The sequence below is a fragment of the Cryptomeria japonica genome, chromosome 3 (genome assembly GCF_030272615.1).
Source record: "Cryptomeria japonica chromosome 3, Sugi_1.0, whole genome shotgun sequence".
NCBI lineage: Eukaryota > Viridiplantae > Streptophyta > Pinopsida > Cupressales > Cupressaceae > Cryptomeria > Cryptomeria japonica.
Genome location: NC_081407.1, coordinates 395,089,914 through 395,234,092, shown reverse-complemented (window position 1 = coordinate 395,234,092; position 144,179 = coordinate 395,089,914). Strand labels below are relative to the sequence as shown.

The window sequence follows — 144,179 nt, the reverse complement described above, 5'->3', positions numbered from 1 at the left end:
TTGAAAAATCATGTTACTTGTATGTACACCTTGCCATTATATATGTAATATCAAATGAGATTATCTAAAGGGATTAAAATGCTACAATTACTTGTAGGTGAATGCTCAATATGTTGTATCAACTTTTGAAGAGGTTTAATGTAATTAGTTAATGCTACAATTACTTGTAGGTGAATGTTCAAGATGTTCTATTAACTTTTGAAGAGATTTTATGTAATTATTTAGTCTTTGATTTGGTGATAATAAAGAGGTTAAATGTGCATTATATATAGCTACTACTTATTGTAGTCATGTTACATTTTAATTGATGTACAAACCTATTAGGGATACCTATATAAATACCCTCCTTGATCTAGCTAAGCCTTAAGTAGGACAAACTACCCACTTTTAGATTTTAAGCCTTACTCTATTGATGATCCTTTGTTTACGTTCTTGATGGTAAACTTCTAACCTAGAAGGCGATGCTCAATTATAGGATTGTGTAGCGGTGATTTTGGGATCCAACATTGTTTATGTGCCAAAAAAAATCCAATGATTTGTATATTGTGTTGGTCGCCCAAAAAAATATCAAAAATCACCTTAAAACTAGTTTGTGCAAGGCTTTTATCTCGAAGGTTATCAAGTCAAGACAAATCCAATAGCTTGTATTATCGAAGACCACAACCCTAATTCTAATTTTTTTTCTGTATATTCTTTATTGCAAACAGAACCCTTAGATTACTACTTTATGAGAAGTTTTTTTATTTTGGTATCCAAAAAAACTTTTTACTCAATCAAGGCAAATGTAAAGCACAAAAATAGAAGTTACCTTAAAATACTTTAATTTACCACAAATGTTTGCCCTTTTCTTTGATGAAAATGCCTATTACATTAAAAATGATGTCTAAATTGACACTTTAATACCACTTGTAATGAATTTACTTACCACAAAAGAAAAAATACATTAATATTTATAACAATTCCACAATATTGAAATGGCAAAAAATAAACATAATAGAATAGATCCACACAGCAATGATAGACTAGGAGTAAAAAACATGATTAATACATAAAATTATTGAAGGGGGCAACCTACAAAAGTCTTACAGTGTGAACAAAAATTGCAATATAATGATCAACAAATACTTAACTATATATAGTATCATTGAGCAACATTGATCTCCTAATCCCAATGAGGTTGATAATGTGAGCCCTATTCTTTTGTCACATATTCCATTGCATCAAATGGATTAAGAAAGTAAAAAGTAAACCCACTCAACTTGAATTTTCAAAACTATTTGGAAAATTTTCAAATTTTCCACCTCAATGGTACGACACCAAATTGATGTAGCCTCATGGCAAACAACTTCAATGTCACTGCCAATCCACCACCAAATTGGTGGCACATCATCTACCAAGTCATCAATTCAATTCGAAGAAAGATCTAACCAAACCAACAACCCTTGACATATCATTGTGGGGCCTCACATCACCAAGCTTACCAAGTGGGCTATGCCTGCACACTCAACCAACACAAGGTTATATGGGATTTTAGATATACCCCACCAAAATTTCATAAAGCACTTGCCCCTAATTAATCACTCACTTCAATTCTCAAAGCCTAATCATGTCATATATCTTCTAATCCACCCCAGCATTAACATTGTACTCAATCCTCAATGTGACCACCAAATAGCTTGAGAGCCACAAGACCTAGTAAACTTTAGAACAACTAGAAAACAACTGAGTTTCTCCATGGAGATGTTGCAAGCAATCCAAACATTAAATTGATTTTGAAAAATGTTGCAGCTATATATAATTTTTTGAAAACATCTCTCGTATACAAACAAAATATTTTGCCAAGTAAGCTTCACGAATCTCAATCCTCTTTGAACAAGTTCATCCCGCCTGCAAGAAATTAATACATTTCATCAAAACATATTATTTTCTCACAACTTTAATTGGATCTCTCTTGTTTAGAAAAGTGACTCTTGTAGAGTAATAAAGTGTGACCCAATATTGAGAGATATTGCCCCCTTTCCAATCAACCTCACAACAACAAAGGTTAACCTAGCAAGATTGAACTTCTAAGGTATGATACTAGGTAAGATTTAGTAGGGACCTTCATATTATTAATATTATAAAATACACAAATTATGCATAATTAAAAATTAATTAGTACAACTTTCTCATTATACACTAACTAGATACAAGAAGTTTCAAATCAACACAATGTTAAAATACATGAACCAAGGGTTTGGCAAAACATAAGGAAATTATTTTAGTTACAAAATACCATAAGGTCATTTACAATGAATATGTAATGCCCTGCTAAGGAACCCCATAGGAAAACTCAACTAAGCAACTAACCTCAAGGAAGCACACATTTTTGTTTTCTAAAGAGATACATCTATGCATTCACTAATATAATGAATAGCATAATATTAAACATGAGAACAACTTATCTAAGCACAAGCGGAATTAACTTAAAACATTAACACCTACATCATCTAAGTTTCCCTAATGTCACTACAAGGCAACACTATCACTTACTAAGGCATAAGAATCAAATCAATTCTAACCATTACATAACATAATGCCTTAACATAAATAAATAAATTTTAACATAAAAATTATATCATGTAAGAACTAAGCATCATGATTACCCCTACGAACTAGGTTCATTTTAAATTCCAAAATCCAAATGTTCCTGAGATTACTTCCCACATTATCATATAACCATAGTAACTAAACTTAAGTAAATGAAACCAAGCTCATCAAATATCATTTTATGCATCACAACTAACATCTTACTCACTAAGAATTTAATCATTCATTAAGGATAGACGGTACCAACACTGTACTATCTAAACTCGTAAAACAATCACATAATTAATAACATTAAATTTACATTACATCTTCCTCTAAAGACGGTGTTCTTATTACATAATGAACATAAATGGAAACATATTCTAAATACATGAATGAATCATTGCAGAAGAGAATACAACTTGCATCTTGATTCCAAAGTACTTGCAACTAAAGAAGACATAGTTCATCCATGAAGCTCACAAACATATCATCAAAATCCCAATGGAAGAAAGCATCAACCACCCGACCATGTGGAACCCAAAGGTCCACCCCCATGCTTCGGAGAATGACATAAGGCCCCACACACCAAACATACCACTAAGGTTCACACTAACACATCCATGGGAATGCAGTGAACACACAAATGCAACAAACACAAGGACTAGAACAATACATAACACAGACTACCAAAGGCTTCGACAACACCACATAGGATAGGGTACCAAGCTACAACTAGGGAAGAGAGTCATCACATAGCATCAACATGGATTTTCCTGGTGGTATGACCCTCTCCAAACTCCAGACCCCATTACCCATTTGACTACACATGTGGAACCAAACAAACCTTCCATGGAGGCAAGGAAGTTTGATCTATCATATAGGTCTTCCCAATCTCATCCTGAGTCTAAACGAGCACTCCAGGCCATGAGTGGGGCACTAGTAGTTATCTTATTAATGTGTGTTCTACCCACCCCTTAATTCATTTAATTTAATATCACTTGATTAATCCAACTCTCAATGAGATATATTGGCAACCACTCCCCCTAACCTGCACCTAGACACCACTAACCTATGGGTACAACAAAGAGGATCACAACAACCTCATAACATCCATGATACACATAATTATTCATTGCAACCTCATCTCATAATTAAACATCTCATAAATTAAAATAGAACTTCCATAAGACCCCAATCAACAAAAGGTCGGTTAAGTCTTGAATCCACTTATTCATAATCATCAAGAATGGGATTGGGCCTATGATCACCAATCCAAATCCAAATATCTATACATAATTCAAACCTTAAAAACAATATTTCATGAAGCACCATATAACACATCGAATTGGTTCATACCAAAATCTGAACCATAATTTACTTTTTGATTAACATATCATTCATTTATCCAAAAGCTCTCAAGACATCATCACAAATGTAGAATCAATGAACCATAATGAATGAGCACATGAAACTAAAGGAGATACATGAATCCATCTCAAAATAGTCATAAAGCCTCTAAAAATGCATAATAGAAGTGTACAGACCCAGGAACAGGCCTCTACACTGACACAGGCTCCTAAAAATTGATCTGGGGGTCAAACTAGGGTTTATGTGCATTCATCAATGAAACTGCACTTTTGAAACATCTTTCAACACTTTTGCAACATCTTTTAGCATTTTTGCAACTTCTTTTAGCATTTTTGCACTCTGTTTTAGCACTTTTGAGATAGAACTAGGACAAAGAGCCTAGGTAAAGTTTGGGCTCATTTCCCAATATGCAGACAATCAAAATTACAAAATCTAACTCATATGTCCATTTGGGATGGGTGAGTCCCCTTCCAAGGAATATTGATTGATCAACCCCAAGATGAAAAACAAAACTCCGAGAAGCAAAATTCTAAAAACAGTCCAAAAAATATATAATATAGAGAACACCTACTTCAATAACCAATCAAAAAAATAACAATGAATGCAATATATTTATAGAATGAAACTATGACATTGAAGACATGAAGAATACAATCTTTCCAAATCCAATACTCTTTCCAATTCATAAAATCAAATGGGTATAATAATCCAACCTTGAAATTGAAGCAAATGGACAAGGAAAGAAGGAGTAACATCTCCTACATGAACAAACTCTATACAAATAGAAACTCCAACCAATGAAGCAACCTTTCCAACACAAAATCAACAACAACCAATCCACAACAAAAGCCACTCAAAAAATCTCCAGAATCCTCACAAAACCCTCTCCAAATTTCCTTCAAATCCAACACAAAAGAACTACCAATGCATCTCAAAATCTTAACCCCAAAATCCAAGAATATTTCTAGCAAACATCAACCCCAAAAACCATCTCATTTTATATCTTTAGACTATAATGGTCGATACCTTGATGGATGTTCCAGCCTTAGACCTTTCTCTAGTTCAAGCATGGAGGTTTGAATAGGAGATGTAGGTTAAATTATAGACCAATGTCCAATGAAGACTTTCATATGATTTAATAGAGTATCTATAATATCTTTAAGTAACAGGAAGTATATTTAGGCTTAAGAAGTATCACGTTGACTCTTAGACTACCATAAAGCACAAGTATTATAATTAATGAAATGTCTTGGGATATGTTCCATGTTAAAGACTATGAATCATGTTACACTACATTATTAGAAGATAATTGTTATACAACATTGTTTAATAGGGCTTCAAGAATAAGTTACCATTATTGAATAGTATATTCAGCGTTTAGAATCATGGTGGTTAAAAGTGATATTAAGATCTTTGATTTGTCTTCAAGTAAATGTGAATGGTTTCATGCCTTGTATACTCTTGAATACTCTTTCTTTTGTATTCTTTAAATGTTCATGCAATCTTGTATAGACTCTCATATATCTTGTAAGAATATGTGTGCTTCTTCATTCCTTTGTGTGTACTTATAGGCTTTTGTATGTACGTATGTTCTCTCGTATTCCTTTGCATGCTCTTAAACCTTCTTGTATGCTTTCTCTGCTCATGTATGTTGTGTAATATTGTATATGCATGGATGTGTGATCATTATGTATCATGTGTGTATTGGATGGGTGTCGAATATGGAGCAACAAGGGAGGGTAAACCTTGACACTTGGTTTACCTGTCGGTAGTCAACAAAATCTTTGGCCAAAGTATTTAATCAAATATATTATGTTGATTTATTTTTACCTCATGCCATATCATGAATATAGGAACTGCATACTCATAGGATATATGTAGTTAGATGTATTCATGTTGCACAAAAATCCATCCCCTGCTAGTTTCGAGACACTAGACTTCTTCGTGCAGGGTCAGCGGTTCTTCATGTCAAGAAGAACTCTGAGGAAGTGTAAATGCTTCGTGGTTGGCTGGTAAAGCACTCTAGCAGTGTTCTCGCCCATGGGTTAAGTGTGGGAGATAGATGTTGGGAGTCCCTGTCAAGATTATACTCAGCTTTGTATCATTTATTCATTGTAGATTAACCTTATAGTCTTGTGTATCTAAAGTAAGATTTCTTATGATTTGCAAATCTAATGGCTCATGTAATTCAATTATTGTGTTGAGTTATATTAAACAATGTGTCAAGTTATAATATTATGTAACTACTTTCGTATATTGAGAATATTGGATTAATCGATAAAGTATTTTTATTAATTATGTGTAATGTTGTGAAGATTTGTTGTAACTATGTAATTTAATATTTTAATAATATGGAGGTCTTTACTCACATAACCATCCACAAGACCACACATCCTAGACAAGGATTAGGTCAGAGATAATGCAATCAAGACAAAAGAACAAAACCAAAGACAGAGACTAGGGTTAGATGTGGTAGAGCCTTAGTATCACCTCTAATCAACTACCATTGGGAAAGGAGGCACGCTCAAAACTATGGAACCAGGTGGACTTGGTGCCTAGTACTTGCACTCCTACACAACATCAACATTGGACAAAACATGTGCATATATATATATAATCATCATAGTCAAGTGAAAGAAAATTCTAACATCACATACTTCTCATGATTAATTTTAACATAAAAATGATATCAAATAAGAAATAAGCATCATGATTACCCCTAGGAACTAGGTTCATTTTAAATTTCAAAATCCAAATGTTCCTAAGATTAATTCTCACATTATCATATAACCATAGTGTTGAACACAATGTACCACTGAGAGGGGGTGAATCAATGGTTCCTAAGACTTTTCTTTTTAACCCAAGCTTGGAATACCGGTTATCAACCTAAACACTAAACCAACAAACCAGTAAGATAAGAGAGGATATCAAAGAGGCAAACACACAAATCCATAACCCACATCACTAGATGTACGAGGAAAACCCAATATGGGAAAAACCTCGGTGAGAAATGTTGTTGGAGTCTACTGCTCCAATCCAGCCTCACAATGAAACAACAGATTAAAATTATTTAGGGCACCAACCCCTACTGATTTAGGTCACCAACCCAAGGAGCACTAACCCCTACACCAAGCTCCAACTCGATGTTGTATAATGAAATACAATTTTGATACAATTATAGCACCTGGTTGCAAATGAGTTCTGCAAAACCTGATCAATGGATTTATGTCGGTTAACAACATCCTCTTCTTCACTGGTTCTCAAACTGTCGGTTATCAGATTACTCTCACTGATCACTCACCACACGGTGTCACTCGTGGATGCCTTCTTAATCAATCACTCCTCACCGATTTGCTTGACTGTTACCTGCAACAATTTACCGATTACTCTGTCTCTACCAGTTAGACCCTCTCACCGGTTCACCTACTAACTCACACTGCAACTTTCTCAGAATAAACTCTAAGGCAGACAAACTTTCTCCTTTCTCAGTCTCTCTTCTTTTTCACACTTCGCATCAAGCATCAACTGATTCCAGTCTCGAACATATTTATCTTTTAATGTTCCTGCCAAAATGGCATTTAAACAGTGTTGTGTTAGGTTTTTCTTTCACCAACTCGATACGTATTAGATTTGATCCGATCTTCTTTTCTGGAGATGATCTGCATGTAATCAATCAGCACCGCCAAAACCTTGCATTCCAATGTGTGTTTTATATATTTGGATGTCTGCACTATGCCTTTATGCGTTTCTCTGTCACATGACATTAATGGCTCAGTTGTTTCCTTTAGCAAACAGGTAGGAAGATCGGATCTTCTTGCAGGATCAGTTCAATCACTTGCCACCTTGTCTTCCTCAAGCTACAACCTTATGTCATCCTTCCATGATTTGTGGGTTCTTCATAAAATCTGACATGCTTGCTTACTATTACGTCGATGAACACTTCACTGACCTCTACTTGATCACCACCTGGCTTCCTTGTCTACATCCATCTATGCTTGGTTTGCTATGTTGGTTTGACATCCTTCACCGACCAAGATTGACTACCAATTCAACTCACCTTACCGGTATAACCTAACTTTGTCGGTGGGCCTTCATACCTGCAGACCTCTTCTTTGTCAGTGGATCAACTTGGCCTTCCATCAAACATGTTGGTCCTACTACTCAATCCATTTACTGGGAGCGTTAATCTTCTCTGAGTATATCGGTTTGCATCCTTCAGTTCTTCTTTTGCTTGCTTTCTTTGTCTTGTCGGTGGTCCTGCTTTACCGGTAGATGATGCATTTCATGTGTATCAATAACCCACCTTCTATCTTCTTACACACATATGGATTGACATCATCATGTCTTACTTCTCCCATACCGGTCACCACTTCTTACTCATCGGTGACCATGCCAAACCAGTTGACATCAATGACAACTTAATGCCAATAATGTCAACACATAGTAACTAAACTTAAGTAAATGAAACCAAGCTTATGAAATATCATTTTATGCATTTCAACTAACATATTACTCACTACGAATATAATCATGTATTAAGGATAGACGGTACACGATTTCCTTAGTTCTTAGTCCTTGTGTTTATTGCATTCCCCTAGATGTGTTAGTGTCAGCCTTAGTGGTATGTTTGGTGTGTGGGTACATGTCATTCTTCGGAGCATGGGGGTGGACCTTTGGGTTCCACATGGTTGGGTGGTCGATGATTTCTTACATTGGGATTTTGATGATATGTTTGTGAGCTTCATGGATGGACTATGTCTTCTTTAGTATATTGATGATATGTTGGTTTCATTTACTTAACTTAAGTTACTATGGTTATATCATAATGTGTGAAGTAATCTTAGGAACATTTGGATTTTGAAATTTAAAATGAACCTAGTTCCTAGGGGTAATCATGATGCTTTGTTCTTATGTGATATCATTTCTATGTCAAAATTCATTTATTTATGTTAAAGCATTTATTTTTTAAATTTCCTTCAAATCCAACACAAAAGAACTACCAATGCATCTCAAAATTTTACCCCCAAAATCCAAGAATTTTTCTAGCAAACATCAACCCCAAAAACCATCTCATTTCCTAGACAAATACCATTCCCAAAATGGGATTTGGTGTTTGTAAGAGAAAAAACCAATTCCCTTAACCAATCAAAACCAAAAATTAAATCATATAATCTAAACTTACATTACAATAAACATATATCATAATATCCCACTTTGGTTTAATCTAAGCTTATGATTTTTTAATGCCACCAAGAAACATAATAATTTACCATATAATTTCCTCCTAGAAAATAGGATTGAAAACAAGAAACACAAATATATATATATATATATACACAATACCACTTAACCAAAATACACATAATTAATACAAAGGGTATTATTATAATAATTACACTTTATCTTATATAATAAACATTTAATTTATATTATAAATTAATATTAATAATACTTAACCTTACACCATAATAAATAAATAAAATAAAATAAAAAGGACAAAGCACAACTACTCACATAACCATCCACAAGACTACACATCCTGGACAAAAAAACAAAACCAAAGACACGGACTAGGGTTAGATGTGGTAGGGCCATAGTGTCACCTCCGATCAACTACCATTGGGGAAGGAGGCACACTCAAACCTATGGAACTAGGTGGAGTCGATGCCTAGTACCTGCACAACATCAACATTGGACAAAAAATGTGCATATATATATATATATATATATATATATATATATATATATATATATATTCAAGTGAAGGAAAATTCTTACATCATATCCTTCTCATGATGAGTGATGTGATATCATCCCTTACACATTTGCAGGCAATAAAACATCACAATCATAGACATAACATAACCAAATGACACAACCATGATCTGTATCCAATGAGATTATCAAAATTAGTGTTAGCACCATATATAACACAATAAGTAATAAACATAAGCCATCTCACCTAGGAAATGTATAATCACATTATCCATCAATTAGTAAATCCTATCATCATCAAGTAGCCCTAAATATAGAATCATCATCATAAATATCATAATGTATCCAATGATATGAAGAAGTATCTCAAAATATGAAAGAGAAGAGCATGAAAACAAGAAGTATCTAGCCATGAAAAAAGTCCACCAGTATCTATTGAATAACCATCATAGAGTATGAATCATGGAGGCTAAATCCTCACCCCCTAAGACTCGACTTACTCTTGGAAGTCACAAGGCTAAGATGAAAACATTTACACATTAGTCCTAAAACTTTAGTTAAATGATACCAAAGCATACCTTTCCTTTAGCATAAATACAAGCAACATAACTAATCTCCTCATTAAAGGATCCATCAATAGGTAAAAACATCTTAGTCCAGTCATTCTCTGAACTCAAAGTAAGATAGTAACAACAACAATTTTCCTTTACATTCTTCAATTATTCAAAATTAATGCACTGCATAAGAGATACAACAAGATACATCACTTTTCACTAACTAGAATAAGCATACTAGTTTACTCAATTACCTTCAAGAGACCGTCGTTTCTAAAACATTTTTTTGCAGGATATAATTTTCAATCATCTACCATCACCACATTGGTATCCATAAAAAACAAAACACGGTCTCAACTAAAGAGAAGGAGAGAATCTCAATATGTTTTACAAACACCAATGCACTCCTCACTTAGTAAATTATTCATAGAAATCCTTATTCAATAGTTATACATGAAGAATACATAAGCATTCATTGATGACAGTGAATCTATAGTTCATTAACATTTAACCATGTCATATTATACAAACTTATTTAACCAACACACTTCTCTCTTACATTTCATCTAATCTAGAAAGTTATGAATGCATTTCATCTTGGAAAACATATTTCATTTCTTCATCCAACATTAGTATTATCTAATTGCCCACCATGCCTAGTGCACTTCTTCACAGTGCCCTCCCTTAGACTCACTATCAGAGGTTTGAAATGAACATGATAGAAACAATACCTAACACATAATCAGGGCCAACAATACTAAACATTCTAAATACCACCATAGACATCAAAAGAGAAAACCCAAATGGGGAAATTATCAAAGTCAACATTAAATCACGAAAAATGTCGATAATATAAACAATAAATAAAGTGTGACAAGTGCCACAAAATAGATAGAAAGAAGAGTGTAGTGGCAAATCCTAGCTTAAGAAAATCCAAAAAATAAAGCTAGCCCAATGACACCAGACGCAAATTAAAAATAACTCAAGGCAAATCAACCAACACAATTGGAACCACATAGTGAGGTGACTAATATCAACCACGTCAGAGGAAGTAAGTGTTTCACAACACCCAAGGACACAATGTCCTAAATGCATTAGAAAATGTACACCAGATGCATTAGGCCATATTTATATATATCCTTCTTAAAACAATTTATGCAACAATAATAGCAATCATGGTGCAACCATTTACCCAAATTAATGCAATGTAATCTTTTTCCTTACAAGAATTTATGCAATCATCCTTTATGTAAAAAGACATATGCAAGGGAGAGAGATAGTGTCTCATACACACATGAGAAATACACTCAATATATGACCAAAGTTCATTTAAGATATCCCATTTACAAGATAATCACATTCACCAGGTTATGAATGTAATGGAAATAGATATCAGATTCTCAATTAATTACTCAATGATATACTACAACATACACCATTGCTTGCAATGCACAATAAATAGCATGTAGGTGATTAGAATGCACTTTCATGATGCCATAAAATAATTTAGTCATTTAAATACTCACACATAACATAACATTATTACTTTTAAGGGACAAATCTCATTAATTTATTGATAAACAAAATTTAATATCAAATTTCAATTACAGTCACTTCTATCATCTACGTTAATTTTCCTAACAAATTAGTTTCCAATCAATTTGTGTATTTAATCATGGAACTAATTACCATGGCCTTACTTGTAACAATTTATTTTCATTTACATGTAAAGTCACACTAATTCATATATATATATATATATATATATATATATATATATATATATATATATAAAATCAAACTCATCCCCTATCAACGCTTAAATATGATCATTCAAAAACTTAATGCTTTCAACAACTCAAGTAAAATTTGTCAAGCATTAACATGTTATACCATCATTCATCTCATTAATAATCCATTGTGCTAAAATTCATTGGGCAAGCACATCCTTTTTGAAATTCAAATAAGGTAAGAAGATAACATCATTGTTGAACCTATTTGTTTGATCAAACACAACATTTCATCAAAACAATGTAGATCTTTCCCAAGCTAAAGACTTTTATCTTTCCAAATCAAATACAAACACAAAGGAATGATTTCAAATTTCCTATGCACACTTTTCATGCAATGCACCAACTTTACCTTACTCAACACTTATACTATAATATGATCTATTAATCTAATATTTAATAAGACTTCCTATATTATTCATGCGAAAGATATTCTACGTAACTTGTTAATTTTTAAATGGGGTCATAGATGCAATGCATGAATTTTAGGCCTTCAATATAAAATTTATTCTAACCAAACTTTTTCCTTTTATGCATGCCAAATCATATTAATCAATAAGGATTAAATACTTCTATTTGATATCAAATACACCCCTAAGTAACATCCTTATGAAACTTATATCTAGATAGAGAGAAGAAGGAGAGAGTTGTTAATCAATCATTACACACACACACACACACACACACACACACACACACACACACACACACACACACTAGATCACGCAAGGCCATGCAAGGATGATTAAATTTTCTAGATGCACCATCTTTATTGTACAACGCAACTACATACCACATACTCTAAGACATGCCAATCCAACCTTTAATGAGGCCTCCTAACATTACAAATGCAACTAGAAGTCTTAAATCCTGACTGAAAGATCTGAAATCTATACAAATAATTTTTTTCTTACAAACTTGATCACATATTTAAACACTCAATAGTTCTAATCGGTACACATACATCATTGGTTAACATCCTTATATTTCATATCAAAATAGGAGAAGAAGGGGGGGAAAGAAAAATATCATTCAACCAATATATATATATATATATATATATATATATATATATATATATATATAAAGTCAATTCACATGTAGAACACAAGCACTCCATCTTACTATTCATAAGGAAAGCAATGTATTATTCCAACGTAATAAGCTAGTCATAAGGAGATAGCATTAGTTAAGGGGATACATACAGTTTCCTCTTAAACATGATCAATTATATACCTAAACCACCTTTAGCATTCGAGTAAGCACTAGAAATTACAAGGCAAACCAAGAGCACATAGCATAATATAACAATTACTTGCATCAAGGAGGTATGCACAAGAAATGAATACACGCGATGCAAACCATTATGATTTTCAGAAAGAATGAGAGAGAGAGAGAGCACAAAGTAGATATATCTAAATTATTGAAGGTGCTAATGATCTTTCCCAAACATAAATCTCGAAGGACAAGCACAAGACCAAAAAAACAATATAACACACCACACAAGACTAAGGGCAACAACCTTAACCAGAGATCCCAGTGTTTGCAACACGGGTTCTAATACCAGATGCAACGCCTCTCTAAGGAATCCTAGAGGACAACTCAACTAACTAATTAACCGGAAGCAAACTTTTTTTTCTTCTAAAGAGATACATTTACACATTAACTAATATAATGAATAACGTAATATTAAACATTAGAACAACTTATCTAAGCACAAGTGGAATTAACTTAAAACATTAACACATGTGTCCTCTAAGGTTCCCTAATGTTGCTAAAAAGCAACATTGTCGCTAAGGCATAAGAATCAAATCAATTCTAACCATTACATAACATAAATAAATGAATTTTAACATATAAATGATATCATATAAGAACTAAGCATCATGATTACCCCTAGGAACTAGGTTCATTTTAAATTCCAAAATTCAAATGTTCCTAAGATTACTTCCCACATTATCATATAACCATAGTAACTAAACTTAAATGAAACCAAGCTCATGAAATATCATTTTATGCATTACAACTAAAATCTTACTAAGAATTGAATCATTCATTAAGGATAGATGGTACCAACATCATACTATCTAAACTCATAATATAATCAATTACATTAAATTTACATTACATCTTCCTCTCAAGAGAGTGTTCTTATTACATAATGAACATAGATTGAAACATATTTGAAATACATAAATGAATCATTGCATACGAGAATATAACTTGCATTATGATTCCAAAGCACTTGCAACTAAAGAAGACATAGTCCATCCATGAAGCTCATGAACATATCATAAAAATCCCAATGGAAGAAAAGCATCAACCACCTAATCATGTGGAACCCAAAGGTCCACCCCCCATGCTCCAAAGAATGACATAAGGCCCCACACACCAAAAATACCACTAAGGTTGACACTAACACATACATGGGAATGCAATGAACACACGAATGCAACAAACGCAAGGACTAGAACAATACATAACACAAACTACCAGAGGCTTCCACAACACCACATAGGATAGGGTACCAAGCTACAACTAGGGAAGAGTGTCATCACATGACATCAACGTGAGTTTTCCTGGCGATCTGACCCTCTCCAAAATCTAGACCTCAGCGCCCATTTGAATACACATGTAGAACTGAAAAAACCTTCCATGGAGGCAAGGAAGTTTGATTTGACATATAGGCCTTCCCAATCTCATCCTGAGTCTAAACGAGCACTCCAGGCCATGAGTGGGGCACCAGCAATTATCTTATTAATGTGTGTTCTACCCACCCATTAATTCATTTAATTTAATGTTATCACTTGATTAATCCAACTCTCAACGAGATATCCTAGCAGCCACTTTAGGGCCTCAACACCCATTGAGAACCACTCCCCCTAACTTGCACCTAGACACCACTAACCTATAGGTACAACAAAGAGGATCACAACAAGCTCACAACATCCATGGTACACATAATGATTACAAACAAGATTTCATGAAGCACCATATAACTCACATCACATTGGTTCTATACTAGAATCTAAACCATAATTTTCTTTTTGATCAACATATCATTCCTTTATCCAATAGCTCTCAGGGCATCATCACGAATGCAGAATCAACGAACACATGAAACTGAAATCAAATACATGAATCCATCCCAAAACAATCATACAAACTCTAGAAATGCATAACAGAAGTTTACAAATCCAAGAACTAGCCTTTGGACTGACACGGGCTCCTAAAAACAGATTCAAGGGTCAAACTAGGGTTTTTGTGCATTTATCCCTGAAACTGTAATTTTGTAACATCTTCCAATGCTTTTGCAACATCTTTTAATGCTTTTGCAACTTCTTTTAGTTCTTTTGCACTTTGTTTCAATGCTTTTGCGACAAAACTAGGATAGAGAGCCTAGGTCAAATTTGGGCTCATTTCCCAATATCCAAACAATCAAAATTGCATAATCTAACTTAGACCCATTTGGGATGGGTGAGTTCCCTTCCAATAAATATTGGTTGATCAACCCCAAGATGAAAAATAAAACTCCAAGAGGCAAAACTCTAAAAGTAGTCCTGAAAAATGCAATATAGAGAACACCTACTTCAATAACCAATCAAACAAATAACAACGAATGCAATATCTTTCTAGAATGAAACTATGGCATTGAAGACACAAACAATACAATCTTTCCAAAGCCAATACTCATTTCAATTCAGAAAATCAAATGGGCATGTGAATCCAACCTCGAAATTGAAGCAAATGGACAAGGAAAGGAGGAACATCTCCTACACGAACTGACTCCACATGAACAACTCCACCCAATCAAGCAACCTTTCCAACACAAAGCCAATAGCAAACAATCCCCAACAAAAGCCACTCAGATTCTATCCACAATCATCACAAAAACCCTCTCCAAATTTCCTTCAAATCCAATGCAAAAGAACTGCCAATGCATCTCACAATTTTACCCCCAAAATCCAAAAAAAATTCCAACAACCATCAACCCCCAAAACAATCTCATTTCCTAGACAAATACCATTCCCAAAATGGGAGTTGGTGTTTGTATGGGAAACAATCAATTCCCTCAACCAATCAAAACCAAAAATTAAATCATATAATCTAAACTTGCATTACAATAAACATATATCATAATATCCCACTTTGGTTTAATTTATGCTTATAATTATTTAATGCCACCAAAAAATATAATAATTCACCATATAATTTCCTCCTAGAAATAATTAATACAAAGAGTATTATTATTATAATTACACCTTACCTAATATAATAAACATTTAATTTATATTATAAATTAATATTAATAATACTTAACCTTACACCATAAAAAATCTTAAATAAATTAAATTAGATTAAATAGAATAAAAAGGACAAGACAATTGTTCATATAGCTGTCCACAAGACCACACATCTTGTACAAGGATTAGGTCAGAGATAATGCAATCAAGACAAAAGAACAAAACCAAAGACAGACTAGGGTTAGATGTGGTAGGGCTTTAGTGTCACCTCCGATCAACTACCATTGCAACGCTCAAACCTGTGGAACCGAGTGGAGTTGGTGCCTACACTCCTGCACAACATATATATATATATATATATATATATATATATATATATATATATATATATATATATATATATATATATATATATATCATCATCATCATCATCATAGTCAGGTGAAGGGAAATTATAACATCACATCCTTCTCATGACGAGTGATGTGATATCATCCCTTACACACTTGCATTATTAAAACATCATAATCATAAATATAACATAATCAAACGACACAACCGACATTTGTATCCAATGACATTATCAGAATTAGGGTTAGCACTAGATATAACAACATAAGTAATAAACATAAACCATATCACCTAGGAAATGTATAATCACACAATCCATCAATTAGTAAACCCTAATATCATCAAGTAGCCCTAAATATAGAATCATCATCATAAATATCATGTTGTATCCACTGATATGAAGAATTATCTCAAAATATGAAAGAGTAGAGCATGAAAATAAAAAGTATCAAGACATCAAAAGAGTTCACCAATATCTATCATAACCATCATAGAGTATGAATCATGGAGGGGCACTACAAAATATATTAAACATAGCTAAAATCTCATCCTAACAAGAGCTCCCAGCATATATCTCTGTAATGTTCCCAGTTGGGGATTGGATTATTTGGCGTTCAAGTCCTGCAAACAAATGTTATTATACAAACAATATGAAGATAATTAAACATATATATTTATTTGTGCAATTATATAAGAAAGAATGCTATACGTTATTCTACATATTTAACAAATAATGTTAACTAATTTATTGTTATCTATAAAAAAGGATACAATACTCAGTTGGACCTTACCTGGATTGACCCAACCCTCTATTGAGAAATATTTCTCAGTTAGGAGCAACCTAGGATGTCGTCCTCCTAAGGTCTCTATTTGGGATCTCTATTAATGAGTGAAATCATTAATGTTCTCAAAGTTTGGCAGAGATCCCACCCCTGCTCAAGCTTCTCTATCTCTAACATATGCATATGGTTAACCTCTACAATGATCTATTTCAATGTATTAAAATTGATTGATATTCTTCAATTAGTTATTATCAAGTGCTTATCTATTTTCCTCATTAGATGATTAATTTTATCATTCATAGTTCTTAATATAGATATCAGACCTTGCTACTACTTCAGTTTTAAGAGAGAAGGATTTACGTATGTTACCAAAGCGCTTAGAGACCAACTACAATAGGTTCCCTCAAAGTTTACAGATCCAAGCCCTTACCTATCTTGGGTCTATACCCTCAAGGCTTATGGGTCGCTGATCCCCACCCTATCTTGGGATTTAACCTATTGCTTGGATTTAGACTGCCCCTCTTTGGAACATCTCATTCCCATCTTCTTAAATACGGACAGTAATAACATGATTTAGACTATAAGTATAAATATTTCTTATGTATTATGAATATATATGTGAAATTGCATATGACTGTCATACATATTGTAGTCCATATTAATATTACTATCAATTCTGCATAAGAAGATTATTGGGCTTCAAATATTAAGCATACTTATTAAAAACATCCCATGCATACCACCAAGAACAATGATGTTACTGCCTGTAACTTAATAACAGTTCTGATCTGATCTGATCCATGGTGATGTAACTGGATGCTTTGATTCCTTTTTCTTTATATCTCTCAATGTGAGGGAGAGGTCATACCTCTTCATCATGTTTGCCCTTTGGCAAGGGACACACCCTTTCACCATTAACACTCTTTGAAAGTGTGCAACTCTTCATTATTTCTGCCCTTTGAAAGGGACACAGCCTTTCACAATCAGACCTGCACTTCTTATTTAAATCAGATCTGCACTTCTGATTTCCAAGTTATCCCCCTCCCAAATGAGGTTCTCTCCTCCCTTTTATATCTTATTGTTGAGGGAGTCACAACTTTTCCGTCCATGTCTTTTAACCATTAATTAACTTAATTAAATTTTAATTAATTATATTATTTATATTATAATTTAATTTTTAATATTTTAATTTTATTATTGTTATTTATTATTAAATTCTAATTCAAAGGAGGGACATTACAATCTCCCACTAACATGTCACGGGCGAGAGCACTGTCGAAGCACTTTACCACCCAACCACGAAGCATTTACGCTTCCCCGGGGCTCTTCTTGACATGAAGAACCGGCAACCCTGCACGAAGACGTCTAGCAACTCGAAACTGGCAAGGGATGGAATCTAGTGCAACTTAATGTATCTACAATCTAAGATGCTATTGTAACAACACTAAGATATGGAAGAGAGTGAAAATTATAGGAGTTGAGAATACAACCCCACAATAGCCTGAAGATCTTCTGCAAGCCGAATAACCTGTTACAAGGAGAAGCAATGAAGCAAAATCTGAAGAACATACAAAAACACAGAAAAGTATTCTCAAAATATGAGAGCTCCAATTCACCAAAAATGTATTGTGAAAAGATAATACAATGAAAAGAAAAAATAACCTCTAATAGGTCAAGAAACCCTAAAAAGGGAAAACCCTAGGTTTGCACATAATAATTAATTATATGCACCTAATGTTAGCTTAAGTGTAAAAAGATAATTGGGAACTTAAAGAATTAAACAAATATTGTTTAATTAATCAAGTAAAGACCCAATTACTCTAACAAAAATATAATGATTCACTTAGCAAACATATAGTAAGTGATCAACAGAACTTTTGCCAAAAATCTTTTAGGCCGACTACCAACAAATGAGTTAAAGCAGAGATTTAAACCTCTAGAAACTCACCCTTCTCTTTCGATCCATATTCGGCATCTATCCAATACACACATAATACTCATTGAAACACAACAAAGCATACATGAACTTGCAATAGTATACAAGACCATACATATTCATACAAGAGTATACAAAATCAACTAATAGTATTCCAAGACATACAAGAGTGCATGAAAGTATGCATATGTGTTAGTCTAGACATGTCCTCAAGCCTACAAAAGTACTAATAGGCTCACAAAAGCATTTATTTATGCATTGTCACTTGATACTAAGGTTCACATATGACAACTAGTTCACACATTCAATTACATAAGATACTAGTCAAAATGTTTTTCAATCTTGTTCAAAAGAGCATTACACTTTTGATGCTTGCCCTAGATACTTCTAAACCCTTATGATAATTCATAGTTCCAAGGAGATTAGCATTTGGTAATCCAAACTATGCACTCTTTTATTAAATATTGAGTCTAAACATAGGGTATAACTCCTCTACCCTTAGCCTATAGTTTCTAATATTTTATCGTTTAGAGGGTCAAAATGCACTAAACATTTAACTCAAGTCTTAGTTATAAACATATTCTAAATTCTTGCATATTTTCTAACCTTGATTTGTTATTCACAATAATTCTATGGGAATTGTTATTTCATTTCCACAATGATATTACTCCATAAGACAAAGTTTAGCATCATAAGTTATACTTCTAGTGAACCCTATGGTTTGTTTTCCATAAAGGAGCCTCCATGTAGCTCATAAATGTACTAATACTCATCTAAGAGTTTATATTATTCAAGATAAGAGTATCACCTAAACAACCCCCAAGTGTCTCATTGAAATAATACTCGCTCAATTAGATAGCACTATTTTTCAAAGGAAAGTCCATAACTACTATATTTAAGTGATTAACTCTTTTGGTACATAAGCTTCAAAAATAAATTCCATACAGATTTTATAAACAATTCACTAAAGAATTTCATTTGTCTCATATACTTGTATATAGACTTTGGTTCATTCAAATGAGTATTCAAATAATGTTAAATAAAAATATACTTAACTGAATAATAATTGCCCTGCTATTTCTTTCTGACTCTTCAAAAAAAAAAGCATCAATATTAATAATATATTACTATTCTTCTATTGATCTTTAAATTGAAAATCTTGATTATGACGAATACATGCTAAGATTTAGGCCTCCTGACATACAGATTATTAGGCTATAGGTAATTCGACTAGCAATGTAAAGAATATGACTGCACTTTTAAGGACCAAAATAAGAAATGCCTCAGAGATATAAGAGCTCAAGAATAACTACAAGGAAAAAGGACTTGCTGAAGATTGGTGCAATAAATCTAAATAAAATTGTGACCTCCACTAAATTTCACGCCCAAATAAGAATCTTAATATGAATGAACTTCTAAATCGCCTGAGAGTTGCTCATTATTTGAATGATAGAAAACTTCTAAGAAAGTGAGATCAGTTTGTGCCATTACTGCAAAATATTCACAAAGTACCTTTATTATTAAATTTACAGATTAGACAAATGCAATCTACGCTCTATGAGCCCCCATGGCGACAAGATTGCACTGAGGATCGAGAACAAAATCTAGAAAGGGGAACTAGTTCTTCACAAAAATAAACCCTTATCTCTCAAAGCCTTTGTATGCATTCTGAAATCAACTGGCATAGAAACAGAGGATATTCTTAAAAGTCATACATGCATTAAAAGATTGTCTTGAAACGGTATTTTGTTAACAGTTTTGCCTGCCTGAAGGCAACGATTTATACTTAGACAAACATACTAACTTATTTGTTACTCTATTCCTTAAGGTAGGTCAAAGGACTCAAAGGAATTTGGTCGTGGATTACAGGATAGGCACAAAACGGATCTGTTGGTGAGGCTGAGAGACTTTCAGGCAAGTGCAATTGGCAAGTGCAAAGTCGAGTTCCTCAACCTTTGCCAACCGCGTACATGCCTGTGCCATAACGAGAACTTTGCACGTGGTTTGGACAACCATCAAAGCATAGAGGAAGGTGGATTTCTATTATAGATATAATAGTTAGAAAAGTGTTGTACAGTCGCTGCTATGATATTTTCATTACCAACACAAAGTAGGTCTATTAATATAGGGCTTTTAGAATGAGCTCGATACAAGATTTTGCAGCCTTTTAAATGAGAATTTTGGTTGCGAATTAAAATTTGTGTTCAGGCATGAGCGCGAGGGATGTTGAATTGTAGAAAATTGTTCTCAGAGATGTAAACCGTTTCCATCTTTTTACACAGACGATGATCTTGGGGAGATTACTGGTGATGCTAAATGAAACACGTTTGAAAATAGGCTTGCGCTTCAATAATGTGCGCTGTATCAAATATCCAGTAATAACGAGGGGAAAACCTTCAAAACGCAAAATAAGGGAAAGTATTGTCCCACATTGATCTACAGTGCCCAAATAGACATGCATGCAAAACGTGGACGCTCAGACAAAGCATGAACTGTTGACAAAATGCCTCAGGGAGATGTCATCTCATGGAATATTCCAATTGCAAGTTTTTGGCAGAGATTGGATTTGTTAAGAAAAGGCTTTAGATAAATTTCAAGCGATGCGATTAACTGAAGTTGGAACTTTCCTCGCAGACATGCCTGAAAAGAAGCATGCGTAGGCCTGGACAAAGCATGCGAATGTGGATCTATAGACGAAGCGATGCACTATATGACAGAAATATCCTTAGGAACCAAGGTCATGCGGCCTACAATGATTGCAAATTTGCAGCATATGCACAAAAATGGATTTGTTATTTATACACAGCAAGGCAAAGGGATTTGTCAAATGCATTGGTTATTGATACAAAGCAGAGCAAATGCGTTGAATAAGTGCTTTACTAAAGAATATCTTAATTCCATATATAAGGCAAAGGGCACAATTCTTAACAATCACGGTAAGCATTTACGATTCTATTCTAAAATCAATGGTAAGGAATGAACTTAGCTGTGAACCATTTGAATTTTTCATGCTCCATTCGCCTTGCCCAATGCCAATTCCATCATCTCCTCACCAACTTGATGCGATGCTCATCTCACAGCTCTGCGCAACATTCCTTCTTTGCATGCATGCACACTCTCCTCCATCCCCAATCTGGTTGTAGCTTACAGCACAAGAGAAGACTCCTAAGAATGATAACAGAAAATGATTGGATGCCTGCAGTGCCAGAGACCTGCCTCCCTATTTGCTATTTCTCTACCTAACTTCCCCCTTGTTAGCCAGCTAACTTCCTGTGCAATCCCTTTACCCACGTTGCTGATTTCTGGCAAGTGGAGTGTCATTATGACACCACTCCCTCCAAGGCGAAGTGTATCTCACTCTAACTGACAGCTCTTTCTGATTTCTGAAGTCCATTTCTCCAAGTGTGCATGAGAGAGGGAGAGTCATAATTGAACTAAAGCTTCCTAAATAACTTCCACCACATGGTTAAAGATAGCTTCCCGTTTTTCTCTCCATACAAGCTTCAAGCAGTTGAGAATTTGAAGTCACCACTCTAATTTAATTGACGCACATGTTTCAATAACTATGTTTTTGAAGGCAAAGCCATCATTACATCATTAATGCAATAACCTTAATTCACCCCATCAAAAATACGAAATAAAGATTGGATTTACAATTATTAAATAATACAAAATCAATTAAATTTTTTATATTAAAATAAGCATAATTATGGGTTGTGACAGATTTAGAAGCACATGTAGTTGATAAGTAATGAATTCCCCAAGAATTTAAAAAAAAATAAAAGAACACCAATATATGATGTTAAGAGATGCCACAATAATATCACTATATAAAATAAAAATCACAATTGTACGAGTTGTTGATAATATGGGAGGCACTGCCTCTACATCTTTAGCAAGTCACAATAGGATAGCACAACTAAACATCTACTGCTGCCATTCAATGTTGTATGATTGGCTATTGAACTGTTCCAGTTACCTAAATTTCCCATTAAAATAGAAATTTATGTAGATGGTAAAGTGTAAAATTTAACATCATTACCATAATTTAGCGAAAAAATCAATAGATTCCACATAGAAGGGAAGCACTGGATTGCTTAAGATACAGACTACTTATATACAGTTCTACAACATAATGTAAATCACTAGCATCAGAAAATACAGATCTTTATAATTTTCTTGGAGAAATCAATGTGCGCCCTATTTCATCATCAGTTTCTTTCACATTTACTTCACCTCCCATCAATTCTTGAAAGCCTTCAACCTTCACAGGTTGTGACCTCATTTGAACAATGTCCCGTGAAAATACCCTGCATACAATCAGAACAATGGTGCATTCAGCTTGGTCTGCATGTCTTCTTCTGCTAACAGACTTTGAAAGCAAGGAAATCATATAGAGCCACATCAATGATAATTTTAAATCTAGTATCCTTACTGTTGCGGAATTTGAGCAAGTTGCAGTGAAGAATGCTGCTTAAATTGTGGCAGAGATTGGGAATGGTGAGACACTTGAACTGATTGTTGTTGCTGTTGCTGTTGCTGTTGCCATTGTGCATGATGCTGTGAAACTAGTGGAGCTCCCACTTTGCAATCTGCTCCAGAATCATTGGAAGTTTCCAATTTGACATCACCTATAGTCCTGTCTTTCTCCAACTTTCTTGCAAAGCTGTGAGACGTTAAAACTTGTTTGCGTCTCAACTGCTGGGTTGTCTGTGTCATATTTTGCTGAGATAGTTGTCTCTGCAACTGTTGTATATTTCAGAGGTCTCACTTGAGTTAAGATATGTATTGAGATTCACAACAGCATAAGCAGGTAATAAACACCACTATCTAAAAGATTGCTTGCTGAGCTTGCATTATCATAGAAATATTCCAAGAGAAGCAAGAAAACCATGTCCTCTGATCCCATCACAAGCTCTCAGAAATGCCTCAAGGCTTCAATCCTGACATTGTACGCAAGTTGTCCTTGAAGAAAAGCATGCTAGATACCTCAATATGTCGAAACAAAAGAAAAATGGAAACAACCTAACCAGTAATGTCATTCTAGTGATTAAAGATAATGGATTACATAATCAGGAATCTAGCAGAAAGAGCAAAATGTGCATGGAATATGGACTTCAACAAGTTAAAAGACATCACATCTTAAATGAGAACCAAAAAGCACCCCTAAAGATGGCTTGCATCCTGGCTAAATTTATTTAGTTATATCCATCATTTGACATTATTCTTGTGCAGATGAGAAACTGAAAATTGGCCATTAAATAAAGAGCTTAACTGCACGACCACGGGTAAATTAATTGATCTATTTTTACCATAATCATCATTAGGGGTTGTGGCAAGTGGAAAGCTTTCGAAAAAACCTATAAATCTGTTGCCTTGGCATGTAGGCAAGGGCATCAAAAGCTAAGGTAATTGAAAGAGTTCAAATATTCTGGATGACAAGTACCAATGCAGTAAAAAGGGGATGCAAAAAGTGTCAACTTGCTTTTGAAGAAAAGCTGTCCAGATATACCTGTATATCTTGAGATAAATAAGCCCAAAGGTAGACAAATGGTGAAAAAAAAAAGACAAACTGTATTTCTTAACAGACAATGTTACCAGAAATATGACTAGTTGGCAAATTGATCAGCATTGACAAACATTCAAGGTTCTACCATACAAAGATATATCATAAATAGAGATTTTGAAATATATAAATAAATACAATCATATATAATGGAACCAAATTCAAGTCAATAATTAGTATTAAATGGGATAATGACTACCATAGAACCCAAAAATAAAGCTAGATTCATACTTAGCTGGGATATCAAGTTGCACATGTTCAAACAAGTTGATATGCATGATCTTGATCATCTCTTTAATTATTGTTCCTCTATATTAGAATTAACCACTTTTCAATCTACCAAATTAAAGCTGCAAAATCAACAACAAATATATGCAGAAGAAAAATCCAGACAAGAACCAAAAAATTGAATTTCTTTTATTGAAGAATCCTCCTCTCAATTACCCAAATGACCTTTGCCAGAAATGAGTTAACAAGTTCAAGTCTAAGGTAAATTTATGCCAGAAGTCCTATTATTCTCATTTGTCTCACTTGATGCCCCCTCATTTCTATCTTTTGTATGAAAATGAGGAAAGAAGTTATATCGTATTAACCAAGGTTACATAGCATTGAGGGCGTAGGTGTTGACAGGTTATGATACAGAATACCAAACAGCTCTAAAACTCAGGTATACCAATGCTGGAGTGCAGCTATAACAAATACCCACAGGGAATCAAAAAAATTATGCTATTAGAAAATGGCTGTAGCAATCAATTATAATTCAAAAATTATTTGTTTCGTTCGTTCCTTTATAAAATAAAAGGAAAAGATGGTCTTAATGGGGTATTTAGTTTTCTTATGAAAAGGCAATCTAATTATGCGCTTCCTTCCTCCTATCACAAGAAAGTTAAAACGAACTAAAATAGACATGAACCCCTATTTCCAAACTCCCTAATCCTTGCCCCATGGCTGGATTCATAAATCACTTTTGTTCACAACAGGACACCTTTAACTCTATGACTTTTCAAATGCCCATATAAGACACACATAGACCCTTTTGGCTATTTATGTGACAAAAAATGAGTATAACGCTAAGTCACCCCCTCCACATCAACATCCCAAAATACATCCAATAAAGGACAAAAAGTTCATACAACAATTCTCAATATTTTTTATAAAATCCCACTAGTTCTGTCCAAGCATCTCCACAGTCAATCCAACATGGAATCTAGACTAGATTCAAAACAGACCTATATCGGGGTCTCCAGGCCAAGAAACTAATAACATAGGCTTTTTGGATGGGGATGGTAAGGGGTGGCAGAATGCATTTTGGGTACAGCAGTCCAGGACACCATTTTTGGGGGACAGAAAGAAACGGCGTGTACATACACTGTACACACATTCATTAATAAGTTTAGTTTTACATGACATCAAGATTCAAGTTTAGACATTCACATGATGTATCAAATTCAAGATCCAACATTCACTGATCCAAGCATGGCAACAATAAAATGTTAAATTTCACTGTTTTCAGAACAACAAAAGGCCCAGAGGCTACAAAATGACAAGATGTCCAACAATAGGCATAGCGGTAAGATTATAGATTAAAAAATATTCAACTGTCAACAACTGACCTCCTCAAGCTATGCATCATATTATTTCCTTTCCCTTTCTGCAGCTGCAAGTGTAAAATGCAAATTGAATTGTGGTAATTGTGAGTTGCAAAAGGATGGATGGGTCAGATATAGGGAGGATTTGAGTTTAATGAGCAGTACAGGTGACCTTATGGGTCCCTGCAAGGGCTCCCGCACCCTTTTCTCTTTCTTTATTAAAAAAAATTTTACTGTTTTTTTAAATGCAGAAATAGGAGGATGCCCAGATGTCCGTGGGACAGTCAAGGGGTGTCCACAATCATCCCAGGGATGGCCAGATGTGCCTGAGACATAGGACCTCGTCAAGATGCGTTTTGAGGATGCCTCCCCAAAATCCATGGGCTTTGGGAGTGGCCAAGGAATGCTCAGTGTAGTCCTCATGTCCCAAGGACACACCGTAGGGGACAACGATATGAGGTTTGGGGCATTACGGAGGGAGAAGGGACATGTACCTGTCTAACCATGGTCCTTATAAGCGCAAATGAACATGGCATCCTCATTTACATAGTCCAGCATGACTATAAATCTGCAAACAAGTGTCGACCCTGTCTTAAACACCCCCAAAAGGACTAACAATGCAGACCAAACAGCATACAAAGGGAAATGTTCATGACATTAATACATTCCTAACAAAGTATTTGGGTTAAAGATAGTGTCTTTGCAAATTTCCTGAACAGCCTCAATTTAGGATTTTACTTAATTTAAATTTTTTGGTGCTAGACACATAAATTACAATAACAAGGAGCTTAAGGGAAAGCAAAAGACTATGGCTATAAAATTTGCAATGTCATTGCAAGTGCAAGTGTCCATATGTGAAAGATCCCCAGCCAATTTTGATACAATTTTTCTGAATTTTAATGCTGTTGGTTTGAGGTTTTAGGATAGTTTTCAAGTGGTGTTGATGCGTTTTAGGATGCCAATGATTGAACAGCTCTTGGACTTGAATTATACACCAGATATATAATACTTTTCAACTTCAAATACTAAAATATAATTGACTGATAATAAAACTCAGAATTCTGAATTTTGGAGCAGCAAAATGATAATTTCAGAATTGAGGAATCTATTTCACCAGGACAAAGAATTGCATACCAGGAGTCCTACACCATGCCTAGAATGCGTTTTATTAAAGAAACTGAAGCAGAATACAATCTAAGGACACCCAAATGCTGGAAGTGGCTCCAATGAGCTTTATTTGTCCTAACAATAATTACCAAAAACAATTCTTGGAGAATTACTAAATTCCACGCCTGGCACCCAGGCAAGATTATTCCATCTACTATCAAATTCAATGAATGAATGATAAATGTGATCCTATCACCTGCTGAATTTATTGAAATACTGATGTGTAGTGTTTCTGATTAGAATCCATGAAATCTAAACCCTCAACAGGCTGAATCGAACAAGTGTAGCAAACTGGTGAAGCTGCAAATGGTATGGCTGCCTGTGGAAGTTGTACGGCTGCTGCAAATGAAGGTATGGCTGCCTTCTAAAGTCCCCAAACCCTCTCCAATCTGCAAATAATTCTTTGAAACTACTGAATAAGACTGGATTGAAACACAATTAGGAATTCTAAATGAATCCCTCCATTCTGTGAATTGGGGTATCGTCCAAATCCACCTATCTTCAAGGAGTTTTCATTCCTCAAAGCTACTATGCTGCTGAAATGTGTTGCAGAGCACAATTCCCAAAAAGCTGATTGTAAAAATGATTGAAAGATGAAAGAATGAAGCCTCCTCGTGTCTTTTAACAACTCCAAACCCTAATTCAATTTTAGGGTTGCAAGACTTTATTTAAATAAACTTTATTAAACTTTATTTCATCCTCTTATTAACTCTATTTCATCCCCTTATGTCTCCCTCAAGATGAGCCCCTTAAACTCCCTTTATTAAAAGAATTAAGTTGTTTTTAAAAACAACTTAACTCATGTCTCCTAGGCATCATGGCACAAGGGGGGCCCCTTTATTATAATTTATTATAATATAAAGTAACTTAATTAAATCACTTTAATTTTATTTAAATCAAACTTTAGACAATAATTTATTTAATCCAGATTTATTCATAAATCTATCACCTGGACTCCAAACTGAAAACTGAATGCTGTCTCATGTCCAAGGATGATGACTGGATGTGGCAGTGCAATTGGCAGTCTCCTAAAAAGTAGGGATGCTCCTAAAAATTAGGAGATTGTCTCAAGTCGATGATAAACACTCCTAAGCCACTCTGCTATGCTCCTCAGCCCTCCGGTGGTCAAACAGTCAACTAGAAGTCTCCTAAAAAATAAGGAAATTGTCCCATAACACCCAAAACATCTCCAATACTCCTCAAAAGGTCACCAAACCCCCAAATGGCCTCCCTATCTACCACGTTAGCCCACGGGAACCTTGATTATAGGCTAACCCATGCTGACAACTAGACTGTCTAAGGAAGGGACATTACAATATGTAAGCACTACTCCCTTGAAGTCATACCAAAGATGAAGGATAGGAAGAACAAAACGACAATGAATGGTCTGAATCCTACAACTGCTACAAACAAAGTACTCAAAGTTGACAAATAACTCCAAAATAGGCTGTCGATTTGGAAGAGGAAAGCTAAAGCAAAGAAAACTTAAGAGCCAAACAATATGACAGCGACAACTGTTCAAATCTCTTAAGGGCAACTGCAGACCATTCTTTTGAAAAGGAATGATAATTCACTAAATAAATTTACTATCTCCATTCCTAATTTGGCTATTTCTTCTTTTTCCAACCAGCCTATCAAGGTTCTTTGTGAAAATTATTAAGTATTTAAACATTTTGCTTATAGACAATTATGAGTATCACTATTTTTATATTTTGAAATTATATATATATATATATATCTATATGCAACCACATGTACATACCCAAAGAAAATAAATATTTTTCTGCTGTACCCGAACACCAAACCCATATCCATCCCCACTAGAACCAACAACTTAGGTTTTGGTGCCTTCATTCTAAATGTCTAGTGCTAGAATTTAGTTATTTACTATTTTATTTTTTATTTTGAGTTAGTTTGTAGCACCAACTAGTCTTTTATTTGATTTCTCTAATTTTTCACTTTTCTAAATTTTATTTCCATTTTCCAAAAACAAAATGGCATCCACAAGTATGAGAGTTGGTGACAAGCCTAGAGGACCTACATGCAAACATGAGACGTGGATAGAGCTAGGAATGTTAATTTGCAACCAGTGTGAGATGGATATTAGAGGATGCAAGAATTGCCTCAAATATCACCTTACACAAATTGCTTGGTAAGACATTGTGCCCTATACACAGTTGCTTCAAGAGGTTGAGTGAGAGGCAAAAACTTTCCTTGCATATTATGCTCAAAAGAAAGAAGAGAGAAAAAAGGATAACAAAACATTGGGAGGTATGAGTTATCTAAGTTCAGAGGAAGATTAGGCCATGAATACAGGCCAGACCAGTTATGTTAGGGATCCCAAGAGTCTCTAGAAACCAACTGGAAGAGGAATTTGAAGCATTCATGGGCTTCTATTATTTCTATCGCACTTCTCAACAATGACAAATTGCCCCAACGAATATAGAGTTGTTGCTTGACAAAGCCATCTCTTTTCAATAGTCATGTAATCATCACTTCTTGGACTAAACTACCCCAACAATTACAAACTGCTACCTATCTAAAATTGATGTTTTGCACAAAAGCCAAAAATACTTCATTTCTCTCAAAATTTTCAACTTCTAATGCTTGAAACCTACTTCATGTGTCTTCAAAGTTTTCCACTTTTTCAATTAAGTTGATTGATCCTTTTACTAATCATCTACAGATCAAATTGGTATCTAGGGAGGTAAACGCTTTGAAGGTTGAAAGTTAAAAGTGTGCTCAAGGTAATTAGAGGAGGCCATGACCTTCCCAAAGGGTATCTACTTTGAATCTCACTCAAAACTTGGCTTGAATGGAAGATTCACATAGGCTTTCCCGTGGATAAAAAGTGGAAGTGAAGGATAAGAGAGGCAATATGACACAGAAGTGAATTAACTCTTATGCTACAATCTCTATGATTTTACATCGTCCACTGCTAAGCTACCAGCCACATCACTTTCAACCATCCGGAATTGATTTTAATCTACCAATTGAATCTCAAAATCACCATTCCCAATTTCATACTCATCTCTTGTAGATGTTTGTATTGTGTTGGTAAACAGATTTGTCATTGTGAATTCTCCTTCAAAATTGACCCTGTTCGCCCGAAGAGCAGTGACAACCGTTCCAACAGTTGGAGAGATTGCAATCAAACTGCAATCTTCCTCTGCGTTTTAGAGGGGCAGCTCCCTCGTATGATGGGGGTTTTTAGGATTTTTATGTACTTTTTACCTGAAAGTGCAAAAAGGAGACAAAACTAAACTAAAGAAAGGTGAATAACAAAAACTCTAATGACAGACATACGAATACCATTTGAGATTCACAATGAATAACAATTACAAAAGGGTTTTAAGCATGAGATATGTTTTAGATATGTGATGTTGATGAAAGAAAGACAACAAACCTCAACATACGAAGAAATAAGTTGTACTAACACACACATTTCAAGATACCAGGAAATGATGTGTTTCATCAAAATGCATATATTTTGGAATTGAAAACCAATGGATTGCACCAATACACAAAATGGATTACTAATTTAACATACAAGAAATTAGTAATAATAAATTATGAATACATTCAAGACATACAAACTCCATGCATTCTTCATTGTTCTCTTGAAAATATACAAGTTCAAAAGCATTGTGTGCAAAAATGTAAAAACCAAAAGTTCTCCAGCATCTTCCCTTCTGTAAGAGTCTCCCCCCCTTCAAAATTGAATTACCAAGAAGTATATATAAGTGAGGCTAGTAACCCCTTAAGGTAACTACCTTAACCACTTTTATAACTACTTAGAATAACTAACTCTTTAAGTGCACCAACTTGAAACAACTAACTTTCTTTTTAGAAAAACAGTTACTTAGAGTAACAACCCAACTTTGGCACTTAAAATAGCTACCTCACAACTAATTAGGAGAATCTCTTAAAATAACTACCTAAGCCAATCCACTTAGGATAACTACCTAAGTGACTACTTCTAGTAACTACATTTTGGAAACAAGTTAGGATAACTAACTTTTACAAAGGTAAGGTTCAAATTCTAAGTTGTGTTACACTGGATGCATAGGCACTTTTACAACAAAACAACTTGAAACTTAAATCTTTCAAGCTAGGACCAATGTGAGGTATTTATCCATTTTCATCTTCATTGATTTATGTGACCATCTCATCATCTAGTCATCGTTATTGGCATAAAGAAGTAGTTTTCGCCAACAAATTTTCTTCAAGTACATATGTGCTTCAACTATTCCATTAAGCATCTTTCACTTCCATGAATACACCTTCTTCAAGAAACCAAGGAGTCTTGCATCAATGTGACTAACTTTATTTCAAAATATTGCATATTTTGTTCACATTTCCCCATAACAGTCTTGACATGACATTAAGTGAGGAGTTGAATGTCTTCTATAAATGATAAATTTATATGTACATCTATACATTGTTTGTCCTGGCGATATCTTTTTGATCACAACATTCTTGTAGCAAGACTCTCAAGCGATATGCTCCTTAAGTGTACCATAAAGCACATTGAAATGTCATTCATTTGAGCTAATAATGTATTGAATATTGAATCATAAGATCACCAATCTCATCAATAGGATTAACAATACCGCAAGGACAAACAATCATGATTGTATTCTTGTTCACATAGCACCTTGAGTAGCATGTCCATAATTACTATTGAGAGCATTTTTGAGCCATTTTGTGCCTTTAAAAAAAAAATGTTCATTGGAATCATCTCCCACAATGGTACCCCTGTTGCCTTTATTTTTAAAGATGATGCTCTGTGTTTTGGTGTGATATTTCTTTGACGCATTCTGTCAATACTTCTTGCACTTCTCTTCATCTCCACATTGGCAAGGTTCTAGAAATTGACTTTGGGCCTTTATGACATATCTTCTCAAAAGCTTTCAAATTCATTCTAACATGTCTTTTGTGTGAAACCTGCTATCATTTCATTTTGCTCCATGAAATGACACCTTCTTGAGGCATTCTGTCAAAGTATGTGTTGGTTTGTAATCCAACATTTTGCATGCAACATCTCTACAAACCGCTTCAATCTGTTACACACATCCAACAATCACTACGACATGAAACCCGCATATGAAGGGCGGTTGCAACACGGATTTGGCTTTGTGTCTATCCTGCTATCATCAATTTCATTTCTCGAGATGACATCTTTTGGAGGCATTTGTCAAACATTTCACCGTGCCTTGATTTCACTTTCACATATTGCAAACATGTCTAACACGACAGTCGTAACTTTGCACTTGTAACTTGCATTTGCTAAAAAAAGAAAAAGATTATAATGCTTTTCAATGATTTCATTTGGTACATTCTCTGCAAACATTTTAGCACTGTATTCCATTCGATGACATCTCTTTGATGCATTTTATCAAACATTTCTCCTGCCTCGACTTAGATTCCATGTTTGACATGTATGTCTACCAGTGCGCTTGTAATTATCTCCTTTGGATGAGATAATGTCTCTTTAGGTAATTTCGATAAATAATTCGACCTCCTTGACTTGTTTTCACATTTTGTATTCATGTCTACTCAGAGCATTTCTAACTTTAATGTTTAACAAAATTTTGCCAACGAAGATGCTCTAGCACAAAACCATACATGTTGTGAAGACATGAAGAACTCTGGGAAATAGTTGGGGAATGCAGCTTTACTTTTGCAAATTGCATTTATTCGAATGTTTCCATGGCCTTTTCAACAAATACATTCTTTTGCAATCACTGTAATTCATCCATTGCATTCACAAAATTCATTCTATACATATCGTGTAGAGGCATACTGAGTTGATTTGTAGTTATCACAAGGTAGTTATGATAACTAACTACTTCATCGGTTTCTTTGGAAGCTGAAACAACTGTTAATGAAATGAGCTTTCGGCTACTTTACAAACTTGGGAAAGTTCCTGATTGATGAGTGAAATATGCCGCATGCAAGTATGTCGGCCTCTTTCTAAACTTGTCGATGATAACTTTCTCACTCGAAAGTGTTTGAACAAACCAACAAATTTCCTCATTCCATGGCCTTTATGAATTCAGCAACTTGATTAAGTTTTGAAAGAATCCGACTTGGCCGACATAACTTAAACCAACTTACCAACTTTGCCAAACCACGAATAGTCATGTCTTCATCGGTCTTCAGAAGTTGTTTTGAAGTTTTATCGGTAACTTTTGTGTCTTGAGCAAAACACCAGTTTGTATCAACTTATTATTCTCCTTCTTGACATTTTGAACAACTTAATAAGTTTATCCAGATAGCCGATGGATACAAATAGAATCAACTTGCTAACTCACCGCAAATACCTATGGGCCCCTTCATCCTTCACTCTAACTTGTCAATGTATCCTTCTATTGCCGAAATCTTCCACATAGGTAGTTTCATGTATGCTTGTTAGATGATTGAATTGGCTTCTTTTATTCTTGATTCAACTCAGCAATAGGCTGATTGAAGTTGACCACCTCTCACTACTTGTCCATGTATATGATTCCACATTTTGCATGCATGTTAAATAGAGCTTTTCCAACTACAATATCTGACAAGAAATCTCCCACTATCATGATTTGATGAACATCTTTTTGTTGTCCCAGAGTTCCCATTTTGGCACAAGCGGGAAGGAAGCTAGTGAAAGTTGTGGAATTTGGCTTTAGACCTGCCACTTCTATTCGCCTCAAGTTTCTAAGCCTTTTCACTGAATTCATTTTTCCTGCGATCATGACATCTCCTTTGTAGAATAGGTAGTTATAATAACTACTTTAGCCATTTTGACAACTTAGCACAATGACCAATGAGGATACATTTTTACAAGCTTCAGAATGTTGGCTAACTTGTCTTTGTTATTGATGACGAAGACTTCAAGCAAAAACAAGATCAATAACTTAATGACTTGTTCCAACTTGCCAATTTCTCCCTTGTCATGAATGTTGTGTTCGTTTGATTTACAAAGGCGATTTAGAACAGGAGACTTAGCATTTGAGGATTATAGGAGACCTTTCAAATCGACAACTATTGCACGCAAGTTTTCAATGGCCAAAAAGTTTAAAATTTTCCAAGTTTAAAAATAGGCTAACGTATTGACAAACCTTTTTCCTTTTAAGAACAATCACAATCATCCACCAAAATTTGTCTCCTTTCATCCAGTTTGAATGCATGCAATTATTATTTAATGAGACTCAAGCCCTCTTTGTCAGCTAATTTTCTTTTAGTTGCAAGACATGAAATGAGGAATGTTTGCCTTCATCTTAAGATAAACTTTGTTACCGAAATTACAATTACTTTGTGTGTTTGGTTGCCCCAAGATCTAGTAATGGGATTTATCGTATTTTGTGCTCTTGTGGTGACCCATACATTTGTCTAACAAGGGCCATTCAAAAAATAACCAATCAAGAAGTCAAAAACTTGACGTGGGAAAAACATTCATTTCTAGCAACTCAAAAATTTGCACAAGGCAAAACTCGTAGCTGACAAGAATCACTTTATGAAGAGGAAGCTACGAGAAGCTACTGAGAATTGGTAGGCATCCTCCTGATAATCTAAATAAGAATGATGGCTTATACAAGTGAATCATGATGACCGTTATCCATGAACTTAACATATGACCCAACCCCTGCAATAAATTATTTATGTATAATTTAAAATTATTAAATATTAAATTCATTGACATCAATGTCTTAAAGATGGCCTGGTGACACATTAAAAATATTTACCACTTGCTTGCAACTGGTCACAGTTTCCCCACCTCATGTTGTACACTAAGTTATCTATGTAAGAAGCAAGCTCCAGTTTGTAAAAACTATCCCTCATCTTGATAACGGATCATTTAAATATTTTCCTACATAATTTCTATCCAAAAATCTTTCAAACGTATCTGACACATTTATCAGTCTTTGAGCAAACTATCATCAAAATTCTGCAACATTAGAAGGCAAAAGTTTTTCTTTGGAAGAAACTTGAGCAGAGAATACACTAAAAATACTGAAACAGCCAAAATCGTATTGAAATTAGGCAACTCTTAACTACTCTGACCTGTTGAACGTGTGGTGCAATTATAGGCCGTTGTGTCTGTGTGACTCGTCCAAATTGCTGCTGTGTTTGTTGAGAAGAAAGTCTTTTCTCAGATTTTATATAATCCATCAATGTTCCAAGATTACTGAACAATAAGACATTAATGTTAATATTCATAACAAATCTGATGCATGTGATGTTCTTTACTAGGAAGTCATAATGACACATTAATCATAAGATTTTGCACATCTCTAGAAGAAACAAAATATGAAACAACAGACAAAATGAAATATGTCCGAGGGGTTTTGGCATAATGATAAGTGATGCACTCATAAAAAGAGTGACTTAAGTTCAAATTTTCATATTGAATACCTGTAACTAAACAGACATGAGCATGTAACAGAACATGTTCAGGGCCAGGGTCTATTCATCCCTAGAACCAGCCTAAGCCTGGCAATGTTGTCAGCTATCATAACAAAAACAAAGAGAAAAAAAACAATATCCCAGTCTCAATGTAAAGAATACTTGTAAATAAGGCAGACAATAAAAGGAAAAAAAGAAAAAATTCAAAACACTTGTAGATTCAGAGAAATGGTAAACATCAACTGTATTGTCTTTGTACATGAAAAACCACACCAATGACTTCTTCAATGGAAAATATTTGCTCATCTTAAGGAAAAGTCTTATTATCTATATGAAATTATAAATGATAAGGCCCCCAATACAAAAATAATTTGGATTAGCAACAAAAATTCCAGGTAGCATAGATTCATCAATGGACATTAATATATAATTTTTTAAGTCTCCAAGAATAGGAATAACAATTTAACACAGTTTTGAGGATTAGGAAATGTGAGGTGTTTCAACAAGGAACCCCTAAATTTTAGGTGACATGAAAGGGACATGAGCCACAAAATATATTAAGACAGAAAGTTCTATTAGTAAAATAAACTTTTCTAATTAATGATATATCAAGGATTCACTATAAGTATAAAATGGGAAATAAATTACATACTTGTGAACGCTCAGGGGGTGGAAGAAGCAAGAAAGTTCATCTTAATTCTATTTTTCATATGTATCAAGGGACATCTAGGAATTCCCCATTGGTTTCAAGGATGTAAAACAAGAGACATTTGTAGAAAGTTATCATCAAATCCTCAAGGCTTTCCTGAATCCTGATGTTTTCCCCAAAACAACCTCAACATTTTGGGTATATCATCTGCTATTTCTTATGCATCTCTTGTGCCCTAAACATAGAGTAGTAGAGCAACACATCCCCCAACCCCAAGGGTGTTTACCCAAAGCATGTTAAGAAATACTAGAGGCATGTTAAGAACATAACAAAGCAATCCAGACTTGAATTTTCTGCAACAAGTATCATTTGCAATGGTATTGTGACGTAAACATTAGTTTAGGACTGGATGTGATGGGAATCTACAATGACCATACCTACAAGCAAAGCTGCTCATTACCCTGCTTAGGACAACATTATCCAGCTAAAAGGAATATCTATATTATTAACAAGCATTAACTTCAATACCCTAAAAACCTGGATGCAATGGCAATGTGTTGGTCTCTACAAAAAAATCTGAAAGAAATACAAGAGAGTTGGTTTTATCTTATCATCTTTAAAACAGCCATGTTATTTTCCAGTGTATATGCACTGCCTTGGGAAGACAAATGCTCAACATGTTGTTGTTGAGTGTGATCTACCTGTTAGAAAATTCGCATTAACAAAATACAATCTTGAAAGAGGTTAATCTAGGAAATGCAATGGCAGAATTTTGGATGATATTTGTACAAGCTAAGCCAATAATTTCAATCCAAATTCCCCAACTATGACAACAAACCCTGCACAATGATTATGACACTTATTCAATATATACACCAACTGAGTATTTGTAGAATTCACCAAAGTAATGGAATTTATTATTGCCACATATTATTCTTAATAACAGTAAAAGCTATTCCAATAGTGCAAAAAATATGCAATTTTGATAACCTATGAAGAAATATATTATCCAGTGTTCTACGGAAACGCGTCCCCCCCCCCTCAGACCCGTGTTTCCGAGACGGGGACGATTCCGGGATAGGGAGACGGGGACGTTGCATCTCTCGTCGTCCTGCCACCGCCACCAATGCTCCGCCGAAGACGGGGAAACGTCTTTGCATCTCCAAGGATTCTTGGAGACTCCGAGACGTCTCCAAGTCTCCTTGGGAGACATCTCGGCGTCTCCAAGAATCCTTGGGAGATGCCCAAAGGTTTCTCAAGGGGCGGGGAGACGTCCAGAAGTCTCTCGTCGAACTTAAATAAGCATTTAAAATTTTATTTTTAAAAATAATGACCTATTTTGGGGGGTTGGGGTAACCCTAATTTGATGTGGGCCCCACCCCTTCACCAATACAACACAAAACTGCCAAATTTGGTGATTTCATTCACATTTCTAAGTCTGATTTTTTTTTTCCAGCAAGCTGAAGAGGAGAAAAAACTTAGAGAAATCGGATTGAAGGAGTGAAAAGAGTGAGTGCAAGTGTGAGAGGAGTGAGAAGGAGCAAGAAGAAGAGGAGAAAGAGGATTCTACAACATTTTGGAGAGATTTTTCAGGCACAAGGTAGGGTTTTTCTTGTTTTTTGTTTGTTTTATTTTCTGATTTTCAATTCTTTGTTTGTTTACACGTGTTTTGTTTTATTCATTTCAAAATCAGATTTGATTGAATCTTGAGGGCAAAATTCAACATCAAAAGATTCAACATCAAATTTTAAATAATATAAGATTATAAATTATAAATTTTGTTTTCAAAATTGAAATTTCAAATTTGTATTTCAATTTGTTAAACTAGCCTAAATTTATTTTTATTTTTATTTTGTGAAATGCAATGTCACTAACACAATGAGCTCCCATGACATGAGTGAGGATGAGATGGAAATCCATTCTCATAGCGAAAATGATTCAGATTTTGAACCTAAGGCTAAGGGGGGTGACCATGGGGTTGATCCTGGAGCCCAATCTAGTTCCATGGCAAGTGCAACAGCTAGTACAGGTTGCCCTTCAGAGTTGTTTACACAGTATGCTAGGGGTGCTTATGATCCTAAATCTCCTCTAGGACAGTTTGCTTCAAGAATACAAGGCACATCACATACATGTGGGGCAACAAGGAAGTGGCACTGCAACATTTATGGGGTGGCATGGTTTCGTAGCATCACTGGTGAATGCACACTTCCTTTTTTGGAAAGGAAAAGGTGTGGATCCATGTAAGTTTTTGGCAGAACCTAAAAATATAGAGTACAGAATTGAGATGAACAAGATTTGGGGCATTCCAAATGATAGAGAAGTTTTAGTCCCTACTACTTTGTCTGCTAGGGCAGCCCTTCAGAAAAGCCAACAAATGCAACATACTTCTCCTCATACATCGCAAACAAGAGGAATAATGTCTAGACCTTCATCCACTTCCACTTCTAGTTCCATGCCCCAATCACGAGAGGCTAAGGGGACAGGAAAACGCAAGAAGCAGAGTAACCCCATAGCTGATTTGTTTAATGTGCAGCTGAAGGATGAAATAGATGAATCCATTGGCAAGTTCTTTGCCAATAGCATCCCATTTCAAGTTACACGGTCTCCTTATTATAGGGACATGATGTCTATGGTGGCGAAGGAAGGACCATCATATGTGCCACTAGGTGAGATGAAATTGAGGACCACAATCTTCGATAAGAGCTATTCCAAGATCAATATTTTGATGGAGAAGATGAAGGCATGTTGGGTGGCCTCTAGGTGCAGCATAGTTATGGATGGTGGACGGGCATTAGCCATCGTCCACTCATCAACATCATGATCCCATGTGCAAAGGGCCCATACTTCCTTAGAGCAGTTGATTGTACAGGGCACCACAAAGATGTTGATTTTCAGTTTGAGGTCCTCAGGGAGGCTATTGAGGAGGTTGGGCCACAAAATGTGGTCCAAGTAGTGACAGATGCAACCCATGTGCATAGAGCAAAAGGGAAACTTATTGAGGCAGCCTATAGAAATATTTGGTGGACCCCATGTTGTGTGCATGCCATAAACAATGCACTCAAAGACATGGGGAAGATTGACTGGATTAGAGGAGTGATTAATGATGCGAGAGATGTGCAGATGTTTATCTACAACCACCACACTTCACATGCACTCTTCAGGACCTTCGCGAAGGAGGAGTTCTTGAAACCAATTGAGACAAGATATGCATCCTATTTCATTCTCTTGGAGAGAATGATTGGGTTGCAAGAGGCATTGCAACTCATGGTTATGACTACAGAGTGGAATAAGTGGTTCGAGGCCAAGACAAAGCAGGGGAGAAAGGTGAAGGAGATAGCGAAGAGTGATGTGTTTTGGACTGATGTGAAATACATCGTCTCCATCATTCCTCTAGTATTCCAGGTCATCAGATATGGGGATGGGGATGCACCTAACCTTGTAGAGGCGAATGAGTGTGTCGACTCTATGCTTGACAAGATGAGGGTTGTTGTGCGAGTGAAGGACCCCACTCTAGCATTCTACAATGAGCACATCCAGCCAATCATTCAACGCAGATGGGACAAGCTAAACACTCCTTTGCATATGGTTGCCTATGCCTTGAATCCTAAGTGGTACAAAGCTAGACCAGGTAGAGTGAGACCGATTCAGGATGATGAGGTGAAGGCGGGGTTCTTTAGGTGCATAGAGAAGATGTATGATTCTAAAGATGTCGGCATAATTCGCACTGAGTGGACAAAATTTGCCACTCTTAGAGGCTATTCAGATGCGGCAAAGATGGATATAGAAACTATGGCACAGGAGGACCCACTTTTGAAAGTATGACAATATCCATGAAAGTTATTATGTACCTTTTTTGCTCCAACCGGATTGTGATTTTGACAATAATTTTCTTTATGACCAAATCTCTTGCAATTATAACACTGAATGCTTCTACAGTTTTCAACTTTATGACCAAATTTATTGCATTGAAAACAATAGCCATTAAAAGATGGGTACCCTTGTGCATTAGGTTGACAAACCAATGGCCTTCTTGCATTAGTATTTTGATTCCGGATTTTACTTGTATCTTCTATTTTCTTCTCTGCTTCTACCTCGACCTCTTGGCCTTTATCTTTGCCATTCTGATATGAACATTCACCGAGCTGAAATCTAAGTCCAATCTTGTCTAAATTAGCTTTCTGCATGTTGATCAATTCTTCCAAGAGCTTACTGCTATCAAGAACCTTGTTTTTTGCTTCAGCTACTTCACTTCCTGCTCTAGCTTCTCACATTCCTCAATCTTCTGCTTGATTGACTCTTTCAGAAATTTCTCTATCTTATTTATTTCCTCAATCTTCTGCATCAGGTCTTTAACAATCTCATTCACCTGCTTCAACTGATTGTTAACCTCCTTATGCCTCAATTTGAATTTTCAGATTTGCTCTCTCAGCTTCTGCACACATTCATTCGCTATCTTCACATTCTCCTTTAATTCCTCGTTCTCTAATTCAACACTTTCCAAATCTTCAAGAGTTGTCTACAAGTCTTCATCCAACTGAAATTCTTCAATCATACACATAGGTGCCATGATTCAACCAACAAGGATCTCCCTCAAGCGGTTAAGCTTTCAAGCAAAGGACCAAGGGCTCTGATACCAATTGTTGAATCAATATTCCCACCGGTTAATAAAATTTTATCTCAACTTCTTAACCTTTTACTATTATATTAGATTTATCAATTAGACACATCGACATGAAATACCAAATGCAGAATAGACATGAAAACACAGCCACAAAAGCAACACCGTATTTTATACGTGGAAAACCCAAATGGGAAAAACCACAGAGAGGGTTAACTCTCAAGATAATATAGCTAGTTATATAGGTGTTTACAACAGGGGTGGCTCACTGCCAAGATACAAAAGCAGCTTGTTGTCAGAATGCTCACTACAAGATTACAAAAGTAGCTCACAACCGGAATGCTCACTGCAATAGAAAAGGATGAATTGAAGAAAGGTGCATCTCCGAATGCATAGAATCAGTTCCAATGTAAGCTTAGATCACAAAACAACAACTCATAGAAGATCCGCAAAATCTTTGTGCTAACACTGATCAATGCACTGCAACAGATCTGGTAAAGGATCACTGCAACACTACTCTACTCTTTGACTCTGCTCCAACAGCTTTGTTGTCTATACTTTGCACTTCAAACACTGTACTCACTCATACACACGGCATCCGCACACTCATACATCTCTTCTACATTTGTATGTGTATATATACACACCGATAAGCACAATCATCAAGATGATATGTCAGCCAAGCACAAGTGCTTTATCCCAAGATATAATTGCTCGAATCAACAAGTTACCAAAAATGCCTCGATCGAAGATATGATAACCAAGTCAGCCTTCACTGATTTTCTACATGCTTCACATATCGAGACCAAAACAAGCATCTGTCAAACCCATAGGAATGGATCCATAAGCACTATTCCCAAGCATCATCAAAAAATGACTCCATAATATGAATATCACTGATTCCAAAATATAGAACTCGTAGCCATGACTTAAACATAAACCAACATGATCAAGACATAAGATTTCCGATCACCTCTGGAAATGACTCTAGAGAGTTATACAACCCTTATAGCTCCGCATCACATGTATACCTATTTTTCATCACTGGAAAACATCATAAGCTATACCTGCCTCAACTACTCAATATACCACATCCGGACCAATCCGGATGACTGGATTTGACATCAATGACAACAATGACAATGTGCACACAGATCCAACAATCTCAATAGAATTGTCATGGCCAGAAATCTGACCACCACTCTAGCTATTCGTATGCTATCCCAGGTTTCCAGTTCTTTAGCTGCTAAGAGGAACTGATCTACATATAGTTTCATCGACTCGCTTAAGAGGAACAAACTTACCTCTAAGAGAGCAGAGAAGCTCGTGGCTATACATAGTGCTTTGCGTCTCATGGACCGCAAGACACTTGTGTACAAAGAGAGTCCAACGACACGATGGGTTGTAGAGCCAGAGGAGCCTTCACAAATTGATGAGGATGGTCCTACCACTTCAGATGTAGGGCTGGTTGGTGTGAGCTTGAGAAATCTTGACCGTGGGGAGTCCAGCAGTTCTAGTGAAGAGGAGTTTGCAAATGATTAGAGGCCTCCCTTCACTACATTTTGAGTTTAGACATTTGGCATTTTGTCTTTTGTAATGCTATTGCTATTAGTATTTGCTAATCATTGTAATGATGTATCATGTAGTCATCTTTATAGACTTCGTGATATCTCATATGACATCAGATATTCATATTTTCGATATAATAGAAATCTCCAATCTGACAGGTTCATTTGTCAAATTTTATTTAGCAATTAGCATTCAAGAAATCTTCGTATCTAAATTTAATATTACAAATTTTGCTATTTAGTAGTTTATAATTTTACTAATTTCCTATAGTTTCATTTGAAATGTAGTTCTTATACTGTTATACATCTTTTCACAACTAGTTTTTCAAGTACTATAGGTATATGTATAACTATATCAGCACCACCACCACCCTGCCGCCGTCCCCAAACTTAGGCCCTTTGTCCCCCCATCCCCGAAACCCATCCCCGCGTCCCCCCGTCTTCCCATCCCCAACAGCCATGGAACACTAATATTAAGTGTAACATGTGTCTAAATTATAGATGTCACTAAATTGAAAACTACAAAAAGCCTAACATATAAGACAAGGGCATAACGAAAGAGAGCAGATGTACGTTTGGTGTCTATTTGCTTCTCTTTGGCTTGCCTTTAAATACCAGAGGGTTGAACCTCAATCCTAAAGGACGAGATTTGTTATAAGGTATTCACACATCGCCCCATTGCCAATGGGGACCCCCTTTTTTTCTGCTTTCTAGGTAGCGTTAGAATCCTTAGCTATTAGCCTTTGCATTAGAGGGGTATAGGTGGTTAAAAGCTAGGAGTCAAGTGGATAGCCTTGTATAAGTGTGAAGTGAGTAAGTTTGTAAAGTCTAGATATCATGAATTCAATCATGAGTGAAGAAGGATTGCTAATTAGAGGGTCACTTCAGGTGCTTCTCTTGAGGAGCGAACTTCACTTCATGTGCACCCCTTATGTAGCGAGCTTTTTGGACTTCTCCCATAGAGCGAAAACCAAAGAAACGGGACTCGGACTCGGCTCGGACTCGGACTCAGGACTCGGAGTCAGACTCGGCTTCAGACTCGGTTAGACTCGAGAAAGTGAAAAACTCAAGAAATTTAGAGATTTTTAAAGATTTAAAACTTGTTTCAGGCACCCTTTATTGAATACACCTTAAAGACACAATAACATCATCAAACTCGGCTCATTTGATTACAAACACAAGCATACATCAATCACATAAGCAGAAACGCAAATTGTAGCTGAAGGAAATAACAAACATAGATATATAAATATTGTCAAATGTATACAATATTACAAAACTCATGGAATAAAAAATCCATGTCATCATATGATCATCATCAAATGTTTCATACAAATACCAAAGGTAAATACAACTACAAGCCTATGGCTCAGAGGAGCCTACACCCTACGGCCCCGGCCCCGGCCCCCTGTGAAGGCGTCTAAGGTAGGTCCTGGATGATTCGATAGCCATAGCCGCTCCCCGTGACACCATGCCATGCTCACCAACATCAGGAACATCCGTGTCACTATCTACCTCTGAATCTCCTGTCTGCGCTCGTGCTCTCCGCTCCTCCTCTATTGGAGGTTAAATTTTCCCTACTTCTATTGACGCAATTTCCCCCCATATTTTTCGACGGGGGTTTGGGGGCAGCGCCCCCAAGGTGGGGTCAAGGGGCAGCGCTCCTTGCGCGCTCCACCAAAAAAACTTATTATTTAATAAAGGCGTCGGGTGTTATTTATCTATTGGCTGACATGTTGTAACCCTAATTTTTCTCATTCTCAGGCGGAGGTTGTAGTGAACAAAGACGAGACCATTCATTTTAAAAAAACCTTTTTAAAATGTTTTTTTTTGTCATTTTACTTAACCTAGCCAGTAGCCAAGTTTCAGGCACTAGATTCGCAGAGTTTGGCGAGTTTATGCCAAACTCGCCAACTCGGCGAGTCTGGCAAAGTTTGCTCACCAAACTCGGTCGAGCCCGAGTCCGAGTTCCAGAGACTCGGCGAGCATGTCTCAGACTCGGACTCGCCGAGTTTGGTGATTTTTGGGCGATTTTCTAATCTCTGGCGAAAACTCATCCTAAAACCTCATGTTGAGCATGTTATCATGTATTGAAGTTGAGAGAGTAATTGAAAGAGAGCAAAGGAGAGTTTAATCTTGGTTTGAAATCCACTTCATAAGCTCAGCCTCACGAGCAAAAAGAGGAGCAAGCTTCAACTTCATGAACTCAGCTACATGAGTGAACTTCATGATTTGAGGTAGATGAGCGAAGTTCATGTTGGAAGTAGAGGAGTGAAAGGGATTTGAAAACATTTACTTTGAGTTGATTCAATTTGAAACAAACTTCATGAACTCAACTATATGAGCGAACTTCACCTTGAGCAACCTATGAGCGCACTTCACAAATTGGACTAAATGAGCGAACTTCACAATTTGAGGGAGATGAGCGAATTTCACCTTTAGCAACATAATCATGAACTTCACAAGCTAAAGAAAGAGTGGTTTTAAGAGCAAGATCAAAGACGAAGTTCAAAAGTTGCCTCATGTGATGGATGATAGGATCTAACTTCATGTTTCAAGATATAAGAGTGAACTTCAAGAATGAAGGGACATGAGCGAACTTCAAGGATCCACCCTACATGAGCGAACTTCAAGGATCAGCATAGATGAGAATTGAGATTCCTCTTGGATCTTCTATGTTGGGTACAATCTCTCTCCTTCTGCTTTGCAATCATCATCCTCTCTTATCTGCAAAACAAAACAAACATGATATCAAATACATAATATATAACTTTGATAGTTCTTCTTAACTTGATATATCCCTTGATTTTATGTGTTTTGCAGGTTTGATAAGAGGATTTAGAGAGAATTTGCCTTCATGAAGGAGTTATTGAAGCTGTTTTTCTCTTTTAGAGAGGAGTTTTTGAAGTTCACTCCACCCTTGATGTTTATGAAGTTACCCTTGTCTTTGAACTTGCTCCCTTCATTTTCTTTCATTCTATGAGCTCAACTTTAAAGCTTTTAGTCACTATTTGATGACAACATGACAAACTACCTTTAGGAGAGGCCCTCACCTTTAGCAACATAGGCATGAAATTCACAAACTCAATGACATGAGCGAACTTCAAGGATCCAGCTACATGAGCGAACTTCACAACTTAAGCTATATGAGCGAACTTCACAACTTAAGCTATATGAGCGAAATTCATGACGGAAGAGCGAAAGAGATTTGAAAGTATTTACCTTGAGTTGATTCGATATGAAAAAAACTTCATGAACTCAATGATCTAAGCGAACTTCAAGATTCAAGGGAGATGAGCCAACTTCAAGGATTGTGAAGGATGAGCGAACTTCAAAAATGAAGACACATGAGCGAATTTCACAAATTCATCCACATGACCGAACTTCATGTTTCAAGGTAGATGAGCGAACTTCTCAAATCAAGCTATATGGGTGAACTTCAAAAATCAAGATATAAGAGCGAACTTCAAGAATGAAGGGAGATGAGCGAACTTCATAAATCAAGACACATGAGCGCACTTCACAAATTGGACTACATGAGCGAACTTCATGTTTGGAGGGAGATAAGCGAACTTCATCTTTGGAGGGAGATGAACGAATTTCATGTATTCCTAAATGAGAATGAATATCCTCCATTTGCCCAAGAGGTGATATAAGAGTATTTACCTTGAGTCAATCTAATCTTCAGTTGAAAATGAACTTCATAAACTCAACCATATGAGAGAACTTCAGGAATCAGCCTACATGAGCGAACCTCGGGAATCAGCCTACATGAGCGAATTTGCCCAAGATAAGATACAAGGCAGCTAATAGATCATTTTCTAGAGCTAATTTGATACTTTAGCATGCCTACAAGAGAATGATTTTGAATGGTGAAAAGCGAGTAAGAAGTTAACTTCATGAACTAGAAGGAATGAACAAGAATTTGCACAAGATAAGATACAAGGCAGCTAATAGATCATTTTCTAGAGCTAATTTGATACTTTAGCATGCCTAAAAGAGAACGATTTTGAATGATGAAAGGCGAGTAAGAAGTTAACTTCATGAACTAGAAGGAATGAACAAGAATTTGCCCAAGATAAGATACAAGGCAGCTAATAGATCATTTTCTAGAGCTAATTTGATACTTTAGCATGCCTAAAAGAGAACGATTTTGAATGATGAAAGACGAGTAAGAAGTGAACTTCATGAACTAGAAGGAATGAGCAAACTTCATGTTTTGAGGTACATGAGCGAACTTCACAACTTGAGGTGTATGAGCGAATTTCATGTCTTGTGGATGGAAAGTGAACTTCATGAGAATGAGTTTGAGAGAGAATTTCATGTGATAGCCTCCAAGAGTGAACTTCATATGCAAACAAAAAGTGATTTTGAGTTGAAAGCCATAAACTGAGCAGGGGGAGCGAATTTCTTCTAGTAGCCTTCCCTAAGGGCAATTCATCATATTTGCATGTGGAAAGGCTCAACAATGAAGGTAAATGAATGAAAGTGAGTTTTGTTGACGTGTTTTTTATGACTACGTCGAACACAAAATAAAGTTGCCTAACGGTCACTTCACTCTCTCTTGATCAAAGTGTGATTGCATGCTAAGATTGCAAGAAGTTCAAACAATCGACTCCAAGGTTCCTTTATGCTACGAACGTGACTCAGTTGGCTGATGTGATTGTTGGTAATCCAAGGGGCCTTACGTTTGCATCATTTTTCACTTCTTTGTTGTGTCTGGAACTCCATCATCGGATATGGCAATTTTGCGATGCTGCTGCTTCAAACGGACTAAAATGAACTGAAAATAAAGGGGAAAAGGGTTTAGAAGGATCTAAATCTACTCCTAAGGGCAATGATATCAACAGTTAATGCTTCGGTGGACAAATCCCAAATAAACCAAGCTCTGCTTCGCCAAGTTTAACTACAACTCCGCAAGAACCGATTCAATCTTCTAAGGATGTTGAAGGATTCTCAAATCGAGAAAGTGCATCTGAATACCCAAAACGGCACAATCCAAACGACTGTCCACAACCGAACTTAGCACAAGTTTAGTGGTTCAGGCTAACTTTACACTGCAACTTACAATCAACAAGATGCAAAAAGTATGAACCATGGAAATTCATCAGACACCATTACATTCTCCATTGAAATCAAAGCACTTTACTATTTCTAATATAAGTGAGGAAGGTGAAACCATGCAAGCTTTGAAAAAATAACTTAAGTGGACACCATCAGAGAACAATGTTTCATTGTTATTATCTCAAAACTTATCACAACAATTTCATACAAGTCTCTCTCCTTTACAAATGAGGGGGGTCACCCCTTTATATAGGCCTCTAGCCATGATTACATGCAAAACCCTAGTTAGGGTTTTCCCTAAAAGATTCTCCACTCAAGATGCAACAAGGTGGGAATCAACATTTAACACCCATTAAGCCCATATACAATTAATTCCAACCCATTACAATTGGTTACATTCCTGCCAAAAATGGCGTCCATTGTGCATTGAATCCACCACCTCTTCCAAATTTGCCCAACATGCATTGAAAATTCATCCATGCAAAAATCACCCCATTATGTCATAAATGCTCCATCATTTCCACATGCAGCGGCTGCATGCAAAAAGAAACTGCCATAAATTCAACATGCAATGATCGGGTCGTCGTTTGGTCAAATATTTCGGCAATGAATGCGCCACCATACTGCCATGCGCTCAATAGATCCTCGCCATGCAAGTAGACCCCGTCGTCGTATATCCGCTCCTGCACATCTAGAATTATTGGAGAGAGAAAATTTGATTCAGGAAGAATTTTTTTGAAGTCTCTTCAACTTTCCTTGCTCGGAGAAGGTTTTCCATCACTTTTCACCATCTCCTAATTTTTAGGAATTTTCCACAAATTAGGGTTTCAAGTCCAGGAGGAAGAGAATTCTCCTACGAATCCAAATCTATGAAAATTTTGAAATTTGGATGTGATTTGATGCCCGAGAATGGATTTTTCAAAAAAATTCTCAAGGGGAAATTTCTTATTTAGTTCAACCCTGATTCCTTCCTTGCCTTAGATATTGTTTTTTTCTACCTTCAATTCATCCCGACGTGGAATTCCTGTTGTGAAGGAATTCTCCTTTGGAAAGAAATTTGTTCCTTACCCTGAGGAAGGAAATTCTTCGTGCCTTAGCCAATTTTCATGATTTCCAAGAACTATGTCCTGAAGGAAGAAATTTCAAACACTTAGTCAATTTTTCACCTTTCCTGGAATTTTGTCCTAAAGGAAGGAATTTCCGACACAACACCAAATTTTCACCTTTCCTAGAATTTCTTCTTCTTGGGCGCAATTCTTCCCTAAGGAAGGAATTTTTGTGCTCTTTGAATTCATCATGTTTGCAGGGAGCTTTTCGACCAATTTTCACATCTGCTATTTTTTAGGAAATTTCCTAAAATTTAAGACCCGGGTCTAGGAGAGAGATAATTCTCCCATGAGTCCAAATCTGCAAAATTTTCGGATTCTGATAAGATTTGGTGTCTAAAAATGGAAATTTCAAAAAATTTCTCGAGGGGATTTCTATTTTTCATTCTTCCTTGACCCTTGGACTTTCATGCCTAAGACAATTGCTCTTCATTCTTTGACTTGAACGTGGAATCCAACATGGTGAAGGAATTTCATTATTTCCATGCCTCAGAAAATTTCTCTTCAACTTTCTGACTGGGCATGGAATTTTGACCTTGATGGAGGAAATCTCATCTTGAAGCATTCATCCTTGATCACTGGACTTAGGCACTTGCCTTTGGACTTGGGCAATGATTCCGCACTGGTAAGGAATTTTGTGATTTTGAAGCTTTCCATGACCATCAAGTTTTGACGCCCTGGTACCTTCCTTAGGCGCAATTCTCCCTAAGGCAAGGAATTCTAAACTCCCTCCGTTCTCCTTGAGCACTCCACTTTGGCGCCCTCCCTTGGAGTAGGGCGGAATTTTCACTAAGTGGTGGAATTCACAATTTTCCATGCTTTCCATGTCAACTTCACTTTGGCGCCCTTGAAGTATGGGTGCTAAAACCACCTAGGCAAGGATTTTCACATTCTCCACGTTCTCCATGGACTCCTTTGTTTGGTGCCCATGGCCAAACTTGGGCGCTGAATTGACTTGGGGAAGGATTTTCATGATTTTTCCTCATTCTCTTCATCAGGATATATATGAAATATAACATTTAAGTATAAGTGGCATCTTCAATATGTCTTTTTTCTTTCTTATATTTTAAGTTATATTTCATATATATTGTCAGGATATTTGAGAGTGGTTTCAAGTCCCTAAGAATCATAATGCAAATTCTGGATTTTGGAAGATCTTTCAAATTTTCAGACTTAGTCAAATTTCAAGCCATTTTCGGATCAGGATGATAGATTGATGTGAATTTCCAGACTTGGATGATTTTGCATGCTTTCCTCTTCTAGAATAGGAGTTCTATAACCATTTTTTTGATCGAACTTGCCTGCCTTCCGACTCTTACGGATTTTGAAATGATCTTCAAGAACATTCAGTCTCAACGTCTTCAGGGATGAACCTGCCAAAATAGATTTTCCCGAATAGTAAGTGTTTCAAAATGTCAAGGTTTGGGCAAAATAGGTAAGGAAATCAATTACTAAAAATAGAAATTTACTTAAAATAGAAAATACTAAAAATAGTAAGTTTGATTTTTGGCAAAATTAGACCAATCCCGACAGTGAAATTTACTAAAAATAGTAAGTGCTCAAAATTCACTCAAATTTTACTAGGAGGTTCCTTGAAGGGTCCCAATTCCAGTTCTAAGTTCAGTTTTTCCAAAACCCTAAAAGAAACCCCCTAAAATCTAGGATTGAAGGCAAAAACCCTAAAATTGATGAAACGGGCCCTAGACTTCACCAAATTCGCTCAAACAAAAAGCAGTTTTAATCAATATGACCCCCAAACGCTCACAAACTTAGAGAGAGACTGACGAGACTGCTACGAAAAGACCCAAAAACGCAAGCCAAAAGACCAAGAGGGCCTAAAAAGTAGGGGGTCCCCATTTGCAATGGGGCGATGTGCGAAAAGGTCACAACAAGTTCAAAGGCAAGTTAAGGGTAATTTTATGAACTTCAAAAGCTCCTCTCTAGGAGCGGAAAACAACTTCAAGTGCTCATTCATGAAGGCGAATTCTCTCTATATCCTCTTATCAAACTTGCAAAATGCATAAAACCAAAGGATATATCAAGTTAGAAGAACTATCAAGGTTATAAATTATGTATTTGATATCATGTTTGTTTTGTTTTGCAGATAAGAGAGGATGATGATTGCAAAGCAAAAGGAGAGAGATTGTAAGATCTACATCACTATGCAAGGAAGAAAACTTCATCTACAAGCATAGAATGCCCAAGAGGAATCTCAATTCTCACAACACCAGGGAGTCACAAAGAAAGAATTCTAAAGAAGAGAAGCAGTTGTGCCATCAAGAATTTGTTCCAAGGCAACATTAATACTTCAAAACTAAGAGGAAGACAAGATCTATACCTTGCACCTCCATGATTGAAGCATTGAAGAGGATACTTTCAAAAGAGTTAATCAAAGTTAGAAGATCATCATCATCACCGCTGAAGCTGGATAATGTTGAGTATCAAGAAATATTCCTTCATGATGATCTACCAAGTGCAAGTGCAAGTTGAAGCAACATCTTAGTCATCATCCCAGTCATCACTCACCAAATCAAGGAGTTCCACATCAGCACGTCTTGATTCAATGAACTTGACTCATACATGAAGGCACAAACTTCGAGGCACCTACCCTCGTTATCCATTGATCGAATATTCCAAAGAAGACAAGTGTCAAAGTGTTGTAATTATTTCATTGGATAGAATAGAGTTTGTTGTAACAAACCCTAATTAGGGTTTCCATTGTAAAATCTCGGCCATTAATTTCAAATTAATCTGAGCCATTGAATTGTATTGAGAGCATTATAAAAGGCTCAAATCTCTCATCTGTGAAGGTTAATAGTTAATGAATAGTGAATAGTTAACAAATAGTGAATAGTAGTAGGAGAAGAATAGAAGATAGAATAGAAGTTAGAGTAGATTAGGAGAAGGAAGAATTGTTGTTATGACTTGTAAATGAGATACTCTTTTCATTGAAGTTGTGGTGAAATTTGTTATTTCAACAAGCCTCATGGTTCTACTTCTCATTTTATTTTCATGTTGATTAGTTTAAATGGAGGAATTTGTTGAATGCATTTATGTGGACTCCATTTAGTCCATACCACTAGCCTCTTGTTGATTGTAAGTGTGCCTTGTGTGGTCAACTGGAGTGATATGAACTTAACTTCAACTTGTTATGCGTCCATTGTTTATGCATTCAATTGAATGGTGAGCAAATTTTGATGGTAATAATTTGAACACCCTTGAATTGTCCTTAGAAGATTGCACTGAGCTTGTGTCAAATTGTTCAAGTCGATGGTGAGACCTCACCCAGTAGGATTCCATCTAATCATTCATCCATCTTCTTACATTCTATGCCTTAGAATAGACTTTCTCAACCCTTCATCTTTTGCCATTTTTTCAAACTCAAGTTAGTTTAGGATCAAAAAGTATCACCAAGATTGCAACATTAGATGATCAAGTTCCAGCGATTCAAGCATTCGACAATTCAACGTAAGTCCCTTTGTGATACCAGCAATCACATCATCCAAATGAGCTTATCCACACGTCGTGACCCGACATGCCAGAACCTTGGAGTTATCTCAAGTGATCCTTAAGTGAATCTTCAGCATTTGAGTAACTTTGTTCAAGAGAGGATAAGATACTTTTGGGTATTTTATTCTGTGTTCGCATGTGCATAAAAAACACATCAACAAGATTCATATGTATCAATGAAATAGGAGGCATGCTAACCTCCCTCCCAACCTTCTGCCCAAGATTCCTTCTGCCACATGCTGACAAGAGCAGTCCAACAGAAAAGAAATAGCATGCCATTTAATTGAAAATAGTTGGCAAATATAAGATCACCTTTCCTCGGTATCCACAGATGTTTGTTTTGAAACCAAGAAATACAACCAAGTCTTGGATCTTGAGATGGAATATCTAGAAGATAATATTCATAGACTAGCCACAACAGGTTTCATCAATAGATTTCTAGCTATGTATGTATTAGAGGAAAACATGTATCAGTGGGGCAAAATCCATTAGAGAACCTATGGAGAATATGAGAGTGAGATCATCCATCAAGGTTATTTTTGTCACTTTTGCAAATGAAATGAATCAAGAGATCATCTTTCATGAAGATCTTTGGTTCTATAGAAATGTTGGGTTGTTCATGAAATATTGCCACATTGAATCCAAATCCACGGAGGAAATGCATTCAAAAGCACCTGTGTGGGTCCAGCTATATGCACTTCTACATTAGCTATAGTCAGAATGTCTTCAAACAGATAGGTGAGTTGCTTGGAGGTTACATAAGTATGGCTGCGTCCTTAGGAGGAAAAAGCTCTGCAAACTATGCAAGAATGTGTCCCTGCCAAAAAATCTCACCCTTGGAGAATGTTATCTTGAATGGATTTAATCCAGTGATTATGAATGCATCCCCTTTGATTGTAGGAAATGTCACTTGTATGGCCATTTGGGAAGAGAAAAAAAGGAATAGTAAATCCAATCTGAAAAACAAGGTGCTAAAACAGGATGATATCCCAATTAAATACGGTACCTAAGACAATAGAATCCAACAAAAAAATCCTTTTCAAAAATTGAAAGATGAGAAGGTGATCTATCACAGGACCAAGTAACCTCACATAATTGACAGGACAGAATAGAATCAAGGATGATAAAACATAAGGGTTGCATACTTTGTGGGAAAAATTTCAGAAGGCAGCAATGGCAAAAGGATCATAAAACTTTAACCGTATAGAGTAATTCACAAACAAACAAAAAAAGATCCTCGATACAAGGCATGGCAAGCAAGGAACCCATCCAAATTGTTTTAAGATTTAAAAGGCAGCAATGGCAAAATGCTCACGTTCTCTCTAGGAAGATGTGATAGGAAGACCCAAGAAAAGAAAATCAAACCAATGCAAGCATTTCATGGAATGTAAGATGCTTACATGCTAAAGCCAAGATGATGAGACTAAGGAAAGGACTGATAGAAATAGAAAAACAAGATAATTTATTATCACAAGAAACTAGACTACCACAAAATCTATTATATATAGATTACTTAAAGATATAGAATAAAGCTAGATTTGTAGGAAAAAAACCAATTGGTCAATCCAGTGGTTTATCAATCTATGATATCCTACTCAGATCATATCCACAATGATCAATTCATCACAGGACCAGATTGCTTGCCATGTTCTCACCCTTGAGTTCCCTCAAATTTTTACTCACAAACTTCTATCGTCTTTGTCAAGTGGATCCTAGAAATGAAGCCTTTCAAAATCTATAAAGATGTCAGCTGATTAGATGGGCATCTAAATGGATCATCTGAGGTGACTTCAATGTGGTCTTGGAAATCAAGGATAAGAAAGGAAGTATTCCTTCAAGAAAGTATTAATCAACAACTTGGACTTGTGAAATATAAAACCCTCTTTGGGCCACTTCACTTTGAACAACATAAGAAAAGATAGAAACCATACTATTGAAAGGCTAGACAGATCCTTGTGGAAAACCAGATGGCTTGAATGAAACCTTTTTCCAAAGTCTAAGATCCTGAAAACTGGAGGGTCTGATCACTGGCCAGTTGGTTTACCTTTTCAGATTTCAAAAGGTGTAGTTAGAGCACCTGGATTTTGATGACATCTGCACAAGCCCTTTCTATGGTGGGATGAGCTGCCTCAATGATGAGATGACAAATCTGCCAGGCCAAACTGGTTGTTGCATGGAACTTCATTCTGGTGTCATTCACACTCCATGGAAGGAGATAGTGGAAACATCTCCCTTAGTAGACGTAATTGTTATATTAAATGTTCTTTCATCAAAGCACTAAACTCAGATATCAAAGCAATAAGATCAATTGCTTAAAAAATGAGTCTGGTGATATTTAGAAGTCACAGAAGGATAGGAAAGGAAACAGTTCATTTCTTTGAAGACATTGTCACTGGTGATGAGGTGGATTGTAAAGCTGTGTAGGGATTCATGCTCGCTAACATCTATAGGTTAGTCTCACATGATCAAAACCAAGGGATGTCATGCCTAGTTTAGGAATAGAAAATTAAATTGATCATATTTGACTTCAAAAGTTATAGTACTCAATGGTTTCCATATATACTTCTTTCAGCATTTTATTTTTAGGATTTGATTAAGAATAGCATGGCAAGTATAGAAGAATCTCAAAGCCTTTAAAAACCTTCACTCTATTTTGATAGTTCGCATTCCTCAGTCTAAGGATGCTTACTCTCTAAACAATTTAGTCCAATACCATTTTGCAATATGGTGTATAAGGTCATCTCCAAATTCATCGCAAACCGAATAAAAGTCATTCTCCCTTTGATCATCTTCCATGAGCAAGATGGGGTTTCTGGAGAAAGGCAAATTATGGAAAGGATAATTGTTATTCATGAAATCATACACTTCCCTTCTATTAGTGGTAAAAAGGCTGGGATGCTTTACCTATTTAATATTTTACATACATCAGAAACAAATTTGGGCCTTTAAAATCTATTCCCAGCTCTTCTCATCAATTTCCTATATTTTCTTACAAAAAGAACCTTTGATAAAAGAAAGGCACAGAAACCTCAAAATCAAAATGGCAAAGCTAAAGCTCTTAAAATGTTTTTACTCATTGGCATTACCTTTTCATCCACAAGTAATATTCTCATTCATTTCTTAATGACAAATATCCTATGTTACCCAGGGACGCGTCCCTGGGCCTAAAAACCCCATCCCCATCCCAAGGACACGGGGATGGCCCAAGGACATCCCCTAGGCGTCCCCAATCTGCTGCTTTTTGCAGGAAATGTCCCGGAAAGCCAGGGACGCCACAGCCTAGCACCAGGGACGGAGGGGAACATCTGGGACATCCCTTGACCATCCCAAGGATGGCCGGAAGTTGCCAGCGCCAGGCAGCATTTAAAAAAAAAGGACCCACTTAACTTCTAAAAAAAAAAAATTCTTCAAGCTTTTTGGGGCAGCTGCTGTTATATTGATCTGGCAATGACTTAAGGAATAGTTTGCATCTATTTGAGATTTATATGACTGGTCGAACTCACCAGGAAGGAGCAAGGGGTTTGGGTCAGTTGTGATTTGGTGTTGGAAGTTTGTGAGGCCTTGTACTCCATTTTTTGAGCTAGGGCAGACCTGTTTTCAGACCCTGTTTCAGATCAGATATTGTTGGCTACAGAGGAGCAAACTGTAATGTCCCCCAATTAGTTATACTCTAAATTAACTTAAGTTCACCAAATCTAAATAGGTAATTGAGTTTATGGAAGTACCTTTAGTAGACTGATTCCCTGCAAATACAAAATAAGAGAACACTTATGAAGTAATACTCATAAACTGAAACATATATTAAAGAGATTAGGATGAGTGATACAGTTACCTGCTGAAGACCTTCAAATGAGTTAATTATCCTTTATATTATGTTTGTTAGAGTAGATAAAATCAGATTATAGATGAGTTTCTTGTTCTTTGTTATTCCATTCTTAGTGAACTGGGATAGGCTGGTTTGATAGGGTGCCCAAGAAACCCTCAACCTAGGCCCAAGAGTGGATGCTACATCCCTCTTGGCCCAATGTGGCTTCTTGCCATCCAGATGGGGTGGCGTTAAAAATTGATTGAACAAAAAATCGGATTACTTTATTCAATCATAGAGTTGTTTAAATAGGCAATTACAAGCGATGATGTTTCTAAAAAGAAACAATTGCTTCTAAAAATAGAAGCCAAAAATAGAAAACTAAATAAAGCAAAACTTACACTAATGACCATTAAAATACTAATTAAATAATAATTAAATATTCTAATACCCTCCCTTGATGGTCATTCTATCTACTAACTATCTTACAGAAGACATTGCAAGTCTTTTGATCACAAACGCAAAGAACACTTTGCTGCAACGGAGACCCTCCTTGGATCTGCAAAGTGTTAATGACCAAGAATACTAGAATCCATCCAACCTGATGTTGGGTAACCAAACTGAAACTTGAAACCACGATTTTGAGGACAAATCGGCAAACCCTCCAAAACTGAAGATACAAATCATCATTTTTTGTGGAGAAAAAATGGTAAAAACCCCAAAACGTCGCACGGTAAAACCCCAAACATCACGTGGTAAAACACTAGTCATCACGCGGTAAAACATCAGACATCACGTGGTACAACATCAAACATCACGTGGTAAAACAGCAGACATCACGTGGTAAAACAACACTCCCTGATTTTAAAGGAAAAATCAAGCAAAACCCTCCCATGATTTTTTGTGGAGAAAAATCAGAAACCCCACAGACAATTTTTCAGGAAAAATTTGTGAAAACTCTAAAAGTTGGATTTACAAATCATCGTTTTTGTAAAAAAGGGTAAACCCCCCCCCCCCCCCCCCCAAAAAAAAAATTGTGGAAAAAACTATTAAAACCCAGCAAATAATTATTTATGGATAAAAACTATAAAACCCAAAGATAAATTTTTAAGGACAAAATTATATTAAAAAGCCAAAAATTTTCAAGGGAAAAAATCATAAAAACCCTTAACACGCAGGTCGAAGAACATACAGACCAAAGTTCCCAGACTCGGACTCGACAAGGCCGACTCGACTCGTGACTCGGCTATGACTCGGCAACAACTCGACAATGACTCGGCAAAATAAAAAAACCTTTGAAATTTAGAGATTTTTGCTATGGACTCCTTGATGCTCTCAATGCAAGCCTATGGCCTCCCCAATGTGATTTGTGGTCTCCTTGATGCTCTTCTTCCCTGCTGGTTGCAAACCTATGGCCTCTTGTTTTCCTTCCTCTCACACATTTCCTCTCTTCTTCTCACAACTAGCAATTAGAAGACCTTTTAGGGTTAAATGAAAAAGAAATACAAAAAAAAAACATCAAAAAACTTTCGTTTTTTGTAAGTCAAAACGTGACCTGCCGCGGCACGAGTCCTGGAGCTCGGACTAGGCGATTTTTTTGCATAACTCGCATGACTCTTCCCTGCTGGTTGCAAACCTATGGCCTCTTATTTTCCTTCCTCTCTCACACATTTCCTCTCTTCTTCTCACAACTAGCAATTACAAGACCTTTTAGGGTTAAATGAAAAAGAAATACGAAAAAAAACATCAAAAAACTCTTATTTTTTTTGTTTTTTGCAAGTCAAAACGTGACCTGCCGCGGCACGAGTCCTGGAGCTCAAACTAGGCAAGTTTGTCCATAACTCGCCGGACTCGCGAGTCATGCGAGTTATGCAAAAAACTCGCCGAGTCCGAGTCACGAGCTACCAAAACTCGCTGAGCTTCACTCGACTCGCCAACTCGGGAAACTCGCCTAACTCGCGACAAGTTTTGATAGTCTGATACAGACAAAAAATAAATTTCAAAACTCATGCAACACCCCAAAATCTCGTCGTGCAGTCGCAAAGAAAAATGCGCGAAAATGAAGATCATCGTCGTGGAAAAACTTCGGCAAAAATCGCAGAAGAAGAAACCACGAAAAAAGGGCTCTGTCGCTGCCGAAAATCACATGAAAAGCCAAAATAAATTAATACCCGACCCGAATCTTAGACCCGACACAAAAAACAGACAAGGGCATGATGATTTTTAAAACCTTGAATATCGTGTAAATCACAACTATGCGACACAAGAAAAACCAGGCTGAAAACCACAAGCAAATAAAAGAATGGAATCGCGATTTTTATTTTCCTCAGGCACAAAGATCGCGCGCAAAATAGACGCGAAACAAACTGTCGCCAAGAAAACACGAGCTGAAATTCGAGAGCAAAAGACCCTTGACGCAATTTCCAAAAAAAAAACTGATGAAAACACTTTGATTTTCATAGCAACCCTGCAAAACGCAAAACCTAGCTCGAACTTGAAACCCTTGTTCAGCAAAAAAAACACTAAGGATTGTTTTCATTAAAAAAATCACTTAAAAAAAAATTATGGAAATAATATCCAGGTAGTAATCCATCCTTTCCTACAATAAGAAGGAAAAAAACTTCATAGTGAAAATGCTCAAATTTCAAGTTGGCTCATTCTTATACAAAATAAATCGCTATAGGCCTTTTGAACGATCTTTTATCCTATTCGTGATATAAATCACCTAGAGAACAACTAGTATGGACGATCAATAGGAATTATCTTGTCGAGATCTCAATAGATGAATAAATCTAAACCTCAGATTTTCATTTCACGCCAATGATTTTTTGAATACTCGAAAGCTTTTATGAGCCTTCGAATTTTTTCTAAAAAAATCACCAAACTTTAAAAAATTCCATCGACCCGCTCTGATACCATGAAAAATTGATTGAACAAAAAATCGGATTACTTTATTCAATTGTAGAGCCACTTAAATAGGCAATTACAAGCGGTGATGTTTCTAAAAAGAAACATCTACTTCTAAAAATAGAAGCCAAAAAATAGAAAACTAAATAAAGCAAAAATTACACAAATGACCATTAAAATACTAATTAAGTAATAATTAAATATTCTAATAGGCATACCCAATGAGGTGTCTTATCACCAACCCCTTTATCACAGCTACCTCCTCTCTTAAGCCCAAGAGCAGATGCTACACCCCTCTTGGCTCCATGTGGCAGGTTTTAAGCATCCACCATGAAGTGGCATACCTAAGAGAGGGTCCCTTGTATTATTGTATACAATGAACAATCTTGTTTATGGTATACCAATGAAATCATATTTAATGTCCAATTCAGTCCATCTACAGATATACAGTTACTATAATTGTTCATGCTCAACATTGTTATCACAAGTTCCATTAAATTATGTAAGTGCATTATATCAGGTTATCACTAATGCTTTATGTTAATAATATCTTGTTATCATCATTAGTCCTTTATTTGCCATCATTTAATTATAATTGTTACGTAGTCCCTTATATTATCAGCACTACATTGTAATACAGTATTATAAACAGATTTTGGTGGTATTATCTATCCTTATATCGTATTAATGAAATCTATCTTAATTAGGATCATATGTAGCAATTTAGTTTCAACAATATAAATGAATTTAAGATAGGAATGTATCAGCTGTTACGCTGCAATGCTAAATCAGAATCCTCACATACCTGTTGCTGATCCTATTCGCTGTTAATCCTTGCTGGCAACCTCCCTATCTTACCCGATTCCCTTCTTCGATTCTTATTCCTGCAGATTGGTTCTCCGTTCTTTTCCTTCAAATGCTTGGAGGCTATTTATTCGTCTCCATTCGTGGTGGAAGGCCACCAACCAATGGTCATGACTTTACCAGCAGAGACCCCTTTGAAAGGTCACTGCCTTTCCCTCTATTGTTATTGCTTAGTCATGTCAATCATTATTGGTTGTTTGTTTAAGGATCCTATCACTAATTTAACTAATCATTCTTCAATCTGATTGTTCTTCCTTGAGGCAGCGATACCCTTAATTGCAATCATTATCAATTGCTCATAATAAAACGTGAATATATTCAAAACTCCTCCAACCAGAATATTGGGGCGGGGCGGAGGGGGGATATGATGGTATGAACATTATAAGGTTTTGTATTAAGCATACCTATTAAGCGCATTCCTATGCATACCACCAAGAACAAAGATGTTACTGCCTGTAACTTAATAACAGTTCTGATCTGAACTGATCGATGATGTTACTGGATGATTTGATTCCTTTCCTTTATATCTCTCAATGTGAGGGAGAGGTCACACCTCTTCATCATGTATGCCCTTTGGCAAGAGAGACACCCTTTCACCATTAGCGCTCTTTGAAAGAGTGCAACTCTTCTTTATTTCTGCCCTTTGAAAAGGGACACAACCTTTCACAATCAGATCTGCACTTCTTATTTAAGTCAGTTTTGCACTTCTAGTTCTAATTCCCCCAAATTGTCCCCTCTCAAATAATGCTCTCTTCTCCATTTTATACCTCATATTTGGGAGTCACAACTTATCAATTAATACCTTTTGTCCATTCATTAACTTAATTAAATTTGTAATTATATTTAATTATATTCTTTTATATTTTCATTTTAATTTTATTTTTATTCTTTTAAATTTTAATTTTATTATTAATATTTACCATAAATTCTATTTCAAAGTGGGGAAATTACACGAACATAACAACAGTTTGCTGCTCATTCCATGTGATGATGGTGGACACTCAATATATTTCCATGCTCCTCTTATGAGTATCATTGTCGCACTTAAGGTCAGAGTTTCTATGTTTAATTATCTATGTCAAAGGACATCAGTTGAAATATTGCTGTAATCAGATGTTCAATCATCTCTTATTTCATGTAAAATCTTTCAAGCATTGTTATGAATGTTTAAAAAACCTTTGCTCTATATGAATCATCAATCAAACTATTATACAAATCTGCGTATCAGAAAACCATATCAGTGTATACAAACCTGGGGGATAGGTGCAAAAAGAAATTGATACAAAACAGGGATAGCATCTTACAATTGCTGATTTCAATTCATGGTATTTTAATAGCCATCTAATGTTTTTGTTTGATTTTCTGAACACATATTGAATATTGACAATGAATTTTGAGCACAAATATTATATTTTAAGGTTCTATAATGAATATATGCATGCTTTATCCATGTTTTCATATGAATATAATGTGTATATGCATGCTTCATCCATGTTTTCTTATGAACATTTAAAAATTTTCTCTATATTTAAAATTTTCCCTATATTTTATATAGCCGTCCCCTTTGTTGTCCCCTAGCCATCTCCAAAATTGGCCAAAAAAATCAGCGTCCCAGAAATGCATCCCCCTGTCCCAGAAACTTAGGGTAACCTTGCAAATATCCTTTTAGCTTTCACTTTTGTTCAAGTTAAGTATTTCTCTTTTCACTTTATGAGGCTTATAACTCCTTTTCCAATGCTTAAAGCTGAGCTTTCTTACATATTATGATCCTTTTTATCTAGAAGTACTACCTTCCAAAGTTTACATAAGAAAGCAAAAACTAAAAATTATGAGGAAACAATTTAGCTTTTTATTTAGCAACTATTTGTGCAAAATAGCATTCCTTAGGGACACATGCCCAAGACAAAGTTATCACTACAAGGGACAAGGATAAGGACGAAATGTCCCCTAACAATGCCCCCTTGGTGCCACCCCTAAAGGAGGTCGTCTCCAAGATGGCCCTATAGAGCAAGGGACATTCATGTACTACAAAGCAAAAGACATCGCTCGTGATTTTCCCCTTTGGACGATATAGATGACACTCTATTGTCCCAAGCACAATAGGGTTTCCCCCATACCCCAAACAAAAAAAAGCACCTAGTTTTTAAAGTTAAAACAATAAAAAATCACAAGACCTTTTAGCCCTATAACCTAACAGGGGAGCCAATCAGAGATAGGGAGGCCCCCCCACCCTTAAAAATTCATGAATATACTAGCCTGTTCTCTATTACAATCACAAAAAAAGGAAGAGAAGAGGTCCTCTATAGGTAAAACAATCATTTAACATAAGAAAATTTTGAGAAAACAAAAAATGGTGAATACAACATGAAGATCCTTGTGGCCTTGAATGCTTTAATTTGGGTTTAGTGGCAAGGTCTCCAATCCTTGACTCAACACTATATTGTGAAAGGAAACTTGCCAAGGGCATTACCACCCCATCCCCAAACCCCCACTATAATTTTAAAAAGCAAAAAATAAAATTGTTTTAGGCTCTGCTAGATTAAATCCCAAGTAATAGTATTTCATTTATACTTTTGGTTTACAGAGTCAATCTTGATATCAACTTATTATAGTCAAATAATTATGAAAGTTAATATAACAATCTTAGTGAAGACATTTACATTTCACAAATGTAACGCATTTCATATCTTTGTCAAATTATATTCTCTAATGTGTCCCTTACTTGGGATCATGCAGAAGTTCCTAACTGATTTTACAACATGACCCATACAAAATTTGGCTGGCATTGGTGTACTCATTTTCATTTGTTTGAAGAATAATATCGAAGCCTAGAAGTATTTTTTCAAATGATGAATGGCAAAAGATTTTATCATCTTTGAAATGACAACTGCAAAAACAACGCAAGAATTTGCTCCAATTGGTTATGTTCTGTTGTCTCTAATACAAAATGTCATACATCAGTACAACTGTGTATAAACTTCAGCTTCTTGTACTTAAATTGTTTACATAAATAATAAATTGCAACTTCTTTTCCCATTTTTTTAATTAATTTTTCCAATAGTAATCCTCTTGCAGTCCCCAAAATTCAGAAAAAATTGCTGCCCCATAAACTCATTCATCTATCCCCATGTTCCCCCTGTCCCAAAGACTTCATAAAATGCTAGTGCAAAATTATATAATTTCCCAGCTGGAAAAGCAAAAGGTAGAAAGAACTTGAAATTGGCGAAATTAAGCACTAATTTTAATGTAGTAAACTTTAATTACACCATCCACAAATAATTGGCATTAATAGCAACAAACATCAAGAAATATAACACTTATCTTCTCAACAAACAAGGTAAAGCTCAAGATGACTTCTGCAAGATAATCAGAGATTATATATCGAGTATCCTATGAGAGCTTTGAACTAGTCATGATCATTTAGAAGTTATAGCAGATTCTTCCAAAAAAGGATCTCAATGCTCTCAAAATATGTTATGAATTGGTTCTTGCTACTTGATTTTCCTTTGTTATGTGTTAATTATTGATTTTTTCTTTACTATTAATAAGCTATCTATTGAGGTTAATGGTTTATCTGTGATTATGCTAACTTTGGCTGCTATTTGTTGTACTTGTGGTTACTTCAACTGATATTACAGTATAATATTTTTTATATATTATAAAAATAGCATTCTAATTTATAAATATAAGAGTAGCTCAATAATATTGTTAGAAATAAAAACACATGAGATGCTTAAAAGAACAACTAAGTTGGAAATGTTGTTCTTACTGATGTGGCCTCTTCAAAAAGTAGTGAAAAATAAATATCTTGCTAATGACATATGAAGGACAGGTATCCATATTTATACAAGAACACTTGTAGAAGATCCGAAAAACCTGACCAAATAACATTAGAAAAGGAATGATGTACCTGTATCCAATAGTATGTAAAAACATTCTTAGAAGTTCAATTTGAGCATAATGGTTTCTAAAGCTATCTGCCAACAACCTCAAGGTTCGACCTAGTTTGCAGATATGGCAGCTTAGCAACTGAGAAAGCACATCCATTGATCCTTCTCTTAAGCCTTCAAAGCCCGCAGCTCCAACTATTCTTACTACAGTTTGACGAGCTCTGTGTGTTGCCTCTTCTTCACTGAACCTTTTTCTTTTGCTAGCTGCCATGCCCTTTCCAGTATTGTCAACCTTCCTACTGCCAAGACTTAAGTACTCTGAACCCATACCAAACCTTTCAATCAACAATGGGCTTCGAGTTGTTTCAAATGGAAGATTTTCAAAAATACCAGGAACTTCTACAGTAGGATTCTCATCCTCTTTATCTCGTCCAGGAACTGAGCTGTCTGGCACACAATTAGATGGAAACATTGTCTCTGGGAAAAAGCATATTTCTTCATCCACTGAACAACCGGTTTCTACTATACATTCAGCTTGAATTCCTGAAACATTTTCTCTACCCGAATTGGCAGAATGCAACTCTCTGTCCAGTTTGGTAACTCTACGTTTCTTTCTGTGTTTCTCCGAAAACATCAAATATGCAGACATCCCTTCAGGTGTTCGTCTATAAGTATCTCGGTCTCCAAATGGAAGTTCTCGTTGACCCAGGCGCCATGAAAACCGTTGCATTCTATCCTTCAAATGTTTTTCACGCCACTGACTGTACCATGTGTCCAATAAGTCACCATTTTTAGACCTTGAAGAAGCACCTTCAACCTCGTTTGCTATGAATCTGGACCTAGCAGAAGAATTCCTTTCAATGTCCTGTTAGAAAATCAGCCAAGATTTGTACATTTTTTTCAAATTAGGAACATTCATATAGGGAACGACACAAATTGAAAATTACCAAATCTAGATTACAACGTTAAAATCCACTGTTGCTATTTTAAACAGTTAGTTTCAAGTATCTTATTTGTTTCCAAAAAGACAATAACAAATTAGAAGTCACTTCAATGTCCTGTTAGGAAACTACCAAGATTTGAAATTTTTTTCAAAATTGGGAATGTCCATAGGGACCAATGCAAATTGAAAATTACCAAATCTAAATGACAACGATAAAATCCGCTCTTGATATTTTAAACAGTTAGATTCAAGTCTCTTATTTGCTTGCAAAAGGACAATAATAAATTCCAAAGTAAGGCCAAACCATTGAAGGGAATGTCTTCATCCAGATAATTAAATTATCTCTCCTAAAGTATGAGTGAGTTATCATCGGTAGTAACAGTCTGCACTATTGACATTATGAAACCAAAAATAATGAACATGTAATGCATCATGAATGTGATGTCCCCATCATTAAACTAGGAAGTTAACAAACAGTAAACAACTAGGTGATCAAGGGTGGCAGCCTTGATAACATTTTCAAGTAGTTAGGAGTTAGAAGATCAAAAGTTGTGCATAGTACTAATAGTTAGTTGTATATTTACATCAATTGTAAAATAGAAAGCATTGTGGAAAATCGTCTTATTCCATAAGACTTCACAATTTTCCACTCAAGGATCCAAATGAAGCAAAGGAAAATAAGAAATTGAAGCAGGACTATAAGGTTGATGATAAACAAGTAATCAAGAGATCTTTTATGCCAATCCCTCTTCTTGAAGACAACACATATCAATACTTCATCAGTCATAAATATGTATTACCACTGCCATCAGATGAAGTATCACCATTATCAAAAGAGAATCAGATAATTCAGACTAAAACATACATCGAAGGAAGACTCAAAGAACCATGTTCAAGCAATAGTCAACACCCGATCTGAATTGATATAGCAGCGATTCAGAGATAACAGTGATCATTAGAATCAGCAGGATGATAACCAGATCAAATGAATAATGATCCCAATCAGCATATCGAACCAATAAGCATCAAGTATCCTTCGATCATCAATACACAAGAAGATCGATCATATCCATAAGACCAAGCATTTCAGTTGACTGATCAAATGATCAACCATTTGGAAGACAGTGATTAAGACATAACAAACAGTGCTGAGCATCAATAATAATCTTGAAGGCACCAATCAACACTAAGTATATTATCTAACATCCCCGTTGAATGAAAGGATAGAGAGAATATCAAAGGATTTAGTATAGCCAATGAAGAAGGATCCGATGGAGTTTAAAAGTCAAGGCTTAAAACAAACCAATCGATATCTCTTAAATAATCCTCATCCATTAATGAAATAAAAGGATGCAATTAACATTTAGTAAGGGCCACAAACAAGAAAGGATATGTCTATTCCAGGTGAAGAGATGCCCCCGCTCCATATTATTAGATATTTTATAAAGAATCATACTCAATCAGAAAGGCATCAAGATTGAGCATTGCCTTTGGCACACAAAACAGTTGCATAAGGAACAAGTTCCAAATCAGGGAGAGAACCAAATCATTGCATGCTTCTACAGCTATATCAGGAACAGCGTCTTTATACATTGTTGCAAGCATATAGCTTAATACCAGGAACACCAACATATCACAGTAAGGTGATAACAATATCTACATCTGTATGTTCCTAAGTTATCGGTTCGGGTTCGGATTAAGGTATGGATTTGCGGATTCGGCAAAAACAAAATCTTGGGTAAGGGTACTGGTTCGTCCGTACATAATATATATATATATATATATATATATGTTCAAACAAACATCAAAATTATAAAAATATAATTATATAATTTATAAACTATCACTACCATTATTGATTATTACAATGATACAATCCATACAAAAATGAAATATACAATGTGCCTGCTGCAATGATATTTTACAGCAGTTATAAACATATCGGATATTACAGAGAATAATATAATACAACATCATTCAACCACGAAAAAAGGATCCTAAGTTAGAGCACGACAGAGATGAATAAGAATAGCATTAGGACAGAAGGATGAACAGAATAGGGACATAAATAAAAGCAGATCTGCAGTAGTCTAGAACAGCTTGGTGCGATAGAACAAGAGAATATATGAGCAGCCTTATGTAGAGGATAAGAACAGAATTTAGAGCAGACCGGTGAAGCATATTGGAAAAGATCAGAGAGAGATGGGTTTACATGTTAAAAAAATATTTTTTTAAAAAAAATTTATTGGTTTTTGTATTTTTAATTTTTATGGCCTGTGGGCCCCGTTTTTGGGAACCCACGGGCCTGGGTTCTCCTAGGTCCGCCCGGGTTCAACCTGGGTTCCACATGGGTCCTACCCAGGTGGATGGGTTCTGTGTGGGTTCTCTATGGAAGGACCCACAGAGAACCCATCCACCTGGGCAGGACCCATGTGGAACCCAGGGAGAACCCGGGGAGGACCAGGACCAGGCAAGAACCAGGACCCGGACCCAGCCTAAAATGCCAAGAACCGGTATCTTAGGTATGTTCCCATTGATACATCAGACACAGCAACTTCCATAGCTTTATAGCTATTTTTATAAGGAACTAAATCAGACATAGCATCATCAAGATATTGCAGATTTCTATCTATATGCTAGGAAGAGATTTATATCTGTAAATCTGGTAAGACATCGAGATTCCTTTGCATGTTTACTCATCTTCAAATCTGAGACAGCAAGTAATCTTATTATTCTAAAAACCAAATAATTGTGCATATCTTTTATAGTTATATCAGAGATAGCATCAATATCAGTTATATTTCATAATTAAAATCATTTGCAAAGTAATATCAGCATTTAGGCAAGATCGTTAAGGAAAGAAATCTCTTGCGATTGATCTTTGCAAGCAAATTGTCCCTATATCCTAAGTTATTAAATAAGGGGACATTACAATGCAGGACAGCCCATACTATATACACAACGAATGGTAGCAATCTTTCACGCTTGCAGAAGATTCAAGCATGTCACCAGATCAATAAACAAATCCATCAGCTTGTTAAGGCCTTCCTTATTGTGAAAACAAAGATCCTACTTGGTAGATATTTCTCTGAACGGAACCCATAATTGCAAGTACCTGACAAAGGTCAGCCAAATTCCATTATCATTTGATAGCTTTTTGGCTGCAAAAATTATATCTTAGAAGTTCTAACTTATTCGTATTTTATAAATATAAATAGCTGCTTATGTATGTAATAGTACTAAGGTGTATTAGGGTATGTACCAAATAGTAATACCTAGTAAAAATTATTAAATTGGGACCAACCACATCTGTACATAATATAAAAGGAGATCCAAATGTAAGGAAAGAAGTTTATCCAGCCTTCAGAATCAACCATAATAACAGTGCATATTTCTTCACATTTGTACAAATGATTTTACTGGAGTTTGGATAAGTTTCCCTGAGGTTTAAACCCTAATTTTGCAATCTGTTTGTTGTTCCAACTCACATAAAGAATATGAAATTAGATTTATCTACACCCTCTTATGAAGATTCAAGAATAAAGATACATTAACCCAATTTGAGTTACTCATATGCTTTACAGTTCTTTCCTATTTCCGGTTGTTTCGAGTGGGTTTCTATGCATCTATAGGCACAACTTGAATAGACATTTTGGATTATATCATTAGGTTTTCATTTCTAATCATAGATCTGGAAGTAACTGAATCCAATTTACAAACCTCGGTAGCATGAATATCTCATTAATCTAAACAAAAATTAAAGTTGGGGAGCTCTTAAGCTACATGAGGAAGACGAAGTCATCGTCCATGAAAAATCTTCAAGTTTGCTCCTTCCTCATGTGATCTAGTCTTCTTGGTGATCTTCATCTTCTTGGATTCACTATTTCCTTTCTTAGTGTGTTGTTTGGCAATTGTGACCTTTGTTTTCTTGCTTTTTTTCTTTGTTTTCTCTTAGTTGTGTTTCCTTTTGAGATTTATGGTCCCTTGTAAAGTGTTTAGCTGCATGTCTAGGGTTGTGTTTTGTGAGTTAACTCCTTGTCATTAATACCTCCTAGGAAGAGACTACTTGCTTGAGTGAAGTGTCCAATGAATCATATAATATCCCCTATTAGAACGCTACCTCTTTCCCAATAGTTGCATACATCATTTAACATCATTATGTCTTAAATTAGGTTATTGAGATTAGACGTATATATAATGCAACAAATAATTAATTAAATTTAGGGTTCGCCCTCACTTCTTCCCTAACCCTATAGAAGATGGTGGAATTACTATGCTAGGGCACTTGGAAACAATCTACGAGCAGGCTCCTTCAAGGTTTCTTAGGAATTTATGTTTATGCCCATCTCGGGACTCTCCCTCAAAGCTTCAGAAATATATGTCCTTACCCATCTTGGGATTTACCCACCTAGTGACCAAATTACTCCGCCTCTCCCTACACAAACCAACCTATCCTCACGAAGGCATTAGTGGATGATTAAAGTCTAGGCCATTAATATAATAGTCTTTCATGTACTATGAATGTATATGAAATTAAGCATGACTGTCATACATATTGCAGTCTATATTAATAGTACTATTAAATTCTGCATAAGAACGTTATCAAGCTTCATATATTAAGCATACATAACTTAATAACAGTTCTGATCTGATCTGATCGATTGTGATATTTCTGGATGCTTTTGATTCCTTTCCTTTAAATCTCTCAATGTGAGGGAGAGGTCACAACTCTTCATCATGAATGCCCTTTGGCAAGAGACACACCCTTTCACCACTAGCACCCTTTGAAAGAGTACAACTCTTCATTATTTCTGCCCTTTGAAAGGGACGCAACCTTTTACAATCAGATCTGCACTTCTTATTTAAATCCGATCTGCACTTATGATTCCCAAATTATCCCATTCTCAAAATGTGGTTCTGTTCTCCCTTTTATATCTCTCGTTTGAGGGAGTCATAACTTTTCATTTTATGTCAAATTGACCATTCATTAACTTAATTAAATTTTAATTATATTTTTTGTATATTAATTTAATTTTTAATATTTTAATTTTATTATTATTATTTAATATTAAATTCTATTTCAAAGTGGGGACATTACAGTCCACCCCACCCAAGATTGCTTGTCCTCAAGCAATGATCATGGAGTGTTCATTAATGAATTCCAATATGAAATGGCTTTGGAAACACACATGGAACAAACATGTTGAAAACAAATCAAGCATAAACCAAACACAAAGCATACACATCGATATATACAACACGGAGCATACACGCAAATACATGTATTGTTAGATTCCTTCTTATTGACTAGAATGATTCACTGATTCATGTTTACCCTACAAGATGGCAGGATCAAAGCTCTAATACCAATTGTCATGTCCCCTATTAGAACGCTACCTATTCCCAATAGTTGCATACATCATTTAACATCATTATGTCTTAAATTAGGTTATTGAGATTAGAAGTATATATAATGCAATAAATAACTAATTAAATTTAGGGTTAACCCTCACTTCTTCCCTAACCCTACGGAAGATGGTGGAATTTCTGTGCTAGATCACTTAGAAACAGTCTACGAGCAAGCTCCCTCAAGGTTTCTTAGGAACATATGTTTATGCCCATCTCGGGACTCTCCCTCAAGGTTTCTTAGGAACATATGTTTATGCCCATCTCGGGACTCTCCCTCAAGGCTTCAGAAATATATGTCCTTACCCATCTTGGGATTTACCCATCTAGTGACCAAATTACTCCACCTCTCCCTACACAAACCAACCTATCCTCACGAAGGCATTAGCGGATGATTAAAGTCTACGCTATTAATATAATAGTCTTTCACGTACTATGAATGTATATGAAATTAAGCATGACTGTCATACGTATTGCAGTCTATGTTAATATTACTATTAAATTCTACATAAGAACATTACCATGCTTCATATATTAAGCATACATATTAAGCACATCCCCATGCATAACACCAAGAACAAGGATGTTACTGCCTGTAACTTAAAAATAGCTCTGATCTGATCTGATCTGATCGATGGTGATGTCCCTGGAGGTTTTTGATTCCTTTCCTTTATATCTCTCGATGTGAGGGAGAGGTCACACCTCTTCATCGGGTATGCCCTTTGGCAAGAGACTTACCCTTTCACGATTAGCACCCTTTGAAAGAGTGCAACTCTTCATTATTTATGTTCTTTAAAAGGGACACAACCTTTTACAATCAGATCCGCACTTCTTAATTAAATCAGATCTGCACTTCTAATTCCCAAATGATCCCCTTCTCAAATGAGGTTCTCTTCTCCCTTTTATATCTCATGTTTGAGGGAGTCCCAACTTTTCCTTTTATGTCTTTTGACCATTCATTAACTTAATTAAATTTTAATTATATTTAATTATATTCTTTCTATTTAAATTTAATTTTTAATATTTTAATTTTATTATTACTATTTATTGTTATATTCTATTTCAAAGTGGGGACATTACAAATTGATGGACCTCACATTTGCAGGGAATGGCAAGGCTGAAGATGGAAGCGATATTAGAGGGGAAACAGTTAAGGCAGGTACAGCTGAGCAGGATATTGAATGTGTTAGCATTGAGAAAGTTGGAAAGTCTGAAGGTGCTTAAAAATCATTCAAACAAGCTCATCGTGTAGAATAGGTCACTTTGGTACCTAAAACAGCATGCTTCTCTGCAGTGGATGGCTATGGATGAGAGCTCAACAATGTAGAATAGGCCACTTTTGTGCCTATAACAATGTGCTTCTCTGCAGCATATGGCTATGGAGGAGACCTCAAAAGCGTTTTTGAAGAAAGGAGAGTGAGTGAAGGAGGCAGAAAAGATAAGCACGCTTCTTTTTCTAGGAAAATTTTGATCATTTGCCCTAACTCAGGAATGGTTGAAACTGTTAAAAAGAGAGGAGAGATCTTAAAATTCTGGCATTTTTTTTGTCTGCTTGAACAAAGATGCTCTTCCTTCTAGAGGATCCTTTGATATGATTGGATTGCTTCTATGTGGGGAAGAAAAATAGGTATTTAGGTTCTGTTTTGTAGAATGGTCCAAAAGGAGTCGTTTCTAGTTATGTTTAAGATTTCAGGTATACATCGAAAGGTTTTGAGTCACCCATTTTGGAATATGGGAAGGGTTTGATGCCCTAATTCTGCCCCATTTTGGAATATGCATACTAAGAGATTGATATTTATACGACTCATCCTTGAGGTCCCTACTGAGTTGAGGGAGCCTACTGAGTTGAGTAGTAGTTATCATATCTCATCTGACTGTGTTGAGGGGCTAGATGTTTGTTGAACCAAACTCTTATTAATGAGGCCCTTCCAATGGTGTTCACTTGGTTTCAGGAATTTGATTTATGGGAGCTGTTCCTTAAGTTTCTATTTAGACTAATCAGTATTTTCAACTTAAAACACTTAGGAAGGTTTTACGTCTTAATAGACTATCCTGAAATCTTGATGGATAATTATTGCATGTCAAAAGGATTCAAGTGTACTTGAGAGTCTTTATAGAGCCTCACTCCTTTAGTATTTTTCATTACTGTGAAGCAAACATATGTATACACATAGACTCTATGCATGCAGGTTAAGTTTTGGAGAAACAAACATGAGGAAAACATATCTGGCATGAATCCAACACGTTGAGAACGAAGCATATGCATAAGACAGGAGTCATATACACACATATACATAAAGTGGTAAGGCAAGAAGCATCATAAAGCATACACATAAGGCATGATTCATACATATGATTACACATGAGGTATGCATCCGAATATATGGATGGCATGAAGTACACGAATACACATAAGGCATGAATCATACACATGAATACACATAATGAATGAAGCATATATATGAATACACACAGCACATAAGCATGAATTCACTTGAGTTGTGAAGCAAATAAAGTATTACTTAAGTCACGAAGCATACACATGAGTATATGCAGTTATGAGAAAGGCATTTATGTAAAACATACATGCTGTAGGCACATTAAACAGGAAGCAATAGTGTGTAAGTCAAAAGCACACATGATACAGACACTTAGAGAATGCACATGGACTAAGCACTCTGAAAACACATTAGTCCTGAAGTAAATATGCTTAAGATATGAAGCAATTGAGAAAGGCATATCAAATGCATATGGAATAAACATGTTGAAAACACATTAATCATGATGCGAAGCCATTTTCAGATATTAGGAAGGTGCTGAAAAACATGACAAACATGGAGCAATTTCATAAGCATACATACAATATGAATCCTACATGAGAAAAGTACACGTATAAAACATACAATGGAGCAATCATGCTGAAGACACATCAGACATACAGCAAACACATAAACATCTGTCAATTATGAGGTTTATATACATGAAACATAGATTTAAGAGATATATGCATAAGGCATGTGAGTACACACAAAGCATGAAGTACATACTTAAGGCAAGAAGCACGCACATTAAGCATATAGCATAAACAAAGGCAAGAAGCATTCACATGAATACACATGAAGTATGAAGTATGAAGTATACACATAGGACACATAAATTCAAGCAATGCATAAAGCTTTTATATTCACATAAATAGACTTTTAGGAAGCATGTACATAAATATACGTAGAATATGAAGCATATACATTCCAAAGCATGAAACTTGTATATGAATATACGTACTGCAAGAGTCATACATATGAATATACATAAGGTGTGAAACACCTATATGAATACACATAAGGCATAAGGTACACACAGGAATAGGCATGAAGCATACATACAGATATATGAGCATACACTTAAATACATTCAAAGCATACCAATATATTTGAAGCATATAAAGCATGAAATATATACTCAATGAATAGATGCAAGGCATGAGTTATAAATGCACATAAGGCATTAAATATACACCTAAGGTATGTAAGGCATGAAACCAATGAAGCATACAATAGCTGATTAGGAAGCTATCATAATATGGGTGATGCATATTTATTTAATATATTAAAGGTTACATTTATGGACGGAATGCTTGGTTAAAAGATTGTGACAAAGCTGTTCGTAGCTCAAAAGCTTCTAATCTCTGCTGTTCTGTTGCAAAGTCATTGTTTCTGTTGCAAAGTCATTGTTGACACCATTTAAGAAGTCACGGAAGCAATCCAAAAATGCTCAATTCTTTAACAACTTTCTGCAATTTCTGTACAAGTAATTTCTACGTTTTAGTATAAACTTGAGAATATGATGTCTTTTTCTGTGATGTCGGTAAATGGTCTTTCGTTTATGATTTTGAGATTTTTGACTATGATGCATGATTGATCTCCGAATGGTAATTGTTTGTTGTTCTTTGATTTAATTACAAAGGGGTTGAATAGTTAACCCTAATTGTATGTGGGTAACATAGATCTGTCCCATAGGTTGGCAAGATTAAAGCTCTGATACCATTTGTAATGTCCACTGCTAGGGTCTGTCGTTTTTCCAAAGGTTGACATACATCACTATGCATTATTTTGTTTTAATTCATATTATTAAACTAGTGAATGAATTATTATTTGTAATACATTCAATATTTATTATATTTAGACCCATCTTAACTTCTTTCCTAACCCTAATGAGGGATGGAGATTTACTGTCATAGGGCGTTGACACCAATCTACAAGGAGGCTCCCTCAAGGTTTCAGGACTCCATCCCTACCCCATAATGGGCTTGCCATCACTTCTGAAGATTTACTTGCTCCTCCCTACACACACCAACTTATCCTCTCATAGGCGTTAGAAAATGAATTAAGATGGAGTCATGAATATAATAATCTTTATGCATTATGAATATACGATAAAGTAAGTATAAATCTGATATAGGAAATGCAGTCTTATTGATAATGTCTACGGTAATTTATATTGCATTTATGTGCATATAGTAATACAGGTCTGACATGATATCAATGGATAAATAAATATTATATAAATGCAGATCTACTATGACATAAATGAAATCAAAATATATGGCCATGATACAATGTACCAGTTCTGCTGTTCTGATATTGATAGTAATTAATTCTGATTTCTCCTTGATGCAGACTTAACGTCTTTCCTTGTTGATCTCTTTTCATGATCCCTCTGTCCACCATGAGAATGCTCTTTAATACCTCTTCATTGTATAGAATGGTACGTCTCTTCAAGGGATGTCTATTTGTAAAGGCAATGCCCCTAGGACCATCGCATCCTTTCCCATAACTAATCCATTATTATTATCAGTACTAACTAATGCTAATTTTAAACATTATTATCGATCCAAAATAAATATTATTATCAGTCAATCATTTATAGATTAATATCCAGCATTGATATGCCACGCTTCCATTCTTGAGGGCACGCAATGGTAGTCAATGAAGTCACTGATATATTTGTTGACTGGATTGTATATGGATTGCTGCACTGCTGTGGATGAAGATCGCTGTCTGTGTCTTCCCTTAGTTACTCATCGTTAATGCTGCGACCACGTGATAGAAAAAGCTCCTTGTAAATTGTTGATCATGAAAACATACTCACAGATTACCTCTGCCACTATAATTAATTGGTTGTCTTCACTGCTTACTTGTCTGAGTTCGATTTAGGAGATAAGAAAATTGTGAAGTCTTTGAAAAAACAATTTTCTTTTGTTAGGGCGTTTACTGTCAGAGTGAGGACATGACAGTTTAGGGCCATTTCTTGATCTCCTAATCTCAAAGTCCTAGGTGTTGTTTGAATGAATCCTTGTTGGATGAAATCTAGAATGTTCTTCCACGACTCTGGTTTTTTCTACCACGTGCTTTTAACCACTTGGGGAACTCTTAAATGCGAAAGACACCTAATTTACCCTTCCTCACTCAAAGGCTAGCGTTTTGATTTCTGTTAAACCTAAGGAAGGCATTCCTTAAGTTATCTAGTTTCAAGTTGAAAATAGTCTTTCAATGGTAGAATAAAGGTTTTGTGGGCTTGGCTCATGATTTCCGTAAGCATGATGGGCATTTGAGAAAGGATTGTCCTATGCTAAGGACTAACAAAGAGGTTCCAATCTCTACAAATGCTGCTCCCTTAAAGAATGAAAAAATCTTGCAAGTGTCCTGATCTCATAAAATCTAATGTATAATCAAAGCAAAGCAAATAAACTCCACCCTAGTTGAAGTACCAAGGGAAAGCCACTTGGCCACCTCCTGTTTACCCTGAGTAACAACAAATTAGGCTTGAAACCTTGCATAGAAACAGTGCTGGGAGCACATGTAACAAAATGAAACCACATGTCTCATTCTCCTGAACGCTGAAAATAATAAAAAGGTTGTTGACTGAGGAAAATCTTAAAAGAAACGATGACAATTGCCATCACAGGAATTTAATCACCATAAACCAAAGCCCAAAAAATAAATAAACTCTGTAAAGGGAAGGAAATGCAAAGAAGAAAACCTTACTGTCAAAACATGACTAATGAGCAGAGATTTAAGCTAATTCAAGAATACAGATTGCCACAAAAGTAGAGAAACCCATTTCACCAATAGGCAACATAAAAATCTTTTCACATGAGCGATTTGCCTATTAAAATTTTGAATTTAAGAGTTAAAACCAGTTGCCACAAGTTTTACAAGAATATGGTTGCATTGGGGACAACAAATATGTTGCAAGATGTAATGAGACCAATTTGAAGAAGGGCCAGTCGGCCACCCAAGTGGTGTTTCCTAACACCCTTCTTTTGTTTGTTTTCCTTTTTATCTAATAAATTGGAAATTTTCATAAGTGAAACTATTATAAATTTCTTATTTTGGTTTTGGTCGACTTACTAGGCATTTGTTTAGTAAGTTCGAATAAATATTTTATTTTTAGTTATTTTTGTGAGCTGACCTGGAGTCGGTTTGGGCTAAAATGGCACAAGTTACCTATATATGGGTGCGTTTGGTTTAGTTTTACCATGCTTCATTCGGATCTATTGTATTGTAGCCTCTGCACAAGAAGGTGAACTAGATGGAAAACCCAGGCAGCCAGCAAGGTAGGACGGGAACCCTACTCTTGTACAACAGATTTAAGCTTTGAATTACAATGTAGTGCCCCTCCCTGATTCATCTTTCTTTTGTGCATCGATAGACTATATCGATATAGCTTAGACCACTTTATGATGCTTTCGATTGATGTTTATGGATTTATCTATGATTTGGATGCTTTATAGTTGATGATAGACATATCATGTTTACAATTGACATTATGGTTTTCATATGGTTGATCCATATGCACTTATTGTATATATGAGAATTATGTTTGCTTATGATGATTTGATGATACCCTGTGTGGTACTAACCTTACCTCCTGATTATATCAAATGAGTTGATGTAATGATTGTCATAACTGTCTTACCATTGTATTCGTGATAGAGACAATGTCATATCACTCATTGTGAGCATGATATGATGTTGTGATTCTCTTCACTTGCCTGATCATTTATAACATATGTTATTGTATATGTTGTCATACATGTATTGGTGGTGACAGGTTACAAGTACCAAACATCGGCTCCACTTGGCTTCACAGGTCTAAGCATGTCTTCATCCCAATGGCAAGTTGATCAGAGGTGACATGAAATCCTATTCTACACTCTAGGTTTAGGTCGGTATCCTGTCAGTCGTGGTATTGTGGTTAGAGTTGTTTCGTGGTATTTTATGTTACCCTATGTTGTGATCATTAGTTAATTAGATTATTAATAAATTAATTGGTTTATATAGTTTATAATAATAAATTAAATTAATGATTGGCATTAATATTTAATATTAATGTGTGATTTCTATTATTTGGGATTAATTATTATTTATGCTTATTCTACGGTTTATATTATTTAATTGGGCCCTTATATTTTATTGCGCCTTGGTTTAATTGGTTGTTTATATTATTTTAATTCCTTTTACCCTTTTGAGTTATTTAATTAATTATTTATTCTACCTACCCTATTTTACTATTGGTTGTGAGCTTGGTAAGTTTAAATAATATTATTTTCATACATTTCACCTCGAATTGAGGTAGGGGTTGGTATGAAATATATTTTAATTGATTATTTTCATTGGCCGACATATTTTCATGGTTTTGGTTCAATCTTCTATTTATTGAGTTTCTGCGCATTGTTGGGGGGTGGCCTTCTCGGTAATTTTCTGCGATTGAAGATTTTAGATTTTGTTTAAGAGCTTGGCTTGGCTGGATTTTGGTTGGATTGCGCTTCATTAAATTTCATTTACCATTACTTCTATACTTCCAAGTTGGAGCTTTATTCCTCTTTGCATTTAGATTTGTAAAGTTTGTCTGCTCTGTGTTTGTGGGAAAGATTGTTTGCAGGCTGGGAAATTGATAATGCCGTAAGATTATTTAGATAGTTAAGAAAGAATTATATGTAATGGGGTTATTGTTTATATCGGTTGTATGATCTAGTGTTGTCGTGAATGGCATGTAATATATCTGCATTGTCGTAAGCTTCCTGTGCGCCCGTGTCTGGTTACAGTAGTACTTGCTACCTTGAGGCTTGGTATCTTTTGTTTTATTTGAGATGCCCCTTGGTTTTACTTGCGTTGCATCCTTTTCAAATGGTTTTTCCTGCATCGTAAATATACTTATGAGTTTTCTGGGCTAAGTCGTAGATTTCACTTCCGTAGACTAAGTCTAACCTGTCAATGCATTGTATGCCTGTACAAATGCGCTAATCCTTAATGTAAATGCGCTATTAGTCCATGTGTATGCGCTGGTCCTCTGCGCAAAGGCGCCAATCTGCTTGATAAATGCGCTATTATTCCTGCTATTTGTGTCGTCTTGGATAGTGAATGTGCTGCAGAAGTTCTCATAAGCGCTGCAGAAACAATCAAATGCACTAAACTATGTTCCAAAAACGCTGCACTATGTCTCAGATGCACTAAACTATTAATCATTAGCATTGCTCTATCCTGCAAAAGCGCTATACTGGTTGACAAATGCGCTAGAATAGTCGATAGATGCATTGTACTACTTGATTTGGCTTTCTGAGTCTTTTCTGATTTTTGTATTTGGATTTTGGGTATCCAGAGGCTGTTTTCTGTTGATTTCTGAGTTCCTGAGTTGTTCCAGGACTGTTTATTTGATCAGAATTGTATATTTGCATGGTTTTATGGTTCTAAGCAAGAGGTTGTGCCTTGCTGTTAATTATCAGGGCTCATGATGGTCATAATCTTGATATTGTGGATTTTATTTTATGTTGCTTATTAGGCTATGGCTATTGGTTCTTGATATACATTTATGTGTTAATTATTATTGGATTTGGAGACCTTGGATAACCAAGTTATGTGTTATTGAGAGCCCTTGGTTGTGTTATATTATGGTGTCACCCTAAGGTCTAGGTGCATGCTAGGGCGAGTGGGCTTCCAAGTGAGTGATTGGGGTTGTGAGGAGTAGACAGCCAGGTTACTCGGGGTCTAGGCCGCCAAGATAACTCATTGGAAGTTTTTCTTGTAATCAAGTGATAATTTAATTAAATAATCTTAGAAGGGTTGGGTAGTAGAAATTCACCTTAATAAGATAAGAAATGGACAATGTGGCCCCAATACCTTGCCCAGGGATGATGATGTGGATCCCGGATAGGATTGGGAAGGCCTTGATAATCCAGATAAGCTAATCTCCCTTACTTCCTCGAGGTTGAGATGGCTCCGCATGAGTATCACGGAATTCGGGACAGGAGTCCAGGTTACCATTGTTGTTTTATTGTGATAGCATGTGATGACACTCCTTCCCTACATGTAGGTCCTAGCACCTTAGCCTTAATTTGTTGTGTTGCCTCTGGGAATCTTATGTTTATGCCTTGTACTTTTGAGCCAGACTTGTGAAACGATTTGAAGTTTTGTTGATGTGGTTGTGGATGAAAACTTTGGTTATTAGGTGTTAGCCTAGATCTAGGGTGTGTGGGATCTTGTGTCATCTCCTAGCACAGAGGGTGGTTTGATGTCTTCTACCATTGGGATGTTCTTCGTTGGATGCTCTTGTGCATGGATGTGGATTCCTTATTTATTCAGCTTTTAGATGGATTCATGTAGCAGATTGATGTAATATGATTCATTTGGCATTTGTAATAGTAGGACTTGTGAGATAGTTATATTTATAGAAAAAGAACTATGTATCATGATGTAATAGGATCTTGTATTCATATGTAATGAAAAAGATGCAATGATTTGTGATTATGGCATTAGTAAGGATATGATGTTGTAATTATGGTAGTAATTCTTAATGTATCTTGGGTATTGATCATTAATGGAAATAATGATGTTATGATAAAGAGAATGGGTAATAGGAACATTGGAATTGGTGTTTAGAAATGAATCTAAAGGGGATTTATGGCATTTGAATATGTTAGAATGTGACCATGGTAATTGGTTATGCTATAATGTGTTAAATGAATGGATGATCTTTTATGTTGATTTCATTGGTAATTGTTGGGAGTAAAGATAGCTTAGTAATGGCGTTGAGATACCCTAGGGAATGTAATTGATGAGTTATGAGATGATGTTTATTTCCGCTTGTGTACTGTGATTTTATGAGTATGCTTTTAGTCGATTATGTGCATATTGGTATATGGATGTTTAATGCATTTGAGTATTCTAGTTGCTTATGTTGCATTAGATAATGATGTTAAAAAGAAATATCTCTATTAGCATGTTAGTTAGTTATATTTCTCTAGGGTATTTTGGTGGGCATTACATACAAACAATAATAAGCGCCTTCCTTATAGCAGGTCACATATCACACAAACGAAGAGGAACCTATGACATCTCCAGGAGGATAGCTTTCACAAAGATCACCGGGTAGCATTGCAATCATAGGATTGTGACTTGACACCCCTCTAAGGTGCCTGTATCGTTGCTCAACGAGGACAAATCGCACACAGGAAGAGATCTAACTTTCAGTTCTGGGCTGTGCAGGCTGAAGCTTTGGCGATAGGGAGATACACCATGAAAAGGGAGCACCATAATGATAATAATCTTCTTACTGCATGTCTGCGACAGCAGCAAATAAGGGAACCAGATCAAAGCTTACACAGAAGGATTCAGATCTGAATATTCAGTGCAATCGGTTAAGGCCATTCACAATCCAATGCCAGGAGGGATCAAATAAGGAGTAAGATATTGTCACTGTAATGTAACATGAACTCTGTATGTGAATCGAATTGCAATTAGAACTCTGGGAATGTATAAGTCATAGACTTTCAGATCTGAATGGTGTCTTGGTGTATTAGTCCTTGATGATTCTGAGTTGTAACCTTCTGTAAGATGTTGAACTGATATATGAGTAATGGAAAAACTGTTTCTGGCTGCCTGAATATTTTTTGTTAGAATCTGAGTGTGTTAGTTTACAGATAAATCTGTTTAGACTTGGCCAGGGCTATTTCACAAGAGTTCATTAATTTTTTTTCAACTAGCATAGAATAGCATATATATTGTTGCTTGGTTGGAACTGCTCCTTTCTAAACCCCAACCTATCTTTATTTCTATGTATTCAGTTAGATCTTGGATCTCCTTGTTCTATGGTGGCATATCTCATCATAACAGCCCTTAATCACTATATACCCCACGGAAACCCTTAATTGTTTACTCACTCGTTCTTAGCCCCATCTTGTCACAGGAGTCATACAGGTTTTTGCAACAACTTCATACCATTAAATGAGAAAATTCTCCTGTGATGTTTCATCAAAGCAGGATCATCACATCATATTCATATATGTTTGTAATCTTTGTATGATGTTCTAATTTCGAAAAAAATAAAAAAAATTATAGAGCCTACTACAAATCATATGAGCATAACAACAATTAGAACCTTCGTTTGAAGAGCTTTTGTTGTCGACGGAGCCTTTGCTTCCAATCGGTGCCAGTCATCCACATCTTCCTCCAAAGAGTAATAAATGTCATCAGCATGCAATTGTAGATCTGATTAAAGGCCAAAGAGCAGGTTAAACAGCATCATTATTATTACCTACAGCAGAAAAGGGGAAAAAAGAGTGAGACTGCAAAGTTTAAAAGATCAACTTGATATCCATCATTTATAGATTTTTTTCTAGTTCATATGTCACTAATCTACGCCTGGATGTCTTAAATAAACATATTTATTTACCTTCTCAAGAGAAACTCAATAAAAATCATCCATTTTGCTTCCGTTTGTTGTGGCTCATATATGCATTCACAGATTAATTTATAACTATCACTCAGATTAGGAAAAAAATTTCAAGGTATGTACAACTACATGTGTGTGTGTGTAAAATCATTAAGGCCCTAATAATGGTGTATGTGTGCATGTGTTTGTAAGCATGCATGTGTGTGTGCATGGGTGTGTGTGTGGGGGTGCATACATTGGTGTGTGTGTGTGTGTGTTGTGTGTGTGTACAGAATCATTAAGGCCTTGAAAATGGTACCAGTGATTCCAAAAGGATTATGAAACTGTGACAAAAATATAATTATCACTCGAGATTAGGGACAAAATTTCAAGTCATGTACAACTACATGTGTGTGTGCAGAATCATAAGGCCCTGATAATTGTGTGTGTGTGTGTGCACAATAAAGGGTGCATTTGTGTGTGTGCATGGGTGCATGCATGGGTGTCGATGTGTACAAAATCATTAAGGCCCTGATAACGGTATCCATGATTCCAAAAGGATTATGGAACTGTGTGTATGAGTGCATGGGTGCACAGATGGGTGTGGGTGTGCATGGGTGTGTGTGTACAGAATCACTAAGGCCCTGATAATGGTATTGGTGAATCCAAATGGATTAAGAAACTGTGTGTAATGTGTGTGTACAAAATCACTAAACCCCTGATAACGGTATCCATGATTCCAAAAGGATTAATAAATTGTGTGTGTGTGGGTGCATTTGTGGGTGTGTTGAGTCTAAGTATAGAATCATTAAGGCCCTGATAATGGTATTGGTAAATCCAAAAGTATTATGAAATTGTGTGGGTGTGTGTTGTGTGTGTGTATAGAATCATTGGTCCTAATAATGGTATTGGTGAATCCAAAAGGATTATGAAACTGTGTGTGTGTGCATGTCTAAGTGTGTGTGTTTGTGTTGTGGGTGTGGGTGTGGGTGTGGTTGTGTACAAAATCATTGAGGCCATGATAGTGTGGGTGTGGGTGTGCGTGTTGTGGGTGTGTACAAAATCATGAAAGCCTTGATAACATGTGTGTGTAGATGTGGGTCTGGGTCTGGGTGTGTGTGGACAGAATCAGCAAGGACCTGATAATGTGTATCTGGGTGGATGTGTTGTGTGTGTGTGTACAAAATCATTAAGGCCCTAATAATGTGTGTGTAGGTGTGTGGATGTGTATGTTGTGTGTGTGTAGAATGATTAAGGCCCTAACAATGTCAAGTGCACACAACAATGGGTGCATGTGTGGGTGCGGGTGTGGGTTTATGTGTGTGTGCGTGTTGTGTGTGTATGCACATGTGTGCATGTGTGTGTGTGCACATGTGTGTGGATCTATGTGTGTGTGTGGTGGGTGTGTGGGTCTGTGTGTGTGTGTGGACACATGTGTGCCATTGCAATGTTTGTGCGTGTGCGCACACGAGTGTGGGTGTGGGTGTGGGTGTGGGCGTGGGTGTGCATGTGTGTGCATGTGCATATGTATTTTGTGGGAGGGGGTGTGTGGGTGCGTGTTGTCGGTGTGTGTGTGTGTGTGTGTGCGTGTGTGTGTTCATGTGTGTATGTGTTTTGTGGGTGGGTGTGTGTGTGTTGTGTGCGTACCAAATGATTAAAGCCCTAATAATGTGCGTGTACAGAATCATTAAGGACCTAATAATGTGTGTGTGTCAACAGGTTCGATTATGGTGTTGTGACATTTTCACACGTCGCCCCATTGCAAATGGGGACCCCCATTTTTTCGCAATCTGACTTGGGGCTTTTAGGTAGTCATCTTAGCTTGGCATCAGCTTCTTAGCCTTTAGTCTTTAGTGAGAGGAGGTTAGTCCAGTGTCTAGTCTGCCAGAATATGATGAGTTGAGGTTTGGGTTGTAATGTTGTCAAGAAGCAAGAAAGTTGTCAAGTTGCAAGGAAAGATGCTAAGTTGCTAGGGTTGAATTTGTTTGAGTGTTGAGAGTCATTCCTGAAGGGATAGCAAAGTTGATGCACCTGGACTTACCTTCCCTTCTTCATACCCTAGGCAACAAAATGGAAAGAGGTAACATCCACGTTGGAATGAAATGAGAATTTGACTAAGTATGAAAGGTGGGTGCAAAATGCATACACTATTGCATTTGCCGCCCTAGTTGTGCAATATCATGTAAGATTTGCGCCCTACAACATGAAGCACTAGGATTGTTTGAGGTGATCTAATGGCTGTGCTAATTGCTTCCCAATGATAAAATCAATCCAAGAAAGACAATGAGCAAAGGCAAAAAGTTCATGGAGTTTGAGGATAACATCACCAAAATCTTGGCTTAAGTCTAGAAGAAGGTGCATAGTGCACACTCTCATGCACAATGCACCCTAGGTTGTGCATCACTGGGTGTAGGATGAACCCAAAAGCATGAGCCTCATAACCCACTCAAACAATTTACCAAGTCGTCATAAAACAATGAATAGGGCGAAATTTGATGAAGGGATGTTTGAGATTGATGACCACTTTGAAGAAATTTGGCTAAGGGCGGGCTTGAGCGCATAGTGCAGTTGCACTTGCACTATGCACCCTAGATGTGCATGTCTATCTGCAATATGTGCCCATGCTAAGCAATCAAATCATCGTAAACATAAGGGTTTTGCAATGAACATCCCACCATGCACTTGAACATGTGAACAAAGGACTTCAACATTGAGCAAGGACAGACCCTAAACTATCTCAAGTTTGTGCAAACACCCAGGCACTATGCGCCCCCTTTCTCCTGTGCATTAAGGCTTGCAATCTGCACCCACCTACCAGTTGTTGTGCAACTAAGCATGCATTTTGTGCCCTAGACAAAATTTCTGCATCACTTAGTGTAAAACTGCTCCATTTTGTGCAAACACAACCTCATTATGCGCTCAGACCTGGAGAAAAATCAGTCCTAAGTAAATCTGAAACAGTCCTTAAACAGTGCTTAATCAGACCTAAATGGGAGAAAGAACAAGATTTCAGCAAGGCATTTAATACAAAATCAGAGAAGGAAAAACATGAAATTTTGACTAAGTGAAGATCTTGGTGCATAGTGCAGGCCCACTTGTATTTTGCGCCCAGCAAGCAAAAGCATCATTTGTGCACACACAAGTGAAATTTGCACCCATCCTTGTGCATAGGGAGGGTTATAATGCGCTCAACCATGAAATAAGGTCCTGACCTAAGTCAAACGTATGGCGTAGGACAGATCAAAATGAAAAGTGTAAGGTTAAGACCCAATGGTGGCGTGTGGATCTTAATTAAGATGAACAGACCTAAACTGAAACGTGTAGCCTTGCTTAAAGTAACTGAATATAAGGAAAAACATTTAGATGAAGAACTGAAAAGTATGGGCCCAAACCAAAATATGAGAACCCAAAGCATGTGGCATGAGGATCCTAATTGAAACGTGCAGATTTAATGAAAACATAAGGAGGATTAAACATAAGGCCAGACCTAAATGAGGCATGTGAGATTGAAATCAGACCTAGGCCTGAATGCAACATGCATTTTATACTTAAATTTGTGATTCATTTAATGATTGTTTTTTTGATTCATAATGTTTTGATTCAAGTTAATTTTCTTTTGCAGGTCTGATTGCAAGTGGGTACAAAGGGAAGGATAAAGAGGTAAAGCAAGAATTCAAGTGCAAGAGGACTTCATCAACATGCACAAGGATATTAATGGAGCTGGCATCAGTCTTTACGTCAAAAGGTCAACATGTCAAGTCATGAATGAAGATGGTGACAAAGACAAAGATGTTTACAATCTTGAAGGTAGATCAGTTTGATCAAGATGATACAATTTGGGAATATGCCTTCATCACACCACACCAGGCTTGAAGATGTTGAATATCAAGAGATATTGCCCAAGGGATCATCACTTACTTGTGATGAGGTATCAAGTCTACAATGCAAGTTGAGGTGGCATCCCAATCATCAATCAACCAATCGGAGGATTCCAAGTCAGCACGTGTAATGTCCCTACTTTGAAATGTAATTTAATAATAAATAATAATAATAAAATTAAAATACAAAACAATAAATATAAAAATTAAATTAAAATATAACAGAATATAATTAAATATAATTAAAATTTGATTAAAGTTAATGAATGGTCAAAAGGCATGAAATGATAAATTGTGACTCCCTCAAACGTGAGATATAAAAGGGAGAAGAGAACCTCATTTGAGGAGGGGAGAATTTGGAAAATCAGAAGTGCAGATCTGATTTAAATAAGAAGTGCAGATCTGATTGTGAAAGGTTTTGTCCCTTTCAAAGGGCAGAAATAATGAAGAGTTGCACTCTTTCAAAGAGTGCTAATGATGAAAGGGTGTGTCTCTTGCCAAAGGACATACATGATGAAGAGGTGTGACCCCTCCCTCACATTGAGAGATATAAGGAAAGGAATCAAAAGCATCCAGTGACATCACCATTGATTAGATCAGATCAGAACTATTATGAAGTTACAGGCAGTAACATCTGTGTTCTTCGTGGTATGCATGGGGACGTGTTTAAGATGTATGCTTAATATATGAAGCCTGATAATTTTCTTATGCAGAATTTAATAGTAATATTAATATAGACTGCAATATGTATGGCAGTCATATTTAATATATATATATAAAGCGAGAGAGAGAGAGAGAGAGAGAGACAAATAATAATATTAAAAATGTAAATCAGATAGAACCCTTAAGTTAATAACAGTAAGAAGAATATGTTTATATATAAAGCTTGTTATTACTATGTCTAAATCCAAGCAATAGGTTAAGTCCCAAGATAGGGAGGGGATCAGCGACCCATAAGCCTTGAGGGTATAGACCCAAGATAGGTAAGGGCTTGGATCTGTAAGCTTTGAGGGAACCTATTGTATTTGGTCTCTAAGGGCTTTGGTACCATACATAGACCCTTTTCCCTTAAAACTGAAGTAGTAGCAGGGTCTGATATCTATATTAAGAACTATGAATAGTGAAATTAATCATCTAATGAGGAAAATAAATAAGCACTTGTTAATAACTAATAAATTAAAGAATATCAATGACTCGCTTCATAATTAGTCCCTCAAACAATTTTAGTATATTGAAATAGATTAATTATGTTAATCGGGTAGGGGACATTGCAGCACGTCCGGATGCATTTAACCTGACTCATCTTACGGAGGACAATCATACATGTGACACATGGCATTACAACAAATATTGTTTCACATACCTAACCTATTTTCTCATTGATTATAAATCAAAGAGGACATGTGTCCATCATATTATAATTATTTCATTGGCCGAAAGGGAGTTAGTTGTAACAAACCCTAATTAGGGTTTTTTGTAAAATCTTGGCCATTGATTTGTGAGTCAATTTGAGTCATTCATTGTATTGAGAGCACTATATAAGGCTCAAATCTCTCATTGTAAAGGTCAATAGATAATAGTTAATAGTAGTTCATAAATGGCACTTAGATAGCAAGTAGAGTAGAATAGGAGGAAAGAAGGAATTGTTGCCAAGACTTGTTGATTTTAATACATGATCTTCATTGAAGCATGGAGGATTTCTATGTGTAATGTCTACATGTTGCATGGTTTCTTGTTACTTCTCAAGTTTTAGTTGAAGTTCATTGATTATGACGGAGAAGTGTGTGGATGTTGATAATTCATTGGTTCATACTTTTCGTGGTTTGCTGATTGTAAGCTACATTGCAAAGTTAGCCCGAACCTTGTTATTGTGCTAAGTTCAATTGTGGATATATGTTCAAGTTGTGCCATATTTGGGTATTTGAATGGATGTTCATGATATGAAAACCTTTATCATCCTTAGAAGATTGCAATAGTTTTGTGAAGTTGTTCCTAGCATGGCCAAGCAAAGCTTAGTTTAACGAATGTGTCCATCCAAACATCATCTATTGTTATCACTGATCTTAGAATTAGATTAATTTCTCAATCCTTAATTCCTTTTGCCATTTGTTTTTCAAGTCTTCATGTTCCAGCAACATTCATGTACAACGTAAGTCCCCCTTGTGATTCTAGCAAAATCACATCATATCACTAAGTCTATATCCAACATTAAGTTAAGGCCTAACTGTAGAAACCTTGGAGTCGTCTCATTTGATCACATAGTTTGGCATCCGGGAGGTGTTTGTTCAAGAGAGGATAAGATACTTAGTATTTTATTCTGTGTTTGAAGGTGTCATAAAAAGCACATCAACAAACAATATCAATGAATCCAAAAGGATTATGAAACTGTCATAAACTTCTAAAAATTCCCAATCATTCCCGCCAATCCAGACAATGAAAGATTATCCACCACCTATCCCCTCTTTCAGAGTGCATTTCACCTCTACCCAGCAGCAAGGATTGTCCTCATCTTCCTTCCAAGAACTTAGAAATGAATTTGGGTTGTGTAAATCTGCTTTGAATACTCTAAAGCACAACACATCATCATTCAAATCAATAGACTTGCCAAAGCAATTACTACGGAAACCCAGCCCAAGCACATACACTCACTATCAGCTCTCTCAAACACAAGAATAACTGCAGAAACAGGCTCACAATCACATTTTAAACACATTAATGGGTATTTGGACAAATGAAATTCTCTACATTGATAGGAAAACACCTAAGAAAAGTAAACTACAAAAGATGATTTTGAGCTCTGCTTAATTGGGAATATGATGTAAGTATCTCTTGTTGGGAAACTAAGTCTATCTATCAAAATACAAGCAAAAGCAGACAGATTTGTCATTTGCTTGAACAAGAATCAATTGCTAAACTCAAAACAATTTATCTAGTATCAACTCAACCAAAAATGGCCCACCTGAGGTATAAGTTTATTTTCATTTGCTCTTAAAATAAGTTACCAGTTTGCATTCAAGCTCAGGTACAAGTTCAGAATTCAGGGATGCAATATGAGGACTTTTTCCCTAGGTTCTGGTATGGGTTTGCATATATATAATATTATGTATATAAATATATACATATTTAAATATGATTAATATAATATATAAATATAGTATATATTAACAATTATATTTATATATTTCAGTTCCATCAAACAAAGTAATTAATAAAAACAAAACGAAGGCAAAGATATATATTTATATCAATATAGTATAAATTTGTAATGGTAATTGTATATTTAACATTAGATACGAAAGCTCTATTTAAAGAGATTGCAAAGACAATGTCTCTTAAGGAAACAACTATAAACTGAAGATGAAAATAGAAACTAACTAAACTAAACTAAGATTACATTATTGACCATTAATAAGCAAAAATGCTAATATTATTCTAATACCCTCCCTTAATGGTCAATCTATCAACTACACCAAGTTGCCCTCTAAATTTTACAAACTTGTTCGGGCTTAGAGACTTGGTGAGGATCTCTACAGTCTAATCCACAATTGGAACATACTGCAACTGAACTAATCCATCTTCTACAAGCTTGCGGATGAAATGACAATGAAGCTCAACATGCTTGGTCTGCTCATGGAAGACTGGATTTTTGGCAAGTTTCTGAACCCCTTGATTGGCACAGAACAAGGGAGAAGGTCCTGCTTGAGACATTTGCATGTTAGAAAGCATCCTTCGAAGCCAAACTGCCTCACATGCTGCCTTTACAATTCCCTAATATTCAGCTTCGGTCGAGGAAAGAGCCACTACCTAAAGCTTCTTGCTAGTCCATGTGACTGCACCTGTACCCAATCTGAAGACATACCCAGAGGTGGACTTTTTGTCATCAACAGAACTTGCCCAATCTGAGTCTGTAAAACCAATGAACCTGGGATCTTTTCCACTGTTGTACAGAATGCCAAAGTCAAGAGTGCCATTCACATATCTCAGCGCACGCTTCACTGCAACCCAATGTTTAGCTTTAGGGGTTGCCATGAAGCAAAATATATAGCTCACAGCAAAACAGAGATCAGGTCTAGTAGCAGTGAGATAAATGAGGTTGCCTACTAGTAGCCTAAATGCGGATTCGTTCACCACATGTGAATCTGATTTGACTGATAGTTTCAGCACTTTCTCCATAGGTGTATATGCAAATTTGCAGTCATTCATCCGAAACTTATCAAGCAAACTTTTGGCATACTTGGACTGGGAGATAAAAATAATACCATTAGTTTGCCAAACCTCTACACCGAGATCTGTCATCTCAAAGGATTGACACAAATTCTATTTGATTTGTTCAATCAAATGTGTCGAGCTCCTCGTAATGATCGAGTCCTCAACATAGACAACAAGAATAAGAATATCATCACCAGACTGTTTGACATACAGATTAGCATTAGGACTCCTTTGAAAACCATGATCAACTAGGTACTTATCAATTTTTGTGTACCATGCCCAAAGAGCTTGTTTGAGACCATAGAGTGCTTTCACCAGTCTGTATACCTGCTGCTCTTTAATGGCAACCTTGAAACCAAGAGGTTGTGTCATACACACCTCTTCCTCCAAATCACCATTTAGGAAGGCACTCTTAACATCCATTTGGACTTTCCATCCAAACTAGGCTGAAACAGCGAGGACAAGCCGAATGGTGCTCATTTTGGTTGTGGGAGCAAAAGTCTCCTCGTAATCGATTCCCTCTTTCTATGAGAACCCTCTAGCAACCAACCAAGCCTTATACTTATCAAGGGTTCCATCAACCTTATACTTGATTTTATACACCCATTTGCAACCAATAGGTTTCTTCCAAGTGGAAGATCAGACAGGACCCAAGTGTTGTTCTTCAGAAGACTATGGTATTCAACTTCCATATCTTGTTCCCACTCAAGTATTCCTTTAGCCTCTGAATATGTCTAAGGCTCATAGATACTGTGAATGTTAGCCATGAGCGCAAAGTTAACTGTGTTCTTCTATTTGTGCTTGCTTCTAGTTGATCTACCCTCAATAAGCCCATCATCATGAAGATCACCAATGGTCTTGGCCCACCACTTAGGTCCGCGAGTAGAAACACCAACATCCAACTCAGGAATGTCAACATGCCCTGGGGTACCTAGAACAAATTCATCTGGATGCTGATCCAAATTCTCCTAAGGAAAGTCAAGTGCTACAATATCATACTTGGGTGACTCCACAACTTCGGAGTCGGAGTCATTAGAATCCCTCCCATCAAGTGAAGCTAGGGGAAGGCGAACACCCAAATCCTTAGCCTTCAGAGGCTGATCCTCAGGGCTAAGAGTAGGAGAGGAGAGATAAAAGGACCCACTTTCTTCATCAACCACAACATCACGACTAAAGATGAGACGATCAGAGTCGACATCAATCAGCTGATAAGCTTTGTGGTTATCACTGTAGCCCGTGAACATGAGTTTCTAGCTCTTGAAATCCAGTTTTGTGTGTTTGGCATCTGGAATCCAAACATAAGCAGTGCAACCAAAGACTTTCAGGTGGCTGCTTTTAGGCTTTCATCTAGACCATGCTTCTTCTGGAGTCATCTTCTTAAGGGCTTGTGTAGGACATTGATTCAGATGGTAGACTGTAGTGTAAACTACTTCAGCCCAAAATTTCTTTGGAACATGTCTATGCTCCAACATAGATCGGGCCAATTTGGTGATTGTGCAGTTTCGCTGCTCAACAACACCATTCTGTTGAGGGGTGTAAGGTGTGGTAAGTTGACGCTTAATGCCATGTGTTGCACAAAAGTTGGAGAAATCAGAAGAACAAAATTCCCCCCCATTGTCTAACCTAAGAGTGACTATCGGACAACTGAACTCTTTTTCTACCAAGGCCTTAAACTTTTGAAACATGCTAAACACCTCTGATTTGTTTTTAAGAAAGTACACCCACATTCTTCTACTAAAATCATCGACAAATAACAAAAAATACTTGGATCCAAAGACTAAGGGAGTGTGGTCCACAGACATTTGCATGAACCAACTGCAATACCTTGGATACTCTCCAAGAATCACTATCTGAAAACAAAATCCGATGCTACTTTCCAACCTGACAATCTCCGTAAACTCCATGATTCTGAGTCTGAATCTCAAGTAAGCCAACAACTAGACCCTCCCGAACTAGCTGAGAGAGAAAGTGTACATTCAAGTGCCCATACCGCCGATGCCAAAGATTGTTGATGGAAGTACTTTTGGCTGCCATGGCGTGCTCCTGAGAATCACCAATGTCAACAAGTCTATAAAGACCATGATCCTCAAGACCCACGGCAATTGTAGTGCGAGTCTGCCTATCAACAATATTACACTTGTGCGAACTGAAGACAATATCCAGCTTAGGAGAATATCGCATAATCTAACTAATTGACAATAAATTTAGCTCCACGCCAGGTACAAAGTATACATTGAGAAATATTAAATTTCTCCATCCAAATTGATTATGCACGTTGCCCAATCTGACAATAGTATACTCTTCGCCTCCTCCAAAGATCACTAAATCAATGAAAGGTGTGCATTCTGTAAACCAATCCCAGCAATGTGTGAAGTGTTGAGAGGCACCAAAGTCAATGTACCAGGCAGATGATTTCACATGATTGGATGGGCGTTTGGCTATGAACGCATAGAAGGAAGACTCCTTTTGGTCAAGATGCATGACAACATGGGCCTTCTGTTGAGACCCTCCCTGTCTAGATTGCTCAAATGCCAGTCTTTTCTTGCAATCTTTTTTCATATGGCCATACTTGTGGCAATAATTGCACTGAACATTCTTCTTCATGGAGTTGTCCAGGGATTGACCTTGGCTTTTTTGCTGAAAGGACTGAAAAATTTCCCTTTGTCCTTAGCCAAGGATTTTGCTGTGAAAGCTTGTTCAGAAGAGGAAGTACCAATGCTGGTCCCGAATAGCTGCTCCCATCTATCCTGCTACAAAAGCTTGTTGCAAAGGTCAGGAAACATGAGATCAACACCAATGGATGTGATATTGAGCGTTTCAATGAAATGCTCATAGGACCAAGGTAGACTTTTCAAAGTGAGGACCACCATATCTTCTTCCTCCATTTTTCGACTGATAGCCTCCAACTAGTCGTGAATATCTTTGATTTTTGTCAAATGTTCCTGGAGAGACATCCTCTCGTCCATCATGATTAAAAAGAGCATGTTCTTGAGAAAGAACGCTTTGCTCTTGTCTAACGTTTCATGGAGATCCTTCAAGTGGGTCCAAATCTCTATAGCTGTCTTCTTGGAAAGGACTTGTGGCAACTGATCGTCAGTGACGGACAATTTGAGGAGCATGATAGCTTCACGATTGCACTCATCATACTTGTCTTGATCTTCTCTCGCTATTGGAGGTCGAGATTGAGTACCCAGAATGACCTCATCAAGACATCAATACTCAAGTATTGTCAACATGAGTTGTTTCCACGAGTTGTAGTTGCAGTCGTTGAACTTTTGATTGCTTTCCAACATAATGTTCATCAAAGATGCCATCACAAATACTGAGGTCAAACTAGGTCAACCTTGTGAAGGCATAGAAAACAAAGCAGAAGAATCTAATTAAAAAATCAGACCAGAGACAACCGGTATAAATCCAAGATTCAAACAAAATGACTACTCACACGAATCCCAATGCTCTGAGGTCAACACAGAGCCATAGCAAAAATTTCAAAACCCCAAGTCCAAGACACCTAGATCATAGAAAAAGAACTAAATGCAAAACAAAAAACCACAAATTTGAAAAACCTAGCTGGCAAACGCAAAGAAAATTCTAAGATCAAGCATAAAAACGCAGGTTGCAAAGCACAGGAGACGAAATATTTTTGACCGTGGCAACAGAAGATGAGATCTCGTGCAAGCAAAACCCGTCGCTAACTCTTGCATGGTCGTCACGTGGAATAAAAACCACACAGAGGCACGGGCGTGTTGGTCGTAGCACACAAAAATGTGTGTTGCGGAGGGGCGTGAATCTGAGGTTGCAGAAGCAAAACAAATAAATGTGAGCCAAATGTTTTGCAAAAACAGAGCCAATGCGGTTTGAAAAACCTATCGGAAAAACAACCACCCGCAAATCTACACCCATGAAATAAATAGAATCCACACACAAAGAGGATGTCAAACAACACAAACAAAGAAGACACCCAAACGTGCGAGAGGAAACAAAAATAGACTCGACGCGAAGAAAAGAACTCGCCAAAAAAGGGGTACAACTTAGAACACATGGGTCGCGCGAGAGAAAGAAGAATCCGCCCAGAAAAAAACTGACCCACGATTTTCTTAGAAGAAAATCCACAAACGCTACAATCTCCAAAATTTGAATTACAGCTTCATATGAGCCCATGAAATTTTTCTCACCAAAAAAAAATTTTAAGAAAAATTTTTAAAATTCTATCTCGCTCCGATACCATGTAATGGTAATTGTATATTTAACATTAGATACAAAAGCTCTATTTAAAGAGATACAAAGACGATGTTTCTTAAGGAAACAATCGTAAACTGAAGATGAAATTAGAAACTAACTAAACTAAACTAAGATTACATTATTGACCATTAATAAGCAAAAATGCTGATATTATTCTAATAAAATTAACAATTGTATTTACATATTTCAGTTCCTTTAAACACAATTATTAATAAATATTAAAAAACAAAACGAATTCATTGATATACTAAGGGAAACATGTTACTTTAGCATTAAATGCTGCCCAAGAAAATCACTTCCAATTTGAACCCCTTGTGAGTTGAAGATTGGATGAGAGATAGTGAGGTCATGGGAATCAAACCTTGGCCCGCCACATAAGTTGCATTGCATTGCACCATGGCCCTCCTTACCATTTGTGAGTGAATAAAGAGATTTGATTAAAAAGTTTAAATGTATTTAACACTTAACCCCGCAAACACATTGAACACATACTAGATAGGGCCCTAACCTTCCATTTTTTCAGCTTGTAAAATATTTTCAACACTTGTTTTTGCTTTTCCATGGAGATGACTTGGTGTCCAAGGTGCCCAGGCCAAACCTTGGGCGAACTCTAGGACTTTTGGCCCAAAATTGAAACCTGAAACATCTTTTAGCAATATGGCAACCAAAATATAAGAACCCAATACATTAGCTTTTGAGTCTTTTTTATTTACTTGTATTTTAAAATTAAATATCAATTTTATTTTATTTTAACTATGCTCAACTTTTCCCAAAACCAAAAAAAATTGTCCTCAAAATTGCAACCTCCCATCTACAAAACTCAGCAAAACACTAATTATGACTTGTTTGGTTCTAAGCCAATAATAATGGCATGATTAAGTAATGTAGCATACCCACCCATTTTATGTAGATGGGCACTCCAATTTTGGTGTTAATAGGCAAGCCCAACTTTGAAACAAGTGGACTCCAAACCCACCTTTTCAGTTAATGGGTCCTCCACCAACCTATCTTTCTATCCACTTTGTCTATTTTCCATGTATCTACGCTAGCTTGCAAAAAACGCCATAAAGTGGTCACTAGTTTGGCATTTTCAAAATAGAAATGAAAATTTAAACTCTAAGAACCATTGAGGCATTCATTTTTATTATTGTTCCATGATAACTTCGACAGGTACATGGCAAGTATTTAAAAATAGACACTTAAGTCTTCTAAGCTATGGTACCGAGTTCCTCTAGGACCTTCCTATACCCATATGGGTTCGGTTCAGGTCCACGTATGGGTCTAATTCCCAAGTTGGATCCCCTCTAGGTTGGCCAAGGGCCCCTCCTAGGAACTCAGGCAAACCCAAGGTTGCCCTTCACGTAAAATAGGAAAAAATTATTTTTTTAAACCATTTTTTAAACAAAACATGGCTACATACCTAATTTCACCCTTGAGTGATAAAATTGTGAAAATGTGTGTCATGAAGGTTTGTGTGGTTTCAAAGGCCTTAATTTGGGGTTGGTAGTGTGGGGGCTCTACCCCTCAACCCTATCCTATATTGCAATAAAGAATGCACAATGGCCATTGCCCCTCGACCCTATTAAGAGTGTTGCCCCCAGACCCCCATGAGGGGTGCTGCCCATCAATCCCATTGTGATCTTGTTGTGACCTTTTAACACATCGCCCCATTGCAAATGGGACCCCTCTTTCTTGCTTTCCGCTTTTGTTAGTTTAGGATTTTGGCAATCAGGTGGCAATTTTTACCTTCAATGCACAAGTCTCATTTTTGATATGGTCATGCCAGAGGTCTTCAATGTGAAAACAATGTTTGAATTTTGAGTTTTGAAGTCAATAGCATCAAAGTGTTTAAAAGGTTTTAAAATGTCAAGGTGATCCTAAATTTTCCTAAGTTTTAAGGTTGTAACTTGCTTTAGAATGTGAACGTAATGTGCTTAAATGTTGCAAGTTGGTGTGAATTTTGTGCGTGGATTGAATTTGTAAGTAATTTTGGGGAAAGCCCCGATGCATCAGGAATCTCCACTGAGGTTGTCCCAATGGAGGTCATTTTTCCACCAGGACTACAAGAGTGAAAATGCATAAGGAAAGTGAGTCCCAATGACCCACGTTTTTCCACCAAGAGGTAAAATGACCAAGTTGAGCGTTAATTGTGTGTCCTGATGAGGTTCGATTTTCCACGAAAGGGAAAATAGGGAAAATGAGTGAAATGAAGTGAAATGTGGACAAATTCATGTGTCCCAATGGAGGTCAATTCTCCACTGGGGACAAAATGATAGAAAATAACTAGATTTATTTGTCCAGATGTGGTTCGAATTCCCCCTAAAAGGTACTTTGATGGAATTTGATATGATTTTGATGGGAATTGAGTCCCAATGAAGGACGAATTTCCACTAGGGGATATTCTTACATGAAATGATCAAATTTGTTTGTCCAAATGGCCATCAATTTTCCCTTGGAGTGGATTTGTGAGTGAAAATGAGTTAAGTGATGGAATTTATTTGTCCATATTAGGGTCAATTTTCCCCTCAAGGTTATAATGTGCAAAGTTGGGTGAATTTAAGTGATAATTGTGTCTCCCCATGAGGTTCAATTTTCCCAAAGTGGATGAAGATTTAAATTCAAGTGAATTTTTAAGGTAAATGTGTCCCAATTGGCATCAATTTCCCTTTACCACATATATTTAATGATCAAGCAAGGTGAAAGGTGCCAAGTGTTGAAATCCCAATGCATATTGATTTTCAACTTGGCTGGTAAAGGCAAATTTTATCCCACATTGGCTGTGTGGTGACTTTACAAGGTGAAAACATGAATAAACACACAGTCCAGCGCCTTACATTATATTATATTGTGACTGATCTGACAGTTAGAGAGCTGGAAGAACACAAAGGGAGGTTCGCTACAGCTGGAGGAAGAATGATTTTGTCCAAAACCCATTGTGGTGCCATTGTTGAGAGAGTTTAAACATTTAGAGGTGGCACCATTGTCGGTTGAAGACATTTTTCCCAGCAGTGACAACATTCCCAGCCACCATTGATTTGCATTCTATTGTTCCCAGCCCTTGTTCGCTGTTCCAAATCATTGTTCCAGCCATTGTTTGTGCCCAGGCATGTTCATTTCCAGCTAATTGGGGCAAAATCGCACCAAGTATATGTGGTGCCATGATTATTGACTGATCTCGGCCATTGAAAGTTCATTTGCAGAGGTGTTTTCAGATTGTATACTCAGAAAATCAGACCTGGAACTACATTTTTTAAATCATAACTCTCCATTTTCTGAGTTTGCCAGGGTATCTTCAGACTTATTTATAGCGATCAGACTTGTCTTAAGTCTGAAATTCAGGTATTCTAGAAGGCGATATGCCACATTTGGTCAAAATTCACACATTTTACAGAGTTCATATTATACATTGTTCAAATTTCTGATTTTGAGCTCACAAATTTAAAAAATTTTAAAAATCAGAACCTAGGAAATTTCTGAAAATGAATTATTAAAGCTATTTTACCATGATATTAACTTCCAGCTTCGTACGTGTACCATGTCTAAGGAAGGGATATCAACAAGGAAGACTCAATTGAAGATCGTGCAAGAAGGTTACTATCCGGAGTCGCAAACAACATCCCGATGGAAGAAGATTGGAGATACCAACATGGAGTACCTGGACATGAAGCGGATGAGACAGAGAATGTTTGGAATGAAGAATCATCTTCCATCCACTTTGGCAGCTAATATCATGAAGAGTGGAATTTACCACACAGCTGGTTTTCCACCATCCATTCGGTACAGTGAGCTCGTAGTTGAGTGTGCGAATGTAATGTCCCCTTTTGGGATTGCCCTAAATCTTGCTCTTGTAAATATCAAAGTCTGCTAATTTTCACCCTAATTTATTCTGATATTAGTTATTGATCCATTGACTTTCTTGTCTTCTTTGATCTTATGGATGGTTCCTCCAATTCCCCCTTCTCAATTGAATTAATCTCCTCTTTATATCTTCATTTGTGGGAAGTCACACCTAGTCATAAGAAATGAATCATCACTCTTCATTGCTGCCCTTTGAGAATAATAAATTATTCTTCAAATTGATCTCCCTTGGATGTCCTCAAATGAGACTTTCTCCTTTTTATATACTCCAATGTGAGGGAGAGGTCACAACTCTTCATCATGTATGCCCCTTTGGCAAGAGACACACCCTTTCCACCATTAGCACCCTTTGAAAGAGTGCAACTCTTCATTATTTCTGCCTTTTGAAAGGCACTCAACCTTTCACATTCAGATCTGCAATTCTTATTTATATCAGATCTGCACTTCTGATTCCCCAAATTATCCCCTCAAATGAGGTTCTCTTCTCCCTTTTATATCTCATGTTTGAGGGAGTCGCAACTTTTCATTTCATGTCTTTAACCATTCATTAACTTAATTAAAATTTAATTATATTTAATTGTATTCCTTTATATTTTAATATTAATTGTATTATTATCATTTATCAATAAATTGTATTTCAAAGTGGGGAGATTACAGCCCGCCCCACTCAAGATTGCTTGTCCTTGAGCAATGATCAATTTAACTGAATTTTCCCAATGCAAGGATTCCTAACTAACCCCTGAAGATTTTTAATCTTAAGACAAGTTCTCTCTCATCAATTGTAATCGTAAGAACTAAGTTTTGTTGTTTCCCTGAGAAAACAAAGGTGAAATCCTCATTCTTGAAAAGAGGATTAGAAGCATGACACACATGTAAGATCTTAATAGCAATATTCTTTCCTAAATAAACTCATCTTTCTAGGTCAACAAAAAAAATAGAATTCACAATGATAGAAATCAGTAATCATAAATATTCATGTAGTATATATGCCCAACACGGAGTATACACATAAAACATGGAGCATACACATGAAAACATGAAGTAGACACGTGGATATATTCAGTCACAAGCATACACATGTAGATATAGTTTACTTGGCCCACAACAAGCAAGAACGTCCAACTAGGACCAAATCCATCCCTTGGGCCAATTAATCTATCATTTTACCCACAAGAGGCAAGAGCGTCCTGTAGATGTGTTCTTTACGCACATGCGAACACAGAATAAAATACCCAAAAGTATCTTATCCTCTCTTGAACAAAGTTACTCAAGCGTTGAAGATTGGCTTAAGGATCGTTTGAAACAACTCCAAGGTTCTGGTATGTCGGGTCACAACGTGTAGATAAGCACAATTGGTCATTGTGAATACTGTTTCGTCAAGGGGCCTTTTACACAAGAAGAGATTTCATGAAGCACTTTGCGAATGATATGCGATGAAGTTCTTTCCTACTACTACTGAATTTGTGTCAAACAAATGGCAAAAGATGAGGGTTTAGAGAGGTTCTAAGCTATCCTAGGAATGAATGGATGAGGATGACATTAGTGAAACTCTACTAGTCTTAGCTTCGCCATACAAGAACAACTCCACCAAAACTAGTGCAATCTTCTAAGGATGCTTTAAGACTTTTCAGATTGTTAATAAACATTAAACACCATCACTCGAATGCATACCCATGATTAAGTAACGATTGAACTCAAGCCCTTTTAATGATTCCAGCTGACCACACAAGGCGCACTTACAATCAGCAAGAGGCTAGTGGTATGGATTATGAGTTTCACAATAGATCAAGTACAACATTCCATCATTCAATCTAAACACTTAAACTAATATCAAAGATTGATTTGAGAGGATAAAGAACCATGCAAGAAGCTTCAAAGATTGAATAGAAACACCATAACTTCAATGTTTTATTAATCCAAAAGCCAAACAACAACAATTCTTCAAGTCCTTCTCTTATCACTCTTGAATTCTATCTCTAATATCTAATCTCTCTCTTACTTACTAATTTTCTAATCAAAATCCCTATTTTCTCTATTAACCTTTACAAATGAAATGAGTGGAGTTTATATAATACTCCCAAATACAATGAAGGGCCAAGATCGAATGGAGATCAAGGGCCAAGATTTTGCCACCTAAACCCTAATTAGGATTTGATACAAATAAAACCCTATCTAGATAGACATCATCATGGAAACAACCAATGAGAAAATAGCATGTGTTGACACAGAAATCGAGGAAGCATCCTCCAATGAGAAAATGAACTGCCAAGTAGGATCATAACAAACTGTCTTCTAGAATCTTGTTTCCTTTCTCACGTTCCTTTCTGGCATATTCAATGAATCTAGTCACTATGCCATCTATCTCTGTCATCGAGATCTCAGGTAGAGATTTCAACTGTTCTTCCATGTGCATGACTTCATCGAAAGCTTTGACAATGCCATTCTCCCATTCAGGTTCGAGTTCTTGAGTCTTGCTGGCTAATACCACGAACTCAAGCATATCATCTAATTGTCCTTTGGTGATCATTCCATCAGTCCCATGGAAGATAACTCTTATTCTTTCCTCAAACTCTCTAGCTTCTATAATAGTCCCAGGATCAATCTTTCTTTCCAAAACAATTTGTGCTACTTCCACTATCTTATCATGAATTTGGTACATATCATCTTGAGCTTGATTGCATCCGTTTCCAATCTCCTCAAAAATGATCTTCTTTGTGCGAAGTAGACTACTCCATTGTAGAAAACTGGGGGTAGATCCTTCTCTTGTTATATTCTCTCTTGATAAAACTTCCTTGGATGTTTTCCTTATTACTTGCAGTATTGGAATGATGACATCTCTAGCATGAGCAAATGCTTCAAAGGCTTCTATGAGGACATGAGTTCTCCCAAGAACCTTTATAACTGTATCGAGTGTCTTCATTATGCCCTTCATGAACTTGCTAACTCTAGTATATGAATCTTCTATCCATGCATCCATCAACTGTGTGGAGTTCCTCATTTTCTCCATATGATCAACTAATTCTGGAGGAAGCAAAGGTGGTGGTGTAGTTGTTGGACTCTGATGTCTCAATGGTTCCTGAAATTGTTGAACATAATTCCTCCACTTACTTATCTCCTTTTCTAATCTTCTATTCTTTTCTATTTCAGCTCTCAACATATCATTAACTACCTTCAATGAATTAGTAGCATCACCTATAGCTTGCTCGGAGGTGAGTGGACCTAAATCAATAGTCTCCATATTATACTCATCTACTATGATCTCAGCTTCATACTTATCAACCTTTGGAGTAGCTATTTGCAACTTCCTTGATCCTGAATCATCTCTAATCACCTTGGACATCTTTGTAGCTTTCCTCTTCTCGGTGGCCTCTCGAGTGTAGCTTAATAGGCTTGCTATGTCATATGTTGGTTCTTCATCAACTACTATCACCTCTTGGGCTAGTATTTCTTTTAGACATTCCGAGATAGAGGATCTTCCTTCTTGAATTTGTGTTTCTTCATGAATTTGCTCATCTCTAGGTGGTGAGGTAGTCTCATCATTGTCCTCTTCTTCATTTCATTCGATCTCTTGGGTGTGATGAGTGAGATCCTCTTGCCCCTATGATGATTTCTCCTTTCCTTTATCATTGTGAACTGTGGATTTCGCTGATTCATTAGCTCCTTGACTCAACTCCTTCTCTATCTTTTGTTCTTCATGTCTTTCTCCCTGATTCAATTCTTCTTCATGTCTAGAGTAAGGATGACTTGAATTTGATTTGTGTTTCTTCCTTGAGGGCTCTTTTTCTCCACGATCTTCCTTTCTCTTCGAACCTCTTGAGTGAGATGGTTGAGGTGCACTCCCACTTACGCTCGCTTCATTCTCACCATCTGCCTTTTCTTCTAAGTGGAATGTCGTTGCTAAGTTTTGTTCTTTCAACTTCTGGTGTTGAATGTCTATCCATATGCGGGTGTATTCCAAAACTGGTTTCATCAACTCCTTCAAATCAACAACCTCCATATCAACCCATTTGAATTTGGTCTCTTTGTCTTCTTTGGCGTAGGCTGCTTGGAGATATTTGCCACCGTCCTGAACTTGATCGGCAACATGAAACAACTTGCATTTCTTTATAAAATCAAGAGATAGTCTGGAATACATCTTCTTCACTTCCACATCATCTTGAACGTTCATCCAATGGTCCTCTAGCTGCCACCGGTGTCCATATTTCTTTCCCAAGACTTTTTTTACATTATCATATGGATCAAAGCAATCTCTAGGCGTGAATGGCTTGAGTGAATGGAGTACCAACTCTCTCTCGGCATCTTCAACTACATGAATGGAAGGGCATACTTCAATAGAGTTTCCAAGAGTGATAGGAAAAGAAACACTGGTTTCATGCTTATGCCTATATGCCTTGACATATACCACCAATTGTCTCACCACCTCGAGTAACACCACTCTATTTGTTGGGTAGCGTGGCAACATGTATGGAGGAGAAGGACATCCTTGAACTCTGATATATGTGAATTTTGGTAACTGGATGAACCACGCACCATGTTGTTCTACCAATGCCTGTGCTTCTGGAGAGAGTCTTCGCTGCAATCCACCTCGAAGCATCCTTGTGATATGCATAGTGAATGCATTATTCACTCTCCTATAGTGTTGTTTTGGTGGATGATTAAACTGCAGACAACACTAATGCACCTTTATCTCTCCGGGTCTCCTTCCAACTACGCCCATGTACATAAGTCTTGGATACTCATAATTTCTTGCAAGGGAGTATATGAGGTAGGAGCTCATATAAAATGTTTTGGCGCGCATCAACCTCCTTAACTGTAGATCAATGTTGTTGCTGATGAGCCTCGCCCAATTGATTGCATTCTTGCCATGAGTGACAGTCTCCATGAAGTAGAACATCCAGTCCTCGAAATATGAAGCCTCGGGTGTATCAACCAATCGATGGAGTAGAGTGATGAAGTCTCTGAATTCATCATTGAAGTCCACTATATGTAGTTTATCGGGCCATCTGCTCCTACCACCTCTACTCTTCTTCAACCAAAACATGTCAATGATCTTTGCACAAGCATCTGGATCATCATCATAGGCGGACTTAGCTCCTTCCATGCTTATGTAGACCATGTCCTTAGGCTCAAGTAGATGAAATGTTTGACTGATTGCTGTCTCCGAGAGATATGTGAGCACTATTCCATCCTTCGCCACAATTCTTCTTGAGGTAGAGTCATAATGTTGAGCACATTCCACAATTAGCTCGTAGCATTGCACCGTGGGAAGAAAGCTAGCTGCATTTATGATCCCACTTTCAATCATCTTCTTGGCTGTAGCAGTAGGTTCACTTGTGTATGATGGGTGCTGGAATTTCTTGGTGTCAAACTTCCCGAGATTGGTGTCTCCTATTTTGCTCCAATGCTAAGTGATCCTGCTTTCGAATGCATCACTCTTCAAGTCTTCCTTGATGAGTGCATGATGGGAAATAGTTTTATTCGGTCTCGGAGCCGCCATCTTTCACCTTAATCAGACCTGTCTCTGATTTTGCATCAGTCTAAATGATGCGCTTACTTCTGATTTAAACTCAAAATATGATCGCTGATATGACTGCTGATGTCTAAGGGTTCGCTATATCCTTGAATTCACTCTAATTCCTTGCTATTGAAGGATGAAATTCGCCCTTCAATCAGCTAAAATTTGCCCTTGTAATGATGAAGTCACTGCTCATTTGGGGTGAATTTGCTGTTGAAGATGATGAATTTGCCTTCTTGCTGATACAATTTACTGATCTGCTCCTGAAGTTCACTAATTAGAGAGGTGAGTTTGTTTTAATTGATGTTTGAAATGATTGTTTGCTCTCTCTCTTATAGGCGATTGGAGAAGGGTTGTGTTTTTTCCCATTATAGGCCGACTTATTTAATTAAATTAAAACAATAAATTTCATTACGCTGACCGACACATCCTCTTCTTGTTTGAATTTTGAATTTTGTTAAGGGGTGCCAAAACAATGTTTAATTAATCTTTGAAGTGCCTTAGAACATTAAGCAAATTCGCTCATATACCCTCATTCTTGAAGTTCGTTCCTATGCATTAATTCTTGAAGTTCATTCATCCTCAAAATGTGAAATTCGCTCACGTACCTTAAGTTTTGAAGTTCCCTCATCTACCTCAATTTTTGAAGTTCGCTCATGGGGTTCAATTCTTGAAGTTCGCTCATATAGATCAAATCATGAAATTCGCTCATGTATGCCAAAACATGAAGTTCGCTGATGTAGTCCAATTTGTGAAGTTCGCTCATGTTATTGAGTTCGTGAAGTTCGCTCATGTGGTGGAGTTGATGAAGTTCGCTCACATCCCTCAAGTCATGAAGTTCACTCATCTCCCTCAATCCTTGAAATTCGCTCATATCCCTCAAGTCATGAAGTTTGCTCATGTACCCTCAAACACGAAGTTCGCTAATCTCCCTCAAGTCATGAAGTTCTCTCATCTCCCTCAAGTCATGAAGTTCTCTCATGTACCCCAAAAAATGAAGTTCGCTCATGTCCCTCAATCCTTGAAGTTCGCTCATCCTCTTGAGAACATGAAGTTTGCTCAAGTCATTGAGTTCGTGAAGTTTGTTTCAAATTGAATCAACTCAAGGTAAATAATTTCAAATCTCCTTCACTCTTCCATCATGAATTTCGCTCATCCACCTCAAGTCATGAAGTTTGCTCATATACCCTCAAACACGAAGTTCGCTCATATAGCTTAAGTTGTGAAGTTCGCTCATGTAGTTGGATCCTTGAAATTCGCTCATGTGTCTTCATTCTTGAAGTTCGCTTCTCTTACCAAGCACATGAAGTTAGATCCTATCATCTAGCACATGAAGCAACACTCGAACTTCGCCTTTGATCTTGCTCTTGAAACCACTCTTTCCTTAGTTTGTGAAATCCACTTCTATGTTGCTAAAGGTGAAATTCACTCATCTACCTCAAATTGTGAAGTTCGCTCATCTCCTCCAACTTGTGAAGTTCGCTCATCTCCTCCAACTTGTGAAATTCGCTCATATACCCTCAAACATGAAGTTCGCTTGTCTTTCTAAATTTGAAATCATTATCTTCTAAACATGTTGAGGCATCAAATCAACTTCCAGGAAATGATCTTTCTTGTTGTAGGTAAATGAAACAAATTTGCTCTTATCCTTCAACTCATGAAGTTCACTCATGTACCCCCAAACATGAAGTTCGCTCATGTAGGTTGAAACATGAAGTAAAACCTATTGAAGACTTGGAAACGAAGTAGATTTCAAATGAGCTTGTCTTCACTCATTTCATTATATGAATTCAATCCTTGGACTATCTCATTCAAATGCTCAAACTCATATTCACACATATACTCAAACAAGGCACTCGAAGGAAATTCGCTCTCCCATAGCCAAACCTGAAGTTCGCTCATCCACTTGAGAACATGAAGTTCACTCTCCTAAGGCTTTAACATGATGTCAAGGTTTCGGGGACTTGGAGAATGAGGTGAATTGAAATTGAACATTGCATATTCGTTCATCACCTTGTTTCATTTCGAACTTACAAGATAAGGTTTCTTGAAACAACTTTGGTTGAGCTCATGACTAAATCATCTAGACCCTATAAACTTACTCATTTCACTTGCGAGAAGGGGAGAGATTAGACTAAGAGGCTAGGACTTAAAAGAAGGGGGGGTCCCCATCTTGATGGGGCGATGTGTGAAAAGGTCACAACTCATCCAACTAGGACCAAACCATCTCTCGTAGTAACCAATCCACAACAAGCAAGAGCGTCCAACCAAGACCAGAACCATCTCTTGGGCCAATTCACTTTATCCACAAAAGGCAAGAGCTCCAATCAGGACCAAAACCATCTCTTGGGCCAATTTATTTTATCCAAAAGGGGTAGGAGCGTCCAACTAGGACCAAAACCATCTCTTGGGCCAATTCACTTTATCCACAAGAGGCAGGAATGTCCAACCAAGACCAGAACCATCTCTTGGGCCAATTCACTTTATCCAAAAGAGGCAAGAGCGTCCAACCAAGACCAAAATCATATCTTGGGCCAATTCACTTTATCCACAAGAGGCAAGAGCGTCCAACCAGGACCAGAACCATCTCTTGGGCCAATTCACTATATCCACAAGAGGCAGGAGCGTCCATCCAGAACGAGAACCATCTCTTGGGGTTATCATTATTCCATAATTCACAATAAATCTCTTCCACAAATCTGCTATAAAGTCATCCATAATTTGATCATAAGATTGTCATAAAGTATCCACAATCTCTTCTCAAGAGTCTGTTACAAACTCTTCATATACTTCACCTTAGATCTCCTTAATATTCTCTCTTAATCTAGTGTTTATATTATATACTTGATTGTCTTCTATTGCACAATACAAATATGTTTAACAATCTCTCGTATTGCCTTGCAATTGTCATTTAGTTGTTGCCATATTTTTGGACAAAGTTAATACATCCCTTCTCATTGATTAGAATGCATAAACATTTATCCTTACCCTACAGGCTGGCAAGATCAAGCTCTAATACCACTTGTAATGTCCCCTTGGTGTAGGAGCACCTAGTGAAATTCATGCCTCAAGAAGGCCATTTTGTGACAAAAACTTTGTGTTCTTGTTTTGATCATGTAATAAGGTCTTATTAGATCATTTTTTGTTGTTAGGAGTATAGGTTAAGTCATTAGATCATAGGGAATATCATAATCTGCAAAGTTGCAAAAGTTACTTTTTGTCAATGTTGTCATCAAAGGCCAAACGATTGTTTTGTTAATTGTAATTCAAAATATGGTTACCAACTGTTGGGAAAGGTTGGAAAAACAGATAAAATCCTTGCTCCATCGACCAAAACAGTTGGTTGGTGGATTTGATGTAGTTTGAAGAAGAAACAATCAATAAAGCATTTCAATTTTCTGCAATCTGAATTGGTTTTTGCTGCTCTTTTGCCTCAAACGTGCATGTACGGATTAATAGTGGTCTGAAACTGGTTGGACATGTGTATTGAATTACCCTACTTTTGCATCTGGTGGCATCAAATTTGCTTAAGATTTGAGGGAGTTATGGTCATTTTAATGACTACTATTTCTAGATTTTTCCAGTAGCAGTCCCGTTGCAGCATTTATTACTTCCCTGTACAGACGAATTGCACTCTCAGACCAGATGCATTTGAAAGTGCTCGGAGTCCCCTTTCATTTGGCACTGGTTTCATCCGATTTCATAACATTTTAAGCATTTTGTAGACGTTTTTCTGAAAACTGTCCAGGAACCCTAGTTCCAAGGGTTTGAAGAGAAAAAAATGTGAATAAAACCTCCATTCCACCTTTGTGAATTGCCAAAATTGGTGGAATGGAAGGGCTAAGGGTACTCCAGATGGGTTTTCAAGCATTTTTGCAGGAAGTGGAGTTTGGAGCACTTTTGAGGCAAAATTAGCCTAACATCACTATGTGTTGGGCCTAATGATCATAGGTAGAGTTGAGGGTTTGGTGTTTAACACTTGGATAGGGCGAGTAGATGTTGTAACCTGCACATTTAGACCTCATGTGATGTGTCTCAGCTTGTGGAGTTTGATGTGTCTCAGCTTGTGGAGTTGAGTTTTGCAGTTTGGCATTTGAATTGTTGGCACTTGCTTTGGAAAAGTGGCCTAATTAAGCCTAGTTGGCAAATTACCAGTAAAAAACAGAGGGATACTTTCTGAAACAACCCTTATCCAAGTTGATATGTTGTAGATGAGCCAAAAGGGTATTCATAAATGCCCTTTTTTTGTCTTGATTTTGTCCGTACAAAAAGTTATGCCTGAAAAACCCTCAGAGTAGGGCTACTAGGAATTTAGCCTAGTTATGAAGCAACCCACCATGAAACTTGCTAGAGGCCTATACAAGTGCATGGAAGGTGTTTGTCTTGATGCCCCAAGATGTTTTAAAAGTCTACCCTTGAGGTATTGAATCATTTGGAAGCATACACCAAGTTTGTGTCCAAACTGGTCTATGTCTAAGAGGCCTAGTGAGGAAGATAGGTGAGTTGGGAGAAAGATCTCCACTTTGGGGTCTTGTGTGCCTTAGTAGGTGATTGATTCAAGTTGTTTTGTGAATTTGGTGACCTACTCTGCATCACCCCTTTTGGGATTGCCCTGAATCTTGCTCTTGTGAATATCAAAGTCTGCTAATTTTTACCCTTATTAATTATGATATAAGATATTGATCCATTGACTTTCAAGTCTTCTTTGATCTTATGGATGGTTCCTCCAATTCCCCCTTCTCAATTGAATTAATCTCTTCTTTATATCTTCATTTGTGGGAAGTCACACCTCTTCATAAGAAATGAGTCATCACTCTTCATTGCTGCCCATTGAGAATATTAAATTATTCTTCAAATTGATCTCCCTTGGATGTGCTCAAATGAGACTTTCTCCTTTTTATATCCTCCAATGTGAGGGAGAGGTCACACCTCTTCATCATGTATGTCCCTTTGGCAAGAGACACACCCTTTCCACCATTAGCACCCTTTGAAAGAGTGCAACTCTTCATTATTTCTGCCTTTTGAAAGGCACACAACCTTTCACATTCAGATCTGCACTTCTTATTTATATCAGATCTGCACTTCTGATTCCCCAAATTATCCCCTCAAATGAGGTTCTCTTCTCCCTTTTATATCTCATGTTTGAGGGAGTCACAACTTTTCATGTCATGTCTTTGACCATTCATTAAATTAATTAAAATTTAAATATATTTAATTGTATTCTTTTATATTTTTATTTTTATTTTATTATTATCATTTATCAATAAATTGTATTTCAAGGTGGGGACATTACAGCGAAGTATTATGATCCACAAACCAGAATGATCAAATCACCTAAGGAGTTAGTGCTTGCATACTTAGTTGAGAAGTCAATTGGGGAGGTATTTGGAATCCCTAGATATACAGACATGCATGAGAGAACTAAGGAAGAGACTCAGGCTAAATTTGAAAGAAGATCGGAGTCATGGTTGACAGTTATCAACTTTATTGAAGAGACAGCAGGAGGAATAGTTATGATCAACTAGGCGAAGATTATAAGTGATAACTTAGGCATCCAGTTGAGACGTTTGGAAAGAACGAAGACATTCAATATGACTTCCTATCTTATCTACATGCTTGCCAGACATATTGTGTACAAAGGATTGATATGCAAGGGCGAATTTGGGAATGGGCCTAGACAATACAGAGTGTACGAGTGTTATCCGCAACTCCACCTGCATGAGATTGAACATTATAGAAGGGTGAACGATGCTTTCACCATGTACATCACAAGATTGCTGCAAGGTGGAATACATAAACGATTGTCTAAGGAGGTAATGAAACTTATTGAGAAGTACGGATCATGGTGTATCCAATTTCCTACCTTCACATACCTAAAGATTCAGAGATTCACTTCAGAACCATACAAACTTCCTAGGTATCCAACAAATAAGATCGTATTACTTGAGGTACTGAGGCAGCTCCTAGAGTATGATTTCATCCAAAAGGCGAAGCACGGGCAGGGGATAACTTTTCCTATCACACTTGGGAAGATGATGGAGGTATGCCACACCGCAACAGCAATAGAAACAGTTAACCAAGAATTGGAATTCTTTCATCTTGGAATCTATAGAGGCAGGGATCGATTTGACCCATTTCAGAGAATTGTAACAATTAAAGGAGGGAATTTTATACACAAAATTGACATCGAAGACTATTGGGCCAATCTCATGGATGAGTTAGCAGTTAGAAGGAAGATGCAGTCTCGGATGTCAGTGGACTTCATAAGGAAGTGTAACTTCTCCATTCTAGATCAAGTGCAACATGATGGGGATTACATCCATTTGCAATACGCAACGGAGAAAGACAAGCCTATCTCGTTGCCTAGTTAGATACAACCTGAGTTGGTAGGTTTGAATATTTTGATGAGAGATGTAAATGATTACTCCAGGGAATGGGTAGACAAGTACATTACTGAGTTGAGAAAACTAAAGGTCACTCTAACCTATGAGAAGATGAGAAATGAGGAGTCCTCTCTCAATGACAATGAAAGGAAAATACGCAATGTTAGAACACACAATGATAAGGAGAGTCAGGCTCCCAAAAGAACGAAAGGTATGCCTGGAGCATCACAAGCGAAAGGCAAGGAGGTTGTTAGCCAAGAGTCAAGGAACAAGAAACATAAGTCTAACGCTCCTCAATCTACCATGAGTTCCTCGTCCATGAAGGAGAATGATATGACAGAGAAGGGCAATGAGTCCGAAAAGGGTTCCGATACGGAAATCCTACCAGAGAATGATCAAAATTTGCATGCTACAGCACAATTGGCACCACATGAAGATGATGAAGAGCAGCCAGGATCTCCCACAGTTCAACTTGACATTGATTTGGGCAATAATGTGGTAGATTTGACTAAGGAGAAAGATATGGAAGATGATGTTATTTCAGCCTTGAGAGGACTTGATCAAGATCTACACCTCGAAGATGGGATCTACAATTCCCAATTGGTTGTTGAGCAACATGGAGAAAAAGAAAGTGATAAGAGGCGCAGCCCATAGAAGATATTGATGACTTCATAACCAGGATTTGTAAGGAAAAGGAAAAGAAAAAGGTGAAGATGTTCTCTAGGATTACTAGAGACGATATAGGAGCACACATTGCACAAGTGGCTGTCTCGACAGGTGATAAGACTCGAAATGTGATCACTCCTATGGATTATCAGGTTACCACAATTGACCTTGGACCTACTACAAAGAAACAAGTGTTTTAGGAGCTTGATGACACTGTCAAGGCAACTGAAGCACGGTTAGACAAAACTATTGAAAAGAAAGAGATGCTTGACAGTAAGAACAAGAGACTCAAGGAATATTGAAACTCAAGGAATATTGAAGATATGAATTCTCTAAGGCGTGAGGATCCTACCTTTGTTTCACCGATTGCTATTACTCATGGATCCCCCTTTGATCATGAGGCATACATATCAGGAAGTTGGGAAATGGATAGAGAATGTTTCAAGACAAACAAATGATTTCCTAGCTCACTTTGTCCAAGCATTTGATAAGACAGCAATGCTCATATTCAGGATGCAGTACTTGGAAGGAGTGTGGGAAGATTTCCAACCAGTGCAAGAAAAGACTATTCCTTGCCTCAAGGTGTTGAGGCAGATTCCTACTTCTACAATCTTTATGATTTCCATGGTTGGTATTGTTCCTTGGCCATGCGGAAGTCAATGTATAATCATGCAAAGCAAGAGTGCATAGATATGGAAGGATCAATTCAAGAGATACAATCCAAGATCCTTACATCTATTGAAGAGTTATTGGGACAAGATGTCCACACTTCCAGCAGTTTGAACTTGGAAGAATTGAAAGAAAAGATGAGGTTTATTAACTTCAAACAGTTGGAATCCATTCGGAAGAATCAGCTAGATGACTTGGTTTCTCTCATGATTCACATCAACAACTTGCAAAAGCTTATGTCGGATTGAGAAAGCATTTTTTATGCTTGCTCAAATGCCTTGGATGTGATCGATATGCAGCAGGAAGGTCTACCCAGTGTTACGATGGAGGAACTCAACTCAGTCCTAGCTAGATTCATTGAGTATGCAGCTAGAGAGAGGAATGCAGGCCGAAATGTTCTAGAAGATTCCCTACTTAATGACTAGGCGCCATCCCATTGGACCTCCTTTTTTTAATTCCAACTTTTGATGTAAACCCTAATCAGGGCAATGTTGGCATGATCTTGGCCCTTGATTCTAAATGAATCTCAGCCATTCATTTCAGTTGGAGACTCTATATAAACCTCATTCCTCTCATTTGTAAGAGAGAGATTTTTGAGAATTGAAGCCTATATGCTGCAAGTTTGAATCTAATCATTGAAGTTTAGTGATTTTATTGGGATTTTGAAGAATTTGTGGTTATCATTGCCTCCAAAATTTAGATTAGAATTTGTTTTCAAGTATTTTAGTTGAATGAAAGAAATTGTTGAATGCATTTGAATAAAATTCATTTAATCCATACCACTAGCTTCTTGTTGATTGTATGTTCGCCTTGCGTGGTCAACTGGAATTTAAATTGAACTTAACTTCAATTTGTGTTTGCTCATTGATATGCATCCAATTGATGGTGTCTATGTGGTCTAGTATGAATTTGAACATCTATAAATTTACCATAGATGATTGCACTAAGCTTGCGTTGAGTTGTTCTTTGATGGCAATACCTAGCCTAGTTGAATTTCATTAAATCATTCACTATCTCTTGCATTCTAGGTTTAAGATAGGATTAGAATAGAATTTCTAAACCCTTCCTCTCTTGCATTTTATTTAAAATCTTTGTTAGGAATAGATTGAGAACTCAAACTGCAAAATCTTAAGTCATTTGAAATCATCGGCAAACCAACTCCTATTCATGATAAGTTTGAAATCTTAAGAACAATTGTGTAAGTCCCCAAGTGAAAACAGCAATTCACATCAAACCATTGAGTTACCCACATGTCAAGAAATGGTCGTAGAAACCTTAGAATTGTCTTAGTGGATCAGACATTTAGCATCTGAGGTGATTTTGCTCAAGAGAGGGTAAAATACTTTGGTATTTTATTTTGTGTTCGAAGTGCCTAAAAAACACATCAACAGGTCTCCAGTCCCAAGGCCCCACTAGTTATAAGAATCTCTTGTCACATAAGGAACTTGATTGCAATGAGGGAGTGATGAGGAATTAGAATCTAGTTCTTGAGTGTGTTGACTTAGACATTATTGGTGCCCAACTTGCCAAAAATCTCTTTAGATGAGGCAGCTTGTACAATAGATGGCTAGTGGAAGTAGCATTGTAACTCATTGTGGTTAAGTAATATTGATTTTGATGCTTTTGATGAAGAACAATATGAAGATTATTAATATTTATTGTAATTTTTATTGTGTATTGACATTTGACAAATCACTGAATTATGAATTTATAAGTATTTTCATTTTTGCAAATTATGAGGTACTTAAATATTTTGTTTATTAGCAATTATGAGTATAATATGTCTATGTATATGCACAGATGGAAGACTCGCTTGTCTTTTGCTCGACGAGTATTTACGCCAAAAACTCGCACAAAAACTCACAGAGTTGGGAAAAATTCACTGGTTTTTTAACAAAAACTCGGCTGCATAAAAAAAAAATGCCCAAACACGTCAAAAAATTTCAAATCAAAATATATACATGAAATATAACACTTAAGTATAAGAAAGGAAAAAGACTTATATACTTTAAGTTATAAGTTATGTATATATTGGCAGGATGTTTGAGAGTGGTTTCAGATCTCTCACAGTTATAATCCAAATTCTAGGTTTTAGAAGATCTTTGAAATTTCAGACTTGGTCAAATTTCAGTAATCAGTAGGCTCGTATCAGCATTCTCTCACTCTCTCTATCTCACTCACTTTATCTACCCTAAATTCTAGACCTATCTATCTCCCTATCACTCTTCCTCTATCCCCTCTCTCTACCACTCTCTATCTCACTCTCTCCTCTCCCCCGGGATCTAGACCTATCTCTCTACTTCTCTCCCTCTCACCCTCAAACCCCCACAAGGGGTGCTACCCTCAACCTCGTTTTGGCGAGGTGGAGGCACCACATGTAATGTCCCCTACCTGATCTATTTCAATATATTAAAATTGATTGATATTCTTCAATTAGTTATTAACAAGTGCTGATCTATTTTCCTCATTAGATGATTAATATCATTATTAATATAGATATCAGACCCTGCTACTACTTCAGTTTTAAGGAAGAAAGGTTTACGTATGTGTTGACGTGTATTTTGTACACTATCAAACACAGAATAAAATACCCAAGGGTACCTTATCCTCTCTTGAATAAAGCCTCTGATTGCTGAAGATGTCGCGAAAAAGGATCAATCAGGATGACTCCAAGGTTCTTCGATGTAGGATCTCTACATGTGGATAAGCTCTCTGTGGTATGATGTGATTTGTTGGAATCACAAGGGGACTTACACTTGATGCCTGAACTTCTGATTTGCTTTGAATATTGCTGGAACACAGGCTCTTACTAGCTTTGACATGAAAAAAGGAAAAAAAATGAGGGCGAGGAAAAGATCTAATCCTAACACTAAGAATGTAAGAGCAATGAATGATCTTTGATGAAATTCTAACTAAGTCTTGTTTTGACATCCCAGGACCATCTCCACAAGGTTAGTGCGATCTTCGAAGGAAAGCTTTATGATGTTCAAATCATCACTGCAGGCATAGACACCATCAGGTTGATGCATATCAATGAAGAAGCGACAATTGAAGTTAAGCTTAAGCTAAATGATTCCAGTTGACTACACAAGGCAAGTCTGCAATCAACAAACTGCTAGTAGTATGGATATACGAATTCCACCATCAATCAAGCACATTTCTTCCACTCATCTAATCATAAAATCAAACATGAAAAGTATAAAGACCATGCAAATTGTCGAATCGACCCATAAATTTCACCATTTCTTCAATGAAGTTACAAGTCTTTTACAACAACATCTTGGCAACAATCTTTGCCTTCTCTCTCTACTCTACTCTAATTGCTATTCTATCAACTAGCTAATCACCTTCTAACTACTCTCTATCTGTCTTCTAACTGCTTCCAACTATATTCTAAACCCCTTTACAAAATGAAATGCCAGGGCTTATATAGTGCCCTCAATACAATTCGATGGCTTAGATCAATTCGAGATCGATGGCCAAGATTCAACAATGAAAACCCTAATTAGGGTTTGTTACAACCATTACATAACATTTAATGCTTGACCAATGATAAAATTGTATTGCTTGGACACATGTCTTCTCTAGAAAATTCCACCAATGGATAGCTGGGGTAGGTACATCGGAGTTTGTGCCACCTTCCATGAGTTAGGTACATTGAATCTGGAAATGCTGAGGTGGACCACACTGACTGGAGAAGTGATGACTAGGATGCCACCTCGTCTGACACTTGTAACTTGGTAAATATTCAACTTGATGTTGTTGAGAAGCTAGCTTTAATTAATTCATCTGGAACTATCTGCTTCTTCAACGAACCCTTGTTCTAACTTCTTGTGTCCTTGATGTGCAGGATGATTGATGTACCTCGCCTTGGAATACTGGATTGGAGAAGTCGCCCTTGATGACGTTAGTCCAAAAAGGCCGTCCTTGTCGATGCTAGGCTGGAGGAGGTTGCCCTTGTCCTTGCTTGATCGTCCTTGATGAGAACCTGCCGACTTGTAGATCCTCCGGGCTTTAGAGTCGCCATCTTGATACCTACACAACATTTCACAATTAATAATATATCTTGAAGTGTAGAAAGGAAGATTCAAGATTCTAATTTAGGAAACTTCATGATAAATCTTGAGTTATCATTTCCTAATTTAGGATTTTCAAAGCAAAATTTAAATCCTCAAAAATGGTGCCAAGGTGATTACGCCATACCTTCACTTGGGAATTAATTCTAAAAAATGATGCAAAAATAGGAGAATTCGCTAGGCAAAATGTAGATTAAGACTCCCTTTAGCAAAATGCGCCCCCTTTAGTCTTCACAAGCATCAACTCCACCACCTTTAGTCTTCAACACTTGAGGAAAATTCACTCCAAATAGGCCAGCTTTCGCACTTCTTCTTTGCCCTCCAAATCGCACTTTGAAATAATGAGTGAATGATTTGAATAATGAACAAACACACCCAAATATATAGAGCGCTCACCATTTTACCTCCCCATAGGCCGACTTGATAAAATAGGCTCTGAAATAAATAAAATTGAAAAAAAGAAGAGGCCGACTTGATAAAAAAAATGATACCTCAAGCGCTCCATCTTTTTTAATTTTAATTTCACAAAAATTAATTTTAAATGCCTTTATAATAGAAATTCGATTTTTTTTTTTTGAGGCTAAAAATTAATTTATTAAATGCCAATTTAACTAATTTTTTTAAATATTTCGAAGTTGATGATTTTGGCATTTCATGCGATTTGGAGGATATTAACGCCCAAGTAGAAAATAGTGAATGCCAATAACTTCGCTCTGGTCCCTTGGAGAGGGACAGGAGCCCCTTTTCACTTTTGTCCTCAATCCTTCATTTTTTAATTGCCAATTCACGTTGTGGGGCTAGCAATGATCCCTTTCATCCCTTCAGTGCATGTTCAACTCGTTTTTTGCAAGGCAAAATTGATGTTCTAGAGATTTTCGCGCTGGTCCTTCAGTGAGGGACAGGAGCGCCTTTTGCATTTGGCCTAGGATCATCAAGTTTTTGGAGTCAAACCTTTGTTCATCATGATTTAGAAGACCTTTCCAATCTTGCTCAACTTTGCCTTAGCATAATCTCGGAGGGAAATTGTTGATTTTATAAAAATCGCCCTGGTCCTTTAGTGAGGGACAGGAGCGCCTTTTGCATCCATTGCACAAATTCTTGATCATATCAACCTCAAGGCATTTTAAACATCATTTCAAATTCGCGCCTTGGCTTAGATTTGTCCAAACTTGGCGAGAAGGACTGGATATTAGGTTTTTCACCCTGGTCCCTTGGTGAGGGACAGGAGCGATTTTGCAAATCCAAGCTTATCCGTCCTTTGTTAGCCTTCCAAATTATATTCAACAGATAAATCATGTTTTCCTTGGTCTCTTCAAATCATAAAATTGTCTTGATCCTGCAAGAACAGTGCAAATTTGAAATTCAAGCTCCGGTCCTTCAGTGAGGGACAGGAGCGAATTTTGTCTTCTAGGCCAAAATGCTTCACTTTTCACCATGAAATGTCTTGACTAAGGAAGATATCATCTTGTTACATGCCATGAATAAGAGTTCAAGTCTAAGAAAGGTCTAAAAATGTGTATATAAAGAAAATCGCTCTAGTCCCTTGGTGAGGGACAGGAGCGCTTTTACCTTTGTAGACAAAAACTCCATCATTTCATTGTCCTTGATCAAGTCTGGATGCTCTATCATGCTCATTTCGTCCTTCACCGTGCCTTTGATGTTTCAATCTGACCAAACAAGGCCAGGAATGACTCAAATAAGCCTTTTCGCCCTGGACCCTTGGTGAGGGATAGGAGCGCTTTGCCTTGGTCCCTTGGAGAGGGACAGGAGTGAAATTCGCTCTGGATCCTCAGTGAAGGATAGGAGCGAAATTTGACTTTTTGAACTCTCTATCAGGATAATTTTTATGGAATATAACATTTAAGTATAAGTGACTTATACTTTAAGTTATATTCCATATATACTTTCAGGATGTTTGAGAGTGGTTTCAGACCTCCAGGAGTTATATTGCAAAATCTAGTTTTTTGAGGTTTTTCAGTTTCCAGACTTAGTCAAATTTCAGGATCAGGACATTCCAGACTTAGCCAAATTTCAGGATCAGGACTTTCAGACTTAGCCAAATTTTCAGGATCAGGACTTCACTCCAGCAGGACCTGCTATCCTATTGATCTCCCCGACAGCACTCAAAAATGCAAAAGCCAACTGACAAAACCCTAAAAGACCTAAAAAAAAAAACCCTAAAAAGCAAAAAAACAGGGGTCCCCATTTGCAATGGGGCGATGTGTGAAAACGTCACAACAGTATGTTAACAAAGCACTTAAAGACCAACTACAATAGGTTCCCTCAAAGTTTACAGATCCAAGCCCTTACCTATCTTGGGTCTATACCCTCAAGGCTTATGGGTCGTTGATCCCCACCCTATCTTGGGACTTAACCTATTGCTTGGATTTAGCCTGCCCCTCTTTGGAACATCTCATCCCCATCTTCTTAAATACTGACAGTAATAACATGATTTAGACTATAAGTACACTAACTTCTCATGTATTATGAATATACATGATATTAAGTATGACTGTCATACATATTGTAGTTTATAACAATATTATTACTAGATTCTGCATAACAGCTTTATCAGGCTTCATATACTAAGCATACATATTAAGCACAACCCCATGCATACCACCAAGAACAAGGATGTTACTGCCTGTAACTTGATAACAATTCTGATCTGATCTGATCAATGGTGATGTCACTAGATGCTTTTGATTCCTTACCTTTATATCTCAATTTGAGGGAGAGGTCACACCTCTTCATCATGTATGCCCTTTGGCAAGAGACATACCCTTTCACCATTACCACCCTTTGAAAGAGTGCAACTCTTCATTATTTCTACCCTTTGAAAGGGACACAGCCTTTCGTAATCAGATCTGCACTTATTATTTAAATCAGATTTGCACTTCTCATTTCCAATTTATCCTCCCTCTCAAATGAGGTTCTCTTCTCCCTTTTATATCTCATTGTTGAGGGAGTCGCAACTTTTCCTTTCATGTCTTTTGAATTTTCATTAACTTAATTAATTTTTAATTAATCATATTTAATTATATTATTTTATATTTTAATTTAATTTTTAATGTTTTAATTTTATTATTATCATTTATTATTAAACTCTATTTCAAAGTGGGGACATTACACCACATCAGACTCCTAGGCCTAGATCCTCTAGTTCTACCCCTCCCCTATTTCTCACTAGAGCTAGGAAGAGGAATATGTAAAATGTTTTGATGTAGTAATTAATTTTAGTTTTACAAAAACAATTTGCTATTTCATTTTGTCTCGGCCTATTAGCCATCAACATTCCACATGAGGATGCCATTTTGTTTCTAATTTGCATTTGAATCAATCAAATATATCTAGACTCGGTTTGTTTCTTTTGTGTACACATTTATTGATTCATTGGATGCATCTCCTCATTGAATTTTGCAAAAAAAATGCATTTCTAATTAAATTTAAGCAATTTTTTTAGTTGTCGAACTTTTGCCAAGTTTTCTTTTCGAACCTTGGTGAGTTTTTGCTCTTGGCAAAAAGTTCAACTATATGTATATGTACACACACACGTGTATCCAAACTCATACCCAAGGAAAAAAAAAATGTCGTACCATTAAACTCGTACCCACACCTGTACCAAGATCGATAACTTAGCTTATAAGTATCATTATGTTTCATTCAAAAGTTGTTATGCACAAGTCAAGCTTTTCAATACTTGCAAGATTTGGATATTGAGATAACCACCTAAGATCAAGGAGCTTCACTGAAAGGACAAAAGAGACGCAAAATGAGAACATAATACTAATCAATCAAATGATGCAAATGATACAAGATTATAGATTGCTCAAGCAAGAGCACGAGGTGGCTATTTGTAGGATATACCACCAAGATTTGAATGTACAACCAATGTAGAATAAAGATGTCATCACATGTGCACACATCTCCACCATATTGGAGGTAAAAATCAAATGATGCAAGTATAACCTGTTGAAATAGTAGCTAGCTCGGATACCTATCTATTGTATTTTAATGTTGTCAATGACAATTAAAATACACATGTATTATCTATTATGTAAATCGAATTTTGGGCTGGACCCAATCATGTAGCGTGAAAAAATTAATTGTAACTTGTAGCGAATTGATCTTCAATCTAGCAATTCAAGTCCTCAAGGTTGGCGATGTGATTCTTAAGGTCAGCGAACATCTTCCTTGAAGGCAGCAAATACTTCTTAGTGACAGCAGTCATCATTAAAGATCAGCGAATCATTCTTGAAGGCTGCCAACATCACTCCAAGATCAGCGAACCTCATTTCTGGGACAGCAACAGTTGTATTTCAGATAAGTTCATCACTTCAACTTGCCCTAGGTTAATCATTGTGATTAGGTTGTTGTCAAACAGTGAATCTCATAGTAAAATTATATTGGTGTTACATAATAAAGATCTGAGATTAGTGGCTAGGTTTTTCACCTCCAAGAGGGAGGTTTTCCCAAGGTATCTGTGTGATTTGTATTTGTTCTTCATTGCATTCTGATCTCTATTGTTTATTGTTTAAATCTGATTGCTAAAATTAACATGGTATCAGAGCTTTAGGTTCATTCTAAATAATCAGTTTATTAGTTGTCCTTCACTTTCAGTTTGCTGTTAGTTTTGCAAGATGGTTACAGGTCTGAAAGTAGAGGACGGACTTGAAGGTGCCCTAAATTTTACATCATGGAAGGTCCGTTACAGTTTGTGAAAGATAAGGATCTGACTGAGCCTTCGGATCTGGATGAGCTAAAGCAATTCAAGAAGTCTACTGTGAATCAGAAAGTTCAACAGCAATGTATGCTTGACAAATTAAAGACATCGATGGGACGATAGCAAGAATAAGATTTCAGGTGCTCCCATTCCTCTATTCTCAATTGTAGGGTCCACCTGGTTGGAGATTTGCATCTGATTACCTTATTGTTATTAGTGTCTTATCTAGTGAACAATTTTCTCTTGCTTGTTAACTACTTCATCTGAGGGTGCTTTCATATGTCAGTTTGTGCACTTGTTTTCAGATCTTAGTATTGCCTAACTTTCTTCCTAAGGTTTGGAACAATCACCCTAGGTTGAGCTTTGTTCTTCTCTTAAGAATTCGTTCTAATCCAGTTTGAACGATTGAAGTTAGTTATGCCCTACTCTCTATTTTAAGTATGTTTATCTCTCAACCTGTTCGATATGGTTTGGTATGAATATGTAATGATCCGAATTGATGCATTGATCTAAATACATCCTTGGCACTTAAGACTTCAGCATGTGTATTCAGATATAAATCTAGGAGTATTATGATAGATATAACAGCAAGCACAAATAGAAAGATGAATAAATTTATCGGAGATTCAGAAACATGGAACCTCAGTCATTGGTGTGATAGACATCCTACTTAGTATCTATGCCCAATGTTGACCTTACTATCTTCATATTATGATTTGATCCTTTATGATACTTGCTACATAGTTCTGATGCACAGTATTCTATCTAAGTCTTGAAATACCATAGACTGGCAATATCCTTTTGACAATCTTGGCATATGTTGTCAATGGTGGAAGTCTAGATAAGTTACTTTACATGTTAATTCATTCTATTGGGATATTTAATCATGTTAATGCTTCTCTTCAAGAGTTTCTTGAATTACCATGCCTTCAAGCTTAAGAGGGAGCTTGGTTTCTTCACTTGAAGGTATGCATTGATCATAATGATTGTGCTATAGGTCCATTTCGTAAAAGTGAAGTAGGGAAAAGATTGGCATTTCTCATCTTTGATTTATGGCTGCCTTCCTTGATTGATTCGTATATTATGCAATCTTCATGAGACTTAATTACCACAATTTTAAATTAAGAATCATGAGGGAGTTCCATATGAAAGTTTTTGAAAATATGAAGCTAGATGTGTTGCTCATAGTTGGATGGAAACATTTGCTCTTGCTGCTAGATATACTAATATTAGAACCACTATAGCTAATGCTGCAGGCTAGAAGTTAGATATAAAGACTGTTTTATTAATGTTGTCTATATTGAATAACTAGAAGGTTATGAGAATCAAGATAGAGAATCTCATGTGTGCAGATTAAAGAAAAGCTCTTTACGGCCTCAAGCAAACTTCTTGAGCTTAGTATGAGAATATTGTCAGGTATTTGATTAGTTTAGGATCTTGCAAGAATGATGTTGATTCTAACTTTAAAAGTATTCAATAGTGAACTGCTAATTCTGTTTCTTATATATATGTGAATGACTTATTTCTAACTGTTGGAGATAGTGTCATCATTAGATATAAGAAAGAATTATCCACTAAATTTGGAATGAAGGATCTAGGCCTAATGCATTATTGTTTAGGACTAGAAGTATGGCAAAGATCTTATCCTTGATCGAGAAAATATGTCATTGATATGATGGATTGTAAATCTATGTCTACTCCTATGGAAACTAACTTAAAGAAGTTGAGTATTTCTACAGCTAATTTTGATTTTGCAGATCCCTCAGAGTACAGGCAATTGATTGGATCCTTGATGTATCTAGTTAACACTAGACCAAATATTTGCTATGCAGTGAGTGCACTTAGCCAAATTCATGAACCAGCCAAAGCATGTTCACTTAGTGGCAGCCAAGCACATCCTGAGATACTTGCGTGGAACAGTTGGCTATGGGCTGAAGTATCCAATCAACACAGTGATCAATTTGAAAGGCTACTCTGATTCTGATTGGGCTGGAAGTGTTATTGACAAGAAAAGCACTTCAGGAATTTGTTTTAGCTTGGGTTCCGCTATGATCTCTTGGGCCAGTAGGAAACAGTCCTCAGTTGCATTGAGTACTGCAGAAGCTGAATACATTGCTTCAAGAGTGGCAACTAAAGAAGCAGTTTGGCTTCGCAAACTTCTTGCTAGGTTGTTTGGACAACCTTGGGAATCCACTGTTATTTATTGTGATAATCAGAGTTGTATTAAAAAAAAAGGTCTAATAATCTCGTGTTTCATGACAGGTCAAAACACGTGGAAACTCATTATCACTATGTTCGTGATATGGCACAAAGAGGTGCCATCCAGCTGAAATATATCAACACTGTTGAACAGGTTTCAAATGTTCTCACCAAGCCTCTAGCTCAAGTGAAGTTTGAGTACTTCAGAGAGAAGCTTGGAATCGTGGAGAACACAGCATTGATTGAGAGGGACTCTCAATCTTAGTGATGCAATTTAGACTGCATCTTCCACCCTCTACTGGCAATGCAAGGTGGAGGGAGTCACCCTCTGCGGGCAATGCAAGGTGACATTATATTCTTCTTTGGGAGAAGGCTGAGGTGTAAGACCTCTTCCACCCTCTGCGGGCAATGCAAGGTGACAGTGTATCCTTCTCTGGGAGAAGGCTAAGGTGTAGGACCTCTTCCACCCTCTGCGGGCAATGCAAGATGGACATCATGAAATGAGTTCATGATATTTATGTGTTTTATTGCAGGTATACTCTATGAAGCTTATGCATTCATTCTTGCAGGCAATGCAAGATGAAAGTCATGAATGGATCATGACAAGTGGCAGATATCCTCCCTAGCTAAGAGGGAGTGTTGAAATAGTAGCTAGCTCGCATACCTATCTATTGTATTTTAATGTTGTCAATGACAATTAAAATACACATGTATTATCTATTATGTAAATCGAATTTTGGGCTGGACCCAATCATGTAGCGTGGAGAAAATTAATTGAACTTGTAACGTGGTGACACTAATTATTGCATTGGGCTGGACCCAAACATATGTAATGTGTAGGCAATAAATGGAACTTAGGGCTGGGCCCAAACTCATGTAATGTGGTCATTATGCATTGTAAAACATGCTCCAAATTTGGGCGCTAAAATAAAATATGAAATTGTATCCTAGCCGACTTGAAGAAAATGTAAAAGATGAATCTTGTATATAACAAGATTCATCTTCGATCTCAATTCAATCATTCATAACTCAAGCAAATCTCTTAAATAGCGAATTCTGATTATGCAACACAGCGACATACTTTACTCTTCAAAGTCAGCAAATTGTCTTCAGCAAAGAGTTCTTCCAAGTGTAGCGAATTGATCTTCAATCTAGCAATTCAAGTCCTCGAGGTTGGCGATGTGATTCTTAAGGTCAGCGAACATCTTCCTTGAAGGCAGAGAATACTTCTTAGTGATAGCAGTCATCATTGAAGATCAGCGCATCATTCTTGAAGGCTGCCAACATCACTCCAAGATCAGCGAACCTCATTTCTGGGACAGCAACAGTTGTATTTAAGATAAGTTCATCACTTCAGCTTGCCCTAGGTTAATCACTGTGATTAGGTTGCTGTCAAACAGAGAATCTCATTGTAAAATTATATTGGTGTTACATAATAAAGATCTGAGATTAGTGGCTGGGTTTTTCACCTCCAAGAGGGAGGTTTTCCTAGGGTATCTGCGTGATTTGTATTTGTTCTTCATTGCATTCTGATCTCTGCTATTTATTGTTTAAATCTGATTGCTAAAATTAACATAACCTACCTAAGAAAGCATATCTTGTCCTTGGTGCATATAATGAAATAAAATAATTAACTAAATGCAAAAAAAATGCGCCAACACCCCCCAATAAGTAAAACTTAGATCAGTAGAAAAGATGGATAAATGTGTCTTGACATATATGTAGCCATGTTATGTACCCATATACAACATAATCCCCTCAAAAAAAGAGGATAAACCCCATAGGGAAAAACTCAACCCCAAGAGAGGATGAAGAAAGAAGATCTAGGTGAGCCCGATCCCCAGCTTTGCGCACCCCCAAAAGAATTGAGAAGTATAAAGCCCCGTGCAATGAAAATCTCACGCCCTTAAGAAAAATAAAGAGAAGAAGAGAGACCATGCACACCCCCACCCCCCCCCCCCTCTTTTAATGTATAGTCTCCTAGCCTAATTGAAGAAAGTGATAATTCAAAACCATATGGAAACAAATGAAGAACAAAAACCAAAGACAAAGAGAGAACAATTGTTGTGTAAGTATCATCAAAAAGGATATGAAAGTCCTAAATATTGTCCTCCAAAAATGAAAGAAGAGATTCTCAAAACAAACCTAAAAAATATGCCAAGCAGTAATCCCAAGGAGTTGTCTCTAGAAGATTATGAATGTCTTGTTAGACTCGACCATTTAAAGTCATGGATGAAACAACACTAGACTTGATGGAAGCAAGATCTCATTCAAGTCATATGACTACATTGCTCATCCATGAACGATTTGTCCATAGAAGTCATCTGAGTATGAACACTAGATGTATCTACCAATGATGGAATATAAGAGTCCTCAACCTCAAGATATTGACTCATGGATAATGAAGATGAACCCTCAAAATTTGTATTAGTCAAAAATGCCAAAGAATCAATGATGTCTCCATAGGAGGAACATCAAGAGAAGTCTGTATGTCATCACAATTGTTAAGCTCTTCCCATTCAGCAAGCACAATACCAATATCATGGTCATACAATTGAAAAACATATAGTAAACCAAGGCAATCCATAGCAAGAGCTTCTAGGAATGGAGATTCATTCGAGTCTTCGAACATCTTCCATATTCTAATCTAAGGGTCATGAGGAAAATCAATATGAGTGATGGCCATCATGGTGTCGATGCCGACAGAAATTAGAATCAAACCTAACATATGATCAATCTTGTCTTACTACAAATCCATCAATGCAAAGTACCTGATTTGGGAACAAGTCCATTGAGATAAGGCAAGAGATTAAGCCATCTAAAATGCTTCAAACTTATGTCTTGGCAAGACTTATAGTTCTCTCTGACAATTGCTTCTTTAGTCATCAACCAAAAAGTCAAAGGAATGAAGAATGTTGAAATCAAATCCAAAGAAACTTTGGAGAACACAGCTACTAGGAAGCAATCCAAGTTGAATTCAACAATCAATGCAAAAATTATTCAGGTAACAATAATGGCAATGCAGAAGCATGCAAGCACATGAGCAATCCTCATAAACCAAAAACAGACTAAGTGAAGAAGTGGCCTGCACAAGCCTTGTGCACACAATGGTGTAGTGATGTCTCAATAAAGCTTTGTGTGAAGCAGATCTTAGCACAGAAATTAAAAGCTTGTGTGCTGGGCCCAAATGTATTGAATGAAGGTCACCTAAACAAACAAAAGTCTTGTGCAATGGAGCAGCTCTCCGTGATGGTGCAATGGGTCACTCAATGGTCAGCAACATTTTCCATAATCATTCGCACTCACACACATTGTGTAATTCACATTTTCACCCAAAGCAAATAGTTTTAAAATAAGGTAATTTATTAATCATTTATTATAAGGTTTTTGTGCAATATTTAATACATTTAGATAAAGTAATTTACTTAATGTAATAATAGATAAGTTACTCACAAATTACATTAAAAACATAACAATATATTTATGCAGAAAATATATTCAAGAAGGAACTTTTATAAACATTAATGTACATCAATAATCAAATAGTAAAACATTAATAATAATAATATGCAACAGTGAAACATTAGGGCAATGACTATAAACAAAATTGATAAATACATATCTGTAAATCAAGGAGAGGCTGCTTTCTGGCACGCAAAGGATTAATTACAGGCCTAGGGTTTTCAGGCAAGGAAGCACTCTAGGAGGGCATGGTTCTTACAAAGAACCCCACATGCCTTCATGGCATGAAATAAACACAGCCCTGGCCAAGACACTCCCAAGTGTACGTTGTACCCCGAGTTGGACACACATTGTATGCCCCTTCTCCAATGCCCAATGCCCAACCACCAGACCTTAACTATCCCCTCTCTTGTGCTCCTTTCAATTTATCCTTCTATGTATTCTTCTCCTGTGCCTCCTCCCCCATTCTCTATTAATTTACGGGTTTTTAATAATACCCCACAGGTGGTTACAAAAGTCACACCCTTTCATTATAATTTACTGTTTCTTCATTACTTTGAAATTTATATATTCCTTTATTACAAATTCTTTCACGGGAAAAAGTCCCATAACACATTGCAAGGAAGAAATGTGGCACATCATCTCAAAGCAAATCACTATGGTGTAATGTCGCCACTTTGAAATAGCATTTAATAATAAATAATAATAATAAAATTAAAATACAAAAGAATAAAAAATTAAAACATAAATGAATATAATTAAATATAATTAAAATTTAATTAAGTTAATGAATGGTCAGAAAACATGAAATGGAAAGTTGTGACTTCCTCAAACATGGGATATAAAAGGAAAAAGAGAACCTCATTTGAGAGGGGAATATGGAAGGGAATGAGAAGTGCAGATCTGATTTAAATAAAATAAGTGCATGACCTTTTAAATGAGTGTCTTTTTTCCTAGAGATGTGTCTCCTCAATAAAATGGGATAATATAAAAGGATATGGAATGAAGAGAGGAAGAAGGATAGGGATTCAGGAAAAAAATGGAAAATAAGAAGAATAAACATTAAATCCATAAATCAGACTCAGACCTGACTGGAATATGAATAGAATAAGCATTCAATATTAAATAAGGAAATAAGGCAATAAGGGCAGACATCAGAGTCATTTGTGCAGATCTGATTCTGAGTATATCATCGAATATCACACAAATTACAATCATGGAAGCATCAATAAATAATAATTTTACAGCAGCAGCAATATCAAATCAGACAGTAGCATCAGATCAAACCAGAGCAAGGTTGCAAAACAGCAGATTGATAAACAGCCCTTCGAAGGAAGAGACTTCAGACTGAACTAGATTGCAACAGTCCTCTAACTCCATCAGATTATCATTATCTTCCTATATTCTTGGGTATAAATAATGTTTATATATATTTGTCAATTAATTACATATATATCTGCTATATATGTTGCTTTGTTTAATCAGTAATGTTTAAGTATATATTCCTATGAAAGAATATAGGATAGATATACTTGTCTGAAATCCCTCTTGTGGGAGAAGGCCTGAGGAGTAAGAGATAGGTGACAAGCAGGCTCGTAAGTAGGCCATCCTAGGATGACCTTAGTGACCCCTAGGACAAGAGGGCACTTACAAAGTCAAGGAACTCACTTACGACCTCCCCCAAATCTTGCGAGAGGGCATGTATCTTCAGGAAGATGAGAATAGGTATACATACAGTCAGAAATCCACCTTGCGAGAGAGGGCTTGAGGTGAAAGAGGAGGGTAGCGAGCGGGCTCATAAGTAGGCCGTCCTAGAGGGACAATTGTGGCCCAGGACAAAGAAGGCACATACAGAGTAAAGTGACCCCCCTTGCAACCTCCCCCCAACTCCACAAGATGGCAACTATTTGTAGGAAGACGAGACATGGTTGAGGAAAGTAGGTACAAGCCGCTAAGCAAGCAAGAGAACTCTGGCAAACATCCACTCTTGGGCTTAGTGTAGAAATGGCTTCAGGCAGACCCATCATGTCTCTTCCTCCAAACCCTAATATGCTTGTATAATATTATTGATAGTATATGAATATGATGTGATCTTGTCTAACCCTTATGTTGCTTATGTTATGATTGCAGGATTCAAATCCAGGATCACATTATTTATAAAAATATTTACTTGGTAAGATGTAACCCTAACCCTAATTTGTTGCAATTGTGATTCTAGGGCAAATTAGGAAGGGGACATTACATATGGTTAAAATAGTGTAAGGGAAGAGATACAAACCATTCAACTTCCATAACTATTTCTTGTACCTTTATCTATGGAGACGGAAATATTTGATCGTGACTGCTGCAGAGGTTGGTGGATGATCTTGTCAGTGAAACTTGGGAGGTTGGCAGCAAGGTGAGAATAAATTGAGCTTTTGCCTGAGAGAAGATTTGAGTTGCAGTGACCTGTCTTTTTTTATTGATGCCTCGTTTGGGATCATTATCTATCATTTGAAGACTGAAATAAAACATGATGTTTCATGCCTATTTGTGCATTTTTTCTTATTTGAATTATATTTGTTATGTTGGTTGTAATTAGGGCCAGCGGATTCCTATTGCCTTAGGCAACATTGGAATCCGCCCCCTTCATATAGGGCTAGGCCCATCACCACATGGCACTTAAGGTTTGCTCGCCACACACACTCAAATAAACACGCCTCCTTGATAGGGCCGACCCCATCAAGGTAAATTAAAAGGAAAGCAATAAAATGTTTAAAGTATAAAGGAGGCCGACATGTTTAGGGATCTATATGTCACCTATAAATGCAACACTTTCCTCTCATTTAGAACAATCAAGTTTTATATTGATAAAACAATCTTTGGTGAAGAGCGAAATTTATACCTATGCAGCGAACTTCCACATAGTGGCAGCGAACTTCAAGCAAGATCAAAGTCTTCCATAGTAGGCAGCGAACTTCCATATAGTGGCAGCGAACTTCATAAGGATTGCATTAGACTTCAACCAGCAAACAGCGAACCTCACATGTTGTAGCAGACCCAAATAGGAGGGTGCGAACTTGATCAAACAGCAGCAGACCTTACATTGAAGGCAGCAAACTCCCTTAGAGATAGCAGATCATCATACAACATTGAAGACTCCATTAAAGGGCTGTAATCAGATAAGGAGGACTGTAACCTAATTATTCCTCCCTCATGGTGGCTGTAAAACCAGATAAGTGTGTAATTTCCTGTTGAATTCTAAATCATAAATCAGATCTGAGGATCCTTTGGCTGGGTTTTTCCTCCTAGGAGGTTTTCCCAGGGTAACTATGCATTGTCTTTAGCATTTCATTTCCTTTATTATGCCTTAATTAATCTAAATCTACTTTTCTGAGTTTTATGCAATCTGAAAGTACTAAAATTAACATGGTATCAGAGCTAATTGGTGAGATTAATCTTCAGATTTAAAATTCAGTTCACTTTTATTTTCAGTTTGCTGTAGTTTTTGCAAATCAGGTCAATGGGGCTGAAAGTTGAAGATAGGCTTGATGGGAATCTAAATTTTACTGCATGGAAAGTTCGAATCAAGTTGGCTCTCGAGGAAGAAGACCTCCTCCAATTCATAGAAGAAAAAGAGCTAATTGTGCCATCGGATGCTGCCGAGTTAAAACAATTCAAAAGGGATGCTATCAAGGCCAGGAAGATCCTCATTGATTCAGTCAAAGATCACCTCGTCACCTCTATTGCCTCATTCACCACTACAAGGGAAATGTTCAGCCATCTTCAAGGTACATATGAAGTTAACAATCTTAGTAGGGCAATTACGTTAAGACAACAACTACTTAATATCAAAATGGCTAAAGAAGATTTTGTTATTTCCTACTTCATGAGAATTTCTGAACTTAAGAATCAGCTAGGATTAATTGGTCATAACATGGAAGACAAAGACCTTGTCATGATTGCCCTTAATGCCCTACCCTTCTCTTGGGAATCATTTATCCAAACCATAAGTGGCCGGTCTGAGCTACCTTCCCTTGATCGTCTTAAGAATGATTGCATCCAAGAAGAGTCTCGCCTCTTCACAAGAGGTCAATCCAAGAGCCCTCATGTAGATGAGCATCACATGCTTGCTGCCCAATGCAAGAAAAAGGGTAATTGGAAGCAACTTTATCCTAAAAGAAATAGGGAATCAAGACCTTTTAGTTCCCAACACCCTTGGAAGAAACCAAGAGATACTTCGCGTGTGCGATGCTTTAGATGTGACAAATTCGGTCACTATGCTAAGGAATGCCAGTTTAACCCTAACCAAAGTGAAGCTAATCTAAATGAAGTTTCAGAACACAATGATGACTTCCTATTCATATCTGCCCTATCTAGCAGTATTCCCTCAGATAGCAATACATGGTTGATTGACAGTGGTGCCTCCAGACACATCACAGGTTACTGTGACCACCTTTCAGGTCTTGTAGAAAAGGATACCAGTCTTCACGTGGTAATTGTTGATGACACTCGTTATTCGGTAAGAGGTTCTGGTTCTACTTCTCTAAATTTAGATTCTGGTATTTCATTACATCTCAGTGATATACTGTTTGTTCCTGGAATTAAAAGAAATCTAATTTCCATTTCTCCCCTAGAAGATAAAGGTTATCAAATTGCATTTTCTGAAGGAAAAGTTCTTGCTTGGTCTAAGAAAGCTAGTTTCAAATCTGCTCGTATAATTGGTCATAGATATGATAGTCTTTATAAGCTCTCTACTAACCCTATTCAAGCCCTCATTAATGAGGTCCCGGAATCCTGTGAACTATGGCATAGAAGACTTGGACATCTACATTACCAAGCTCTTCCATCACTTGAAAGGTTAGTCAAAGGTATGCCTAAACTCAGTCAAGTTCATGATAACATTTGTAAAGGTTGTGCTATTGGTAAGAATGTTAAAAGTCCATTTCACAAAAGCGAAAATAGAGCTAAAGACAAACTTGAACTTGTTCACTCTGATTTATGTGGTCCTATGTCTATGGCATCTCCTAGTGGATTTCTTTATTACATAATCTTCATAGATGACTTCTCTAGGAAAACTTGGATCTACTTTTTGAAAACTAAAGAATCTGATGAAGTGTTAAGTAAATTTAAAGAATTTAAAGCATTATCTGAAAACTCCTCTGGTAAAAGAATTAAATGTTTAAGATCTGACAATGGAGGTGAGTACACCTCTGGAAGCTTTCATGATTTTTGCGTTGAATCAGGAATTAAGAGGGAGTTTTGTGTTCCATACAATCCTCAACAAAATGGTGTCGCTGAAAGAAAGAATAGGACCATTGTGGAGGCTGCAAAGGCTATGATCCACGATCAAGACTTTCAGACTTTTCTATGGGCTGAGGCTTCTAGAACTGCAGTATGTATACAGAATAGATGTCCTCATCGTGCTCTAAAGAACATGACCCCAGAAGAAGCTTTCACAGGTTCCAAACCAGACATCAGTCATCTCAAAATCTTTGGAAGTCCCGTCTATGTTCATATACCTAAAGAAAAGCGATCAAAGTTGGAACCCTCCGGAAAGAAAGGCATGCTTGTCCGATACAGTGAATCCTCCAAGGCATTCAGGATCTACATCCCAGGTCAAAGGTACATTAAGGTAAGTAGGGATGTTACATTTGAAGAAGACATTGCTTTTAAGAAATCGAAAGGCTCTTGTGTTATTGATGAATCTAATGTTAATCAAAATACGAATGTTGATACTAACCCTGAGATTCGAAGGGAGCAAGTTGAACCTCCATCCCAAGAGGATCATGATGATCCTCCTGAGCCCATGAATCCCACTGACATTCCTAGTGACATTATCGTCTCCAAAAAGAGGCCACTTTGGGTAAGAAACACCATTCAAGAAGCAGAAAGATTTGTTGCTCCAAGTGGCACCTTTCGTGAATCTAAGAGACCTCAGGTATTTTCCAACTATGTTTCCTTAATGTGTAATCTCATTGAATCTGAACCTTGCAATGTTGAAGAAGCCCTAACTCATCATGCCTGGAAGCTTGCTATGGATGAAGAATATCAATCAATCATCAAGAATGATGTATGGGACCTTGTGCCTCGACCCAAAGGTAAATCCGTTGTTTCCTCTAAATGGTTGTTTAAAATTAAACATAATGCTGATGGTAGTATTGAAAAATATAAGGCTAGATTTGTAGCACGTGGTTTTTCCCAAAAGGAAGGCATAGATTATGAAGAAACATTTGCCCCTGTTGCTAGATATACCTCCATTAGAACGATCATTGCTATTGCTGCTGCTAAGGGTTGGAAACTACATCAGATGGATGTTAAGACTGTTTTTCTCAATGGTGTCATTGAGGAAGAAGTCTATATTGAGCAACCTAAGGGATATGAGATCCAGGATAGATTAACTCACGTGTGCAGGTTAAAGAAAGCTCTTTATGGTCTTAAACAAGCCCCTCGTGCTTGGTATGAAAGAATTGATAAATATTTGTTAAGTCTAGGCTTTCGTAAAAATGATGCTGACCCTAACATTTATCTTAAAATTGCAAATGATGAAATGTTGATTTTAGTTCTTTATGTGGATGACTTATTTCTTACTGGTAAAAATGAACTTATTATTGGATGCAAGAAAGATCTAGCTTCTGAATTTGAAATGAAAGATTTAGGTCTAATGCATTATTTTCTAGGTTTAGAAGTATGGCAAAGATCTAACGAAATCTTTCTAAGTCAAGGAAAGTATACTATTGACATTCTGAAAAGATTTAGGATGATGGATTGTAAGCCAATGTCTACTCCTATGGAATCTAACTTAAAGAAGTTGAGTATTTCTGCAGCTAACTCTGATTTTGCAGATCCATCCGAGTACCGACAGTTGATTGGATCTCTGATGTATCTAGTCAATACTAGACCAGACATATGTTTTGCTGTGAATGCTCTCAGCCAGTTCATGTGCCTACCCAAGCATGTTCACCTAGTTGCTGCCAAGCATATCCTAAGATATTTGCAAGGCACTATTGGTTTTGGGCTGAAGTATCCACTTAACACTCCAATAACCTTGGAAGGTTATTCTGATGCAGACTGGGCTGGAAGCGTCAAAGACAGGAAAAGTACCTCTGGTATTTGCTTTAGCTTGGGCTCTACAGTGATCTCTTGGGCTTGCAGAAAACAATCCTCAGTGGCATTGAGCACTGCTGAAGCTGAGTATATTGTTGCAAGTGTAGCTTCCAGAGAAGCAGTATGGCTTCGTAAGCTTCTTGCTGGCCTGTTTGGTCAGCCATGGGATCCTACAGTCATTCACTGTGATAACCAGAGTTGTATTAAAATGTCTAACAATCCAGTGTTTCATGACAAGTCAAAACATGTGGAAACTCATTTTCATTATGTTCGGGACATGGTGCAAAGAGGTGCCATTCAGCTGAAGTATGTCAACACTGATGAGCAGGTTGCAGATATTCTTACCAAGCCTCTAGCAAAAGTGAAGTTTGTGTACTTCAGGGATAGACTTGGTATTGTGGAAAATGAATCTCCAATTGAGAGGGAGTCTCTAGTGCAGTGATACTTTGTATTGTATAAATCCACCCTCTGTGGGCAATGTAAGGTGGTAATGTAAAACTTCTCAGGGAGAAGCATAATTCTTAAACCATCCTCTGCGGGCAATGTAAGATGGTGTTGTAAATGTTAACCACCCTCTGCGGGCAATGTAAGGTGGTATTGTAAACTTCTCAGGGAGAAGTGTGATTATTAACCATCCTCTGCGGGCAATGTAAAATGGTATTGTAAATGTTAACCACCCTCTGCGAGCAATGTAAGGTGGTATTGTAAACTTCTCAGGGAGAAGTATAAACTTAAACCATCCTTTGCGGGCAATGTAAGATGGTATTGTAACCTATGACCATCCTCTGCGGGCAATGTAAGATGGTAAGCAAAGGATCCTCTCCACCCTCTGTGAGTAATGCAAGGTGGATCTAGTCTATGCTTGTGTGCAAGCTGGAAGATTATGATTATGATTCTATTCCCTAATTAAGAGGGAGTGTTGGTTGTAATTAGGGCCAGCGGATTCCTATTGCCTTAGGCAACATTGGAATCCGCCCCCTTCATATAGGGCTAGGCCCATCACCACACGGCACTTGAGGTTTGCTCGCCACACACACTCAAATAAACACGCCTCCTTGATAAGGCCGACCCCATCAAGGTAAATTAAAAGAAAAGCAATAAAATGTTTAAAGTATAAAGGAGGCCGACATGTTTAGGGATCTATATGTCACCTATAAATGCAACACTTTCCTCTCATTTAGAACAATCAAGTTTTATGTTGATAAAACAATCTTTGGTGAAGAGCGAAATTTATACCTATGCAGCGAACTTCCACATAGTGGCAGCGAACTTCAAGCAAGATCAAAGTCTTCCCTAGTAGGCAGCAAACTTCCATATAGTGGCAGCGAACTTCATAAGGATTGCATTAGACTTCAACCAGCAAACAGCGAACCTCACATGTTGTAGCAGACCCAAATAGGAGGGTGCAAACTTGATCAAACAGCAGCAGACCTTACATTGAAGGCAGCGAACTCCCTTAGAGACAGCAGATCATCATACAACATTGAAGACTCCATTAAAGGGCTGTAATCAGATAAGGAGGACTGTAACCTAATTATTCCTCCCTCATGGTGGCTGTAAAACCAGATAAGTGTGTAATTTCCTGTTGAATTATAAATCATAAATCAGATCTGAGGATCCTTTGGCAGGGTTTTTCCTCCTAGGAGGTTTTCCCAGGGTAACTGTGCATTGTCTTTAGCATTTCATTTCCTTTATTATGCCTTAATTAATCTAAATCTAATTTTCTGAGTTTTATGCAATCTGAAAGTACTAAAATTAACAGTTATGTAACTCAAAGGGCTGCATGGTCTATTCCCTTACCAGAACTGCATCATATGCTCACATTTAGAAGCCCTTTTGGTGAGCAAATATTTTGTTGATCTGTTTCATCCTTTTGTACTCCCTATCTCTAGGGTTGTATGCTTTGTAATTTTGTTACCTTTTAGTAGGCATAAGTCTTTCATAGTCCATGAAGATGTTTCTAGTTTTTGGATTCAATTGCATTTGTTTTTTGTATCAACATTTTGGATCAGACTCAGTGATCCACCATCAAAATGAGGAGAAAATAGTCAGTACGATTACAAACTTAAATATCTAAATAAAAGTTCAGGGATAGAGTTGACAGAATGGAGCCCGTGTTGAAGGGCACACAAGGAACCAAAGAAAAGAGATAAATAACTAAACAAGTAATAGTCATCTAAGAACGATTGTAATAGTGGAGATTATAAACTACAAAGTTGGCTATTAATGATCGGTTTATCTCTAACTAAACAAGTAATAGTCATCTAAGAACACATATAATAGTCGAGATTATAAACTGCAAAGTTGGCTATTAATGATCGGTTCTTACTTTATTCTTTGGTAGTTTTTATCAATAAATCAATTATTTTTTTCTACTATAGATTGCAGTGATTTTGGGTTCCTCTTATCACAATAAATTTGCAAAGAAAAACCAAAACATCAAAGATTTGAAGGGATCGAGTCGACTGGGATGAGTTCAAGTAGCAGTTACATAATTTTAAAGGAGTTCCCATTGGAGGTGATTTATGACAGATGTAAGTCACCGGAGATTTTGACCCAAGACATAGCCTTCAGTGATGACATCTAAGCTTAAGGTAACCTACAAGAAGAATTTACTAGAGAGAAAAATTAAAAAATACAATGCAATTGAGAATGAAATAACTTACATGAAGGGTGCAGAGAGGCAAGAGATGCAGAGGAAGAGGATCGTAAGTAAAGGGAAGCAGCAGCCTTGTCGAAGAGGAGAGCTCTAACCCTGAGCTGCAAATGGATTTGGGCATTTGATTTATTTCCCTCTTTGTCTACATTAGACATGAAATTTTTCCATGCCGAAAAACTATTTAAGTACGGCGCCATTTGCATGTAATGAGAGTCTCCCAGCCATGCTCGCCAGCCCCCGTTGCTCTCTAACTTCTTCGCAAGCTCGTAACCGACGCCATCGTCTCCCAGCAGATCCATCGAAGTTACAGAGCCACCATAAATTCAAACTCAACAAGGAATAAACTTGATCCTGAAATAATTGGATCAAATCTGGCTTACCACAATAGGATTTTTTTCACCTTTGCTGTATCTAGATGCAAACAGTCAAAGCGCTATTTTGTTCGTGTGAGGGTTTCGATAAAGAGGTAAATAATAGAATATTAATTAAAAATTAAAATTATATTACGTATATCATTGGTTGGAAGTCTAATATTTATTGCAGCAAATGTTAAAAAATAATTTATGAATTTTTTATTTTATTGGAAGAAAATTATAAAGTTTATAATAAAGGAGAAATGGAAATGGATCTTTTCATAGCTTACATATGAAACGATCTATTTTTGGGACTATAGATGGCTTACAATATATGGCACATACTTCATGTAGAAGGCACCTAATACGCCCATCACTTAACTATATCAGTCTATAGATGGCTTACAATATATGGTACGTACTCTATGTAGAAGGCATCTAACTATGTTGGTCTATAGATGGCTTACAATATATGGCACTGCCTTGCATGGATACTTCATATAAAACTTACCTAACTATGTTGGTGTATAGATGGCTTACAATATATGTCATTGCCTTGCATGGATACTCCATATGGAAGGCACGTGACTATGTTGCAAATGAAGGTGTACATACCTTACCACTGGCACGATTCATAGAGGATGGAATAGTTAAGCATGATATTTATTGATTTAATGTCTAATATTTTTATTAATAATATACTAGTAGTTGTTGTGATTTTAAAGCTATGGATGTTGATCAAGAGTACTCACAAGTGAAAGAAATTATTCTTTAGATTTAAAAAATAGCAAATCATATGATGACACATCTCCATACCATAAAAAAATGAATTATCATGCAACTATTCTAATTTAATGTACAACTATTTGTCTACCTCCTTTTTGAGATATTTTTGGACACCTCAACAAAAGCACATTGAAGTGACATCATATTTGATGTTGTGGACATAAAACTTTGGTTATAAGGAAGGGTCTTGTCCAATAGTTGTAGAAATTGAGAGTGATTTGTGTATACACCTAAAAATGGTCTGAAGATAATTAATTGAATAAGCAATTATTTAATTAATCTCCCTCCCCAGTTTAATTAAATTCATCAACAATTTGATTAAATACCCCCTTTCCTCTACTTATTAATAAATCTAAGGATTTATTTAATAGGTTCATTTCAATAATCCCCTTTGATTAATTAATTCCCCCCATCAAATTCATTTCTTCTAAAATCATTTAATTAATTAAAACAAATCAAATTCATGAGTTGTTGAAATTAATTAGCCTTTTTACTATTATTTTAATTTTTAAATTCAAATTCTCCTAACTTTTAACCACCTAACCTAACCATTCCTAAACCTAACCCATTCCATTTACCCACATGTCCCCTTTCCTTGAACACTTTACCCTCTCATGAGCAAAGCTTTGTGACACTTGTCACTAAGTGTTCCCTTTCATCTAACCTCTTCTAGAATCTTTGTGACACTTGTCACTAAGTGTTCCCTTTCATCCAACCTCTTCTAGAAGCCTCTTAACACTTGTCACCATAGAGATGACAGATGTTCCCTTTAATCCAACCTCTTTGCCAACCTCCTCCAATTTCACCATTGATATCTTCAGACTTAATCTTGACCGTTGATTACTGCCACCTCACCCCTAGCCTTGGAAATCCTATAAATAGACCCCATTTTGGAGCAATAATCATCCCATCTCATTTGCATTCATGCATTGTTACTATAGGCATTTAGCTTCTAGTTTATCATTTTAGCAATGTTATCATGTTCAATTTTAGCTTAAATCTTAGCTTATTTCATAGCAATATCATAGAATCATGTAGCTTAATCATGCTATCATTGTTAGCTTATGTATCTTCATCATTTAAATTCTCCATCTAAGTGTTGTCAAGTCACTGGAATTTGCATAACCTGATCTGAGAGCAAAATTCATACTAGCATTTACTAGGAGGAAATAGATCGATTAGCTATGGTTTTATCTTTCATTGATTAATTTTCTAACCATTTATTGTAATGATTTATTGAGTGTTTTGTGTTGCAGTTGCAGTTATAACAAGTACACTTCACAAGCACAACATTTTGGCGCCCACTGTGGGGTTGGAGCCTCACATATATCTTTCTAATATCCTATCTAGTTCTCACAAATACAAATTTAACGCATTTGTAATCTTGATTCACGCCTGTCCTAACTCTTTTTTGCAGAACGATTGTCAAAGATATGCTTGTCAAAGACCAAATTCAAAACAAATCAATGACTACTGATGGATCTATTTTGCAGGTTGCCTAAAAGAATTCAACAAAACTTTGTGTATTCCTTAATGTTTTTTTAGGCACACTTGATTTTTGGCTAAAAATGAACAATCATGTATTTTGTGTTTTTGATGATAGGCGAGCATGCTCTCACCTTTCTTAGGTGATCAGAAAGCTAAACTCATCTTTTGCTTTCATTAGTGCATATCTTTAGCAAGCCTACCCTCTCGAGGAGCTAAAAACTCTTAAAGCCATTACGGTCGGTGTGAGGGGAACGACTTGAGTGGGAACGGCTAACATTAAGTAATCCAACCCACTATAAAATAAATATAATTTGATGAAAATCAAGTCAATGGCAATGCTTGGGAATAGCTCTCCTTCGTACCTTCGAGTATATCAAACCTTGGTTTTCAAGGCTGGGAGACCTCTTAATTGAGTTTATACCCCGACGCGCCGAACTGGTCCCTTACTAGTTCCGGTTAAAATAGAAGCTACCCTATTCACCTCTAAAAGGGTGATAATCTTTGTGCAAAAGAGATAGTAACTCTCCCAAGACACTTTCCATATCGTGCCCCCATTAGCGTTTGGAGTTGGATAATACGACGTTGAGAATCCATTGCGTGATGCTCAGCGGCCGTATTCTGATTAGCTATTGGGTGTGTACCTAAGTCAACAAGCAAAGGTTTTCATTCTTAGCCAATTTCCTTGGGGTTTAGCATGCTTGGAGTCACTTATCATATCATGTGTTTGTTGTGTATTCATCCCTACGTTGAAAAAAAATTCGGACATCTAAAACTGGTAAACAAGCAAAATATCAAAATTCACTAATCAAAATTCGGCAAAACAAACTTTTTTTTATCTTTGTCCTATTATATGCCGTACGAGTTAAGTTCTCAGTTGTACAATTCAAGTGATTTGTTCATACGAGGAATTTGTTTTGTTGTATGGTTCATAAAGTTTTGTCGTATGAGTCTCTGCTTTTTCAAAGGAAAATTTTGATTTGTCGTTTGGTCTTGTATCTTTTGTCGTTTGGGGTTGTGTATTGTGTTTTACGAGTCTCTATTTTTTGCTAGTCTAGAGCTGTGTCTTGCATGACTTTTTCAGGTCTGTCATTTTGCTCGATCAATTTTTAGTATTCATAAACATATGTTATCTGTCATTCGATGCTTAAATTGTCTTCTTGGTTTGCTTGGTCAAATTATCATCCGTCAAAATTAGACTTTAGAACATATACACCTCGAGATTTTCAAGTGCTCACCCTCAACAAGTTCAAAATCTAAACATCTTAAAGTGCATTATCACCTTCTCTGGTAAACTGATCACTCAAACATAGTTTCTCATCGGGATCTATTATCCTCTATCACGAAACTGAAACGTTTGGTCAGGACAATCTTGTCCCACATCGTAGGATATATCATTCCTACTGGACTTGGTTTTATCAAATCATCATCATTGCACTCCTAAACTAAAGATCTAAAAACTTGCAAACTTTTAAACACTTGAATCATCTTTTCATGTCCTATCATTCTAGCATATTTACCTTGACAGTTGATCACTTATCAAAACAACATTTGGACAATCGAACCCTTGAAACGAAAACAAGAACATTTGAAATAGCTGAAAATCATATCAACATGGCATACCAAAGCAAAATACAAGTAACAAGCCAACATATCAGAGAAATCAAACAAGTCCAAAATCAAAATCCAACTATGTTAAAACCTCATAAGGATTCAAATACATCTCAAAAGAAAGGTGGCTCTTTTAAGCACCTCTTAAAGAGATCCCTAAAGGATTTGGCTAAAGAAGATCACAATCACACACCTATGTCTAGCAATGGCTCATTCCTCCATAAGCAAATTGACTCTCCAGAGGCATCTATTCCTACATCTTCTGAAAGCTTGCAAGAATCCTCCGTAGCATCATCACCAAAGAATATATCCAAAAATGAATTTCCCTAAGGGATATCCATAATTACCATCAAACCTATTTCAGATGATCCTATTCAAAGTTCATCTCCTTCATATCCAAGCATTAATTCATTGCAGCATCCCCATAACGCTCTCTTGCAAATAGAAGTCCTCATTCATAGAACACTTTTTAAACGTGTCGTGGTAGATGGGGGAGTTGGCTTGAACATTTGCTCTTTGAGCCTTGTTCGTGCTCTGGGATATTCAGAAAATGCAATTGATCCTCGAAAAAAAGGATAAAAATCAAAGTCTATGTTGAAGAAGAACATTACTCTAAAGAATTGTGGTGTTACCCGTGGGACCTTTGCAAAAAGACACAGCATGCCAAGTTCTAGACTTGGACCTACCATACAATATACTCTTGGGAGGACCATGGATTCAGGACATACAAGCTATTACATCAACATGTCATCAGTGCTTAAAATTTCCATACAATAGACAGGAAATCACAATATCAGCAGACTCAAATCCATTGCAGTGTAATAATCTGAAATTAGCTCAAGAGGTCAATGTTTCACATAATAGAGAGGCGACATCTTCAAGCACACAATCCAAAGATCAATCATTTGCATCAATTTTGTCAAACATGGAAAAACAAATGCAACTAAGAGACCGAGGGACCGAAGAATATTTGCTATCATGGAAAAACAAACAAGAGCAACTTGAAATTGAAAGAGAAGAAGATGTAGAAGTCGATGTAGTTCACATGTATGCAAAGAAAATGTTAGGAACTAGCCTGCTTGAATCAGAATCACATTCGGTTGACATGGACTTAACCAAGGACGATCAGGAGTTTCTTATGCGAGGTCATTCTGACGAGAGTATCATTCTAGACATGGAAATACCTATTGCAAGCAATGGCATCTCTATCATGACCCCTAATATCTTTGACATAATCCAACTTGAGGATCCTTTATCCTTAATCCCTCTTGAACCTATGGACTGGGAAAATGAAGGACATACTGTCATTGATTCCTTACCGAATGACCAAGCCATATCCTTATATCTTAATGAAATCAAACCCGCAACAACTTTCACTAGGGATTCCGCTAACGCATCTTCCAGTCAAGTGGATGTTAAATCTCCTAGTTGCAAAAATGAAAATCAAGAAAACAATATCAGGTTTAATGTTGAAAACCATATACTGGCAACATCAGACAAGGAAAAAGTAAAAATAAAGGACGCATCTAACGGTGAAAACCTCCTCGAGGTGCCGGAAGATGGGAGATTTGACACCTTACCTGAATTTTATCAAGAGAAGTCATCTATCTTGATCGAACCAGCAGAGGCAGTTTTCATTGGCACAATTGATCTATATCCAACAATCTCTCTATCAAAACTAGCAAGACATAAATATTTTGAATCCTCCAAAAGATGGCAAATCAATTTTACCTGGTCATATATAGACATTCCAAGGTTCGATCCATATCTTACAATACATCACCCGAATATTAGTCCAGGAGCATACATCAATAATAGAACACAACACGAATTAGGAGCAGGTATTTTATTCATTACACCACAAGGTCGTACAATCCCAAAAGCATGCAAATTAAGCTTTCCATGCACCAACAATATAGCCGAATATGAAGCTTTGGTTATAGGTATCAAAATGGCTATAGAATGGAACATTACACAACTACAAGTCTTTGGAGACTCTCAGCTCATCATCAATCAAAATAATGATGACTATCAAATAAAAGATGAAAAATTGATGCCTTATAAAAAGATGGTCGATGATATCAAGAAGTACTTTGTAAAAATAACTTTCCAGCAAATTCCAAGAAATGACAACAAAGCAACAGATGCCATGGCTACACTTGCTTCTCTCCTTCAGACACAAGAAAATCAACAGCGTTATGAATTCCTGGTGGAAGAATTGTTTTACCCTGCTCATAATTGTCCTAATTTCCAAACTATTTGTCACCTTGTTGGGCATGATTCCTCCCGCTATGGCCAAACTTACCCATACCTGAAAGACAATACCCTACACCCCGACTTATCGAAAAACCAAAAGAGAAACTTTATTCGCCAATCCTCCCATTTTACTATTGTAGCGGATACCCTATTTAAACGAGGTCTAGACGGTACTCTCTTAAGATGTCTCGAACAAGAAGAATCTGAGAAGGCCTTACATGAAGTCCATAACGACATTTGTGGCACTCATTCAAGTGGTCTTACCCTTTCGAAAAAAACTCATACGCTTGGGCTATTATTGGCCGACTATGGAGCAAAATTCTTTTCAGATAGCTAGAACATGTAAACAATGTTAGATCCATGGGAATTTGATCCATGCACCAGCACAAGAACTTCATGCTTTAGCAACATCTCGACCTTTTTGTCAATGGGGTCTTGATTTGGTAGGAAAGATAAATCCTTCTTCATCTAATGGTCACAAATTTATCCTTGTAGCTATAGAATATTTTACAAAATGGATTGAGGTTGTACCTCTCACAAAAATCACAGGAAAACAAATTGCTACATTTATCTTGAATTATATCATCTGTCACTATGGAATACCCATGACCATTATCACTGATAATGGGCGACCATTCAAAAATCAGGATGTACAAGAGCTATGTGAGAAGTTCAAAATCCAGCACAGATTCTCCACACTCTATTATCCACAGGGAAATGGGTAGGCAGAAGCATCTAACAAAACCATTCTAAAAATCGTTAAAAAGACAATGAATGATTCTAGAAGAGATTGGCATATTCAACTGAACTTTGCTCTATGGGCCTATCGTACTAGTATCCGCACACCAACAGGTGCCACACCTTTCTCTCTTGTATACAGATCAGAAGTAATATTGACAATCGAAGTAGAGATACCCTCTCTACGTGTATCACTAAAAGGTCTCATCCCGGATGAAGAACAACAAGTATCTAGACTACAAGAGTTAGAATTGATCCATGAACGAAGACAAAATACCTTTGATCATTTAAAGGTATATCAGCAAAGAATGTGTCAGAGTTATAATCATAAGGTTAAACCACGAGTCTTTCAAGTTGGAGAACTAGTATTAAAGGAAAATCCACGCAACCAAGCAGATCGAGAAAAGAAAGGAAAGTTAGTTAGGTCCATTTGTAGTCACAACAGTATTTGGATTGGGAGCATATCAGCTATCAACACAGGACAAAACCTATCAATAGCATGCATCTGAAAAAGTTTTATGTTTGAAAAAAGCAGAAAAATTCAAAAACAGTGAAAAAGCAGAAAAATTAAAAAATAGTGAAAAAAGCAGAAAAATATTCAAAAACAATGAAAAAGCAAAAAAATCAAAAATAGTGAAAAAACAGAAAAATTCAAAAACAGGGAAAAAGCAGAAAAATCAAAAACAGTGACAAATCAAAAAACAGTGAAAATAAAATAATAAATAAATCAAAAATCAAAAAAAGTGCAATAAAAACAGACGGTGAAAACCTGGCAAACAGGGACTATCTGTCTGCCAGCTCTTCCATCTATTAGTTCATGCATTTTTCCGCTTGCATCCATTCATTTTCTATTAGCGCTGACCATCATAAAGCCATTTGTACATACACAGGCATCCCAGGTGGCTTCTTGCCATGGTTTGGATCATTGGATATATGATAACGACTTTGTTTCTAGGCTTGGGGCAAAATCCTACACCTAGTTGGGGGCAAAACTCTTGATCATTTTGAGCTTAACCAAACAAGTAGAACAACAATTAGACAACTCTTATCAAGCGAAAACTGAGACACATCCAACATTGAACACGAGATCAAACTATCAACTATCAAGCTATCACAAAATCAATCTAAGCAAATCACGCACTTTTCAATGGATGATAACTCACATGCAGACTTTTGAGAGGCTTAAATTTAGAGCCCTTAACTATTAGGTCCTCTCCCATAGAAGAGTGTAAAGAAAAAAAATATTTTTACATAAAAAAATATTT

At 36.6% G+C, this 144,179-nt stretch overlaps 1 protein-coding gene across 1 annotated transcript; it reads right to left on the bottom strand.

The window, feature by feature from the left end:
* Positions 1 to 23,108: 23,108 nt before the first annotated feature.
* On the bottom strand, positions 23,109 to 136,133 carry LOC131047859 (uncharacterized). The gene is made up of 6 exons (XM_057981645.2): positions 135,693 to 136,133; positions 81,788 to 81,897; positions 64,023 to 64,867; positions 35,680 to 35,803; positions 23,747 to 24,057; positions 23,109 to 23,621 (listed from the first exon to the last, which is right to left on the bottom strand). Exons 1-6 carry the CDS (start codon positions 135,982 to 135,984, stop codon positions 23,480 to 23,482), a joined length of 1,824 nt encoding a protein of 607 aa, XP_057837628.2. The 5' UTR covers positions 135,985 to 136,133; the 3' UTR covers positions 23,109 to 23,479.
* Between the last annotated feature and the right edge of the window lie 8,046 nt (positions 136,134 to 144,179).

What these genes read in the sequence shown, in the direction of transcription:
- LOC131047859 (XM_057981645.2), bottom strand. Translation starts at nt 135,984, where the DNA reads ATGGATCTGCTGGGAGACGATGGCGTCGGTTACGAGCTTGCGAAGAAG. An exon ending in TGCCTCTCTGCACCCTTCAT is followed by an intron (nt 81,898 to 135,692) that starts GTAAGTTATTTC and finishes GCCTTTAATCAG; the next exon opens with ATCTACAATTGCATGCTGAT. An exon ending in TTACATACTATTGGATACAG is followed by an intron (nt 35,804 to 64,022) that starts GTACATCATTCC and finishes CTTATTGTTCAG; the next exon opens with TAATCTTGGAACATTGATGG.